This window comes from Chinchilla lanigera, unplaced genomic scaffold (assembly GCF_000276665.1).
Source record: "Chinchilla lanigera isolate Chin_1 unplaced genomic scaffold, ChiLan1.0 scaffold00027, whole genome shotgun sequence".
Lineage (NCBI taxonomy): Eukaryota > Metazoa > Chordata > Mammalia > Rodentia > Chinchillidae > Chinchilla > Chinchilla lanigera.
In genome coordinates this window covers 18,622,627-18,755,260 of record NW_004955428.1, presented here as the reverse complement: position 1 = coordinate 18,755,260, position 132,634 = coordinate 18,622,627, and the positions used below count along the sequence as shown (strand labels likewise).

The 132,634-nt window shown below is 38.5% G+C and overlaps 4 protein-coding genes across 8 annotated transcripts; 1 reads left to right on the top strand and 3 right to left on the bottom strand.

Moving 5' to 3' along the window:
• The first annotated feature begins 11,517 nt into the window (after positions 1 to 11,517).
• Positions 11,518 to 22,528, top strand: Exosc9 (exosome component 9). The gene is made up of 12 exons (XM_005386784.1): positions 11,518 to 11,692; positions 12,011 to 12,105; positions 12,661 to 12,780; positions 12,988 to 13,090; positions 14,309 to 14,446; positions 15,254 to 15,336; positions 16,956 to 17,088; positions 18,189 to 18,277; positions 18,872 to 19,018; positions 19,798 to 19,982; positions 21,984 to 22,062; positions 22,378 to 22,528. Exons 1-12 carry the CDS (start codon positions 11,627 to 11,629, stop codon positions 22,460 to 22,462), a joined length of 1,323 nt encoding a protein of 440 aa, XP_005386841.1. The 5' UTR covers positions 11,518 to 11,626; the 3' UTR covers positions 22,463 to 22,528.
• Positions 22,529 to 22,782: 254 nt separating this feature from the next.
• Positions 22,783 to 29,292, bottom strand: Ccna2 (cyclin A2). Its single transcript, XM_005386783.2, has 8 exons — positions 28,987 to 29,292; positions 27,958 to 28,204; positions 26,558 to 26,670; positions 26,014 to 26,237; positions 24,833 to 25,040; positions 24,060 to 24,173; positions 23,420 to 23,553; positions 22,783 to 23,100 (listed from the first exon to the last, which is right to left on the bottom strand). Exons 1-8 carry the CDS (start codon positions 29,197 to 29,199, stop codon positions 23,052 to 23,054), a joined length of 1,302 nt encoding a protein of 433 aa, XP_005386840.1. The 5' UTR covers positions 29,200 to 29,292; the 3' UTR covers positions 22,783 to 23,051.
• Positions 29,293 to 30,700: 1,408 nt separating this feature from the next.
• Bbs7 (Bardet-Biedl syndrome 7) lies at positions 30,701 to 73,189 on the bottom strand. Of its 4 annotated transcripts, none has more exons than XM_005386781.1 (20): positions 72,975 to 73,189; positions 70,076 to 70,141; positions 68,797 to 68,859; positions 66,428 to 66,603; positions 63,119 to 63,305; positions 60,626 to 60,698; positions 60,074 to 60,190; positions 58,108 to 58,238; positions 53,921 to 54,005; positions 52,984 to 53,086; positions 51,035 to 51,227; positions 49,484 to 49,558; positions 46,665 to 46,730; positions 40,859 to 40,998; positions 38,749 to 38,913; positions 35,301 to 35,410; positions 35,088 to 35,191; positions 34,841 to 34,964; positions 32,027 to 32,163; positions 30,701 to 31,158 (listed from the first exon to the last, which is right to left on the bottom strand). In XM_005386781.1, the coding sequence occupies exons 1-19, from the start codon at positions 73,008 to 73,010 to the stop codon at positions 32,030 to 32,032; spliced, it is 2,148 nt and encodes a 715-aa protein (XP_005386838.1). In that variant the 5' UTR covers positions 73,011 to 73,189; the 3' UTR covers positions 30,701 to 31,158; positions 32,027 to 32,029. The 4 variants fall into 4 exon arrangements, with proteins under 4 accessions (XP_005386838.1, XP_005386837.1, XP_013370764.1 ...); XM_005386780.2 differs by lacking the exon at positions 30,701 to 31,158 and adding an exon at positions 31,598 to 31,638; XM_013515309.1 differs by lacking the exon at positions 30,701 to 31,158 and adding an exon at positions 31,622 to 31,642.
• Positions 73,190 to 76,735: 3,546 nt separating this feature from the next.
• Trpc3 (transient receptor potential cation channel, subfamily C, member 3) lies at positions 76,736 to 126,310 on the bottom strand. Of its 2 annotated transcripts, none has more exons than XM_005386779.2 (11): positions 125,543 to 126,310; positions 118,745 to 118,933; positions 111,184 to 111,348; positions 107,708 to 107,924; positions 106,478 to 106,711; positions 103,419 to 103,683; positions 99,587 to 99,782; positions 97,240 to 97,449; positions 94,361 to 94,444; positions 81,585 to 81,660; positions 76,736 to 77,568 (listed from the first exon to the last, which is right to left on the bottom strand). In XM_005386779.2, the coding sequence occupies exons 1-11, from the start codon at positions 126,308 to 126,310 to the stop codon at positions 77,426 to 77,428; spliced, it is 2,547 nt and encodes an 848-aa protein (XP_005386836.1). In that variant the 3' UTR covers positions 76,736 to 77,425. The 2 variants fall into 2 exon arrangements, with proteins under 2 accessions (XP_005386836.1, XP_013370701.1); XM_013515247.1 differs by having other exon boundaries at positions 81,585 to 81,657.
• Positions 126,311 to 132,634: the final 6,324 nt, after the last annotated feature.

The window sequence follows — 132,634 nt, the reverse complement described above, 5'->3', positions numbered from 1 at the left end:
AATTTGCTAAGTCCCCCCTATTATTATGTTATCCTTCTTTTATTCTTTAAAATAAAAAAAAAATAAAAAAATAAAAGAATCACAGAAGAGGGTAGTTAAAACACAGACTGTGGGGCCCCAGCCCAGAGATTCTAATTTAGTAAGTCTGGGATGAGACCGGGAATTTGCATCTATAATTGGCCCTCTGGTTGTGCTGATGCTGAGGTCAGTGGATCGCATTAAACAGTTGCAAGATTTCTGATGTTTTTAAAAGATGTATTCTGCTCAGTAGAAGTTCTGGAATTTATAAACAGGAAGAATTCGGGATCAGCGATCTGGCTGAAATGGACAAAAAGACTGCTCAGAACGCTCCATTTTCATGGCAAGCACACTCTATTTGCTTAGAATTAATTTATTTGGATGGATTGGGGGTGATGGAAATTATAAGAAGGGCAAAAAAACAAATTAGTGGCCTGTGTCTTGCTTTTTTCTCAGTTTTAATAATATCTGAATCCTTTCGCCAAATCATGTGCTACGTGAGTGCCACAAACACCACTTCTTACTGTCCTGTAACTGAACAGCTTCACTCATTGATAATCTTCTTGGAATCATAAATTATTTGGTTTCACACGTGCTATATTAAATAATATTTCAAACCTCAAATGGCTTTAAAATTATGAGATGGTAGCTATAGACAAGTTCCTATTAAAACAGAAAAGAGACATTGTTACTCAGTATTTTCAGCTATATATTCTTACACTGCAATCAAGAATTCTCATGTAAAAAAATCATCATTAATACTATATCTTCTGATAATAATACAATTTGTAATGAACACAGGTATCCTCTTATAAGAAAATTTGATGTAAGAAACTGGAGACCCAATTCCTCAATCAAAAGACACAAACTGACAGAATAGATCAAGAAACAAAACCCAATTGTTGTGAGATAGTTCCCTTAAAAACAGTTCACCAATTAAGAGTATTCCAGATTCCTCTTGCCTAAATAAAAGTTTGGAGGAGACAAGCCAAAAATAGTGCCAAAAGTTTATTTGAAAAACGAGGGGTGAACGGGTAAGGGAAGAACTCGCTCCGTTCTGCAAACTTGGGCCAAACAAAAGAAATGATAAAAGCAAAAACAGAAGTGCACTCTGGGCCCAGAAGATGCAGAATGCACTATCACAAGGAGTCACAACAGGATTTTGTGGTGTCCAGTCTCTTTTATGCTGCCCGCATCTCATGAGAGCCTGCAAGAAGTTTCACATATGGGGTCCTGGAAATTCTATGGCACTGTCCTGGGATCCTATAATCTACAGGTCATGCTTATTTTCCCAGCCAGCTTTGCCACACCCTAACTCATATATCACAATGATATGCACTATACAAGAAACACATTTAATTCAGAAAGAAATTCACACATTAAAAAAAAAATCAAAGGATAGAAAACAATATTCCATGCAACAAGAAACAGAAAAAAGCAGGAATAGTTCTCCTAATGTCACAAAAGGGGATTTCAAGCTAAAACTGATTTAAAAAAAAAAAAAAAAAAGACAGAGCCAGGCGTGGTGATGCAGACCTGAAATACTAGCACTTTGAGAGGCTGAGGCAGGAGGATTGCTAAGAGTTCAAGGCCAGCCTGGGCTACACAGCAAGACTCTGTCTCAAAACCAATATGAAACAAAATAAAGCTGGTCTCAAACTCACAAAGATCCTCCTACCTCAGCCTTCCCAGTGCTGGGATTACAGGCATGCACCACCAGGCCCAGCCTAGGTAAGGGAAAAATTTAACAGCAAAAGATAACATTATAAACGTACATGCACCAAATACCCGGGTGTCCAACTTTATAAAACAAACACTAATGGACATACAAATGAGAAAAATACCAACACAATTATAACAGAAGACCTCAATACCCCACTATATAGATAGATTAACAAGTAAATGAACTAGACAAAAGAAATCAACAAAGAAATATCAGAGTTGCACCAATCTTTCAAACACATGCACTTAATAGATATCTACAGAATGTTCCACTCAACAACAATAGAATACGCTTTCTTCTTAGCACCACATGGAACTTTCTCCAAAATAGCCCAGATGCTTGCCCATAAAGCATGCTTAGGTAAATGAAAAAGTATTGAAATTACCCCATGTATATTATCAGATCATAATGCAATGAAACTAGAAATAAATGGCAAAAGAAACCACAGAAAGGGCTGGGGATTTAGCTCAGTGGCAAAGGCACTTGCCTGGCAAGTGCAAGGTCGTGAGTTCGGTTCCTGGTACCAGAGAAAAACCAAAAAAAAAAAAAAAAAAAAAAAAGAAACCACAGAAACTATGCAAACACATGGAAATTAAACAATACCCTCTTGAGTAATCATTGGATTATAGAAGAAATTAGACAGATCCTAGAATCTAATGCTAGTGCCAGTACAACATACAGGAACCAATTGGATATGATGAAAGCATTCCTAAAATGGAAGTTTATAGCCATAAATGCCAACATCAGAAAAACCGAGAGAGCTCAAATAAATAACCTGATGTTGTACCATAAGGTCCTAGAGAACAAGAACAATCCAAATCCAAAGTTAGAATGAGGAAGGAAATTATAAAGATCAGAGTGTAAATTCATGAAATTGGAGCTAAAAACCAATACAAAAAATCAATAACCTGAGTTCATTCTCTGAAAAAATAAATAAAATTGACACACCCTTAGTTGAATTAATGAAATAAAGAGAGGAAAATCTCAAATCAGTGCAATTAGAAATGAAAAAGGCAAAATCACAATGGATTCTGCTCAAATACAGATAATTGGTCACTATTTTGAGAAACTGTACTGCAATAAAATGGAGAAGTCAAAAGATTGGGTAGATTCCTAAACATACACAAACTACCAAAACTGAACCAAGAAGATATAAAAATCCTAAATAATACAATATTAATCAATGAAATTGATGAAATTTTTTTTAAAAACCTACCAAGAAAAGCCTGGACCCAATGGATTCATTGCCAAAATGTACAAGAACTTTAGAGAAGATCTGATGTCAATACTCCCCAAACTCTTCAGTGAAATCAAAAGGGAAAGAGTACTCCCAAAGTCATTCCTGGAAGCAAGCATTACCCTGATTTCAAAACCAGAAAAGGGCTCAACCAAAAAAAAGGAAATTACAGCCCAGTTGCTTTAATGAACATAGATGCAGAAATCCTCAGTAAGACACTGGCACACAGAATGCAACAAATCATCTAAAAGATCGCACATTATGACCCAACAGGGTTCATTCCAGGGAGGCAGAGATGCGTCAACATATATATGTAATTCAATAAATGTAATACATCACATAAACAAAAGCAAGGACAAAAATCACACAGTCATATCAATAGACACAGAAAAAGCCTTTGACAAAGTTTAACATCCATTCATAATGAAAACCCCGAAGAAAATACAGAAGGACCAGCTCAATCTGATAAAAGCCATTTATGATAAAGCAATGGCAAACATCATATTAAATGGAAAGACGCTAAAAGATCTCCATCTAAAATCATGAACAAGACAAGGATGGCAAGGCCAAGCATATAGCTCAGCAGCACAAGCACCTGCCTGGCAAGTATAAGGTCATGAGTTTGATTCCCAGTACCAAAAAAAAGGTTAAACGAGAAGGATGGCTGCTATCACCATTCTTGTTCAATATAATTCTCAAAACATTAGTCAGAGCAATCAAACAAGAGGATAAAAAAGTATATGTATAAGAAAGCAAGAAATTAAATTATCCTTATTTGCAAAAGCATGATCTTCTACATAGAAGACCCAAAATTTTCCACAAAATACTCCTAGAATTAATAAACACATTCAGTAGTGTAGCAGGATTCAAAGTCAATACACAAAAATCAATAGCATTCCTATACATCAAATAATAAACTCACTGAGAAAGAAAAAAATTAGGGAAATAATACCTTTCACAATAGCATCAAGAAAAATTAAATACTTAGGAATCAAACTAACCAAAGAAGTGAAAGACCTCTACAGTGAGAAGTACAGTATGAGAGAGACAGAGAGACAGAGAGACAGAAAGACAGAGAGAGAGAGAGAGAGAGAGAGAGAGAGAGATTGAGGAGGACATCCGAAAATGGAAAAATAACCCGTTCCTCAATAGTCAAAATGTCTATACTTCCAAAACTAATAAACCAATTTTTAATGTAATCTCAATCAAAATACTGATAGCATTCCTCGGAGAACTACAAAAAACAAGCCAAAACTTCATATGGAACCAGAAGAGACCTAGAATAAAAAAATAAAATATAAAAAATAAAAAGCAATCCTTGGCAACAAAAGCAAGGCAGGTGGCATTACAATCCTGGACTTCAAGTTATACTACAAAGCTACAGTGATAAAAACAGCACAGTATTTGGAAAAACATAGACTTGAGGATCAGCGGAACAGAATAGATGATGAAGAAACAACTCCAAGCACAGGCAGCTACCCTACCTTTGACAAAGGGGCCAAATACTTTTGCTGAAAGAAAAATAGCCCCTTTAACAAATGGTGCTGGGAAAAATGATGATTCACATGCAGAAGACTGAACCCTAGACCCATATCTTTCACCATTCACTATGCTAAAATCAAAATGGATCAAAGATCTAAGTATTTAAACTTAATCTGCTGGCAGACAAAAGAGGTAAAACCCTTGAAGCACAGGCATAGGCAAGGACGTTATGAGCAGAACCCCATTTGCACAAGACCAAGAATCAAGAAATAGGATCACACAAATTAAAATGCTCTGCACATCAATGGAAACAACAACCAGAATGAAGAGACAGTCTACAGAGTGGGGAAAAAATTTGCCAACTATTCTTCAAACAAAGGACTAATATCTAAAATATATAAAGATCTCAAAAATCTTAAGACACCCCCCCAGTAAAAAAAAATGGGCAACTGAAATGAATAGACACTTCTCAAAAGAAGTAAAAACGGCCAACAACTATATGCAAAATGTTCAAATGTTCAAATGTTGGCCATTTGAGAAATACAAAGTAAAATAACACTGAGATTCAATTTCACTCCAGAAAGAACAGCTATCATGAAGGAATCAAATAATAAAGGCTGAAGAGACTGCAGGGAAAAGGAACACTTCTCACTTATTGGTGGGAATGTAAACTAGTAAAACCACTGTGGAAATCAGTATGGACAGTCCTCAAAAAACTAAAACTAGAAATTCCACTGGACCTCACTATTTCCCTTCTAGGTATCTTTCCAAAAGAATTAAAGGCATCATATTACAGTGATACATACATATCCATGTTTATAGCAGTGCACTTCACTAGCTAAATCTTTTTTTTTTTTTTTTTTTTGGTTTTTTGGTTTTTCTCTGGTACCGGGAACCGAACTCACGACCTTGCACTTGCCAGACAGGCGTTTTTTGCTGCTGAGCTAAATCCCCAGCCCCTCACTAGCTAAATCTTAGAAGCAGCTAGTATGTCCATAACAGATTAATGGATAATGAAAATGTGGTATTTATACATGGAGTACTACTTTGTCATAAAGGGTAAATTTGAGTCATTAGTAGGGAAACTGATGCACCTTGAGACCATAACATTAAGTGAAACAAGACACACAAGCTTAAACAGTGCATGGCTCCACTCATACGAAAAACCCCAACTACAAATAAAGGGCAAAATACAAAATAGATACTAGAAAATACAAAGATAGATCTTTAACATATGGAAGGAAACCAAGAGATTGGGGGGACTGAGAGGAGAGAAATGAGATTTTAAAAAGGGAATTGTGATGTACTGTGTACACACATTAAGTTCCCATGAGGAACATGATCACTATGTACTACGAGTATATACAGACATAGATATATAGACATAGATGGATATATATATATATGTGCCTTGGTTCATGAACTCAATATTCTCCATGATTCTGGTTGCAAACCAAACTGAATGAGAACCGAGTCAAATTTCCCCATAAGGTCAACACTAAACCTAGCCACAGAATTTGATTTGGTTCTTGTTCAACTCGGTTTGTGAGCAGAATCATGGAAAGAATCACATTCAGGTACTGGGGCACTGCTATATATATGAAGGGTCCAAGAATTGAGGGGAGGAGGAGGTAGAAAAGGGGAAGGAGATGAAAAAAGAATTAAGTAATATCATGAGGGCTGGGGATATAGCTCAGAGGCACAGTGTTTGACTGGCAAATGCAAGGCCCTGAGTTCAATTCCCAGTACCAAAAAGAAGGTATTATCACAAACATGTACCAACTCCCCATGACGAATGCAATCAGTATGTACTACAAACATGTACCAATAAAAAAAATTTTTCAAAAAGAAGTTGGAGACCAAATTAATAAACAAGTAAAAAAATTATAATTCATAGTTTTGAAGAAAATCTACAGCATATTGAGTTACATTTGAATTTCAGATAAACTTTTTCAGTGTAAGTATGTACTGTGCAGTATTTGCAACGCATTGGACAAACTTAAAATTACAGTTTAATTACACTAAAAATTGCAGTTTATCCAAAATTCAATTTTAACTAAGCATCTTATATGCTATCTCATAACCTATTAGTTTTCTATTTCTTGCTCACTATTGACTGAATATTTGTGTTCTCCCAAAATTCACATGTTGAAATTCTCACAGTGAAGTGGCATTAAGAAGTGGGACCTTCACCAGGAATGGTGGCACATGATTGTAATCCCAGCACTTGGGAGGCTGAGGCAAGAGGATTGTTGTGAGTTCTAGGCCAGCCTGGACCACAAAGTGAGTTCAAGGCCAGCCTGAACTACACAGTGAAACCCGTCTCAAAAAGACAAAAACAGAGGGGGGAGGGGCGGGGAGAAGCCAGACCTTCAGTGGGTGACTAGGTAGTAGGAGTGAAGGCTTCATGAATGGGATTCGTCCTTGTATTATTCACACTTTCTTGGCTGAGACAAAATACCTCATACTCACAACTTAATGAAGGAGGGATTTACTGTGGCTCACAGCGTCAAAGGTTTCAGTCCTTGGCTGGCAGTCTCCATGGTGGAAACATCATGCCAGAAGAACATGGCAGAAGGAAGCTGCTCAACTCATGGCATCTAGAATTTAGGGGAAAGGTGGAGAAGGGCCAGGGACCACATATAAGGCCCAAGTTCAGGCTGCCATGACTCATCCATGCACACCTCAAAGTGCACTTTACATATCTCTAGGTGTCTCAAAATCTAATCAAGTTGGCAATCAGAATTAACTGTTATACGTAGGGGTAGGCAGAGATTTCATGAACAAAAACCAAACTGCATGGGAAATACTTCAAAGAACCAACAACTGGGATCTCATCGTATTGAAAAGTTCTTGCACATCAAAATAAATCACCCACGGGGTGAAAAGAAACCCATGAATTGGGAAAAAGTTTTAGCCAACTGTCCCTCAGACTAAGGACTCCTGCCTAGAACATATAAAAAATTAAAGAAAATCAGGCCCCCAAAATACAAAGACCCATTACAAAAATGGGTATCTTAGATGAATACACACTTCTCACATGAAGAAATACAAATGGGAAATACATGAAAAAATGTGTAACGTTATTAGTCATTCAAGAAATGCAAATTAAAACAACACTGAGATTCCATCTCACCCCAGAAAGAATGGCTATTATCAAGAAATCAACCCATAACAAATGCTGGCAGGGTTGTGGGGAAAAAGGAATCCTTCTCCACTTTTGGTGGGAGTGTAACCACTGTGGAAATCAGTCTGTAGATTCCTCAGTAAACTAGGATTAGAGGTCCCATTCAACCCAGCTATTCCTCTCCTGAGTATTTTTACAGAACTGAAAACATCATACCACAGCAATGTATGTGCATCCATGTTTACAGCAGTGCAATTTGTAATAGCTAAATCTTGGAAACAAGCCAAATGTCCATCAACTGAGGAATGGATAAAAAAAATGTGGTATTTTCATACAATGGAGTATTACTCAGCTATAAAGAAAGATAAACTTGAGGATTTTATAGGTAAATGGATGCAACTACAGACCATACTCATAAAATAAATCAGATTCACATGTATAAACATATTTCCTCTCTAGTATAAGAACCTCAGAGAGATAAAAAAAATCTGAAATGTACAATAGATATTGTGACAGGGAAAAGGAACTGCTCAAATAGGAAGGAGCAACTGTGATGAAGGAGGGGAAAGGAAAAAGAAAGAAGAGGGAGAAAAATATATACATGTATATACACAGGATAGCTAGGATAATTATATTACTGGTGTCTAGTTTTTTTAAAGGAACTGGTAATATGTAATTGATCAGTCTTGCATGCTTATATCTGGTTATATGTGCAAGTTTTTTCTGTCTTTTTGAGACAGGGTCTCACTATGTAGTTCAGGCTGGCCTTGCGCTCACTTTGTAGCCGAGGCTGGTCTTGAACTCACAACGATCCTCCTGCCTCAGCCTGCCAAATACTGGGATTACAGACATGCACCACCACACCCCGCTTGTGCAGTCATTTTGAAGATGACATTATGTAATGTAACAACCACTGTTAATATTCTATCACGTTTTGAAATTCAACTTTTTGAAATTCTGTACCATTTTTGTTTTCTATGCTGTTTTGTTTATGTATTTGTTTTTGCTATTTTGGTTTTTTTTCTTTTCTCTTTAAAATAAAAAACACAATTTATATGTATATACAAGGATAGCTCAAATAGGTATTTTGCTGATGTCTGTGGTTTATTGAAAGGAACAGTCAGTGCTTAAAATTTTCTTTTTTCTTGACCAATTTTGCATGCTTGAATCCGGTAATCAGAATGACTGACCTGAAAACAACAATATGCAGTATAAGAACCATTGTTGAACTCCTACCATCTTGTATGGTGAAGCTCTGCATCATTTCCAATGTTTTTATTGCTTATTACTGTCTTTGTTTTGCTGTTTTTTGTTTTTTTTTTTTTCTTTTTTGAGACAGGGTCTCACTATGCAGTTCAGGCTGGCCTTGAGCTCACTTTGTAGCCCAGGCTCGTCTCAAACTCGGAAGGATCCTTCTGCCTCAGCCTCCCGAGTGCTGGGATTACAGGGGCGCGCCACCACGCCCAGCTTTTCTTGGACTGTTTGATCAATCTTACATTCTCGTCTGGTGGACTGAGCAACTTCGTTGACAATAAACAGTATGTAACGTAGCAACCATTGTTAATTCCTATCATTTTGTTTTGAGGTCATGTATTTTTTTTTTTTGTATTGTTTTGATTTTGTCTTCATTGTTTTTTTAATTTTTAAAATTAAAAATTAAAAAAATAAAACATAAGATTAACTGTCATAGTACTCTTTTACAAAATAGTTCCCTTGATCTCCTACCAAATGAGAACAAAGCAGGAAGAGAACTGTATATTAACTAAAAGCAAGCCCGCACTAGCCACCAAATCATCTGGTGCTTTGATCTTGTATTTCCCAGCTTCTAGGACTGTGAGAAATAAATTTCTGTTGGCCATAAACCACCTAATCTATGGCTTTCTGGTTAGAGAACCCCAGATCAAGACACTGCTATAATGAATTACTCAAACTTACCGGCTCAAAGCAACACAATTTTGTTATCTTACAGTTCTAGATGTCAGAAATCTGAAATGTATCCCTAAGATTACCTTCCTTTTGGAGACTCTAGGAGAGCCCACGGCTTTTCTGGTCTTCTTGATACTCCTACAGTCCTTGTCTCATGGTCCCTTCCTCCATCTTCAAAGCAGTGCAGCAGCTCTTTTCTTTGCTATTTCTGTTGTCACATCTGCCTGGTCTTCTCTATTGCCTGCCTCATTTAAGGATTTTTATCATTACAATGGGCTGACCCGACTAAGCTATTTGTCTCAAAATCCTTCATTTAATCACAGTTGCAAAACAACTTTTACCACATCAGGTAACTTATTCACGTTTCCAGTAATTGAGACAAGGACATGTCTGGGAAGGGTAATTATTTTACCTACCACTCTATTCAGTGCATTGACTTTATTTAACCCACAACAATAATTTTAAGATTTGAGTTTATTTGTAGAAATCTGATTGACACAGAATTCTTCTGGAATATGCTTAGACATAAAATTTTAATAATAGTAACACGTAGTAGAAGTCCATCCTCTTTCCATTACAAGCTGCCTTGCAGGAAAGAATATCTCCATAAAGACTCATTTCATCTCTGAAGGGAAAGAGAAATTACTATTGCCCACGGAAAAAGCAGACATTTAAATGATGCATTTCGTGTGAAACGGTACTACACACATAAACTTATGCTGTCAAAGAGCTTAAATGAGCCATACTCTGCAATCTTTTGCTTATGAAAACTTATCAACTATATATATAAAAACAACTTATGTCCACTTCCCTCCTTCAATTCCTATCCCTAAACAACATGAGACCATCTCACCTCAGACTTTGCACATTACTCCTTCTGCTTGAAAAATTTTACCTAAAAGTCACCTCTTTCTGCCACCTCTCCTATAAAACAGCATCTCTCGTCTCCAGTAGCACTGATCACTGTGAAATTGTTCTATTTGTTTAGTTTCTTGTTTGTTGATTCCAAAGTGAATACAAATTCTTTCAAGAAAGAACCCGTCTTCCCAAACCTGATTTATTCTTGGGACACATACCCTCTTGATATATTTATTGAGTGCGTGGCTTTGCAGGTGGCACGAATTGAGACTAAACTGCATCGCTGGTAGAAAATAAAAGAGGTGAGAAGACAAAAAAGAAACCGAACGGAGAGAGCGTAAGAGTTACAGTGCCTACCACTTCTAAAGAAAAAGAAACAAAATAGTATTTCAATACTTCGGTGATGCTTACACTACGCCAGGCGCTGTTGTAAGCGTTGTACACGTACAGACTTCTTCCTAACAAATACGTCTATCACCTGTCTCTTGCCGGCGAGTAACGTGAAGCACACGGTAGGCTAAGTAACTTGCCCCAAGGCGCAGAATTAGCTCCTCAGTGGCAGAGTCTGAATTTGAACGCGGGCAGTTTAAAGTCCTTTTAAGTACAACTTGACATTGCCGCTCCAAAAAAGCTAAGCGCTTGACAGGGCGGCCCCACGAAGGTTTGTCTTGCCCGTAAAAATGTCTATCGACTTAAAACGACTTGACAGATAATAAGAAATAAACAGTATATTAGATTTCACTCCAGGGTAGTAAGAGCGCCATTCGTCGCAACGTGAAGCGCTCTAACTCTTGCCAACCTCTCGTCATCTCGGGTCCTGCTCGGTTTGGCATTAGCATCGCCGCTCGTCGTCTCCACTGCCTTCCCCGCGCCCAGCATCGGCGCTTCTCCTAGAGAGAAGCCCTGTTCGGGCTTCTAAGGACGAAGGTCAGCTCCCTCGCCGCTGAAACCACACTGCCCGTCCGGCCTCCACCCAGCTAGGATGGAGAAAGGGGTAAAGCGCGCCCCTTTCCCACCCGCACTTGACACTACAGGGAACTACAATTTCGCTTTCCCAAACGCGCGCCACAACCTCGGCCGGAAGTCCCACCTACAGCTTGGCTCTGAGCCTGCGCACTAGCGACCGCCCAGCTCCGCCCCCCGCGCCCCATGACGCAAATCTTCCGCGACGCCCGGCGAGGTGGGCACGCCGGAGGAGGGTCAGGTCTCCGTTGCCCAAGGCCTCTGGTGCCCCGGGGACCCGTGACCCGACAGCATGAAGGAAACGCCACTCTCGAACTGTGAGCGCCGCTTCCTGCTCCGCGCCATCGAAGAAAAGAAGGTAAACGGCCCTCGCGGAACCGGGCGCCGCGGGGGCGCTTGGGTCGCACCGCGAGGGCTCCCGGCCCCGGCCCGCGGGGCTCGGGCAGCCCGGGCGGCGCCGCGCGTAGTCTCCAAACTCCCGAGGCCGTGTGGGCCGCCGGGGTCTTCGCAGGGCTCGGTCAGCGCGGCCGCTGCCAGTGCCGGCCACTTGGTTCCACTTTCTTTTGGGGCTGGCGTAGTTACGCGCCACCTTCCTCCAACTGCTTTCCCGGGGGCCAAATAGTAGATGCTCGACATACTTGTTGGAGGAATAAATGAGTGAATGTTTTACCTGCAGCGGCTGGATGGTCGACAGACCTATGATTACAGGAACATCAAGATCTCGTTTGGAACTGATTACGGGTGCTGCATTGTGGAACTTGGAAAAACAAGGTAATAGAAGATTCATGTTAGATGTGCATTCAACGGAGAGTGGGGCGTGGCGGCGCGCGCCTGTAGTGCCAGCACTCGGGAGACTGAGGCAGGAGGATTGCCGCGAGTTCGAGGCCAGCCTGGGCTACGTAGTGAATTCAGGGCGAGCCTGGACTGCAGAACGAGATTCTGTCTCAAACAGATTAAACAGCGACAAAAAAAGAATTTTACCGAGAGACGTGTAAAAATAACCATAGTGACCCGAGTTTTACAAAACAGCTCAGAAATCTGGAAAGCATTTTAACTGCCAAAAATAAGTTATCATTAATGTAAAACTTTCTGGGTTTGTGGTCACACTTTAAATTTTAATCATAAAGGCATTTTCCGCCATAAAAGCATCATGGAGTTCCTCCTGACCTTTGATATACTTTACATATATAATTTCTACCTCTTAAGATACGTCACAACATTGAGGATGTTATTTAGATACAAATTTAATTGTTGACTTTTGGATATCGTTATTTTTAATTCGAAAAAATGCATTTAGTTAACTGTTTTGTACCTTTATCTTTGCAGAGTTCTTGGGCAGGTTTCCTGTGAACTTGTTGCTCCAAAACTGAATAGAGCGACAGAAGGTATTCTTTTCTTTAACCTTGAACTCTCTCAGATGGCTGCTCCAGCGTTTGAACCTGGCAGGTATTTAAATCTTTTTTTTTTTTGGTACTGGGAATTGAACTCAGGACCTTGCACCTACCAGGCAGGTGCTTGTGCTGCTGAGCTGTATCCTAAGCCCTTAAATCTTTTTCTTAAGCTGCTTTAGCCATAGAAGAGCCTAGCAGTTGTGAGCTATTGTTTGAATGCCTGGTGTAATTTCCTGACATTGACCCATTCCTATTTTCATAGGCAGTCAGATCTCTTGGTGAAGCTGAATCGACTCCTGGAAAGATGTCTAAGAAATTCGAAGTGTATTGACACTGAATCTCTCTGTGTTGTTGCTGGTGAAAAGGTGGGGAATAGTCCCAGCGTTCCTAATTTTAGGATGAATTTTGTTGATTCACTGGTTCTTAAATTTATGCTTTTATTCTCAAAGCTTTAGTTAATTTACTTTTGTACTGGTTTGTGTCACTAAAAATGTTTGAGTGGATATCCTTAGAACTTTTTGCTGTCTTTCTCTGGAAGGACAAAAAATATCATTGAAAAGAATGACAATAGCAACTTGGACTTACATATGTTTTATTCACAGAAATTGTGGCTTTTTCATGTGACCTGTCGTTAATTTTCTTATGATATTTGAGTTGATAGGAACAGGTAATATTTTACTTTTTTATGAAGGAAGAAAGATTAAATCCTTCATTGATTTATAGAGCCACACAGTGAGTCAGTGGTAGGGTTCATATTGAAAATTTTAGTCTCAAGAAATTATGCCACATGAGGGTATTAGAACTTTATTATTTGATGATTTGCCTTTTTTTTTTTTCTTTTTTTCTTACTGGGGATTGAACTCGGGGCTTTCACACTGAACTGTGTCTCAGCCCTATTTATTTTTGAGACAGAGTCTTGCTGAGTTACTAAGTTCGCCCAGGCTGGGCTCAAATTTGCAAACTCCTATCTCAGCCTCCTAAAATCCTAAGATTACAGCATGCACCACCATGCACATTTGGCCAGCGTTTTTACTCTGCACATCTCATTTAGTTGTCTATATTTGGTACTTCAATACATCTATTTCAGTCCTTACAAGGTTATCCTCAGTTTATCCCACAGTTTAAGATATGTGTTCAGACACAATTCAAAACATAATTACTTTTGGGATTAGGAAAACCTTACATAGAAGATTGGATTGGTTGCCGGGCGTGGTGGCGCACGACTGTAATCCCAGCACTTGGGAGGCTGAGGCAGGAGGATCGTTGTGAGTTCAAGACCAGCCTGGGCTACAAAGTGAGCTCAAGGCCAGCCTGAACTACATAGTGAGACTTTGTCTCAAAAAAAAAAAAAAAAAAAAAAAAAGATTGGATTGGTTACAGTGCTTCCATTTATTTTACTAGAAAAATGAGTTAACATTTCAGATGTTTGGCTTAAAGTTTTTCTACATTTTTATTGATAAACTTGAAGTACTAGTGGCATGTTTTAATAGCAATAAAATGTTTATGTACAGAGTTTCTTTTCCTAATAAATAGCCACTGTTTGTGATTAGTGAGGATTTTTTTCATCTTAAATTCCCTCTCAGGTTTGGCAAATACGTGTGGACCTACACTTATTAAATCATGATGGAAATATTATTGATGCTGCCAGCATTGCTGCAATTGTGGCCTTATGTCACTTCCGCAGACCTGATGTCTCTGTCCAAGGAGAAGAAGTCACACTGGTAAACTCCCATGATTTGAACCAGCATACTTTTCTGTGAATGAATGTTCTAGATTTACTGACAACTTGTTATTAATAGAATCATGTTGTAGATGGCAACTGGTAAGTCCTAAGATCTGTTTATGAGGCATAAACTATGTATAGTCAAAATTGCCCTAGAAATCTCTTACATCTTCCTTATTGACTGCTGTCAATAAGAAAACACCCTGGTTTGGATTTTCACATTGGAAAGAGATGACTACTTTTTTGGACATTAGATGAACTGGTTAGCTTATGTGTAGGGTTCATGTGTGAAAAATACATGATTCTCAGCCCAATGAGGTATTTATAATAACTAAAAAAGACTCAGATTCACTAGGATTTTTATTCATTAGGCTAAATAGATGCCAGAGTTCTTCCAGAAATACCTGGAGGGCTTGATAATATATATCGCTAGGCTCTACTTCCAGAGCAGAACAGAGGCAGAACCCAAGAGTGTTTACAATCTTAAGGGTCCCTGGATGATGTTGATGGTGCTAGTCCAGAGACCACATTTTAACTTTGATCCATGGTGAGGTTGCCGGTATGTTTAATCAAACGTTATAGTAGGAGTAGTTTTTATGTGATGTAAATTATGTCTCAAAGGTTTTTGAAAAATGCATACAGTTTTGGGAACCATTAGTGTCAAAGTTAAACAGATAACTTGTAAAAAGTTGTTTAGATACTCTCTGAAAATTGAATTTCATTTTGTATTTGATTTACAAGATGATTTTTTTTTTATGTTCAAAATTTAGTGACTGTCAATACCGAACCTTTTCTTTTGAAATAGTATACACCTGAAGAGCGTGACCCTGTAGCACTGAGCATCCACCACATGCCAATTTGCGTCAGTTTTGCCTTTTTTCAGCAAGGGTAAGTCTTGCTTTCTCTTGGGTTAAAATGATAAATTTATTGCTCTACTCAAATGTGTCAGAGGTGGATGAATGAATCCCTCCTTTAATATTAAAGTGCCACAGGGAGTGGAGGGAAGGGGAAAAAAAGAATTGATGTGTAATGTACATGTACAGATTCCCTACAATGAATGTAGTCATTATGTACTGCAAACATGTACTAATAAACATTTACAATAAAAATATTACAGCACCTTACACGGGTGTTAGATGACAAAGAGCTTTCTTAATAGAAATGACAAAGTTCTTCTATAATTGCACTTGCTAACATTTTGCTTTTCATGGCATACTTAACAAATGTTTAATTTACTGTCTCACCTTTCTTAGTGACTCAGATGTTAAGAAAATTACATGCTAGGCTCTAATTTGGGGAAATAGTAAGAATTACTGTGAATTAATGCAACACAGTATTGTGAAGCATATTAGAATTCTTCAATAGTTTTAGCAGCGGGTTACAAAGAAGGGTTCACAAATTGGAAAAAAGTCTGGCTTCCTTCAGCTGTCTACTAGTTTCTTCATAACTCGTTGCTATATCCTCCTGCAGCGGAAAACTGGTAGTGCTTTGGGTCTGTATAATGGACTGGTAAGTGCAAGCTAGAACCTTAAATCTTCAGAAACAAAAAGAGATACAGAACAATACTTTACTGATTTTGTGCATAAGAACTAGAGAAAAGATTTTCACTTTTAATCATTGTAGCATAGAATTTTATTACAGGGAAGTAGAATAAATAGCATTGCCTAATAGAAATAAGATGCAAGCCATAGAAGTAATTTTAAATTTTCCAGTAGTCATATTAAAAGGTAAACAGCTATGCAGTTCAGGCTGGCCTTGAGCTCACTGTGTAGCCCAGTATGGCCTCAAACTTGCAAGGATCCTCCTGCCTCAACTTCCCAAGGGCTGGGATTATAGGTGTGCACCATGATGCCTGGCCTAATTTTTATATATTTTACTTAATATAAAAATATATTCAGTTTCTTAAAATTATTCATGTTATAGATACAAATTCTGTATGATGAATGTGATCATCATGTAAAAAATAAAATTATTCATGTTAATTTTACATTCTTTTATTTCCACTGATCTTTGAAATCCAGTATTGTACATACTCATTTTGCACTAGCCCCATTTCAAGGGCTCAATAATTGTATATGATTATTGGCAAATGTATTGGACGGTGCAGAAATAGACAGTAATTTTGAATGTGCCATTTGCAGAACCTAGACAAACAGAATATAACAGTATTAGGGCAATTCTGTATTAACTAATAAATGTTATCTGATGTTTTTATTAATGAGCCAGAAGTCATTTAGTAGAGCATAAGTTTAAATTACATATTATTTAAATAAAAGCAGTCTATGCTTAATGGGATTTCACTGGACCAGCGAGAGCTACCCACTTAAGTATTGTTTTCTGTTCATCAAAACAATTTTCTTGAGTCTCCATTATGTGACTCACATTTACAGGCTTAGATGTACCTTCACTGTGTTGATTTATTGATGTCATCTTAAAAAATCCATTACCCTAAAAATGACAAGCATTCAGCCTATGATTTATGCAGGACCATTTAATACTCATTTCAGAACATACTTATTGGTGGATCCCAATGAACGAGAAGAACGTGTAATGGATGGCTTGCTGGTGATTGCCATGAACAAGCATCGAGAGATCTGTACCATCCAGTCCAGTGGCGGAATAATGCTACTGAAAGATCAGGTTAGTGCTTTGATTAATGTCTCTTTAAAGTAGGGCTCTTTTCAGAAGTTTTTTATCTTTAAACCAGAAGCCAATGAAGATGTTTCTAGTGATTGATTCCAGGTTATGTTAGCACCTGGTTTCAGTGCTCTTAATACATTCTCTTGCCTGGTGATTGTGAGATAACCTCTTCCCTTCCTCCCTGCTGCCATGTCTGGCCCTTCAGCTATAGGAACACTACTTTTCTTCCAGGGAAGAATGATACATAACCCTATTTTTAAAAAAACAGTAGAAATCAGGTAAAACAATAGTTCTAGAATTTGGGTACAGCTAGCAGTGGTTCTCAAACCAAGCTACATAACAGATTCACATGGCAGTTTTTAGGAAATAGAGTGCCATATAACATTTAGTATGTATCTGATGAATAGCACGGGAGAGCCTTAGTTCAAATTCTATCTCTGCCTTGTACTAACTTTGTGAAAATGATTTTATACTTTAATCTAGGCAATGTTACTACTAACACTTCTTTAGAAGGAAAGATACATATCTTTGTACGCATATATATATTTTTGAATAGATATATATCTTTGTTAGAAGGAAAGGTGTGTGTGTGTATATATGTATGTATCTTTGTGTCTCATATATATATATCTCTCACGTGCATCTGATGTACATGAGATACTCAGTAAATGTTAGTTTCCTCTACCATCATAATTGTCATTAGTAGTATCAGAACTGCTAACCAGGTTCCTGTTTCTGTAGATTGCTTACAAGAAAGGAAGTTAGTGCGTTCCTGAGCATATCAGTGTGTCTGTGACCTCTTCTGTGGTATCTCATTTTTGAGTCTGTTCCCTTAATTGGATATTCCTTCAAAATTTTTGTAACAACTCTTGCGTCATGCCTTACTTTCACAATTTTTTTTTCTTTTTTCTTTTTGTGGTGCTGGGAATCAAACTTAGAACTTTGTGCTTGCCAGGCAGGCACTGTGCCACTGACCCATAGCCCCAACCGCTGAACATGTGAAAGAGAGGGGTAGAAAAAATAATTGTATCGTTTAATTTCATTAGAGAAAGCCATTTTGTTTGTTGTCCTTAAATAACAGAATTCACTTTTACAAATAGGTTTTGAGATGCAGTAAAATAGCTGGTGTAAAAGTAGCAGAAATTACAGAGCTTATACAGAAAGCTTTGGAGAATGACCAGAAAGTGAGGTAAGTTTTTCTGAACTAAATGTTGTTTTTATAAATGCTTACCTAGGACTTTTCTTGACAAGAGCAATCATAATGATTTTCATATTTAGTCTTTCTTTCTTTGTTAACCTCATTTGTATATACTACTTAGTGTGTTTTAAAGAGTCTAGTAGGCTGTTTTATTCCAGTGTAAACATAACTTGTATTGAAAAGCCATATAAGATTTTTTCTTTAAAAAGTTAACATTTTCTTAAAGTATCCAGTAACCATAGAACATAAACAAGTTGATTCCCATTTCTTTTTCTTACCGTGTGATCTTAAGCAAGATACATAATGTAGCAACAAGTGTCCTTTTCTATCATGTGAGTTTAATGCTGTCCTCAGAGGGGTGATTTGAGGATAATGTACATACTTCGAAGTGTCTAGCACATACCTGGCACATGGTTCAGTAAACATTTCTCTTGATAAACATAATAAATCAGTGCGGTTAAGTTAGTCAGATAAAACTAATTCAGTATTTCTCACTCACCAAAGGCTAATATTTTTTTTCTTTCCGTCCTGTCTTTTCTCTTCATCATCCCCCCTCCTCAAAAAACAACAAAACCTCACATACAGGAAAGAAGGTGGAAAGTTCGGCTTTGCAGAATCTATAGCAGATCAGAGGATCACAACATTTAAAATGGAAAAAGCCCCCATTGATACTTCTGACGTTGAGGAGAAAGCAGAAGAAATCATTGCTGAAGCTGAACCTCCTTCAGAAGTGTATCTTTATTGGGTAGTCTTTGCAGTAACAAGATTTGTAACACTTGGGGTTTTATTAAAGCTGTATGTGCACATTGACATTTGTTTTCTGAAATATGTACTGTGTTAAACACTTAAAAACTTAGTCATGTCATACTAAGATGATAGTGTCATAATGTTGTTTCTCCCTTTACACTGCAAAAATGAGGAAATTCACTATTTTAAGAACCAGTTAGGGGCTGGGGATATAGATTAGTGGTAGAGTGTCTGCTGCAGCATCGGGCTATTTGTTACTGAAAGCTCCAAAAGTTTTGCCGCCACTGGCCTAGAGCATGTGCAAGGCCTTGGGTTTAACCCTCAGCATGGCAAAAAAACCGAAGTATACAGCATTTTTTCCTTTGAAAAATTAATAGCATGGTCAAGGACTTTATACACTAATGCACTGCTGTATTTTTGTGGTGGGCATCAAATTTAGGGCTTTGTGCATGCTAGAAGCAATCTACCAGAGTGCTACTTCCAGCCCTACTACTGTCCTTGAAATTATTCATTCTTTCACTAAATTTATTACTATAACTAGTATGTCAAGGGCCTGTCTTGATTTTTGTTACCTTTTAATGGTATGACTCTTACCTGAGCTTTTGCTTTACTTCATTGGATAGCTTTCCATAATATAGCTCTATTACCTTTATTTTTCCTTGAGAATTTGAAGAACACTTGAATGTCTTATGAAGAAATTTGCTACTTAAATAAGTCTATCAAGTTAGCTGTGCTTTGTTCTTCAGTTTTCTTGACTTGTTAAGTGTTTCTAAACCTGTTCTCTGGACCTCTGGAACTGCCCAGATTGGAGAGGGAATAGAAAACTCCTGGGGTGATCTTGAAGACTCTGAGAAAGATGATGACGATGAAGGTGGCAGTGATGAAGCTGTCATTCTTGACAGTGTGAAAATGGACACTGGAGTAGAAGTTTCTGATATTGGAAGCCAAGGTAAGTGATGATTTATAGCTTTTATGTAATCTGTTGGTCTACAAACTTATGTACAGATAAGTACTGTATATGAACTATATATGGATAAATCCGAAATCTGTGAAGAATATTGATATAGCTATATATACAGATATGCTTTCCTTTTTAGGAGGGGCTAAATGTTCTGTGATTTAAATTTCAACTAAATAAGATCAGTATTCTTGATCTTTCGTGTACATACCAAAACCTATGTTATAACACAGCATTAGCCCATAGAACTTTTTGTAATATGGAATGTTCTCTACATTGTTCACTACAGTAGCCACAAGGCCTGTGTAGCTATTAAACACCTGACATGTGACTTGGGTGACCAAGGAACTGAATTTTTAATTTCAGTATAAAATTAACTACATGAAGCTAGTGCTACCATATTACAGAGTACCGATTTGGAACTCCTAAAATTCCCAAAATGCCCAGAATATTAGTCCTCCTTGTTCTTACCTGGCCTGTGTAGTAAAACCATGAATTGCTTTATGTAATACAAATAATACCTTCATCCTGGAACTAGTCTGACAGAGAATGAGAGGATGCATTTAAGTCTGGTGACTCTGTTTAAGAATATAATGCACATAGGCCTGCCTTCATAAAAGGAAATTATTTATTACAAGCTCCTGCCTGGCAAGCGCAAGGTCCTAAGTTTATTCCCAAAATAAATAAAAAAAAGGAAATTATTGCTTGTGAATATTATGGAGAACCTACTGGGTTTTGCTTTTTGAAATTAGGCAAATAGGTGAAGGGAAAAAAATCCCCATTGATTGGAACCCTTGTACACCTTTTCCAGTGGCTTGCTTTCATTTGGTATTATTACTGCAGAAGTTGTTCAGTATATTTATTCATTATTTGGGCAGTGAAGTGGCTTCAACACAGGGACCTACTTTTAAAAGTTTTTCCATGTCACTGTGTAACATCAGCCATATTATTTTAAAATTTTTAGAATTCTGTATCACTGAATGGCCCTACTTGGTTTAACCATTCCTGTATTGATGAATATGTTGTCTCCATTTCTTCATTTCTAGAGTACTTATACTGATAGGCACCTCTTTGATTAGTACAATAATCCTTTTAAGAATAATATAAAGTTAATAGACATTCTGTTTCTGGTTTGAAGAATAATACTTTTAATCAAATAAATGAAAAGTAAACCTGAGACAACTGGGAGGATGGAACAGGTAAAGCCTTTCTAAAACATAAGCAGACTAAAAAAAACAAAAAACCATAAGCAAACTGGAAGACAATGAATCACCCGGGAAAAGGGTTAATTCACATTACAGTGTACATATACACACACAAATATATATACATATGTAAGTACAGACACATTGAAAAAAAATGAGCAAAATATGACATAATCTTTTGTTTTCCTTTTTGAGATAGGGTCACACTGTGTAGTTCAGGCTGGCCTTAAGCTTACTTTGTAGCTCAGGCTGGTCTCGAACTCACAGTGGTCCTCTTTTCTCAGCCTCCCAAGTGCTGGGATTACAGGCATGTGCCACCAGACCCTGCTAGTATGACACAATCTTAAAATAGAAATGACCTGTTAACATTTTGGTAGACCATGGTAATAAAGGAAATAAATTCAAAGAAAAAAATGACAGCATTTTTTGACTACTGTATCAGCATTCATAAATGTCTATGGGCAGTGGATTTCTCATTTATTGTTTCTGAATGTGTATTTTGGAATAGCACAGACAGCTTAGTGTATTAGCTTCATTTTCAAATTGATTCTATAAAATTACTGTATATTTTCCCCTAACTTCTCCATTACAGCATGTGGCAAGTACAGTTTAGGGTCAGTTTTCTACAAGAATTTTTCCAGAGCTCGAGGGTGCTCCTTGGCAGAGAAAGTTTGGAAAGAACAAAGTACATGTATCTGTAAGCCCCAGAATAACTTGGGCTGTTAGTATGGAAACTTATGTGGAAATTTTAAGATATTACTTACATTGCTTTCCTGACATTTTCTAGATGCCCCAATAGTACTCTCAGATAGTGAAGAAGAAGAAATGATCATTTTAGAACCAGACAAGAACCCAAAGAAAATAAGGTAACAAACTCCTGATTTATTTTTATATATATATACACACACACTTAGGATTCTAGAGCTTTGCCCTGTGGTTTTACTCTGTACTTATTCTTCTGCTATAGAAAGACATCCCTTTTGTACTATATATTCAACTATTCTTTTTCTGGTTTCTTCACTGTGATTTGAAAAAATTAGGGCACAATTTGATAAAACAGGATGTCTTTTAAAATTATTGTATTTTATTCTTATTGCTGCCACCCTCTGTATCCTATGAAGAAAACCCATTTCAGTGATCCAGCATAGTATCAGTGAACTGTTAATTTACTTTATTCACAGAACACAGATCGCCTGTACAAAACAAGAAAAAGCACCAAGTAAGAAGGCAGTGAAAAAGAGAAAAAAGAAGAGAACTACTAACTAAGTCTTACATAGTTGTATGGATGTATATATAACTATTAAAAGGATATTTATTCAGTGTTAACAATGACAGGATATATTTTATTCACAAGTTCACAAGTCCATTAAGTTGAGTTTTTTGAGGTTTTTAAATGTTATGTTTTAAAGTGAACATTCTGGGAAATTTTTTGTCTTGTCATTTTTCACAAAAGCTTTCCAACCTATCTTTACTCTCAAAACCTTAATGGGGTTTAAGTAACATTTCCCATTGTACAATAAACTATAAATCAGCCTTTCCAAGGGAAATACAGTCATAGTTTCCATCACAAAGTAAAAGTAACTGACTTACAGAAATCAAGATTTCCAAATATGTTTATTAATTCTTGTCCTGATAGCTGGCATCATTAATACTTTAACCACTTAAAATTAGCCAAATATCTAAGGTGGATACATGTACAAAAGATATACAAATTAAAACCATTTAAAAAGGAATAGATACCATAATTTGTCCGTGGCCATAATTTCTATATTCAGAAATGATTGCAAAATTAAAACCTAAAGTAAAAACTGTACACCATACACTCCAAGGGATTGAACAAGGGCAGTCTTCACTGTCACACATTTAGTGTCTCTGGGGGGTTGAGGAGAGAAACACCATGATACCTATAAGGAGGGGAAAAAAAAATCCATTTTTAGTAAACATTCACGGGATGAAGGAGATCCTAGGACAGTAATACATGCACTGGAAACTAAGTGCTGTTTCTATCTTACTAGATTTTAGAATCATTGCTGATCCTAAAACATCATGCATTCACGTCCCCAAGGAAACAAAAGCATTTACTACAGCCTTCTCCAAATACATGACCTGTTAAGAGAATAGCTTCTTAGAAGTCTGGTAGATTAGTGTATCCTTTAATAAAATGTCAGTTTCTGAAGCATATTCTGGAAAAACAATTATCTGTGTTATCTAGTCAAGTCTTACTTTGAATTTTTGTATTTTTCTCTTATTGACTGTTGTGCATGCTGTGGTGCTCTGAGGTAGGTCTGGTGAAGGTCCATGAGACAAGGCTTCAGACTCTCCAGGGTATATCCCGTCTTTCGAACTAAGGATTCAGGCTACAAAGAAGGGAGTAAGAACTAGTGAGTTATGTGGTCAGTAACACACAAAACTGCCGTACACACAATGAGTTAATAGCTGGCTCACAAGTCTTTTAACAGACAATGGACAAATCTTGTTTTCTGAGGCCACTGTTCCATCTTTTATGCTGACTTCAAACCATTTTTACTGCTTTTGCTGCCAACAGATCAGATGGAGCAAATTCTTTAGGTGCACCTTTCAAGTCCAAGTTTACAACTAAACTTTCAGGTGCCAATTCAGTAGGTTAAGATGTCCCAAAACAGTATGTATATTTGAGCAGATTCTGCAAGTTAAGATCTAGAGGGGAAACTCGCTTGGGCTCCCTTCTATCCCTCTCTCAGACAGTTTTCTTTCCTTTAATAAATATATTCTGCTTTTAAAGTAAAAAAAAAAGATGTAGGTAGTTATCAGCTCTGTGGGACTATTACTGAACTTCTCTGGTAGCAGCACTGAGTGTAAAGTTGATGTGAAAACTAATACATACCCAGCTTTGTCCTGTGACTGTGTAGAGTGCTAAATGAAAGGCCGCTCCAGCGATAACTGATGGCAAATACTTCAGGTATGGGTCAGCATCTATCAAACTTAGTTCTCCCAAAAACTGCAATGAAAAACATTCAGGGTCACAAGAGCTCTAGAACACAAATCTCAAACCTTTGCCTTCTGATACAATTTTTTCCTCTTTGATTATAGGCTGTAGTAACCCTGGACAAATATTCTACAGCCTCATCTTTTAAACATACCTACTACAGTATTTTAATGCTTTGCTCCAGTCTCCTATATTTTCCCTATTTTAAAATAAGTATCTTCTCCCAAAGCATTATCCTCAAACCCCTCCTCTACCTTCTAGGAACCCTCACCCCACTCACGCACACCCAAATCAGTGCACACCCAAGTCCCTTACAGGAAAGTACTATTTGCATATAACTTACCTTGATGATTCCCTTAAATCATCAAGATTACTTATAATACCTAACAAATACAGATTTACAGAATAACAAGGAAAAGTATATGTTCAGTATAGATTCAAGTTATTTACCTGAGTATTTTCAATCTGGTTGGTTGAGTCCACAATGCAGAACCCATAGATATGCAGGGCCAACTGTATGTCAGCCTTCTTCAATGGTAGGCTTTTTTCCCACAGTACAATATTCATTTGTCCCTGGATTACTGAATCTCTTGAGCAAAGCTATACTAGTGAAACAAGAGCTTGCTCCTAAGTATTACTTAAGAATTTCCAACAAAATGAAAATAACTTACCATTGCTAAGCTTTCAACTTTGCAGTTTGCAGGCTGCTGATGCAGAAAGTACTGGGTAAGAAACTGATTTACTGTTGGTGCAGCTAAGTCAAAAGCAAGGACTTTCAAAACTAGGTGTTCCATTCTCAGAACTTGTTTCTTTGTGTATGTATCATCTGTAATGTACACAAATTCTGCTACTTCTGGGGGGTATATTTCTTCAAACTTTCTAAAATGAAAAAGGTTTTAAACAGTAAGTCCTAAAAGGTAAGCACAAAAAAAAAAAAGAAAAGCCAGGTGTGTAATCCCAGCACGCAGGAGGCTGAGGCAGGAGGATCGTTGCAAGTTCGAGACCAGCCTGGGCTACAAAGTGAGCTCAAGGCCAGCCTGAACTGCATAGTAAGACCTCAGAAAAAAAAAAGTAAGTAGCAAGGTTCCTTATTCAAATCCTGAAATCCCATTAGCAGAATATATGGAATGATTCTAAAACTCACAGTCTACCAAATGCATTTCCACTGCAACTTGACCATCATTTCTAGCCTACTAACTGCTGCTTAAAATGCCTAAATCAGTAGGACTTCTGAGACACTGCTTACAGCTCAAAGGAAATGAATGGGAGGCATGAAGTTTCCCAAGTGAGAGCAATTCAAGAGTTCACCATGTGCCTGAAAATTTAGGAAATACAAGTCTAAGAAAATTAAACATATCACATTTTCCTTCTTAAATCTTTGTGTTCGGGACTAGGGATTTAGCACAGCAGCATAGCGCCTGCCTGGCAAGCGCGAGGTCGTGAGTTCAATTCCTGGTACCGGAAAAAAGCCAAAAAAAGAAAATTAAATCTGTGTTTATGTTGCAATGGGGAGAATATACTACTTAGGTGCCAGGTAACACTTTATATAGAGGGAATCACATACTTCTAAAGTGGTCTAGTCAGTGTACTAAAATGTAGCCAGTCTCTCTATTCAGAGTACCCTGAAATCTAGATCTTAGGAAGATTAATGTTCTGGATTAGAAGACAGTGTCATCCTTTCATTCAACTTCTACCACGTATCTCTAAATTAGCGACTCTGTCCTGTGATTCATCCATTTCTGGGCAGGTACATTTCTGTGTAGCATGTTAAAATGTTGCAAGTTTTAAAAATCATACTCTCTTCTCTATACAGAATGACAGTGATAAACCCCATGAACCAAGCTGGACTTACGAGGCTAGCAGCATAGCAGCAGTGCCCACAAGCTGAAGCTTTCCTCTCAGCACAGACATTGAGGAGAGGAACCTATCAATGTAGTTCACAGCCAAATGCAGGGTCTCATTCTGCAGTTTATATTCTTCTCCCACTTCAACTAACCAGTCCACGAGGATAGCCCTCATACTGTTAGTGATGTCTGGCTGCTTCTTCATGTAACCCACCTTAGGTTTACATTTAACCTGGTGAGAAAAGTTCAGGAGTGTTAAAGTTATAATAGATGACTTTACCATTCACAAAGATGCTACCATAAACAAGTATAGCGTAAGAGTAATTCGCACGCATGGTGGCACATGCCTGTAATCCCAGCTCTCTAGGAGGCCGAAGCAGGAGAATTTCAAGTTCAAGCCCTCCCTGGGCTACGGATGTGGCTCAGTGCAAAGGCCTTTGTATCAATTCCCAGTACCACAAAAACAAACAAAACTTAAATATTATTCTCCAAATTTAATTTACTGACATTTACTAAGTATAATACACGAACTGGAATCAAGAGAGCCTTTACCTCCATTTCCCTAAGGTATGTGTGAATATCTTCATGGTAGTCTGGCACTTCATTAACACTCACTGGTTTTTCCTCTTCTAGTGCAATGGACATGTCCATAGTATGTGGCGAATCTGGGACAGTTCAAAAGTTAGGACTGAGTTAACTTTAACGTTTTATTTGACAAAATGTCTGCCCTCGTAAGGAGTCTTGACACTATCGAGGCATTTATTTCTTTCATCCAACTGAGAGACTTCTCATGGCAAAGTGCACACAATATCTGACTCTGATGTCAGTATCTCTGTCCATACAGCATTACAATGATTCTACTTTGAAAAAGAATTCTCAAAAGACTAACCAGAGGGTGGAGATGGTACAATGGTTTTGTTAGGACCAAGAACTTAAAATCCAAGTTTTGAGATAGTATCTAAGGTTTGCCCTGAAAGACTGCAGACCTCATGGTATGACATATTCAAAGCAATTTAGATAATAGCTAGAATCAAGTCACATGGTTTCTAATAAGTGTTAATGAAATAATTGTTTTTATAGGAGTTCAAATAGATTAACACTATAATCAATAAGTGACTCTTTTTATAAATTTTCTTTTGAGATAAAGGTAATTTTTTCCCACTTCAGTGATCATTTTTTTATTTTAAAAAATAAAAGAACAAAAACATACTAACAAATCCATGATCATTTTGATGTTAAAAACTTCTTGCAAAATTCAATGGGCTAGGGGTATAGCTCAGTGGTATGGCACTTGCCTACCATGCATGGGGCCCTAGGTTCAATCCCCAGCACAAACATCAAATACAATTTTTTTTGCAAAATTTGAATAAAAACGAATTATTTCCAAGGATCTTCTTGCTACAACCCACCAGCCAATCAGTGGAACTAAAACTAAATTGAACTAGATTCAGTGAGCTATCCTGTGACTCAACAGCTCCACAGTAAAGTAACAGCACAAATTGCAGATCTGTCTTTCGCAGCTACAAATGGGTGAGGGCAAATAGACACCTTCTGACTTGCAGGGCAGGCTCACTTTCTGGTATCACAGGATCCACTCAAACCAGTTTTACAGAAAGAAATGGGAGGTTTCACAGTATGTAAGACTTCGCTTTCTACCCTCTATTCTTTGAAGTGGAGGTAAGAAGCCAGTCTTCTGAATACAAGCAAACATTTGTGGGGCAGATTAAGCATTCAAGATCTAATCATATTAGTCGGGGAAGGAGTGCCAGATTAGGATTTGATGCTTTTGTAGGTCACTAGGTCAAGTGTTACCAGGGACATCTGAAATAAATTACACCCATCCTAAGCCTATTAGGAGTAAAACTAACTCATTAAAGCAGTGTCTTAATATGCAAAACAAATACAAATATACAAATAAGTATACTTTGACAAAGACTTTCCTTAACACTTACCAAAACTACCATCCATTGGATAATCTAGAGGTACCAGTGGTTTTCTCGGTCCAGGTAAAGCAACAGCTGCATTAAAAGCCAGGACATCTTGGCACTCCGGCTTTGTAGATTCTGCTGGCCTCTTCTGAGTGTCCTCTTCCACTTCATCCACGTGGATAGTGAAGGCAGGCTGTTTACTGTTTGCTTTCCAAGGCGGCAAAGCAGCAACGTTCTCATCATTGACAGGAAGATCTTTAAGAGGTGCAACCTAAAGGGAAATGACGTACTGGCTTTCAATTTAGTAAATGCAGTTTGCCTTCTTCCCCGTATGGGTCTGAGCCTTTGCTTTTACTCGCAAATACATTATTTGGAAAATTAAACTGAGACAAAGTTCAGGAATAGTTCTGAGCAATCCAGCGCATGTTTCAGCGTGTCACAAGCATCCCTACAAAGAGTAAGTGGAACGAAGTGGCATTATAAACTAATCAAGGCTGGGTGACAAAAATTAGGTAAGTTGAGGAAAAGGTATGGGAAAACAATACTGTTTCACCACTTTCGCCCCAGGGTGGAGCAACAGAGCAAATCTGGCTAAAATGGCGGAATTTGCCAAAAGCTAAGTACTTTTCATACTTTCTCCTCAAGTACAGGTAATCTCTTAAGCAGATAGTGAAAGAGAAGAGAGCCAGGTCGTGGGGACAGTGCTCGGCGTTTCAAAGCGGAGGGAAAGGCACAGAGCGAAGTGGCGACAAGACTCACGTTTAAGACTTGGTCTGTCCCATTCCGTACACAGAAAGATGCCTTCCACCCGGAGCAGACTGGCAGCACAAGCACAGTGCCTACGGGCTGTACTGCTAACAATCACGGCAGAAAACTACAGCCACACCTTACACACTACAAAGAAGGGACCGAGTGGGCTCTAAATCCAAGCCCCTTTAAATAAAAAGGAAAGAAAAGCCCGAGAACGCTTTCTAGGCACTGCTGTCCGCCCGCTTCGTCCCTGCCCAGCTCCCGTGCAGACCACCCTCCTACAGCGGAGTCGCATCCACCTACCCGCCGCGTCTTGGGCCTCTGCTGCGGCGCCGAACACCGCGCGTTCCCGGCCTTCAGCACCGCCAGCCCGGCCTGCGGCCGCGGCTGCTGGGCGGGCGCCGCCTTCTCCGGGTTGATGTTCTCCTGGTCCTCCTGGAGCCCCGCCTGCTGCAGGGTTCGCAGGGCCGAGCCCGCCTCGCGGGCCGCGGGCTTCGGCGCGGAGCTGCCCAACATCGCGGCTCCCGGGGGCGGCGGCGGGATCAGCCGCGGCGCCAAGCAGCGTGCACTCCGCCGCGCGCCGGATCACGTCGACCTCGCCGAGGAACGCTCCAGCCCGCGGCGCAGCCACACCCCGAGCCAGCCTGCCCGCCGCCCGCTCACCCGGCTCGGCCCGTGCTGGACGGAGGAGGGCGCCAAGTATGGAGGCAGGCGCAGAGCGGCGCGGGGGGCCCAGGACGCCCCGAGAAGTAGCGAGCAGCCCGCCGGGGCCGCGGCTGTTCTTGCAGTTCAAGTAGCCCGCGACTATTGAAATGGGCCAATGAGAGCCGCCGCCGCCCTTGACGTCACTGCTGCGACAGGGTCGCGGGCCAGGGCAGGCTGCCGCGGAGGCAGTGAGCGGGGCGGGGCGCCGGCAGGGCGAACTGCGGAGGGAGGGAAAACGCCTGCGCCGGCGGAAGGGCGCGGGAGGCGGAGCCCAGCGCCGCGCGGCTTTAAACCGAGCTGCAGGGCGGTCCCGAGCGGGTCTGAAGGCGGGAGCTGCAGCTCACCCGTCTAGGACAAACGGAATTAAACTTCAGCAACTGTTAGCGGGCCGCCCACTGTAGTCCGGACCTCTGCTCCTGCTGACGACGCGCTTCCCGCAGCCTGCGAGTGACGAGGCCCCCGCCTGGGAGCGATCGGTCTGTGCGGACTCAAGGGGACACGTCATCTGACCGCTGCTCACTGAGGCCAGTGGCAGGCTCCCAGAGATGCGCATCTGACCACTGAGCTCAGCACTGTGTGCGATGCCGAGGGCTGAACTCGGGGTCGGGCGCACACCACCACCCACTCACATCCCCAGCCCCGTCTTACGCTTTTTATTTTTCCTAATTTAGATGCTATCGATTCAAAACGCCACCTTGCCCTACCACTTGTACTGCAAAGAAATTCAAATAGTCATAACTTTTTTGTCCTTTATCTCCCGGAGCAGGGCCAATCAAAAAGCACACAGTGAAATCCTAGTGAGCCAGAGTTCTTTTTAATGTTCTATTTAGCAAGGAAGGTTGTTTAAATACAGTAAAAATGGGGGTTAAGCCGCACCACTTCCCCTTAAATACAGTAAAAACAATAAGCCCTTATTAAAATAAAATTTAAACATATGTGCCTTAAGTTTTTTTCATTTAATATTCAACGATTGCACATAATTAAGAAACATTGTTTTCTGAAAAATGTATAAATTTACCCTTTTTTTTGTCTTTTTGAGACAGGGTCTCACCATGCAGTTCAGGCTGGCCTTGAGCTCACTTTGTAGGCCAGGCTGGTCTCGAACTAGCAATAATCCTCATGCCTCAGCCTCTGGAGTGCTGGGATTACGGGCATGCGCCACTACGCCCAGCCCCTTACCCTTTTTGTGTGTGTGGCTTTGTGAAATAGGGTCTTGCTATGAACTTCATACTGGCCTTGAGCTCACTATGTAGCCCAGGTTGGCTTTGAACTCACAGAGATCCTTCTGCCTCAGCCTCCCCAGTGCTGGGATTACAAGCATGCACTACCATACCCGGCTCCATTTACCCTTCTTGAAAACAGAAAACAGCTTATTTTTCATTGTCTTTATGCCATTCAAAAACCTTTAAATACAACATTCCCCTGAAATAAATATGAATTAAGATTAACGAACTGCAGTGAGACCGTCTCAACAAGACAAAAAAAAAAAAAAAGATTAATGAACAAAATTTCTGGAATTTGGAAGTCTTCCTTTCCTTCATATATAACAACAAGGAAGTTAGTGGGTACTCATGCAAGAAAACTCTTAGCGCCTATCCCTCACTTGTATATTTCTACAGCTCAACTGGTTGGGCAAATCAAGTTCACATCCCTTTTCTTTGGTAAGCGCTGTTTATTCCCCTGCTCATAATTTACAGCACTGAGCCAAGCAGCAGGGTCCTAAAATGTTACCAAGCAAGAGAGAAATCAGCTGCAGATTACTTCCAACTCCTAGAAAAAAAATTGGTAAATTATTTCCACTGATTGTGATACACAAGAACCAAGACACAAACCAGGTTATCAGAACTTGGGTTCTGGTCCTGCTTTACAGATACTAGCATGTCCTCTTAATTACTTAACAACATGGAAAATCCATTTTCTTACAGTATTTGACAAAGTTATAAGACAGGAAGATTAAGTAAGGTATTATATAGAAATAAAAATTTTGAAACATGTAGTTTATGCATTTATGTACTGTATATTTCATAAAAAATTTGACATTTTATTTTCAGAACATTTCTCAATTTAAAACATCCACTTGCCAAAAAAATTCATTAACATTTCTTTATAATCATTCAGCTTGCTGGGCGTGGTGGTGTACGCCTGTAATCCCAGCACTTGAGAGGCTGAGGCAAGAGGATCGCTGTGAGTTCCAAGCCAGCCTGGGGAACAAAGTGAGTTGAAGGCCTGCTTGAACTGCATGGAGAGACCCTGTCTCAAAAAGACAAAAGTAAAAATAAAATAATCATTCAACTGGTTTTAAAATAAAACTTTTTAAATAGTTTCATGTGTCAAAAAAAATAGAAGTTTTACATTAAAAACTCATATCTCAAATATTTTTAGATATTAAAAGTCAGCTTGTTGCTGGGTGTGGTGGCAGACGCCTGTAATCCCAATACTTGGGAGGCTGAGGCAGGAGGATCATTGGGAGTTCGAAGCCAGCCAGGGCTACAAAGTGAGCTCAAGGCCAGTCTGAACTCCATAGTGAGACCCTGTCTCAAAAAGACCAAAAAAAAAAAAAAAAAAAAAGTCAGCTTGGGAATCTGCTTTAACATTTTTTGATAAGCACACTACTATTTGGGGATTTTACCTTACTTACCTTTCATGCTGCATCAAAGAAAGCAATCAATGCATTTTGGTCATAACTGTCCAGAATCTCCAGCAGAAGAGGGACTTTGGTTTTTACATTGGTGCCTTTGAATTTAAACTTATCTATGAAGAGATCAGTGATCATGCCTGTAAAGAAAAATGTTTTTTAATGAAACAGAGTAATTGCTTGATAATGTATCTGCAGCACCTGAAAGTCCATTACTTACTATACACAAATCTAAAAGAGTTGATAATTTAAAAAATATTCATGGGGGGGTTAAGGCAAGTTTCAATACATAAATATTTACTTAATACTCTTCTTTGTTGGTGTTTTTTTGTTTGTTTGTTTTTTTCTTTTGTGGCAAAGTCTCACTCTGCAGTTCAGGCTGGCCTTGAATTCACCATGTAGCCCAAACTGGCCTGGAACTTGTGGTAATCTTCCTGTCTCAACCTCTCAAGTGCTGGGATTATAGGGTGTGTCACCATGCCCAGCTCTAATAATTGTTTAACAGCTATTTAATAAATTATTATTTCAGACAATCAACCACTGGCCAGTTTTGAATAGCTATTGGTATATATGACATTTTTCCAATCAAGCAGATTCTGTTAACAGTTTTGTCTAAATTAAAATATTCCATCTAGATGATCATTCTTGGGATATGAACTGGAGGCCAAGAGTGCTGGCTTCAAGAATCTGGCAAATTATTTCACCTTTGTATTTTTCCAGATGTAAATGAGGAATAGTTCAAGCTGTCAGTCCTTTATCTAAAACCCTTGGTACATGATGCACTGCAAAATTTTTCGTATTTTAGGGAGAGAATAAAAGGAAAGTACCCTTTGTAATATTAACTCAAGGGACTGAGTGTCAATGTCTGATAATAAAACTAATATTTTTACAACAAAATATATGGATGAATATTTGCAATAAATAAAATTTAAAAGATCAGAAATAACCTCGTGTCAAATTTGTCATCAAATTATACACACCAAATCACATTTTGCTGCCAAATGATGCAGTAAAAAAGCTTTCTGGATGGATTTTGGAATCACTGAGATTGGCGGGTCTTCACCAACCATCATGTAGGTTATTAGAAGGATAAAGGAGGTCTTGTGCTTGCTATATAGGATATTAGGATATTATTTAAGATATTATGTAACATTAGGATTTGTGGGAAAATTGCTGGATATATAATAAGAAATTTATTAAGAAATATATATAAATAGAATAGAATATAGATATTAAGAATATAATATAAATATTACAGAAGAAATATATAAAAAGAAATTCAGTGGACAGATTGAAGGCTCAACATGGATTGATAATACCAATGGAAGCGGGGTGCTGTGGCACACACCTACAATCCCAGCACTCTGCAAGGCTGAGGCAGGAGAATAGCGAGTTCGAGTTCAGACTGGAAAATTTAGTGAATTAGTTAGACCCTGTCTCAAAAAAATAAAAAAGAACAAAAGGGGGGACGAGTGCTGGGGGAGGGTGTGGTTCAGTGCAAAGCCTCTGAGTTCAATTCCTAGTACTGAAAAAAAAAAAATACCAATTGCCTGTGCATGGATCAGATAGTGCAAAAAGCATACATTCCAAAGTGCGAAGTTTCCAGGGCAGGATTTCCATCTAACTAGGTATGGGACGACAAACTCTTCCGTCTCAGATTTCATTTAAAGACATAAAATGTGAACATAACACCATACCATCTACCTTGCAGAGCTGTTTACAGTAAGGGTTAAATATCTCGTTTGATTATGAAGATGACATTAACAGTGTGCTACCAACAAAACCTTTTCTCAGCTGGGTGTGGTGATACACTCCTATAATCCTAGCTGTTAGGAAACTGGGGCAGGAGGTTTCCAAGTTTGAGGCCAGCCTGGGCAATTTAGCAAGACCCTGACTTAAAACAAAAAGCCCTAGGGAAGTAGTTTAGTAATCCCTGGGTTTAATCTGAATACTGGGGGAAAAAAAATGCTTTTCTCAAGCTGTTCCTCTTTCCCTCCTTCCCTTCCTCCCTCTGTCCTTTTCCTAACCTCCCTTATGCCTTCTCTTTCACTCAGTACAATCTGTGAAACACCCAACTTACTATCACTAAAGCCAAACAAGTTTTAAACTATAAATTGATAGGTGCAAACATCTCTTATTAAATTTTGACTAAAAATATTAAATGCTGCATTTCTGTATTACATAATAGCAGTAATATTTGAAAATTTGTTTAGCCAGGCATGGTGGTGCACACCTGTCCCCCAGCACTCTGTAGGCTGAGGCAAGAGAATTGTGGTGAGTTCGGATCACCCTGGGTTACATATGTGAGTTCAAGGACAGCCTGTACTACACAGTGACAGCCTGTATCAAAACACACACACACACACACACACACAAACACTCTAAAATAATGTATTGGTTACAAGTATGTCTAAATGCTGTTCTGTTTTGAGACAGAGTCTTGCATGTAGCCTAAGCCTGAAATCATGATCCTCCTTCCACAGCCTCTGTGATGCTGGGATTACAGATGTGTAGCACAATGCCCAGCACACACAGTTAAGTTCTTAATACTTCATAAATTTTATTCATTTTATGCCATCTTGCATCATATATAAAAATTCACCACAGTATAACTTCACTTCTTAAGTTTTACTAGCATTTTATCAAGTAAAAATACTAAATTTTAAAACTAGTTTGACATGATACAAAAAATTCTGTGCAGTAAATTGGCTGCCACTGATACAACTTTTGTCTTTCTGCTTAACTTTTTCCTATGACTTCCATAAAAGTACTTGTTGAAAAGAAATACAGCAAAGTATTCTAGAACAGTGCACTAACCATAGAGTCTTTCCAGATGTGCGGGTTGCTTTTTGTATTCTTCCTGGAGGTGATCTGCCTCTTCCAGAATACTACGATATTCTGGTATCAAAAAGTTCGTATTTCCCTCATGAACCTGCAACTCCTTTTGAAAATCAGTGAAACAGAAACACCTTAATGTTCATAATTCAGTACAATGTAACATGAAAGTATAATTTTAGAAATTCCATTACTTAAAATATGATCTTGAACCCATGACATAACTTACTTTTAAAGCATCAATCAACTGCACTTTCTTAGCTAGAAGCAACTGGTATTCCAGCTTTGGGTGGATGAGTTTTAATGTGTGCTTGACGGATACTTCACTTATCTCTGGAAGAAATTAGTCAGGCACAATTAGATAAATCACTGCCATCAGAAACATTATTACCATAAAAACAATAACTACAAAAAATAATAAAGAATGCTTAATTTTTCATACCGTATGATATGTTGAGGTTAATTTTCCTTTTTGTAGCTTCTTTAGAAAGCACATCTTTCAGGATGGATATTGTAGAAATGTTGTCAGATTTAAAAACTCCTTCTCCTTTTCTATAAAATTAATATATTTTTAAAAGACAAGCTGTAGAAGGAATTATACACATAAATATGTATTTTATGATAGTACTCAGTGTTTAGAACTTACTTGATTTTAAGTGTCTCTGTATATCATTAATATAAAGCATATTAAATGCATTATCTTTTACTACTGTATTAATTCAGCTTTTAATCATACTGATAAAACTAAAGATGGCAGATATATGCCTCATAATGATGTAATTTAAATAAGTACTTCATTTAAAACTTTTTTCTTCATTGTCGTTAGTATTTTCAACAGCATTTAGAATTGCTTACTTACATATACAGGTTTTGTTTTTCCTTGATGTAATCACACTAGTGACAACCTGATGAACACTTCATCCTTGAAAGAAATCTCGTATCAACCCTGAGGCCTTCTCCTCTCTCCTCCTTCTCATCCACATAATTTCAGTGGCACTAGTCTCAGTCTACTTCTAGGACTTTAGGAGGAAGCTTCACAGTACATTCCACACACGTGAACACAGTGGTTCAGGGCTTATGACAAAGATATTCAACCCTGGGACTGCTCCTGAAACTAGTATGAAAGAGAGAGGCTCTCTGCCTCCTGAAAGATAAAACCTAGATTTCAGGAGCTACGTTGCCACTACCATACCACTACATGGTAAAGCCAAGGAAAGACAAAAACAAAACAGAATGGGAAAGGGTGAAATCCTGATGACGTCAGTTAAGCCACTGATCAAGTTGTACCGGGGGCAAATTACTGGTAGACTTCGTAAGTTATCTAAGCAAGTAAATTCATTTTATTTGGCCTATGTTTGCTTTGTTTTTAAATGACCCAAAATCTCCTAACACATACCATTTTTCACATATTCCATGTTGCCTTTTCACTTGGTTTTCATGTGCACATACACACAAATCATTATACTGCTCAGCTGTAGGCAAATGTTAATTGTTTTTCTAAAAAGATAAATAATACTCCATTATATTGATCTCAATTATGTTTTAGAAATCATGACATTTTTACTAGTCTTTCATCCTAACAGAAGGTATCTAGTAAATGCACAATGTCAGGCACTGTGAAATAACTTACATGGTGCACCTTTAAATTGTCACAATTCAATGAATTCAGTGCTATTATTTAAAGAAACTAAAGCTCAGACAGTTAAGTAACCTAGGTCACATAGCCAATGAGTCACGGAGCCATGAGTCAAATCTAACTATGGCTGCTTTCAAAATATACATACATGTACTTTATTCAGGAACTTGAAAGACCTACTATATTGAACACCTACTGTACGCAAATTCATGCATACAGTTAGTACCGGGAAGCTATATACACAGATGGTTTTAAAAAACAGACTATGTCCATGAAAATACAGTGTAAAATAAAGACCAAATCATACATAAAAATTATTATATCCTCCAAGCAAATACCAATGAATACCAAGGACAGGTGAGAATAAAATGCTGAGGGAACTGTGGGTGTGGCTCAGTGGTAAAATGCTTGCCTTGCATACATGCAGCCTTGAGTTTGATCTTTAGAATCAAGGGGGAAAAAAGCTATAGGAACAGAGCAGAGAATCAAAGCAAGCTTCAGAAATGGCTGTTAGATTGGACCTTGAAGGATAGATATTTTTTTGGATGGTTAGTTTTATGTTATTTGTATTTTGCCACAATGAGCTATTTTTCAAGGTAATTTTAATCACCCCTGGGAAGGAGTTCACAGAGAGTTCCAAATTGCCAAGAGGTTGTGGTCTTACTCAGGGTCTCTGGACAGGGCGTGTGGGTGGAGGATAAATAGTTCTGATGGTCAAGAAAAGAATATAGAGTGGTAAAGGGAAAAGGTAGGCTATTATAAAAATATATAAAATGCCAGGGAGATGTTGAACTGTCTGCTGTGATTAACTTGTGAGGTTCATGTGGTGCGTCACAACGGGAATAGTTATATATATACACATTTTTTTTTTTTTTTTGGTTTTTTTCCGGTAATGGCAATTGAACTCACAACCTTGCACTTGCCAGGCAGGCGCTGTGCTGCTGAGCTAAATCCCCAGACCCCAGGGAACAGTTATAGATTTAGATGTGAAGGAACTTCTTAGAGCATACAGTAAACATCTCCACAGAACTAGAAGCTTGAGAGGAGTGCAAAGAACCTGACCACTCCACACTGTCACATGACGGCTTCACAAAGCCTGCAGCTCTAAGCCCTGAAGTTCTAAGCCATTCCGTATTTTGGCATAAAGAAATTCAACCAGAATTTTTATGGGAATCAGCATAAACATTCAAATCAATTTTGGAAGGACTATGTTATGGCTTGTATCTAGATGTCCCCAAAGCCTCATGATGTCATAGATGGGGTTTTTCAGGGGTGGCTGATTCTAGAGTGTATGATGCTGGGATAAAGTGTGTGATGCTGATATCCAGGGTGTATGGCACTAAACGAGTCATGGATTGGTTTGGCATAGCTCTGGAAGTTGATAATGGGAAGGCCACCCTGGTTGTCAGTACTACCTGCCTTAAGGAGGTATCCTTAAGGATGTATAGCCTGGATACAATTTAAGCGACAAAAAGTGGGCTGCTGTAATGGCTTGCTACTTGCTGCCTTCTGCCTGCCATGAACTGTTTCACCTCTGTGATTCCCCTCTGCCATGCCACATTGCCTTGGAGCCAGCCAACTACGGACTGAAACCTCCACAAACTGTGAACCAAATAAACCTTTCCTCCCTTCACTTTGAGTGTCGGGTATTTTGTCTCAGCAACAAGAAAAGCAATTAAGACAGACTGCCATCTCTGCTGTATCTTTGCATTGATGACTACAGGATATATTCTTCCATTTAATCAAGTTTTTCATAGCAATAAAATTTTATAGTTTTCTTCATTTAAATTCTGCATATTTCTGCCAGGCATGGTGGTGCACACCTGTAATCCATTACTGGAGGCTGAGGCAGGAGAATCATTGTGAATTCGAGGCCGGCCTGAGCTACACAGTGAAACCCTGTCACAAAAAAAAAGGACTGCATATTTCTAACTAAGAGTATTCCTACAGATTTTATGTGGACATTGGGTTATGCTATTGTCTTGCCAATGTTACTCCTCTATTTTTTAAAACCATTTTCTAACTGCTTATTGTTATTGCTGGGAATTTAGGGAAGGTATTGATTTTTGCATATTTACCTTTATTAACTACTTTTCTAAACTCATTAATTCTATTTGTTTTCCAGGAGGCTCTCTCCAACAGTGTAAGCTTTTAATCCTACTATCTAGAATTATTCCCACCTTAAAACAAATGAGAACTTTGATGCACCATTTCCATAAGGCAGCACATGTCATCAGTAATAAGTTTGATTCACCTGTAGGTACTTTCAAGTTGCGTATCCAGGAAGGTGTTCTGAAAGTAAAACGTTATACATTCTCCTGCTGGAGGTTTTTCAGGGACTTCAGGAAGGCAGAAAACCACCCAGGAGTGAACTTCAGCAAAACTGAACTGACCTGTGAGAGTCAGTGTATTCATGGGTCTGTAATGTAACAACAGAGGCATACATTTGTGGATGAGAATATTTAAAAGTATTATATGTGCACATTTACAAGCAGAGTTTTATAACAGCAAAACAAATCTTTTAGAAAACATTTCTGTTTTCAAAAACATTTATATTTTCTTGGATTAATCTCATACATCAAAAAATATTTTAATTTTATGAAAAAAACTGCTTATTTATACCTACCCTTGAACTAGACATTTAAATGTTTAGTTAAGTAATACACATTGCTCTTTTCCATTATAACATGCTTCACAAATAAATTTGAGTGTACTCAGTAAATTGTATTTTTCAACAGTTCATCTAGTATGTCACTAGATCAACTACAAAACATGTGTGACTCTTCCCAGAGAAGGCATCAGAAGGCCAGGCGTGGTGGCGCACGCCTGTAATCTCAGCACTTGGGAGGCTGAGGCAGGAGGATCGTTGCGAGTTCGAGACCAGCCTGGGCTAGAAAGTGAGTGCAAGGCCAGCCTGGACTGCATAGCAAGACCTTGTCTCAAAAAGACCAAAAAGAAAAAAAAAAAAAAAAAAGAGAAGGCATCAACATTATGTGAAGGCAGAGTTGGGCCTTCAGTAAGCCAGGCATGGATTTGAAACCCTGCTCTTACATACGGTAAGTTAGAGGAAACAGTACCTTCTGCCTTGCAGGATATAGAATAGTTTCTATCTTGCAAAAACATATAATAAAGGAATAAGGAAGAAAGGGGATAAAAAAATGAGTAAATGTAAAATAAATTAAGTCGATAATTATAGAATTGCAAAATACAAAGCACATGAAATGAAAAGTTCAGAAGAAACTTTTGAGATAATCAAGACCAGTCCTCTCATTTGTAAACAACAAGCCTAAATTCTGCAGAACTTAAATTATTCCTCAAACCACATAGGAATGTACTGTAATCTAACTCTCTGGTTCCCAGTTTGTTGTTCCTTCCAACACACCGTGCTGTCCCCAACTTTGACTTTTAGGCGGGAAGACTGCCCCTACCCACAAATCTATTCTCTTTAATGTCTTCCAGAAATCTTCCTTAGGAATTTTCTTCTTACATCTTAAATTACATATCTTTTAAATTACATAGTGCACTGGAAAGAACATGGGCTTTGACCTCAAATCATAGCTTTGGTTCTTTTATTAGAAAGTTACTTTTCTAAGCCTCATTTGTCATTTTACAAATGAGAGTCTTGCCCTGCCTGGCTGTAAGAATTTTAATGATAATACATGAAGACCTAACAGTGTGTGACCCAGAGGAAGTATTCCATTACTGTTCATGTCATTCCCTCCTCTTTCATTTGAGCCTATGTGCTCTTGCCCTGAAATACAATAAACAGGAAGATGCTTAAATTGGAATCAGAGCAGAAATGATAGGAACTATGACAATCAATTACTCTTCCAGGATTTCCTGAAGTGAAACAAAAAGAAAATGCAATATTTGAGGCTGACAAAATAAAGCCTTAGTCACACAGAGCTGTACAACCTAAAGACTAAATAGTATTTGCTCATAATAGATGTTTGAGAAAACTGCTAAAGATGTCAACATGGTACTACGAAAGGAAATCCGGAAAGTCTAACTTGACAACTTCTAAAATAAGATAATCTTATACTTATTAGAAATATTAAATCTCTAGATAAGCATTAAACCCACAAGTTGAAATAACTTTAATCTTTACATTCAGAAACAGCTACTAGAATTTATACTGCAAAAATAAAACACAAGATAGCTGCCCGTAATGGCACATGCCTGCAATCCTAGGCAGGCAGATCACCACAAGTTCAAGACCATTATAGGCTATGTAATGAGTTCAAGGACAATCTAAACTACATAATAAAACCCTGTCTCAAAAAACAAACAAACAAATTAAAAAGCACAGGTTTATCTGAATAGTGTAGTAACTTAAAAGTAAACCTCTTTCTCCTTTGTCCTACCTGTCAGGATCAATAAAATGAGTTCTCTGATGAAGGGAAAGGGGTTTGATGTGGTACTGGCGGACCTGACAGGTTTTGGGTTGAACTCTTGGAGTTACATATGCTTGAAGTGTACCGTACTGGCCTTCAATTGAACGAATCTGTGCAGTATAAAAAAAAAAGTAAGAACAATTTGGAGCATAAACATATTTTTTAAATGTTCAACACAAATTACTGAGTACTTATGTTTTCATCTCTTTTGTATTATTTTGAGAGATATAACGGCATTCTGTTAAACACTTTTTGCCACTTGAGTAAGAAAAAGTCAATACGATTTTGACAGTCAACAGTAAAGTTAACTGATTTTAAGTTATCCCCAGCACATATTCTCAGTTGATTTGTCTACATTTAACAACCCCTTGCTATTCTAAGATAAGATATATATTCTCACATACTACCCTACCACATCTACAAAGACAGATGCATATTTCACAAGAAAAATGTTTAAAATTTAGATATTTTTGTTGAACAGATTCAAGTGCGTTTTCAAAATAATCAAAACTCATCTAGAATACTTCATTTTCTCAGGAATGAGGATCATACTCACAGAGGTATTGTTATAAAAACCTATTGTCAGAAAGAAATATTTTCAATAATTTAATTTTTGACTTTCTGGGTGAACAGAGAAGCAATACCACACACTAATTATGCATATTTGGTCTGGAATACTCTTTCAGGCTGTTTTGAACACTGCTTGTTGGATATCCTGAGATTTTAAAATACTTAACAGAAGTGATTTATTAAACTGTGAAGAGGTAATTTAAGGGGAATGCCAATGACCCCCCTGCTCTCTCTCTCTGCTTCACCTCCTGGGGCAGACTGTAGTACCTCTGTATTCCAAAGCAAACCTTCTGATACCGTCACCTACAACTTCTGTGGCATGTGAGGAAGAATCATATTTTACCAAAGTGAGAAATATAAATGAAAGATTACAGCAAGATTTTTTTACATATAGGAAGAGAGAAAAGATAAAACTAAGGAATAAAAATTCAGAAAGAAAAACTAGATCTAATAAATCCACACTTTGGGGTTTATTTTTATATTATTATTATTATTACTATTACTTTGGATTCTGAGGTTTCACTATGTAGTTCAGGCTGGCCTTGAACACACTGTGGTTCTCCGGCCTCAGCCTCGCAAGGGCTGGGATTACAGATGTACACCACTATGCCCTGCCTGGAATTTATTTTTCAAGGGTAGGCTTACACTGGAAACAAAAATTTTTCTGCAAAAAAGAGCTTTAATAACCAATGTAACAATTTTATATAAAATTTATTGTTTTTAATGAATATAATAATTTATATTCATTATTTAAGAATTCAAACAGAAAAATTAGGACAAACATACAAGGTTCCTGAACTTGTGCTACTCAGAGATGATCATGATTACTATTTTGGTGATTATCTTTTTATATATCTATGTATATGTGCACTAAAATACCATATAATTTCACATGAATGTATTTCTATCACAGATAACTTTGGTTTTACTTTTTTAATTAATTAAGTTTATGGGTACATTTTAGGTATATATCATGGTCACATTTATCATAGGGAATCTGTACCTGCACATAATATAACTTGATTCTTTTTTTTCCCTTCCCCTCCCCTTCCTTTAACCCCTCTTCCCCTTTTTTCAAAAGCTTTGTTTCTTCTCCCCTTATTTCCACCCCAACTACTATTCTCTGCCTCCCAATCATCCTGCTCTTGCCTCTTCCATATAGTATGACTGCTGTATCCCACCGGGATGTTTTCTTCCAAATCTTTTGTTAGGGTTTACATCTAGATGCTCCCAAAACCTCACAGCTCATAGGCAGGGCACTACGGAGGTGATCGGCTCATGGGGTGAGATACTTTTCAGTGGATTAGTCCACTAAGTTTTTGGGTGTTTTTGTTTTTAGAGACAGGGTCTCACTATGTAGTCCAGGCTGGCCTCGAACACGCAGTGGCCCTCTTGCCTCAGCCTCTGGAGTGCTGGGAATGCAGGGGTGTGCCACCAGGCCCAGCCCTCTGATGAGCTTAGTTAAGGGTGATGTTGACAAGTGAAACCGGGTGGAAGGAGATGAGTCACTGGCCATGTGGCCTGGAAGGGTTTATCTTCCTCCTCTTTTGTTCTTTTGTTTTTTAAAACAGAACCTCACCCTGTAGTTTAGGCTGGCCTTGAACTTGCACAGCAATCCTCCTACCTCAGCCTCTCCAGTGCTGGAATTATGCTGGGCACTCTCTTCTCCATGATGGGCTTTTGATTCCCACCATGCCCCCACAAGGTACTTCTCTGCTACGCCCTTCTGCCATGCTGCCCTGCTGCCCTGCCTTGAACCACCTGTCTACGGACTGAAACCACTACAAACTATAGCCTAAACAAAACTCTTTTATGTCGTGGGTGTCCAGTATCAGCTCAGCAACAAAAAATGTAACTAAGACACCTTTCTTCATCTCAATACAGAGATTTTATCTTCATTTTGCATTTTTCAGGAATCCCTACATGCTAACAGGTACAGTATACTGTAGATCCAGCTCATGCTCTACAGTAGCTGTGTAATATTCCAAACCATGGCTGGGCATGGTGGCGCATGCCTATAATCCCAGCACTCACGAGGATGATGAGGCAGATGGACTGTGAGTTCAAGGGCAGCCTGCACTACAAAGCAAGACCCTGTCTCAAAATAAAAACAAAGAAAGGAAAGAAAAAAATCCATGGTATGGAGTTATTTATTCAGCCATTCAGTCTTTGTGAGTATTCCCTTTGGCTCCACTTTACTGCCTCTGAAAGCAATGCTGCAATTAACTATATACACATCTCCATGTATATTTCTGACTTTCTTGCTATTAAATAGACACTCCTAAATGGCTGCTGCTACCTGTAAACTGCTGTAATGATTTGTATTTCCATCAGCTATGATTGAGAGTGGCCTTTTACTCATCTCTGTCACGTAGTAATGTTGTTCCTTAGTATTTTTTGAGTTAGATAAGCAGAAATTGCTTTTTGTTGTCTTAATTTGTATTTTCCTGAGAATAAAGTAGAACTTTTTGTATGACAGCTATTTTGACACCCATTATCATTTGTGTCTAGATGTCTCCCAAAGCCTCATGCAGTCAAGGAGGCAGGTTTTTAGAGTTTGTGACTCACTCATGGTCCAATGTTGGGATTATGGATGTGAGTGCTACACCCGCCCTGGGGCAGGCAGCCTGCATACAATATAAGGAAGGGAAAGAGGCTTGCTCTCTGGCTCATCCCTTTCTGCTCTTGCTGCTTTTGCTATTTTCTGCCACCATGAACAGTTGCCCTTTGCCATGTGCTGCTCTGCCTTGGAGCCAGCCGAGTGTGGACTGAAATCTCCACAAACTGTGAGCTAAATAAACCTTTTCTTCCTTAACTCTGGGCATCAGGTATTTTGTCTCAGCAACAAAAGAAAAGTAGCCAAGACATCCCCCTTTTATGAACTGCCCATTTCCAAATACTGTACTTTTTTTTTTTGAGACAGGCTCTCACTATATATTCCATGCAGGCCTTGAACTCAAAATGGAGCCCAAGCTGGCCTCAAACTCAAAGTGATCTTCCTGCTTCTGCCTCAGAGTGCTAGGATTATAGGCATTTACTACCCCATTTGAATTAATATCTGCATACCTTGCCAATTTTCCTTCTTCACTAGTCTTCTTTATAGATAGGTTATAGGCTATCTTTATATTTTATTTGTATTTTCTTCTTTTTTTAACAACCAGGCACTTAATTCACTTAATTTATTATATGTGACATAAGACTCCATTAGAGTTGGGGGGCCATGCAAGAGGCTCTGGGTTGGGCCCCCCCCACCCCATGAATCTATTTACTTTTCTTTCAGATGAATACCAGTTGTACCAATGGCAATTTTTAAACTAAAATAGCAATTTAATAGAAAATTTCCTTAGATATGCATTGAGTTCCCATCAATGTGTGCTGGCCTCTATTTCTAGATGCAAATCTCTTGCACAGCATATTCATTTAAACTTGGAAACACTCTCCCAAGCTTTTCTGTTTGTGTTTCTTTGATGGGGGTATTCACTGTGTTGCCTAGGTTGGTACTGCATTTGAATCTGTAAGCTCAAGTGATGCTCCTGAATCAGCCTTCAGAGCAGCCAATAGATGTGCGGCCACATCCAGATTCTCCATTATTCTATCTAGTGGCTTTACTGTACATTTTATCATATGGCAAGGCAAGTTCCATCTCACTTCTTTTCCATAATTTTGCTGACTCTTTTCAGGCATTTATTTCTCTTCTGAACTTTTCAATATATTGTTACTTTTTCAAAACGTTTAGGTATGCTTTCAAATTTACCAGCATAACCTCAGAGACATATAATGTTAAATGATTAAGTCACTCATAACATATGCTTAAGCATATTCATTTATAATTCTTCTCAGTTTTCAAATTTCCTTTCACAATGTATGAAATGATCACAGATCAAATAAGTTGCTTAAGGAAAAATGTATTTAGCTGGAACTTCCTTAACCAGGTATGAAGAAAAATATTGCAGCAGCTTCTCTCTGGGAAAAACACACTTTGAATTTCAAAACACCAGCAACACAGGTAAAAAGGTACAGACCATGTTTTTATTTTATTTTTTGGTACTGGGACTTGATCTCAGGACCTGGCGCTTGCCAGGCAGGTGCTGTGCCACTAAGCTATATCCCCACTCCAAGATCATAGTTTTTAAATCAGAGTTGTATCAAAACCGAAATTTTTAAAATTTTTTAAATATCACACTACAAAACTAAAATAGATTTTCTGTGCTCAAGGGTTAATTTTAAGATTACATTATTAAATTGCTAAGGAGCCAAGGATATAGCTCAACAGCACAAGCGTCTGCCTGGTAAGCCCACAGTTGCGAGTCTGACTCCCAGTACCAAAAGAGTAAATAAATTGCTAAAGAAAACTTTACTGAGTAACCACTTCGAAGACATCAATATGTAATACAACAACTACTGTTAATTTCCTATCACCTTGTCTGAAATTCAGTATTGCTTGCATTGTTCTTGTGTTATTTTGTAAATATGTATGTGTGTTTGTTAGTATGTTTTTGTTTTTTTATTTTTAAAATACAAAAAAGAAAACTTTAAAGTTTTCTCTCAGATAAATGGTTAATAAATGAAATCACTGGAAATAATCAGCAAAATCTAGAAAGTAGGAAAATAGAGGGGAAAGGCCTACATAAACTCAATAACTAAGTTTTATTTAGATCATGATCAGAACAGTCTATAGACACAAAAATCCAAATTTGAACATTAAATGATAATACTAAAGAACTACTGCTATTTTTAGGTTTGATAATAGTTACTTTTTAAAAGCGTACTTATCTTTTAGACATACATACTGAAATATTTACAAATAAAATCATAAATATTTTGCCTTTGCTGGGGTGCTCTGCAGTGTGAGTGGTAGTGCAAATAGGGTTGCGGATTACATGAGCTGATCACTGCTGTAGTCAATGATAAATACATGAGGATTCTTTCCACAAATATTTTTAAAGTTACAACAAAATTAGAAAGAAATTCCAGTTAGTGGACAATTTAAAAATCCATAGTTTTAGAAAAGTTAACTAACTGCTAATAGAACAGATAGTGGTTTGAGCTAAATGAAATGAAATTTTAAAAGTCAATATTCAAAAATTCTTCATTTCAGAGAAGTTCAATGCAAAGAAATGCCATTGCACCTTGCAAGGCATATCGAGGGCAGTGAGGGGAGGAGGTGCAAGCACTCACACAAAGGTATTTCCAACACAACTGTTACCTTGAGTTCCAGCCTTGTGGTATTTGCCTGGCACCGGTAAGTGGCAAGAAGAAAGTTGTCATTCGACTGGGAAGAATCCAAAATGGAGGAAAAGTATGAATCCATGTTTTTCACAATAAAAACATGATCGATAATAAAAACATTTACCATTTCTTTGAATACCCATCGTTTGTGCTAAATGCTCTCCAAACATTCTCATTTACCCCTGTAAGTAACCCCACACACTAAGTTTTACAAAGTAAGTCAGATGAAGAAAATGAGGCTATGAGGAGTTAGGTAAACTTCTCCAGAGCTAGTGATAAAACTGGAAATGAAATTCGTATCTTTAGGACTGTAGAGCTCACGGCTCTATCTTGGGTCTCTACAATATCTGTAAATAATAAGAGCTCTTCTAAAAATCTGTTAATGCAATGCCACGTTTACACTACAAAGGTATGCATTCCAACGTTTGATGCCAGATATCTTCGATTTTGACAAATACTTGTAAAGGAAAGAGAAATAGCGAATCTCTGACTCCCAGCAAGTAGTATGGTGCCTAGCATGGTGCCGAGGCACTCAATACATGAATGTTTGCTGTGTTGACCTGGAAAGGTTCCTTCAAATACTATAGCTACTTGAAACTGAATAGTAAACTACTAAGAACAGAAAAAAAAATATCTAGGGATACAAAGTCAAAATCAAGCAATATAAAATATTTTATATGTAATTTTCATGTATTGTTGTTCCTGTATTTTTAATAAATAATCAAAAGACATAAAAAGGATGTTGGTATCAAAAAGAAAACTCAAAACTTTTAATTTCAAATTATTTAAACTTAGTAAACAGAGAGGATAGATTGAAAAAATATTCTTTGTAATTAAAAAAAAGTAATTAAAGCAGAACTTATATATAAAACATATATGTACTTATATATAAAATATTTATAAATAAGATGATATACCAGCACCTGGGAGGCTGAGGCAGGAGGATCATTGCAAGTTTGAGACCAGCCTGGGCTACACAATGAGCTCAAGGCCAGCCTGAACTGCATAGTGAGACCCTGTTTCAAAAAGATCAAAAAAAGAAAAGAAAAAAATAAATAAGATGCTGCAGATTTAAAGAGATAAATGTCTGTGAGTAGAATTTGAAGCAGGACAGAGTGAAAAGCCAACACTGAAAATCAGCGATGGGAGCACAGAGATACTGTATTTGTCTTTCTACCTGGTGTGTATTTGAAATCTCCATAATGTGTTCTGCTTTAATTACTTTTTTTTTTTTTTTTTTTTTTTTTTTGTCTTTTTAAGACAGGATTTCACTATGCAGTTCAGGCTGGGCTTGAGCTCACTTTGTAGCCCAGGCTGGTTCTGAACTCGCAATGATCCTCCTGCTTCAGCCTCCCAAGTGCTGGGATTACAGGCATGTGCCACCATACCCGGCATATTCTGCTTTAAGAAGCCATTGTCCCAGAAAATGATTTTAAATATTGTAAAGAATTCTGCAGTGATGTAAACAGATTAATCTTTCACAGTAGGAAATGAAATCTTTGATTCTAAGGAATCAAAAATTGGTTTTTGCTGTTTTTTAAAGATCATAAAATTGCAGTCTTTATGTTTCACTCTCACACAAGGATGGCAAGCTATATATTGATAATAATATAAACAACTATAATTTTTTTCTCTTAACAGAAAGAAAATGCTTATCATAAGATTAGCAAGTTTTCGTCATCCATTCTTTTACTCCTACCATTTCAAAAACATTTATAACTAACTACCACCTCCAGTCACCATCTCCCCTCCTGCTTTTTCCAGTGTAGCTAATGCACGCTTTATCTTTTCCTTTACTTCTCTGCAGAAGAAATTCGCGCTAGTTCTAAGAAGGAAGTGGTGCAGGATGAGAATGTCCAAAGGTACTGACATGATCTCATATGTACTTGGCACTAAGGTCTTAATAAATGCCTGCTTAGTGAAGGTTCAGTAAGCATTAAATAATTCAGAAAAGAGTGGGGCGGACCAGCAAGACCAGGGGAAGGAACAGATTATGTTCATATGCAGGATATGTAAAACTACACCTCTTTTGAGAATTTAGAGGGGTACTGGGGATCGAATCCAGGGACTTCACACTGAGCTACATCCCTAGCCCTTTATTTTTTATGTTGAGACAGGGTCTTGCTAAACTGCTAAACTGTCCAAGCTAGGCTTGAATTTGCTATCCTCCTGCCTCAGCCTGCCAGAGTGCTGGGATTCCAAGAATGCACTACTACTCCTGGTTTCAAGAAACCTTAAAAACTTCAGTTTGGCTGAAATGATGAGCATGAGAAGAGAGGTAGCAGCTGATCAGACATCAGCTGGGGAAGTAAGAGCTGAATCATGAAAAAGTTTCTATACCTCAGTGAGGACTCTAGACTTCCATCCAGCAAGAAACAGGACTAATGTAAAAGGTTCGAGAAAGGGAATGACTCAGAGATGTTTGAATCTGAAAAGACTTCTGCAGCAGCACACAGCAGCTAGGAGGTGAGAGGCAACCGGAGGCAGAGAAACCGAAGGAGTAAGCGATTGAGAACGACAGGATGAAGCCTGGGCTTAGTCACTCAAGTGGGAGCAGAGCTGAGGGGAGGTTGGGGAGCTACAGAGGCAGAACTGACAGGGCCCAAAGAATCTAAGACAACACCCCAGTTTCTGAATTATCTGAGGACAGGGAAAGAGGACAAAAACAGATTTTGAGGGAAAGATTATGGAAGGAAGGGCTGAAGAAGAAACATCAAACCCTCATAGCAATAAAAGCTGTTAATGAAAACGGCCTGAGAAATGAAAACGTGAATTTTTTTAATACTTTTTACTCACCTCAGAATCGCAGCTGCTAAAGCTAACAACAGCAGAATTCTTATCCATATCAAGTAAATCGATTGGAACGTCGCTCTACAGTATTAAAAAAAAAAGACTGAGATGGAAAACCCAGAAATGTGCACAAAATACATGTGTTTTCCCTAAGGGTTCTTAGTTCTAGCTAATGTTCATCTTTAAATTTGAGAATATGAATTCTCTTGATTTATATTCAATAATAATAGTTCTAGGAAAATACTTTAACAAGAATAAGTTTTATTTTATACTTACCTACTTTTTCTAACTTGGATTGCCAAAAATCATAGAGTATCATTTCCTATATCCCCTTAAAAGTATACTCTTCCTACTTTTGGTGCCTTTTGTTTTTGACACAGCGTCTCACTATGTAGTTCAGGCTGGCCTTGAACTCACTGTGTATCCCAGGCTGGCCTTGAACTGGTAATGATCCTCCTGCCTCAGCCTCCTGAGTGCAGGACTACAGGTGTTCACCATTATGCCTGGCTTACTCTTCCTATTTTTGTCAGTGCTAAATAATGTTACCATGGGCTACAAAAAACCATAGGACTATCCTGCTTTATCAATTCATTCTTATCGGCTTTATTTGTTTCACCAAAAGAAAATAATCTGCAGTCTCCTCTGAAGAAACAGCTTCTAAGAGAAAGTTACTATTTTTTTTTTCTTTTCTGTTTTTTAAAAGGTGAAAGATTTATGCGATCTGAAGAGAAACCTGAGTATATCTTTTTTTTTTTTTTTAAGACAGGGCCTCACTCTGTAGTTCAGGTCTTGAACTCATTAATTCAGTAATCCTCAGTAATCCTCCTACATCAGCCTCCCGAGTGCTGGGATTACAGCATGCACTACCATGCCCAGCAGATACTCTGTTCTTTACGACTTTCACTCCTAGAGTCGTTTAACAGAGCAGCTTGTAACGAACATTACTGAAGAGTTTCCTACTGAATGTTTAATTAATAATCTGATCTCTTTACCACATCTTTTTGAACCCTGTCTTTCTGTAATTCATTATTTTTGCATTTTCCTATGAGTTTTCCATCTTATTCCTATTTTCCATGTATGCTGTTATTATCCTTTGCTACCTCTTGAAGATCTTCCAGTTTAAATAAACAAACAGAAAAATGGAGTTACACATTATCCCTAAATTTCATCCTTTGAGATTATCTACTTTGCTTATTGCTTACCTAGAAACCACTGAGTTAATAAGCAAGCTATATACTACCATTTCAGTATTTACAGTTTTTTTTTTTCTCTTGGTTTTTTGAGATAGGGTCTCACTATGTGGCCTAGGCTGGTCCTGAACTCACAGTGTTCTGTCTCAGCCTCTGGAGAAATATTTAGTTTTTTTAAAGAGGGGTTTTCTAAGTCCCATCTCTTTTAAGACTCTCCCAGAAGGTAGCAAAAGAATAAAAGTCTTACTGTCTTTTCTATCTCTTCCTAGAACTGAAGTTTGGGGAAATGTTCAATAATATAAGTGCCCATGACTCATCTGCAAAATAGGTTCAATCATAAAACCAAGAAATTAAACATTCTGCTTACCTGTATTAAGACATTATCTATCGCAGTCTGCACCTCTAAAATAAGGCTATAGCTAGCATCATCTTTATTTAATGTAAACTTGTCATTTATGCTAATTGAAGACAAAGCTGTTTTTGCTCTGCTTGACTGAGAAGCCTGTTGATAATTCTCTCTTTCTTGTAGTACCTTGTACTGCAGATGTTCCAACTCACTCCTACAGAAAAATGAATACAACTTTGTCACCTATAAAAATAAACATCGGAGAGCCTTAAGTATGTACAAAAATTTGGGACATTTATTTTGTGAAATGTTTTTATTGGTTGAGTTATAACTATAATGCCAATAGGAACAAAATCTGTGCTTCTATACAACTGAACAAAAGATTCCACATTATTTATCCCTAACCCCAAAATCAGTTCCACAGCAGCAATAGTAATAATGAGTCTCAAGTATCTTATCAGATTTCAAAAACTGAACCCTAATACATGCAGTTACAGGTGCACACAGTCCTGGTCAGAAGAGAAACTGACAGGGCAGAGCACCGAGACTTACTGAGAAGAAATGCATGAAGCCAGCAATTTACACCTTTCAGTGAGACAGTAGCGCAGATACACGGGATCTGCAGAAGGCTGTAGACACTGACCTGCTGGCATGATCATGAGCCAGGGAAAGGTTTCAGTTCTATGCTATAGTGGGTTCTGCTGGGACTGAACTGCACGGGCAGACTGTGCAGGTAATCAAGGGGAATGGCTACATATAAAAGAAGTACACAGAAACCAGGTTCAGCCAGTCCTAACTTAGGGGGATGTCTGGGGAGGGACTTGAGAGGGACTGGTGCAATGATCAAAGTGTAAAATTCATTCACTGAAGAAGCTTACACTACCAGACATTATGTACTTACTCCTATACACCCAGGACTGTTCCAGGGGCTGAATGACCAAAACAAATATAAGTTTGTCACAGAGCTTTCATTCCAGAATGAGGAGGAGGAAAACTTGGTTATAAACATAAGGTCTTGCACTGAGGATGTGCGGTAGTAGTCATTCACTGCCTAATGAGCCATTTTTGGAACGCACATAACAATGGAACACAATGAAATGTGTTCTCTACAAATTCTTATTCCTTGACTTTTTCTAGGTAACATATATGAATTTCGTGCAAAAATTCAAAACTTTTCTATCTTTGACATAAGTGGGTTAACCTACTTAGTATTCTTATTGCATGAACTAGGATATCCTGAATGAATCTGGTATACTTGTTTGCATAAACATTACAGCTTGGTCTCCTGGTGGCTTTCCTGAATTGGCTTTTACTACTAGTAATTACTGCATTTGCTGCCTTAAAGTCCCTGTAGCCTTCCACTAACAAACAAATAATCAGCCCTCATTTCCTTAGAGGTGAACAGGGTTGAAGTGAGCAGTCATTAAAACTTTCTGCAACTCCCACTTCCTCCTGGTATGAGGCACCCCTGTACGAGGAGTGCGGGGTCCCTTCTCACAGGACATGTCGAACTGATCAGGGCATAAAAGCAATCCCTGCATCTGAGGGAGTCAATGTTATTCAGTTCCAGTAAGAAAACTTAAAAAGCCAATGTTACAGATGCAGAGGGGCTCACAGGAACAGTGAACACTACAATGAAGGAAAAACGTGGCCGAGTGGGTTTCTTCCTAAGGCCCATGAAAAACAAAAGCAAAACACTAATTATCCCCAACTATACAAATGAAAAAAACATAATTCTGGAGCTAAGAAAAATGCAATACAGAACAATGATGGTGAAGGTGTATTTTTAATTCTAAAAAATTAATCAGTACTTACTGCTAATTGTGTCAAACCCATAAATTTGCACTTTAAAAGGTAATTAATTATTTTATTAATTCTAATAAAATACAGTTCATGTATATGTACTACAAAGCAGCAACCACACGCTTCCCCAAGAAATGGAAAATAAAAGCAAACAAAAACTTAGTTACCGTAAACAAGCAATTTTATTCTGCATCTCCTGATTAATTTTTAGTTCTTCTCCAGGTCCACTTTCCTTATGAGTAGGTTCTGTTGTCAGACCTGTAACCCAGCCTGTGGAGATGAATTGCAATCATACACCATTTAGTGCTGCTGGTGGTAAGAGATATACTATACATCATGTAGCAGAAAACCCAACATGCATGTCTTTTTGTCTGCCAATATCAACCTCACTTAGCCCTAGGACTTCTTAAAAAAAAAAAAAACAAGATGGAAAATATTTAAATCATAAGTACTTAGGCATTTTCTGATACCATTTTCTGCTTGCATACTATAAAACTATGATTAATGGAATCCTTCAATTCTTAACAATTTTAATTTTTAAATACAAAATAAATCACTACCTTCTAGAAAATTTAAAATAGTTTACAAAGAACTGCCTTTCAAAAATTATTTTCATGAGAATTTAAACTCTCACATGACTACTGTGAGAATGCAGAATTTACCTATTCAAAAGCACGCAACATTTTGTAGGAAATGCATGTAATCCAAAACATAAACTAAGTTTCAGTGAATACTTCTCTTTAAGCCAAAGAATATCACTTAATTTTCAAAGGCACTGGAAACATGCTAACTACCCTTAAAAAGTGCTATTCAAATGTTAACTATTTTATAAATCAACAAGTCTACTCCTCCTTCCTTATTTTGTTTATTTAATTTTTTCTCAGGGCTGTGGATTGGCCCCAGGGTCTCACACGTGTCAGTCAAGCACCCCACTACTGAGCTATATAACTCACCTTCTTGTTTCTTAAACCAATACAGTTTACAATGCTGTAGGCAAGAGTAATTTACTCATAATACTTTTTTGAAAATATAGTCATCAAAAGGAATTTATTAAATTAAAAATTTTGTTACTCATCCTTTCTTCAACTCTAAATCATCATTTACCTGAATATGTAGACACCACGATTTCATCGTAACCGTCTTTCCCTACACAACCACCTTGGATGGATGTGACACTTTCAGATAACATCTACGGCAGATTTAAGACCAAATATTTCATTAATAACTACATTTCAAATGTATGTTAAAGTAAGCAGAAACATTTATTTTCCTACTCAAGATAGTCAACATATATTTACTGAGTATTTACCATGTGCACCAAGATTAGAAATATAACATCTTGAAAAATGCCAGAAGACTGCAGTCTTTTTAAATTTGGGGAGAAAGATTTAGAATTACTGTAGTATATCTGTGTGTAACATAGTACAATCATCTAACAAGCAAAAATTATTTATATAAACAAAGGGGTTTTAAATTATATACGCAACACTGCCAGTAAGTTCAGTCTATTATCTCAATTCAACAGACCACCTCTCATGTTTTCTCCAGTGTTTTTCAGATGAATAAAACTATGCGTTCCCCTATAAGTTCGCTTCAATTTTTTTCTCTGTACTTTTTTAAGACAGAGTCTCACTATGTAATGCAGGCTGGCCTCTAACCCATGATCCTTCTGCCTCAGCCTCCAGAGTACTGGGATTCCAGGCATGCTACACCACACCCCACTATAGCTTCTAGATTTTTCATCATACTGTTAAATAGTTACAAAGAATGTAATTTATGGAAGTTGTATTTTTGTTTTTTGGTTTTGTTTTGTTTTTTTCTTTTTTGAGACAGGGTCTCGCTATGCAGCTCAGGCTGGCCTTGAGCTCACTTTATAGCCCAGGCTGGTCTCAAACTTGCAACAATCTTCCTGCCTCAGACTACCGAGTGCTGGGATTACAGGCATGTGCCACCATTCCCAGCAGAAGTTGTAAATAAGATAATCTTTTAAACAACACTTCCCAAATTTGTCTGACAGGAATTACTTGCATGAATTAACTAGGAATCTATTTTAACAAGTACTCTAAGCCACTGGCTTTCAAGTTATTTGTAAAGCAAGCAATAAATTTTACATGTGGTATACATCCACACATGAACATATACAACAAAATATGTGACAAAAGATTTATGTTACACTCTGATACATTCTAATCTATTTCATTTTTGAAAAATGCATTACCAGACCACTAGTGGGTTTTGAATAGCAGTGTGGAGAAGTCTGGCAGGTAATTCTCAGCGGGAAAGGCTGAGAACAATGTTTTAAATGGGATGGGGGCCTGTCCACAAAACACTAATTTGCATCACCAGTCCTATAGGAGGCAAACTTCTTAGCTGTCCATTAGGTTAACTACCTGAGTTCAAGTGGTAAAGACCTGATTATAAATTGCCTGAAGTAAGATTCATAGATGGGGTTCAATGTCTGCAATTTTAACAAGACCCCAGTTGTTCTTATGTATAACAGAAGTCTCCAGTTGTTTTTAGTCTATGTTCCCACTAAAACAATTCTAAATAACTATATATCCTTCTGCATATTTTTAAGTTCACTTCTAGATATTTCATCACAGCTCTAAATAATGCAATTTCACAAAGAATGAAACTTCTGGAAATTATAAATATCATTCAAAGATAAAATCATTAAAGCAACGTAAGGATTCTAAATACTCAGACGAATTTATACACAAACCAGACTTTAAAAACGGGGACATGAAACCTTCTGTAGCTGTTCAAAATTCTATACTGCTCCTTTTTCTCCCTGAACTTTCATGTTCATTCCACTTCCACCACATATTTTATCTCAATGTAATATATTCATCTGCTTGGAATTCCCTTCTACTTCTCTACAACCAAAACACATATAAAACTGACATTATATCCTGTGAATAAAGAGCTCTAAGAATTCAAAATTTCTTTGTGTATTAGAAATACTATTATAATTATTAGTATTATACATCTGATCAAGGCATATGTACAAGCTCTAGTAAGTAATCATAGAGGCAAAAATTTTTAGGAAATGTATCTCATGAGATGAATGAGGCTTTTACTCCCTTCAAATTAGACAAATAGTGCAAATTGATATTACAGACAGCTAGAATGAGAGTACTTTTAGTATGAGTTCTATTCCTATTTTTCCTTTTCACAGGTATAAGCTCTGAAAATAGTACATCTGTCCTTAGAAAACAGAAGAAACAGTGTGGAGGTGGGGTTTCTTAGCGCTAGACCTAGCGGAGCAGGTAAACGCTCTGTCATTATTGAGTTCTGGAACAGAAGTCAAGAGGAGACTTGAGGTCCACATAGGAAAACGTCTCAAGGGCTGATGAGAAAAGTCAGGAGATTACCAGCAAAGAATTATTATACTTTTAAGGCTAAACTATCAGCAAGATGAGTTTTCATACCAAAGAAAAACAAATTTGAAGTGAAATCTATTAAATAAATTTAACTGTGTAATATTTCATTTCCCATATTGTCTCCATAACATACTTTGTGGACTTTTTCTTTTTTTTAAACCTCAATGTATCCTACATGAGGCAGCATGAGAAAGCTCTGGATTGCTAAGACTTGAATGTGAATGTGGTTTGCGCTCCCTCTCTCCCCAGCACACTCATGCAGGAGTTTAACACCCAAAGTCCTATGTTAATGGTATTAAGGGGCGGGAACAACCCAAGGACAGTGCTTAGAAGTGGTGCCTTTAGGAAGAGACTACTTTAGATAAGGTCATGAGGGTGAGCCGCATGGTTGGCTCCCCGTGGCTCAGAAAGAGGAAGCAGGGAACCATAAACACCTGTGCGCCCTGTCCCTCTTGCCATGTGGCACTCTGCACTGTGTTGCAGGTTCTCCACCAGCAAAGTGGCCATCACCGAATGAGCCGGATGGACACTGCATGTGCAAGACTGTGGGACAAACTAAAAATCTTTCCTTTACAAAAGCGGCCTGCCTCATACATTTCATTATAGCAACAACAAAAAGATGGACTGATAACATCATGTATTGAAAAAGAAAGATTTCACATACACACTAGAATATTATTTAGCCAGGAAAAGAATGAAATCCTGTCATCTGTGACAACATAGACAGAACTGGAAATCATTGTGATAAGTAAAATAAAGCGCAAAACAGCAAGTACTAAATGATCTCACTTATATGTGGAATACCAAAATGTTATTTCACAGAAGTTAAAGTGGCAGTTACCAGAGGCGCTGAGAGTAGGGAGGAGGGAAAGACAGGGAAAGTTGATCAATGGGTATACTAAGTCCAGCCAGGAGGAGGAAGACGTCCTGTATCCAAGTAACAGAAGAAGAAGGAAAAGGAGGAGAAGCAAGCGGGGCAGAGAGTGGAAGAAGGAGAAAAAGAAAATAATTCTGACGTGCTATTGAATACTAGGGCAGCTACAGTAACAATATATACTGTACATTTCAAAAAGCTAGAAGAAAGGATTTGATTGTTCTCTCCACAAGGAAATGAAAAATGAGCACATAGATATGATTAAACTTTATACAATGTATGATAAAACATAGCAAAACATCCCATTAATATGCACAATTTTTATGTTTTATGTATGTTTAAAATAAACAATAAAAATGAGTTAAAAAGAAAAAAAGAGAAACATTCAACTTCTACCAGAATGTTTCTATATGTGATTCTATAGCAGAAACAGGTTTAATTACATTTAAAATCTGTGAACTAGAATTTCTTTTATCTAGTGTTTTTTATGGCTTACCCTTTAGCATCTAGAATTAAAAATGCTATTTATCCTGTTCTGCTTAAGAACAGTACTGATACTGTCCTAGGAATATCAAGCTTATTCCTAAATTTATATTACTTTAAAATAATCTTTTGTGATACATAAATCTTATTCCTGTAATGTGTTACTATGGATGATAGAAACTACAGCAAAATCTTTGATACTTTAGGAATTTATGGAAATATTTAAAAGTATAAATTTCCACTTATACTTTCATAGTAATCTATTATTTATACTTATACAGTAATTTATCATTTATACTTATAAAGTTATTCATACTTATATAGTAATTTTCATCTATTCTTATACAATAATTTATTATTTACCTAAGAGGCAACAGTCTTATCATTCAAACACAACAGTCTAGAGAAGAGTTGTATAACATCAAAACAACAGTATTTCAATACAAACACAAGATTTTAATATATTTTCACCTAATAAATTTCAAACCATCCGTTATCTCTATAATTATTTCCCAAACAATATGCGCACAGTTTTGTTTTAATTAACTTACCTGATCAAATCGTAGAATAGGTTCATTTGCACTATCAAAACTATACACTTCCACCATGCCATCGTCTCTCCCAACAAGTAAATCTTTAACCCCATCACCCACAATATCGAAGCTGTCCATACACAAAATACCTTTAAAAAAAGATGTCTGGGATGAGTTATTAAAGAAAATTAAAGTTGTTCTCAAATACATGCCAAGTAAGAATGAAAAATTTACATACTAACTCAGATGGGAGGAGCAAAGAGCAACTTGAACATACTCAGGTGCCTCTTTTCCATCCATGCTCACCAGTTTCCAGGGTTTTAAATATAATCTCTATGGCAATGGCTCCAAATTCATACCGTCCTTCCACTCTGGCCTCTCCCTAGAGCTCCAGATTCACGTGTACAAGTCATATCTTCATATGCATGTTTGTATCTCAATTTCCATGCCCCAACTAAAATTTTTCTGTTTACCACATCCTCTCAATATCCCCTTCCCAAGTCTTCTCCTTTTCAGTAAATTACATCACCAATTATTTGTTCAGGCCAAAAATCTAGACTATATCTGTGATTCCTTTCTTCCTCTCACTCTCCACATCAAATCCACCAGCAAATGCTACCTACTCTCCCTCCACAATAAATGCCTGACTTGTTTCCTTTCCACTTCTGGCCATAGTCAGCATGCAGTCCCTCCCCTAGATCAGAATAAGGCATAACAGCTATAACACTAACTTGTAAGTGGGCTCCATGTTTCCAGTTTTGACCTGCTTTCCCCTACATCCCTTCTCCACACGGCGCATTTTGTTTCAGTGATCAGATCATGCCACACCGCCACTTGAGATTCCACAGTGACTCTCCACTGCACTCACACTAACATTCAAATTCTCCAACAAGGGCACACGGTTTGGCCCTGCTGTGCCTCTCCTCAGGCCATGTTACCTTCCTACCGCCACATTAAGACACTGAGCCACACTGGTTTTCCTGTTGTTTCCCAAATGAACAAAGTTTACCCCTGCCTCAAGTCCTTTACACTTATTCTTCTTCCTCCTGGAACATTCTCTCCCCCACCCCTCACCGCCGCCATTTTCACACCCTAATCTTTTTTCTTAGCAGATCTCAGCTCAAATTTCACTTTTCTAGGACACTTTCTTTAACCAATCAGCCTAAAAGCGGCTCTCCTCCCTTCTCCGTCACTCTCTAACACACCTGCTGTATTTTCTCTACATTACTGGTGAAGCTATCTTACATATTCATCTATTTATACTCCATATTTCTTAACAAGTATTTTTAAGGGAATACGTGAACATCCAAATAAACATTCCATACATGTAAATCACCATCCCACTATCCAAGACGTCAGGGATAAAGTCCTCTTAGGAAGGTATACATTCCTTGGAAAGGAAGACTATCTCCTGACCCACTGTGCTTCTTTGGATCCTACCACTTACTAGCAAATTTCAATTAATCTACCCCAGACAATTAAAAATGGTTTTTAGTAAAGAATAAAGGACATGCTGGGCATGGTAGCACACACCTGTAATCCCAGCACTAGGGAGGATGAGGCAGGAGGATTACTGTGAGTTCCAGGCCAGCCTGGGCTACAAAGTGAGCTCAAGGCTAGCCTGAACTGTATAGCAAGACCCTGTCTCAAAAAAAAAAAAAAAAAAAGAATGAAGGACAGGTACCTACAAACTTCTACCTCTCCCAAATTACTATTAACATTCTTTTTTAAAAAAATGCTTATAGTCAGGGATATAGCTCAGTGGTGCAAGTGCCTGCCTGGTGAGCACGAGGTCATGAGTTTGATTCCTGGTACAAAAAAAAAAATTTTTTTTAATGCCTATAGTATGGTAGATCTGACAATAGAGAAATCAGAGGCTTAATGAATTGGTAAGTCTGCTACATAATAAAACAGAATGAATTATTAATCTGTTTTCTTAAATAATCACTGAAATTTCAGAATCTGAACTACATAGAAAGCATACCTCCCCTCTTCTTTTCATTTCGAATTTCCCATTTGTGTATTGGTTTGGATGTTGTGACCTGAATAAGTCCAAGTTTCCCATCTGAGGTTCCAAACAAAACATCTTCTCCAGAGTCACCTAGTTATAGGTAAAATGAACATATTAATAATCTTTTTAAAGTTAAAACACATTGATGGGGCCAGGGATATAGCAAAGTAGCACAGTGCCTGCCTAGCAAGCGAGAGGTTGTGAGTTTGATTCCCAGTACAAAAAAAAAAAAAAAACACACACATTGATGTAAAAATCTCAATTTTACTGTTAAAAAAATGGAATATTCAATATGAGAGTTAACATAATTTTATAACTACAACAAATAAGACCACACCCCATCATCTAATTTCAAGATGAAGACACTGAAAATTAAAATTAAATAAGTCATTATCGTGAGTTACTAGAAAGTTATCAGGAGATACATGTCTCCATTCCAGTCCATGTTCTTTGTAACCTTCCCATGTTCACTTAGTATTTTTTTATAAACACATAGATGGTTGTGAAAACTGAAATCATGATTACCGCCATTTCCATTGTGTAATGCTAAGACACTAGGTGGCCCCGGAATTTCAACTTCATACATCACGTCAGATCCCTGAAGGAAAATACGAATTAAAAATACAGTACAGGTATTCACAGGTAACATCAGTTTTCAAATACAATACTCTGAATAACCTCTAGATAAAACTGCTGAAAAATGCTAAGTCGTGAGTATCAACTTATACATTAGTAATTTTGTACATATTCACATATTTGGAAATACAAATATATATATAAAATATAAAGACCAAAGAGAAAAATATGTAAAATATTCTATATTTTCTCCACTTCTCATTTAAAATACATTGTTTTACCTGAAAACTTGATATTGATAAATTTTCCTTTCAAAATCCTCCAGAAACAAGGTATTTCTTATGTCCTTGCTAGTGCTAACTAGGAGATTTAACTTAAAGCACATTTCAGCAGATCTGAAAAGTTACTTCCTAAGGAAAGGTCTGGTCTTTTCTATTCTTAAAATCTACTCCAGTTAAAAGGCAGATAACCTGCACTTAAGTAAGAAAACCAGTAAGGTCTTTTTATCATTTTTTTTTCAATTTTGCTATGTATATAATTCAATGAAAACATAATGGACAAGATTATAGTAAACATGGTATACTGTCTCTGTTTAAGAATTTAACACATATTTAGCATGTATAAGATAAAGTCATGCTTTATCTTTTATCATTTAAAAATTTACAGATACTGTATCTGTATATATCTAATATGAACACAAAAACATGCAATAGAACTATTTTAAAAAGCAACTTTTGGTATAATAGATTGGCCTCAAAGGCAGATAGGGAGCAATGCAGAAGGAAAGATTTCAATTCCTTCCTTTTCACAAATCCTTAGTGATTTTCTTTTCTTCTGTACAATAAAAACTTAGAGAACCTGGCATAGTGGCTTACTATGGTAATTCTAGCACTCTGGGGGTTTAGGCAGGAGGATCAAAAGGTTAAATCGAGCCTGGACAACTTGGTGCAAGCCCATTTCACAATAAAATAGGGCTGGAGATGTAGCGCAGTGCAAATGCCCTAAATTCAATCCCCAGTGCCACCCCACAAGAATATGGATCTCCTCGTGAAAGCACAAGCCTAGATTTTGCCAGACCAATTTCTAACTGAATATTAGCCAGCTTCTGTTAAAAAGCTATTCAAGTAACTCATATTTGAAAGTACAGACTGCAAGAAAAATTATTCATCCCTATTTTTATTTATTTATTTATTTATTTTTGGTCTTTTTGAGGCAGGGTCTTGCTATGCAGTTCAGGCTGGCCTTGAGCTCACTTTGTAGCCCAGGCTGGTCTCGAACTCGTAATGATCCTCCTACCTCAGCCTCCTGGGTGCTGGGATTACAGGCGTGCACCACCATGCCCGGCTCATTCCTATTTCTAGAATGGACCTAAGAGATTAGTTTGATTCTTCATGGTAGAAACAGAGGGGTACAAAAGCAGTGAATTTTTCCTTCTGCAAAAAGGTTGATGCCAGAAACAGGCATCTGGTTATGGAATCCCAACGAGTAAAAGAGCCTGTGGTAGCACCAGCCATTGACAATTTATGTTTCAGTTCCACCCACCAGCTATACGCTAAACTTTAAGGGTCCTGTAGAATATGTCTGTGGCATGTGGGTGCATGCATGTGTTTGTGTGTCATTTACCGAAAGCCACTCTCAAGAAGATATACTGGTAACTCTTATCACTGAAAACAATGACGTAGCCAGGTGTGGTGGCACATGCCTGCAATCCCAGCACTCGGGAGGCAGAGGCAGGAGGATAATTGCGAGTTCGAGACCAGCCTGGGCTACAAAGTGAGCTCAAGGCCAGCCTGAACTGTATAGTGAGACCCTGTCTCAAAAAGACCAAAAAAAAAAGGCCTAAGCAGATGTTTGGAAACATAAGGACACCAAAATGATTTTTTTCTCTCTCACTCACTTACCTAAGAAATTTACTGAGTACTTGCTTTATTCTACATGCTGACATAAATACTGGGTGAATAAACTCAAATTACATATCACACTCTCCCAACTTCAATTTATTTGCTTAATTTGATATTATTTGAGGAAGGAAGAAAAAAATATTCTGGTAAAGGTCCTCTGTTGGGAAATACTCCATTGTGATCGTACTAGTCAGAGTTATGGACAGGGAGAGACATTTTCCTTTCTCTTATATGGTCTCTAAAAACTTCTGAAAGATCTCAACACCATATGACTCAAGTAAAAAGAAAAAATCAATTAAACTTAGAAAACTGTTCTAGATACAACTTTATCCAGGATGCTTACAGCAATGATCATTAAAATAATTTAAAATAACAGTCAAGGGGCTGGGGATTTAGCTCAGCGGCAAAAGTGCCTGCCTGGCAAGCGCAAGGTCGTGAGTTCGGTTCCTGGTACCGGAGAAAAACTAAAAAAAAAAAAAAAAAACAGTCAAAATCATTTACCTAAATTAAGCAAAGTTATAAAAATGCAAGTAAGAACCACCTGTAAAACTCTGAGCACTCTGTCCTGGCATGCCAATACCGGCGTAATCTGGGGTGATCTTTCTACTGGAAGGCAGGTGACATCATTGATTTTATCCCCGGAAAGATAGTAATGTTGGTCTTGGCAGTCACAATAATGATTATAGATGTAACTCGCACTGAGAAAGAGGTCAGAGCCAGATATGTGCCTGAGAACATCAAAAGGGCGACTTAAGACATCTGTATTTTTAAAAATATGCACAGGTAATTACTGAATTTTTTCACAGGTAAAAACAGAACACTTTACTTACACAGTTTGTTATCAATTTATCACAGACTTAGAGAACATTTTAAAAAATTTCCTCTTCTTTATTTCCAGACTTTTGAAATAACACTACTTTCAATTTTAAAAGTTGAAAATGATAATCTTAAGGCCTTGGGCTTCTGAATAAAAACTAAGCTCAGAAAAATGGAAAACAAAGATCATGGTAATTTGTCTTTATCTAAAGATAGCAGGAAAAGAAACTTCTAAATGCATACTCTATACCAAACACGGTCCTAAGTGATTTACATGTATTAACTCAATTAATCCTCATAGCCCCATAAACTAGGGAAATTTTATTCCTTTTACAGGTGACTAATAAAATGTCCACTTGCCTGGTGGCACTTAACTAGTAAACAGTGCAACAGACTGCAACTTGGGCAGTTGTTAGCTCTAGAGTTTAGCATTCTCACTACCACATAAACTGCCTGAAATAATTTACTTGAAATGAACTGACTTTTGGGGTGGGGATGTAGCTCAGTAGCACAAGCACCTGCCCAGCAAGTGCAAGGTCCTGAGTTTGATTCCCGGTACCAACATAAATAAATAAATAAATAAATGAAATGAATTGACTTTTATGTTAGAACTTTACCTTGAAAAAAGAAATAAAAGTTCGTTTCAAATTATTTTAGCAAAATTTAAGTAATAATTACAAAGATAATGTAATGCTTAGGTTGAATTCAGTTTCTCTTGGTGGAGCTGAAATTTCTTCACAAAAGTTTTGTTTATATATACATTATACTAGGGTAATATAGTTTGAATAATCTTAATCTAAAAATCTGAAATCCAAAATGCTTCATGTGCTAACATGATGCTCAGAAAGTTTCAAATGTTTGGATCAGGGATAATCAACTGATAAAATCTTTGGAAATATTCCAAAATTTAAAAAACTTCAAAACCTGAAGCACTCCTTGTCCCAAGAATTTTAGAAAAGGGAGAATAAGCCTATATAGCTTTCAATTCTAGACTGATATCACCATGACCATAAAGAGGGTAATTTTATTTGAAGAGTTCATCTATGTCTCCACCTCTAAGGTCCACTTAAAAATTTTCCATACTGGTCAGCTGTGGCTGTGCACACCTATCATCCTAGCTATTTGTGAAGTTCACAAGTTTGAGGCCATCCTGGGCAACTTAGTGAGACTGTGTCTCACAATAAAAGAACAGAACGAGCTGGGGATGTAACTCAGTGGTAGAGCACATCTACGTTCCATTCTTTGTCACCACAAAAAAAAGAAAATCCAAAAATTATTTTCTGAAGAGTTTATCCTATAATGATCCTCACTTGTTCAGTTATTAAGTGGCCTTACTTTGTGGCTCTGCCTACGTATAATATACAATTTTAATCACCGTCATAAAAGTCTGTTATCTTCTTCAAGGTTTGCAATTCCATCCCCATTTCTGAAATCAATATGCATTCTATTAGCTACAAAGTTCAATAGTCACTAAGGTTGACAAGAGTAGAGACAGATTGCAGCCTTAGCCAAGCAATGGTGAGGGTGGCCAATTTTATAAGTAGTGAGTTTCTTTACTGAATATTTTCTTTTTTCTTTTCTTTTATTTTATTGAATATTTTCAAATTATATTCTTTATTTTCCTATGAAGACTTATAAATATGGGATTTCAGGTAACAAATTTATAAAATTTGAGTAAAAAGAACTTCTAGCCCATCTCTGCCATTCCAGTAAAAATATTTAAGAAACTGGCCAGAGACTCTTGGAAACTCTTTTCCCTTCCTCACAGATTAAATACCTTTCTGAATGTAAAAGTATTCTAATAATAAATTCCTTTGATTTTAGTATGTCACAATTACCACTGGCCATGTCTGTGTATATGAGCAATTCGCAAGTGTTCGCATTCTAGCTAAAGCACATGAAATTACTTCCATTTGCCACTGTTTAATTCCTAACCTCACCAAGTCAAAATTGTAAAGCCTCCAACATTAAGAGAAGTGCTGTGAATTATACAGTTAGATTATGTTCAATTATACAGTTGTGCATTATAGAGAACTCTGAACTGAACCAGTAGTTTCCAAATCCAGACGTCTGGCTGCTTATACAACTTGGCTGCAGCACATTAAAAGGAAAAACTTTTTAAAAAATTAAAATTAAAAAGGAAAAAAACCACTTCTGATTCAGCAAGTCTAAGGCAGGATAATTGCTTAAGCTGCTCAAGGGGCATTTCTAGACAGCCAGTTTAGAAAGTGGATCAGATGAATTTAAAAGCCCTTTCTAATCCCTCATAATTCAAAAGTAAAATTTTAATTGAATAATTTTAAATATCAGGAAGCCATCTTTCATTTAGAGTTTTACCTGATTCACCTGAAATTGACAGTCATCAACTTTGATGCCCATTCTCTTTAACATAATGTTGCTACATCAAAACCAGAACTACCAAAGACAGCCAAGGAACAGAAACATAAACATGTGGAGATTTTTTCCCCTTTTTTTTTCCCTACACCTTGATTAGGGACTCATAACCAAACCATGTAGTCAAAAATGAATGTATACAACATTTCACAACAATTAACTGTACATTTCAAAGTAGCTAGTGGAGATGACTTCCAATGTGTGAAAGTCATCACAACCTGCACAAAGAAGTGACAAATGTGTAAGGGGATGGATATGCTAATTACCCCATTATACACTGTACACATGTACTGAAGTATACTCTGTATCTCATAAATATATACAATTATTAAGAGTCAATTAAAAATTAAAAACATTTTTTAAAAGTAATAAAAAACCAAAAAATAAATGTGTACATATAGGTATGCATGTGTATGAAATAATGTTTTTAAAAAGAAAACAACAGTTCAATACCCAATCAATTCTGTACTGAGTCTAGGTCAGATTTAGTTCCTACTAAAATAGCTTTAGTCTATTTTATTATCCAGAAAACCTGTAAGATATGACATTTATTTTTAAGATATATTTAATCAGACACTTTATATCTATCCAAGATATTGTAAGTAAATATGTAAAAACAAAGAAGAGAACCACAACATACATAGCTTTAATGCATTCTGTGAGATTTGTTTCAAAAGAAAGGAACTGCTTTCCTCTCTTTGTGAAGCCTCTGATTTCAGATCCTGCAGCAATAAAAATTTTCTCCTGTGGTGTGTTAAGAACCCCTCCTAGTTCCAGCCTTGCAATCTTCTGCCCTGGTAAAGTCTTGAACACTGCCTGCAAAACCATTCAGGGAAAAAGTAAACATACAAGCTATTTTATTGTGAACATTTTTCCTTTACCACAAAAAATGCTATAGTTTTTAACTTATAAGCTATTATCACTTCACTGCATAGAAACACCGTTAAATAAAGATCTATTAACTTTAATGGGTCTTCTGGAGTTTTTCTAGCTATCCTTAAACTTTGGAATATTTACTCCCATGTTTTTTAAATATTATTGAAGAATAAACTCTTGCAACTTGAAGTACAGTTCACTAAACAGTTATGTTAATGTGGTTAAATTTGTTAAATATGCAGACTATCAAGCTCAACCCCAGGTCTACTGAATGAGAATGTGCATTGTAACAAGATTCTCCAACTGGTCCCTAAACACACTAAAAGTTTGAGAAGCACAAACCATCTGGCAATTCTTTAGTTAGGTTCAAAAGACAATGATTTTTACACATTAATCACTTTCTTGAAAATAATTTCTCCTAAATTTTTTACAATGTTGTTTTTCTTGAGACAGGGTCTAGCTATGTAGCTTAGACTGATTTTGGGCTCTTTACGCAGCCGAGGCAACTCCCAGCAATCCTCCTGCCTCAGCTTTCTGAGTGCTGGGATTATAGCCATGTGCCATCACAGCTGACTCTCCAATGTATATAGATTTTAGTAGCAAATGCTGGGCACAGTGGCACACACCTGTGATCCCAGCACTCGGGAAGCTGAGACAGGAGGATCCCCATGAGTTCAAAGCCAACCTGAACTACATAGTGAGACCCTGTCTCAAAGAGTAAAATAACCACCACCACAAACTACTCGTAAAGGACTACAGAATTTACTGAAAATGTGACTATGTATGATTAATACCTTAATCATACCTCTATTTAATTAAAATCACTAATTTTTTCATGGTTATTTTCCATTTTATTATTTACATCAGTTTCCCCCCACCACTCCAATGTCTTCATATACTAAGAATAAAGTCTGTTGGAGGATATGTGAATAACAGAGACATTATGTTTCTGGTAGTTTTAACTCTTTATCTTTTTTGTAATTCTATATGATATACAATGAATATCCCAGTTTGCCTCTCTGACCCACTACCTATAAACCTTTGATTATGATGATGCCATGATAATCATTCCTGATTAGGTTAAATCACATGGCAAGGGTGATGGAAGAGTCACTGCTATGAGTACACAATGTTATCAAAGGCTGTTTTAATGCCCCACAGACTGTCCTGCTAGCTTTAAAAAGCTAGCTTCCCATGTTGTGAGAGGGACCGCGAGGGTACCACATGGCCATGAATTGCAGAACCTCAAGTTGCAGAGTGAACACAGTCCCTACCTTACAGGCAGCAAGAAAGCAAGGACTCCAAGCTCTAGGAAGAAAGTAGCCTGGCCGAAACCACAGCCATGTGAAACGTTGGGCCCAGACTCCTGACTCACAGAAACATGAGATAATAAACACCTGCAGTTTGAAGTCCCTCATTCCGAGTACTTTTTAAAAACAGCAAAGAAGCCAGGCATGGTGGCGCATGCCTGTAATCCCAGCACATGGGAGGCTGAGGCAGGAGGATCATTGTGAGTTCAAAACCAGCCTGGGCTACCAACTGAGCTCAAGGTCAGCCTGAACTGCATAGCGAGATCCTGTCTCAAAACAACCAAAAATAAACGAATAAATAAAAATAAAAACAGCACAGAAAACTAATATATCACCATGAGCTGCCAAAGGCATTTTAAAACTAGCAGATTTTGGGCTGGACTGCAGCCTCACAGTTCATCCAAATACAGTCATTCCTTGCTATGTGCAGGGGATTGGTGCCAGGACCCACCCCCAAAACCAAAATCCAGAATTGCTTGAGTCCTACATATAAAAAGGCATGGTATTTTAATATTACCCACACACATGCTCCCATGTACTTTAAATCATCTCTAATTACTTGTAATACTTAATACAATGTCAATGCTTTGTAAGCAGCTTTTATACTCGTTTTTAGGGAATGACGACAAGAAAGAGGTATACACATGTTCACTGTGGATACGATCTGTTTTCCCAAATATTTTTGATCCTTAGTTGTGAAACTTATACACAGAAACTGTCAACTGTACTTCCACAACCTACTTTCCACTGTCCATGAGTTTCAACGGTGAATAAGTTCAACACCTGCTTTTGGGGAAACCGTTTCCCCAAAAGCTATACTTACCACTGCTTCTCCTTTCTTCATGCCAAAGCATGTAACTACCCCATCATGATCTCCAATAACCACCTGTGACAAGAGATGAGATTCTACAATTACTAACAAAAGTTCAATATGGCTTCATATTCCGCTTTGCACTAATGTATAAGAAACAATATCGAGTTAAAGCAGAGCATTAAAGAGGAAGAGTCATAATCATCTGAAAACACTATTTAAATACCTTTCCTTATTTTCAATTACGTCTGTGTAAGCTGGATTATCTTCCTATATTTCAACCAAAACAATATCTCACAACAGGTTGAATGCAGAAAACAGATATGAGAACCCATTTGCCTTCACTTATGCCAGTCATAAAATAATTTGTAAAAATATATCACTATTCTAAATCCTTTTTGTTCTTGTTAAAAATGTGTTGTTTAGAGCCAGGTGTGGTGGCACATGCCTGTAATCCCAGCACTCAGGAGGTTGAGGCAGGAGGATCGCCATGAGTTTGAGGCCACCCTGGGCTGCATAAGTTAGGTAAAGATCAGCCTGCACTACATAGTAAGACCCTATCTCAAAAAAAAAATATTTATGTAAACATGTAATGGGTTCACTTTTAAATAAAATATTTTAAACATTTCTTAATTTTAATTTCAATATAGTAAGTATCAATATCACATACATAAATAAAGTTCCTTGGGATCCTCAATAACTTAAATAACTGAATAACTAAAATGTGTAAAAGGGTTCTAACACCAAAAAGCCTAACAAGCAGTGATCTAGTAAACTAAATATAATAAATTATAATCAGAAACCTATTAATTTATCTTGATAAAATGTTAATATATCAGCATAAAATATTTCTTTTGCAGCTAGTAAAATATCATACTAGTCTACTAAGAAATCATAATTTCATAGAAATCATAGGATCAACAGTTCTGCTAAAAATCAATAAATACAAAAATCAGCATCAAAATGACTTAAAATATGAGAAAGTTTAAAGAAACTTTTCCTTCTATATGCTATATGCTTTATATTTTTTTATGTACATATGCTGCTATACACATTATCAAAAAAGTATGATTTTTAATAAGTTTGCTTACATGATTTACTAATTGTGCATAATAATTTTAATGTTCCAGAAAATTGCTACCTGTAAATGTCCCTTGGTATTCCATCTTCTATGCAAATAGAAAGAAATTCACTTCCATTTTAACCTTAGTATTTTTAAAAGACAAACATGCCAAGAAAGAGGGAGCCTATCAGAAAGGGAAAAAAGGAAAACTCACTATCAACGCCATACCTTTTGTGTAGCTCTAGATTTTGAGGCAGGAAGGAGCTTCATAGTCTTCTGAGACGTCACTCCCACCTAAGGAAAATACCAGATTTCTAGCAAATGTTTTCTGATACAACATAATTTGAAGTTATTACATTAGAGGTTTAAAAGATCAAACCAGCAGATCAGATCACAGGCTGTTTTTTTTTACTACGATGAGTGAGATATTATCAGCAATGAAGTTATTTTCTAGTGAAATCTGTCACAAGCCAGGTGCAGTGGAGCATGTTTGTAACCCTGCGTACTCAGGAGGCTGAGGCAGGAAGACTTCAAGTTCAAGGGCAGCTTGCATAATTTAAAAAGACCCTGTCTCAAAAATATTACAAAGACTCAATGGTACAGTGCCCCTAGGTTAGATCCTCAAGGAGTGTGGAAAGCGAGAGAGAAAGAAAGACAGTCCATCAATCAGTTAGGGAGAGGAAGGGCACAAAAGTCAGAATTTAAGAAACAACCAAAAATAGTCAAATGTATCCTATAAGTTTGTCAAGCCAAAAAGAATTATGTAACATTACTGGTAACTGGCTTCGTGCAAATATTTTTTAGAAGCTTTTTAAAATCTTACATAGTTGTTGAAGATTTTTTGTAAAATTATTAAAACTCTGGAAATAGACTAGCTATTTAAAATGAAACGTGGCCATTTATTTATTTATTTTTTGCTAAAATGCCAAACATGCTGATAGAAATAACATCCAATCTAACTGATGATAAGGAGCACAAAGCAATGAAAACAGCGTGGCTTGCTCAGCAGGGAACTGTGGCTGGGCAGGTGCAGTTAGAGAGGAGGGGACAAACCGGAGACAAGTGGGAGACAGCAGATCACGGAAGAACTTACATACAGTAAAGACATGACTTTAGTTTGCACCTCAGGAAGGAGTGGTAAAGTTTGAAGTCATCTGTTAGGCTTGCATTTTAAAAACATCAGCCTAGGGCTGGGGATTTAGCTCAGTGGCAAAAGCGCCTGCCTGGCAAGCGCAAGGTCATGAGTTCGGTTCCGGTACCGGAGAAAAACCAAAAAAAAAAACAGCCTAGCATGTGATGTGAGGATGGCTCGGAGGAAGATAAAGCTGAAGCCTAGGAACCCAGTTGGACTATTTCAATTATCTAAGCAGGCGAATAAGACAAGTGAAGCTGAGGGTAACGGAGATGGAGAACAATGGGACAGATGCAAAAGGATATTTAGGTGGTAATATGAGGGAAAAATTAAAAATTTTAAATAAAAGCCTGCCTGTCAAGACCAAGTGAACCTGATAGCAGAATATTCTTTTCTTTGCATAAACTTGGCTAACAGGTGGCCTTACACATCAACTGCAAATGTTCCTTTGTATAACCCTTGCCTTTACTGTACTGCCTTTGTATAACTAATGGCCTTGTAATTTAACTTTGTATAGCTAATGGCCTTGTAATGTAACTTAACATGCTACAGAACGTTTCTTCCTGTTTAACCCGTGATGACTCCCAACCCAACAATCATATGTGCTGAGTACTTTCCCTTTAAAAGCCCTGAAGCCCCGATGGTCGGGGCTCTGACTCTTTTGCAGAGATCCTAGTCAGAAGCCCCCCAGTGTAATAAACTGCCTCCTTAACCCTCGGCGCCGTTTCTTCCCGTGTTTGGTCTGCTTTCTGCAACAACAAAAGCAAGATATAACCAGTTGGATGTGGATAGTATTAAAGAGGGAAGTGTCTGTCATAATTCCTAGAGAAACTGATATGCAAACATTTGTACTGTTAGCTAAAATAGGACGGCTGAAAGGGGAGGAAACGGGGAACGAGGAGAGAGAATTCTCGGGCTGAAAGGAATCCCTGAAAGGCAGTGTGGTGTAACAGAAAGGACATCAGCGCGGCTGTCCAAGACCTCGATTCAAATAGCAACTCCATTCTTAGCTGTTGAGCAAATTATCTTGAGTCCCTGAGTCCCCATTTCTAACACTACTTATTTTTAAAATGCTTATGAGGAGTAAGTGTGGATTATACGAGGCATGATAAAAGAACCACGGTGTTTAAGTTTTTTAAATTATTACAGTAAAAGACACATTTCCATCAGTCCCCCTCAAAACACTCCCCTCACTGCGAGCACACTTATTCCATCCTTCCCGCCACTGTCTGAAGTCCTCTTTCCTGAGTTTTACGAGGCGTGATTACGAACATAGCGACCGCTGCTGCAGACAGCCATCCAACCGCAAGGCGGGCTCTTAGAAATATTACGGCGTGCCCTCGTCCACCTAATTCAGCAGACCTGGCCCCGTGCGACTTCTGGCTCCTCCCAAAGTCCTAACCACGGAAGGTGAGATCTGAACAGATTCAGAACACTGGGGCAGCCACGACTGTGCAACTAACGACAGTCAGCTAAGAGGACTTGGAGAACTGCTCCAGAAAGTGCGAACGATGGGGGCGTTCGAAGCGAAGGGAAGTCCTTAGAGGGGGGGGTTCCTGGCAAGGTGCCTTTTACTGTAGTAACTTTTAAAATATACACGTTCACCGTATTTTCCGATCAGCCCTTGTACGCGAAGGTCTTAAGCCGCCCGGTAAACAGCTGCGGCTGTTTCTCCTGGGATCCGGCTGGGGCCCTCGAGTCCGGTGCTACGGGCGGGCGGGGAGCGGGTGGAGAGGAGATTTGGGGTTAGGGCCCGCAGGTCCCGTGGCTGCCGAGCAGGAGAAGGAGGAGAGCCTGGGGGGGACCCCGACGGGACCTTCGAGCATCCTGGGGACCCGCGGCGCCAGCCCCGCGGTGTGGCCGCTTCTTTCCGCCCCCGTCCCCGCCCCGCTGTCACAGCCGCCGGAGCCGCCGCCCCCCGCCCGCGCACACCCGACCGGCGCCGCGGGAACCGACGCTCGCGGCCGCGCCCGCCCGCCCCCTCTCCCCGTTTACCTGTAGATAATCCGCGCGGTTTAAAGCCAGATCCATGACCTCGGCACGCAGAGGCCGGCCAAGGCGGGCCAAACCAGCGGGACGGAGGATGCTGAGCCCTAGCGTCAGCCGGGACAGCCAGACCCACCGCGTCCCCTCAAGGGGGCCCGCGCCACCCCGAGATACACCAGCTGGGCGTCAAAGCAGCGGCGTCCGGCGTGACGTCAGCACGCCCAAGGCGGGGCCTCGGCCCCGCTACTAAACCCCGCCTCCCCCCGATTCGCTCCAATCAGAGGAGGCCCTGGAGACCCGGAAAAGAGGTTTCCAGAGAGACCGGAGACGCGGGCTTGGCTCCGCCCTCGCGGGAGCCGGAGTTCTTCATCTGGTCTTTCTCTTTTGGTGAGGCGATCGCTAAGGAGAAGCCTGGACGGATTCTGACCTGTTTCTCTCTGATCACGGAAAGGGTCCTCTAAAGAATTAGACTCTTCCATTTAACCCTTTCAAAAATCGAGGCTGGCCTGCGTAGGCAATTTAATGGGACCTTGTCTTAAAAATAAATAAATAAAATAATTCGTTTCAGCGCAGTGGTGGAACGCTTCTGCGTTCTACATTCGATCCCCAGAACAGAAAACAAAAAACACGAACAAAGGAAAGAAAAAAAAGACTGAGGACCCAAAGCACTTTTTTCCTAAAAGAGAGGAGCTCAAAGGCTTACAGAGAAATAAAATTGAAATGCTAATTACTCTGATTTGATCAGTAAACAGTATATTATATATTGAAATATCAAGTCAGACCCCATAAATATGTACAATTATTATGTGTGAATTAAAAGAATAGGAAAGGAAGAAATATCTAAACCTAACGTAAGTTTCTACCTTAGGAAACTAGAAAAACGAATTAAATCCCAAGTAAGAGCTGAAATGAAGATAAGATTAAAAAAAAAAGAAAAATGGGACTGTGGTCAACTTAATGATGACATCAGCCCCTTAAAACATTTCTACAGTCCCCAGCGACCGGGAATACCTGATATAGCATAACCTTGTTCGATTAAACTAGCTATGAAAACAAGGAAAGTTTGTTCCACAATTAATAAGACTTTCATTATTTTTAGACATTGTCGATAACAGTTTACCTTTGCACTTAAAAAAGCAGCTTTCATTTCATACGTTGGAAATAAAAATATATTAAACATGACGGAGTTAGTTATTGTACATTGAACCAAATTTCTTTGTAATAATTACAAATATTTATGTCACCTTGGAACTTTGAGGACATTGGATGTCATTTTCATAGTTCCTAAATTTTAAATCTATGAAGTCAGATCTCTCAGTAGAATTCCATAAAGTCAAGGGTGCTCATTGAATTTTAGACAGCAGGACTTAGAAAATATCAGACTTTTTGAATGGTATGTCTAAGAAGTAATACATTATTTTCTTTCAAAATTTTATCTTGCCCATACATGCATGTACATATATGTGTGTGTGTATATATATATATATATATATATATATTTTTTTTTTTTTTTGAAATAGAGTTTCACTATGCAGTTCAGGCTGACCTTAAACTCACTTTGTAGTCCAGGCTGGCCTCAAACTCACAGCAACCCTCCTGCCTCAGCCTCCCAAGTGCTGGGGTTACAAGCATGCACCACCATACCAAGCCTATCTGCCCATATAAATAAGAAAATAACTAAGAATATCAAAGTAGAAAAGTGACGTCATAAAAAAGTTATGGGGGTTAGACAGTCTGGTAATTAGTTGTAGGCACCTAAATGTCATTTTCTAGACAAATTGTTTCGAATCCCTTTAAAATGTTCTCTTCTCTGAGTTGTTGAACCTCCTCCTTTCAGCTTTGCTTTCAAATATTCCTGTTACAATGCAGGAGGGCAAGGATTTGCCAACCCAGAAGAACTATTAATTCTGACAACAGTCCCCTGAAGTAATCCTTACCCCTCTGCTATATTAATACCTTATGTCTTATGGTGGAGCCCTAGAAACAAACTCGACAAGATTTGGTTGCAGTAACTCAGTGAGTGAATTTCTCAGGAGAAAAGAAAGGAAGGAAACCAGACAAGGCTGAGGAAAAGCTAAACACAGATTTCCTGTCAGCTTGGTCTGGCTGCAGCTCCATCCCGTCAGGAGCTCTTTAGAGCAAGAATGGCACCCAGAGGTGGACCCCACTTTGTTTCAATGGGCCAAGCTTTTGTACCCCAGGCTGTCAAGAGCGCTGGGGAGCAGGAGGCCTGCCGTCCAGGGCAAGGCCAAGGGCTATGCACTGGAAAAGTGATTAGGGGAACTGCTAAGGATGTGGGAGATGGGTGTGGGCCCAGTACAGAGTCAGAGCAGGGCATCGATGCCTTCGGTAGTACCCGCTATACCTTCTCACCATCTCTTAACTAGCACCTCAAAGCTGTGAAGAAGCAGAAAAGAAATATTAATGTTCTACGAGGAAAGAGAGAGAGAGGCAGAGAGAGAGACAGAGAGAGAGAGAGAGAACCCAGATGTATGTACACACATGATGTCAATGGCCTGATTTTTACCTGAATGCCTCTCTGATCTTTAGAGTCTGAAGATCCCAGGCTAAATGTGCCCTGATGAATCAGCTTTTTCATTCAGCTTTCTCCCAACTTCAACTAGGAAAATTACTAAATACATATTCTATTTCTCAGTCGTGAGTAAAAACTTCCCCACTTAGAATCCAAGACAAGTAGGGTTTTAAAACAACCTATTATAGAAACTCCATTTCTTTACTATTTTAATGTAGAATATAGCAACATATAACAGTGGAAAAGTTAGTGATTTTATTCAATTCTAAGGCATGACATAAAAATATAAAATGTGAAAAGTGTTTAAGACAAATGCTATTAACACAGAACAAAAGTTTTGAAGTATTTCATAATGGTAGAAAAACGAATAAAGTCCTCTTCTTAATTTAACTTCCCAAAGGTAAACATTAAGAAGTTATCGTTACAGTGGTCTGGTGGTGCAAACTGTAATCCCAGCTACTGGTGAGGCTGAGACTAGGGGATCCCAAGTTTGAGCCCAACCTGGTAACTTACCAAGACCTTGCTTTAAAAGGGCTGGGAATGTAATTCAGTGGTAGAATGCCCTGGGTTTGATCCCCTGTATAAGAGAGAGAGAGAGAGAGAATGGAAAAGAGAAAGAGGGGAAGGAAAGGAGACAGAAAAGAAAGAAGGAAAGGAAAGAGAGAAAGAGAAAGAAACAAAGAAAGGAAAGGAAAGGAAAGGAAAAAGGAAAGGAAAGGAAAGGAAAGGAAAGGAAAGGAAAGCTGATGCAACTCCGTGAGCTATGGTCACAATTTACAGAAACAGACTGAAGAGACTGAGGATGACCAACATAACCCCATGGGAGAAGGGCAGCATAGACATTAGCAGTACTCCGTGCAGATATGTGGTATGTCCAATACAGACACATCACATCTAGTTTGTGTACAAAGACTGGAATCCTTTCATAAGAAAAAAGGTATTGCCCATGAGGAGCAGTGACAGCAAGAGCTGTGTCCACAGGACATGAAGCCCCCCGCCAAGGAGGCTTGGCCCTCTCCTTCCAGACAGTCAGGACTCATTCCAAACTCCGAGTGGAGCAAAGGGACAAGTCAGGAAGTTAGGGACAGAAATTAAAAGGTTATAACAAAACAGCTGTGCTGCACAGCCCCCAACTTTAAAAAGAACTTGGCACCCCACTGATTAAATTTACTGCACTGAAAACAAATGAAAAGCTGTAAGAAAGCAAACAAGAATATACTTTAGAAAAAGCTTTTAATGTGTTGTTTTGAACAATTTTAGAAACTTAAACATGTAATTGTATTTTCTATTAAGCCATTCCATTGTTAAATTCTTCACTCAGGGCTCAGTGGTTCTACCATTGTAAGTGATGCCTAAAGCTCTAAGAAATTCTTACCAAGTCATAGTTGGTTGTAAAATTTCTTCAGTCCCTATTAAAAAAATCTCTTCTGCATTTGGACAAGGGAAGTTATGCTACATATTGGTGATCTTTTATTTTTATTTGTATTTTATTGGCAGTCAATTTAGTTGGCTTAAACATTTGTTGAGCACCTACTATGTACCAGGCACTGTACTAGATGCTGGGAGACACAAAGGTGAATATGACATGGTCCCTGTCCCCAAGGACTTGACAGTCTCTTGGAGCCAAACAAATAGTGCAAAGACATAGAGTATATCTGAAAAGGGACAAAAAAACATCAATAATGTAGTAATATTGGGCCTTTAAATACAAAGGTAACATCATTGTTTATAATGTCAAGGCAGACAATTAAAACGCATTTTCATGTGATAAAACAGTAAAATCATTGAGACCTAACTAGTAAAGAGTCACATGATAAAGGTAGTTAATACTAAAAATGTACACCATAGTTTTTCAAGTATTTCATACTTAGAAATATTATTGCCCACATTTGTGCTATATTCAAAGTCAGAATTCCAGGTGTCTCTGTCATTCACATCTCAGCAGGCTGGGGTTCAGTTTCTCGCTCAGTTTATGAATTAGAATGGCTAATTCCTCGGTTGCTTGGCTCTTGTCTTCCAAAAGCTCATAACGAAGGCTGGAGATATCTTGCTTGATTTCTTTTAATTCACCTATAGTATTTGTATTACAAAACATATATATAATTGGTAATTTGCTCTTGGGTTTAGAAAAGAACAAAGTGAAATTCATACTGTATGAGTACATTTACTCCATAAAATCTCCAAGATAGCTATTTCAGCTTTTTTTCTTTTAAAATGTTTAAGAATATATGTCTTTAAAAATAAATGGGCACACACATGTATGTGTGTGTGCATGTGTTGTGTACTGGCCTTTCTAAAAGGCTATAAAAACAATCCACTGATTTTAAGAGTAAAACTCACCTTATCACATTGGCTGGGAATCAAACCCAGAGCCTCTAATATACTAGGCAAGGACGCTACCACTGAGCTATCCCTCAGCTCCCTCCACTGAGAGACTCTGCTAGCAGATATATAACACTGTCTATCCATGGGGAGGCCCTCTGCTCCCCTCAGACACAGGCTTGACACCGACATCAGATATGTCCCATTGCTGCCATCAAAGGGAATGCTAGCAAAACTGCACTTCACAAATGAATTGAGCAGTCAAATACTCAAAAGAAGTAAATTTTAAACCAAACTGAAGGAAGGGAAATGAAAATAAGTACAGATGTCTATTAGGGGAGACAGTGGTAATGAACGTGGAAGCAGCAAACACAAAGATTAGTTCGTCTGGCACAGAGCACCAGTGCACAATAAGGTAACAGGCAACAGTGAAACGGAGCTCAGCTGTGACGCCACCAGCAATGCGTAGATTTTACTTTCTCTAAAAGAACAAGAGTTTTAATATGAAAACACGCTGCTCCCATGATTCAGCTTTTTGATAGATTTTGAGCACATGGAGGTTGCAAATAAGAACTGGATTGTTTTACAAATAATTATAATGTAGATAAAGCCATTCATTCTAAGAAGTAGATTTTGGGGAGAAGATTTTACCTTGAATCTAAGAAGTAACTATAAAAATCATTGGTACTCTACCTTAGCTTTTTTTTTTCCTTCTGTACGGGGATTGAACCCATGGCCTTCACTGAACCACATCCTCAGCTGATGGAGACCACTAAGCAGCCCTGAGCAGGACTTCAATTAACCAACTGACTTTCCATGTTTCCTTGTGAGACTGTCCAAGGCCTAGCCTCCTCGTCTGGATGTGGGCGGTGGACTCATAGTAAGTGACCCTCTGTGAGTCACTGATCCCTCCTAAGGCCTGTAATGGCAGATGAAGCTGGAAAGCCTCAAAGGATACGACAAGATCACAGCCAAGGACACTTGGATCTGATCTCAACTAAAGACTATATCTCATTCCTGGGGGGGTTAATTTAATACCTTACTTGGAGAATCCTTGAGTGGTTCTGGCCCTCTTGAGTATTCCCCTCCCTTCTTCTGATAACTAAATAAATATGGGCCACCCACAGAAGGTCTTGGTCTTATCTCTGAGAGAATCTCAAATTCTATGAGAGGGCTTTGGTCCTCCTGGAGCCCTGAAATCATTCCATTTGCCTCTTTTTATTTAGCCTTCTCTGCATATTTGTTCTGGAGATTGTGGACCTATCAGCCTGCAATAACTAAGGGATATTATTAATCTGATACTCCGCCCCCCCACTTGTTCTTATATTTTATTTTGAAACAAAGTCTCAATAAGTGGCAAAGGTGCCCAGGCTGAGCTGGAACTTGGGTGTGAACCAACATATGCCAGTTTCACTTAGCTTTTAATAAACTGGATGGCATGTAAAACATATCTGTGAGGATATTTCCTGGTATACTTTTTAAATTATATATTTTTATTTTTAATTGACACATAGAATTATATGCATTAACAGGATAGAGTGTGACCTTTCACCCTGGTATCTTTAAAGTGTTTTAAAATATAATTTACATGGTTTTTATTATATAAAAATTAGATAAGCTATGAGAATCTTCCTGTTGTTGTTTTGTTTTGTTTTGTTTTGTTTGAAACAGGGTCTTGCTGTGTAGTTCAGGCTGGCCTTGAACTCTCTACGTAGCCCAGGCTGGCCTCAAACTCATGGTGATCCTCCTGCCTGAGCCTCCCGTGTGTTGGGATTACAAACATATGCCACCATACCTGGCATGAATCTTGAGAATTTTTTATAAACATATCTTGTACTCTGAGTAACCTCTTTGAAGGTAACAACACACAATGTATTAACTATTGTTATTGTTCTATTATTTTATGAAATTTTGTTTTATTTTTTCCATAAAATAAAAAATAATAAAATGGAATAGAGCTACAAACGCAAAAGAAATTCTAACTAATCCTCAAGAATACACATAGAACATTTATGGATTCCTTTTGTGACAAAAAAAAAACTTTCTTTGACATATAGGAAAATAGGGGCTGGGGATTTAGCTCAGCGGCAAAAGCGCCTGCCTGGCAAGCGCAAGGTCGTGAGTTCGGTTCCCGGTACCGGAGAAAAACCAAAAAAAAAAAAAAAAGATGGACATATAGGAAAATATAATAAAATGATCTCATTTGAAACTGTAAGTCCAATTTCCCCACTCTTTTCTGGTACGGGGATTGAACCCAGGGCCTTCCAAATGCTAAGCAAGTGCTCTGCAACCAGCCTGAGTTCATTTTCTTACACCATTCAGTATCAGTAGACACCTTTCATTTCCCTCCTACCCTGTGCTTCCTTGTTCCTGAGTCATGTGGAGAAGATACACTAGTGTTATAGTCTGTCAATACAGAAAACACAAATTCAAAACCTTTTTGGATTCAACCATTTCTGATTTTAGTTTTCTCATTTATTAAATGAGGAACTATCTTATCTATTATGCTGTATAGGTTATATGATCAAGATAAGAACTTTGTTCAAAACTCAATTCTCATTAATTTTCCTTTCATGAGAGGGATAGAAAAATGCTTCTCATTTTGGGTGTTATGGCTGGGGTCTTCCTCCCCCTCTTTTTTTTTTTTTTTTTTTTTTTGTCTTTTTGAGACAAGGTCTCACTATGCAGTTCAGGTTGGCCTTGAGCTCACTTTGTAGCCCAGGCTGGTCTCAAACTTGCAGTGATCCTCCTGCCTCAGCCTCTTGAGTGCTGGGACTACAGACGTGTGCCACCATGCCCAGCTCATTCATTTTAATTCAGTTTAGTTCTATGTTCCAGGGGATGTTTTTGTACAACTAATGAGAGTTCTATGTTCTAAGCTATATTCCTGTCTAATTCCATCTTCCTGAGACTATTTCTAGCCTATAACAATTGGATTTTTGCTGGTTCTCCATCATATATTATAGATTTCTTTTCTACATGCAAATACCATTGGAGTGACTCAGATTTATAAGAGATTCCTGTATTCATCAGGTAATAACTTTAAGACTCATCAATAAATTACTAAGGTTGTGTCCTTCTTATTAGAGCAGCTCAATCTAGAGGCATCTCATTGCTGTTAAAAGGTAAAATCTCCATTTTTAGGGCAATATTTCTTCCAGGTTTCTTTCTTTCCAACATAAGGCTTATGCTTTGGTTCTGTTCTGCAGTTTTTAATGAAAAATTTTTTATAGTTCAGACAGATCTCCTGCCTAGAATATACATACATTGAAAAATAGGCACACTTATGTAGAAACCAAGGACAAAAGTGAAATTCAAAAGGGAAACATCATACAAGAAAGACTTGAGTTCTGGTTCTAGACAACAAAATAGAGTTTTTTCTGAAGCCATGTGGGATTCTGTGTGACTTGAGTGTTCCTTTACCCACAATACTGAAAAAATGTTAAAACTAATGTGAACTCACAAAAATCAGAATGGATATTACTAACTACCTTATCTAAGAAGCACTAAAAAACTTAGTCTTCACATTTTAAGGATTAGTTAGGGTGCTCTGAATAGAGAAAAATTGCATCTTATTAACATTTTTAATAACAGTTCACTTAAAAACTGTAGTTTTAGAAAAGCAATTTAAGAGTCTTATGTCAATCTTGGAGGCACCTGAATTGTAACCTGAGATTGAATTTTTAAAGCATGTTTCCATGTGATGCTTCCCGTGCTCATTAAGTTGGCTCTGAAAAGGATGCTTCTCAGTCAGGGATGCTTACCTTCATTAACTTCATCATTCTCCTTGTCTACTTGTGCTTTCAAAACGTACCGCTTTATAAGTCTTTTCATTATCTGCTGTTGGGCAAAAAGAAATTTATATATCACCAAATGATACCCACAAGTGCTCTAGATTATATTCTCCAAAGAGAACATGCCTGTGAGCAAACGATTTAGAGGAGAAGAATTTTATACAACTATTCATGGAAGAATTAATGAGGTTTCTGAATTCGATCTCTCTTTACCTTTTACTGGAATTTACCACATAATCCACACTCTTCGTGTCAGCAATGAAAAAACCTTTTTTTAAAAAAGGTAAGTTGGAAGATTTCAGTTCATTTTCTCTTTCAGCTAATGGTTTCTTATTAAGGTGCACTGATGCTACATTATCACTTACAAGTATTGTCTAATTTCTCACCATTAAATAAATCTATAAATATATAGTATATTTATATTTTACATATATGAATATAGGCTCAATAAAAGAATTTTGAAAATACAGCAAACAACAAAAGAAATAAAGAAAATAACTGATAACCCCACAATCTAAAGATAATCACTGCTGCTATTTTGGTATATGTCAAGTTATTTTTTCTTTAAATTGTGTGCATGCACAGTTTAAAATAGTACATATTATATTTTCTGAATGTCACCCATCTGTTGCATACTTTACCCAATGGCAATATGTATTGTGACTATTTTTGCAATCTAAATAAGTGCTCTTAGGGGATAATTATTTATTAATAGAGAAAAAACTAAACTGGAGCCCTACCTCCTAACATAAATACAAAAATTAATTCCAGTTCATTTTAAATATGAAAGACAAGGTTTTTGAATCCTTTAAAGGAAAATATATTTATTTCAGAGTACAATTGGATTTTTAAAAAACAAGATAAAAAATTCTAATTACAATAGAAAATATTGATATATTCAACTTTATTATAATTTAAAACTTCTGATGATAAAGACACGTAAAGTGGAAACGCAAGTCATCAAGTAGAAGAAAATATTGGTGATATTTTGATGAATAATTTGGACACAAATATAAAGAGCTCCAAATAAGAAAAATTTAACCAAACTCTTAAAAATGGTCAACAGGCAAACAGGTGTTTGACAGAAATGAAGCATGAATGGTCAACATAGTTATGAAACAATCTCAAACTCTCTTCTTGGGAAAACAAAACTTACATCTAAAAAGAGATATAATTTTATATCTAATAAGAGGAACAACAAATCTGATAATAGCAGAAGTGGAAAAGATATGGACCAGTGGGGCTTTATACTTAGCTGGCATGAGCATAAATAAACCATCTATTTAGAAAATAATTTCGTATTATCTTTGAGCATTGGTGCACGCTTTCATGTAGAAAGTCTACTCCCTGGTACAATATCTGGAGAAAATGCACATGTGAGTCAAGGGATATAATAATGTTTACAGTAACTCTGTCCAAACCCTATAAACCCTACAAGTTTATAGTAACTTGTACCAAACCCCAGAAACAATCTAAACAAATATCAATGGAAGAACAGACAAATTATTATATGTTATACAATATAGTGTCATTGTATTCATTAATGAAATTAATAAACCACAGCCACACACAACTGTGGATGAATCTTAGAAGTATAAAGCCGGATGAAAAATTCCAGGTGCAGCTGACTTCACAAAGTGAGAAAACTATTCTTAAAAAGCTCAATAACAAGGAAATGTATATATATTTTGGAATGTCAATATATATAATTAACCTGTATTTTAAAAGAAAACCAGAGCAAGAGGATTAGAAACCTAGACTTCAGGAGAGTGATTACCTCTTAGTTGGAGGCAGAGGGGTGAAGTAGAAGCAAGGGACAGAGAATGCTATCTCTGTCAAGTTTCATGGGTGTGCACAGAATAATGCCTCATAGTTTGGTATGCGTTACACATATTCTTGTGCATGTATCAAATATGACACTTAAAAGATAAAGAAAAAAGATGATGTCTGAATTAAAATACAGACACAGTGAAACTGGAAAACAGACCCCAGTTTTAAGGAAGTAGCCATTATGAACCTAAAAGACCCATTAGATGCTAAGGTGAAGTAAAGGGGCGGGATCTGGGATAACCAGAAATGGCAGTTTCAGAGAATAACAGATACAAAAGAGTCCATGCGATTGAGAAGGAAAAGCCCACTTCCCTGTTACAGTACAATATAAAACCTACTGAATTGTGGTGGAATCTAGACCCTGCATAAACTCACATTGGGAAATTGGGTAGATCTTAAATTGATACATTCATTTAGCACATATTTATCAAAAACCAGTTCTGTGCTAAGAACCGTACCATAGGCTACAGATAAACACTGAACTTAGTCCCTACTGCTATGAAACTTCATGTCTATACAGAATAATTCACTGTACTGGGGGATGTGTCAGAGATCTAATTAGGCTGAGAGACCAGGGAAAGCAGATTCTTCTAGAAAGGGAATACCATGTTATATGTACCAGTTAAAAGCACCTTGAAAGGTAGTAAAAAAATTAATCCATAGAAAAGACTTATTTACCAAGTAGTGTGCACACAACAGACTATCCTTATTGCAAAGTTAAAAAATTAGATTTCTGCTTCACATTATGTAAGGAGGAGGAGGAAGAGGAAGAAGAAGGAGATAAAGAATGGAGAGGAAAGGGGAGAGGAGGAGGAGAAAAGAAGAGGAAGAAGAAGAGAGAAGAAAAGGCAGAGGAGGAAGAGGAAGAAGAGGAAGAGGGAAAAGAAGAAGAAGCAACAAAATAGATTAAAGATTTAAATAGGTAAAGCAAAATTTTTAAAGAACAAGGAAAATATTTTTGAAAGTATAAAGGAAAAGCCTAAAGAAAAATAAAAGACAAATCTGACTATATCCAGACAGCTGTACAGCTTTATATAATAAGGGTACCAACAATCTGATATCAAATGGTATTTTTTTCTGTCTTCCTGGAGTTAATATTCTTTTTTATTTGTATCAGGAATCGAACTCAGGACCTTGTGCTTGCCAGGCAGGCGCTTATGCCACTGAGCTATATCAATTATAAAGATATACATTCCTTTTTTTTTTTTTTGTTGCTCGAGTCAATAATTCCTAAACTGGTGAAAAAGTATGGTCGTTACTAGTAGTTGGGGCCACAAGGGTTTACTGAGAATCGCGCGACCATTTCCTCCTTGCCCACCATAAGGGAAGGGGCCCAGAGTCCTCCAGAGAGAGGTTATTCTGTGCCTTCCCTGGGTGAAAAAGGAGAGAGCACTTCCTCCCCCTCCGGAAAAGAAGCGGTGGGGAAACCAAAACAGCTGCTCTGGAAGATTAGGGTGGCCTAACAAAAAGGGATCCTGGCATTCTCATGGAATGTCTGCTCTGGAAGACTTGTGGCCTGCTCTGACATTTAGTACATCGTGGGGGCGGGGGGACGGGGAATGGTGAGATAAGAAAGGAGCAGCTAGAGGATTAACCTATACTCTCTTATTCAATAAGCAGGGTGGAAAGAAGTAATAGAAATTAAAGAGTAGAGCCAGACTTGGTGGCCCACACTTGCAATCTCAGCACTCTGAGAGACTGAGGAAGGCGGATGGTGTCCAGCCTGAGTAACTTAGCAATTTAAGGAAACCCCATCTTAAAATGGAAGTGGGGAAGGGAGAAAAGAAGACAGGGAAGGAGGGAAGGAGGGAGGCAGGCAGGCAGTGTGTGTGCTGAGGATGGCACTCTGTGGGGAGGATCTTGGTTCAATCTCCAGTAGGAAGATTGGAGGAAAAAAGGCTGTGAGTGAGACAGTCTGTTCACTAAGTGGGGCTGTGAAAGGGCTGCCCTCAGGGAAACACTTGAACAAAACACGCCTCACAGGAGATCCCCGTCTCCACACCCCATCCCTGGAGCTTCCAGCTGTCCACCGTCCTGCCCTTTCAGGGAGGAAGTTGCCTGCTTACAGCCAAGGCCTACGCATTTTAGTTGCTAAAGAAAGCGAGAATAACTCAGGGCTTTAATGGCCTTGTTTAGATCCATTTAAAAAGGTTTTATTTAGAAATCCTATTTTGACCAAAAATAAAGCTTTTTAAAAATTATAGTGAAAGCACAATGTGTTTAGAGTAAAAAGAAAATCTCTGGATTTGAATATAGACATTTATTTATTTACTGGCTGAGAGAATTTAAGATATTCAGTCTCTAAGCTTTTAATCAAGAGGCAAGAGGATCACTGTGAATTCAGTATCAGCCTGGGTTACATAGTGAGTTTAAAGCCAGCCTAAACAACATAGCAAGACCCTCTTTCAAAGAACAAAACAAACAAACCATACTTGTGTAGGTTAAATAATCACATGCTTGTAAAAGCATAGCTCCTACTTACAAAAAGTTAGTTGTTAGTATTATAAAGTTTGAAAACTAAGATATTTTGAGCTACTATCCTAGTGTAATACTCTCTAAAATATTTGTGTAACATTATCTGAAACCATGCTTATAAAAAGTCTCTGTAATCTTACATTTACAGCCAAAAGGGAAAACGATAAGAACAGAGTGCTTTAAAAATGTATTCCCTAGAAACAGCCTGAATAAAACCACACATGTTAAACTCCCTCAGTGAAGGGAAAGTTAAAATGCACATCTAGTCATCTCCATTTCATTTGTAATCTGCAGGGAAAATGACATTTACAAGCCTAAAATTTCTCCCTTCAAAATTTGATATGTTTTAAGCTTGCTATATATCCCAGGAAAAATGTCACCTCAAATATATTCACTACAGCACAAAGCTTGATCCTCCCTACCAGGCAAGAAGATACCTGATGTAGCAAGGACATCAGTTTCCTCACACAGGACAGTATCTGGTAAGGGTCCAGCCCTTCCTTCCTGTTGGAAAGGTAATTCAAGTGAATTCCAAAATGATCTGCCCCTCAAGGAAGACAGCAAGAATTCACCATTTCCATTCCGCTAGGAAGTTTGTCTGGTGAGCTCAAGGCAGTGTTGTGTAGTATTTGACGAAGACTCTCTCCTTGAGGTTTCTTCTCTCTTATTGCAATAGTTCCTGGGGCGGGGGTGGGGGGAATCTGTTTTTACCATTCAACTACTTCCTGGCTCTGGTTTTCATGAAACTATTTAAGAATGTGCTATAACAACAAACTGCCAGGGTTTGATTTGTGACTCCATTATTTGCAAGACGTGGAAAAGCTAGAATATATCTTATAAAAGAGGTAGTACATGTAAATTACTCAATTAATGTAACTATTATCTCTCCTTATCTACACTTCTGTAAAACAAATCTTGATTACACTATCTTAATAATGATGTAACATGATTTCTCATGTATGAGAAATCCAAAGTATAAATAATTTAGAGAGCAAATAAAAGCTAGATATAGGAAATAGGGAGATAGACTTTTTGGAGATGCGCAGGGGATCTGAGGATGGGGAAAGACAGGCGGGAGGGGAGGGAAAGGGGAAGAAAAGAGGATGAAGATGCAGTATGTTTAAGTAGCCAGTCCCCACGACGAATGTATTTATTACACATTGCAAACATATACTAATACAAACTTTTTAAAATAATGCTACAGTAGGCAAGGGGCATAAAACTCATCTGTCACAAGTAAAAGTACCACTTTATATTTTCTCTTCAACTAAATTCCCCATGGATTCTTTCATCAGTCAAGTACCCGAAATTAAATTGACCAGTCACAGATTCTTTTTTTTTTTCCTCTTGGCAAAATTGCCAGCTGACACGATAGAAGTCCGAGGATTAACTTCCACAGAATTATCTTTAGAATTCCACAGACCTTCAAGAATTATCTGGATTTCTTGCTATGAGTCTGTGAGTTATTCTTTCAGGAAGATGTTGTGACTTTATGGTGTGGATGGTGAATTTTCTCTGTCCAGGGCATGGAAAGCCCAGAGTGAGGTTCCCCAAACCGGACCTGCATGGCTACTTTCTCCTGCAAACAAACCCAAGTTCATTTTGCACCCTCGCCGTAAAACTGGAGGAAGGAATATGCAGTGGGTGGTTGAATACCTTCCTTCCCAAAAAGAGCCAAAAATTCTTTTTTTTCACTTGCTTATTTTTTTACTGATTTGAATTTAACAAACATTTGTTAAGACCTCTACCAGTAACTTTTACACGCACGCTCTCATTTAATTCTACGGAGAAGCTAGCTTTGACGGTTAGGTTTTGCATTATGAATTTTAGCATCTAAAATATGTGACTGCAGGTTATGACCCTGATTTGGACAAACATAACAAACTGAAGAGTATAGAGTAACACGGAGGGAAGTAGTGTGGGAGCCAGTGGGGTTTTTATTATTATTATTTTCATACTACCCATTTTGAGACTCCCTGAAAGATTTCCATTATACAGCCCCTGTGTGAACTGTGAATCAATGGCTACCACTTTTCCAAGAAAGCTGTTTTAATCCGTTTGGGGGACAATTTTAGCTATTAGACAGCAACCCTTTCATATTGAGTCAAAGCTGTACCTTCCAACCAGTGGCCTAATTTCTATTTTTTAGGACAACACAAAATAAATTTGCTGCTGCTTCTACTTAACTTTCAAATAGCCCCTCTGGGTTTTCCTGAGCTCCATAGCATTTTATTTCTGTTTCTTTTTTGTTGTGTTCGTTTCTGTGTCATACAGAGACATTCTCATACCACTTGGTGGGAAGAATCCTGAAGGCACGGACTGTGTATTTGTATCTTCATAACCTGGTACCATGCATAACAGAGGTTGTCCTGAATGTGCCAGGGAGCTCACTGGGAATAGAGCTCAATGAGAGTGTCTCACCTACCCACCTTTAAAGAGCTGCCACATACTTACAGTAAAACCAAGCTAGCAACGATTGCCTTCATGGACTGAATGAGAGACCACCATCTGAGTCCAATACTGTGTGGACCAAAGTTTCCCAGGCTGAAATTGGTTATTAAAAGTGTCATAAGAGACACCAGAGAGAATAAGATCCAAGCACATCTGTGTGCTTCTAACTGGAAGTAATCAAACTCACACAGGTAATCAATAAAATGCTAAAGTAGCAGAACTCAATCACAGCCATCCTTCCAGTTTTTATATTGTGCAGACAAATCATTCTTGGATTTTAAAAATATTCTTTATGAAATAAAAGAATTACATCAAAATGCTATAATAATTAATTATTATATACCAGCTACCATTGGTCAAAATGGTTTTTAAATTCTTCCTCTGTTTGCTCTTGGGGCACTAAGAATCTCAGTATTGAAGAAATCCTTCTGAGGAGGAAGCCCTCACTGGGTGTAAACATGTAAGGGGAGAACACTGTTGGTGAGGGCCAGAGGTGTTCTCAAAGGAGATGCAAGTATTTTTGAAAAAATGTAGAGTCACAGGACTGAGTTTAATAATATGAATAATTAGTTGAGTTCAGTAACCACAAACTGATGCAGATATTTTTTGTTGTATAACTACTTACAAAGTAATCCTTTAGAGGAATTTTGACAGTGTTCTGAGTAGTGATAGCAACAACAAAGTTAGTGTATTCCACAGGTTACTACTTTAAAGGAAAAATCTCTATTGAACAATTAAATTCTGGAATTTTTTTTTGTTGTTGTTTTGTTTTGTTTGTTGTCTTTTTGAGGCAGGGTCTCGCTATGCAGTTCAGGCTGGCTTTGAGCTCACTTTATAGCCCAGGCTGGTCTTGAACTCACAATGATCCTCCTGTCTCAGCCTCCCAAGTGCTGGGATTACAGACGTGCACAACCACGCCCGGCTGGAATTGTTTAAAGGTTAGTGGTATAAAAATGTCTCTATTATAATGACACTGCATGAAACAAAAATTCACTAACAAGCAAATAATTGTTAGCACTTGTTATGGACTGAATGTTTTGTTCATCCCAAATTCATATGTTAGAGGTGATTAAGTCACAAAGGTAGAGCCCTTTGGAATGGGATCAGTGACCTTGCACAGGAGCCCCTGGAGAATTTCCTTGGCCCTTTCCTGCCATGTGAGGACACAGTGGGGAAGAACACTGTGTCTATGGACCAAGAAGCTGGCCCCACACTAAACAAGTGCCTTATCTTAGACTTCCAGATTCAAGAGCTGTGAGAAATACATGCCTGGTGTTAGGGCTGCCCAGGATGTTTGTCACAGCAGTCTGAATGGATTAAGGCTCTCAAGGAGTTGATAATAGAGATTTTATTGAAATATAATTATGGCATTTATAAAAACGATTGGTGTGTCCATAGCTAATCGAGATTTTTCCCCACCCAGAGTTTCTGTTTCCACTTTCACTTTTTGGGAGCTGCGGCAGATCATACCAGAGGCCAGTAATTCCCCCTACACCCCCAAGAATTCTTCTCCTTAGAAACACAAAATGTACAGATTCCAGTCTCTAGACTTTTAGCAAATGCCACCTCATGAACACGTGTCACGATTTTCAGCCAATTAGAAGTTTGAATTTGACAGTAAAGATAGAAGTTTTGCACTTCTAAATCATTCAAAAGCAACAGGGAGAATAAGAAACAGAAACAACTTGTCTTTGATGAGACATAGAGGCATTCATAACCCACTTAAAAAGGTCAGATGGGTTCCCGTGGGAAATGACAAAGCAGGGGTACTCTGTTATTGTGTGTGTATGGGGGGGTCTGCTACTAGTCTGGAAGTGTTATTCATGCATAAGGAAAATAATGAATGAACTCACATACACAATCCTGTGCTTAAAGAAAAATTCCCATTAGCCTAGGACCGTGGTGGTGAAGCTTTTAGACACGAGGGCTCAAACTGCAACCCAAAACCCACTAATTTATCGCAAAGCACCAATACTGCAATTAAACCTGAATTACTGAGGTTTTAGAAAAAGCTACTCTTATCCTATGCTTAGCTGCTGGGGCAACCTGTTCTGCAGACAGAGAGGGCGCTGCATGCCCGCTACTGCGCATGCACCGTAGGTTCACCCCGCCCCACTGGTTTAGAAAGCGATCCCAACAGACTTCAACCCTACTGCGGCCTCTTTGAAGCCACTGTTTAAGTAGTTACTTCACTTTAAAACTGAGTAAGAGTCAGAGGGAATGTACACAGAATCCAAAAACAGGATAAAATAAATATCAAATAGAGGATGGTTACCCAAAATGTTAAAGAATAGATGAAAGCATATAATGCCATTATGTAAACATGTCATTTATGAAGCAAACATGTCTTTGAAACAGCAGCACAAGGAACTCAAGGAAAATATGAATCAAAAGAAGGAAATGATAGATAAGCTGACAAACTTCAAGAAGAGGGGGGTAAAATCATCACAAAAAATGAAAGAATGAATGAACAAATGAAGACAGAGATAAAATACAGCACGAGGAAAAGGAAGCCAAAGTTTGGAATATGAACATTTCAAAGGAACAGAGAAAACATGGTAGCTGGGGACACAGCCAGAGAAAGCCAGCAGGCATCTGACTGTGGCCCCGGACCCAGAACAATGGAGCAGAGGAAAGACACTTCAAGATATAACTCAAGGTGGTTACTCAGAACCTGAGGAAGAGTTCATGGACAGACTGAAAGGCTGCAGTGTGTGCCAGGAAAAACTGATACCTCTCGACCTACAGAACAACCAACAGCAAGACATAAGATTTAAAAGAGAAAGAAAATTTGGGGTATTCAAGTCAAAACTTCAGGTCAACTATACGAGCAAAACAAGCAGGCTGCCTTCAAACACTTTCATGAATGTAGAACAATGTCTATGAATACATTTTTAAGAAAGTATCACCTAAGAATTTCATACCTATTCAATATACAGAATAAAGAAACTAGTGTGAACATGAAATAACCAAGGAACAAAGTTCCTGAAGATCTGTTCTTTTAATTTTTTTTTTTTTTTTTTTTTTTGTACCAGGAATTGAACTCAGGACCTTGTGCTTGCCCGGCAGGCGCTTGTGCCACTGAGCTATACCCCTAGGCCCTGAAGAGCTTTTCTTGAAGAAACTGTAAGAAGATAAATTTAGGCAGACAAAGAGATAAATGGAAAATTATGGCAAACACTGGTAGTGAGTACAGATTCTGCCTAACTGTAGGACAAAAACTAAAGCAAATCTGGAATAATCCTAATAAAGTGTGAAAAGGATCAGAATATGCCATCTCCAAGTTTGTCACTTTGGTCTAAGGATTATTTTGAGCTGAAGGCAATTAAGAAGTAGCAAACACAGAAAGAACTCTCTCCTCTCCCCACTCTGCCTAAAACGAGGACATGCATTTTCTGTTGGGGAAGTTTTTCTCTCTCTCCCCTCACCCATACTAGAAAGTATGCAAATAATCACTATCCCTGGGAACATAAAGCCACACAGCACCAGGATGGGTCCGTACAAAACTCTGAGAAAACAACCCTCCTCTTCCATTAGTTTCCACCAAGTATGTATCTTCATACAATGTATTACTAACAATGCAAACTCCTTTTCCTCTGCCTTGTCATTTCTCAATAATTGTACGACCTTTTGTGAAGACGGTAGTTCTCAACCCATCTTTAAAGTACCCATAGCTGGTTTTTAAAAATTGTTTTTCTCTTATTAATTTGTGTTTGTTCTAGTTGGATTTACAGGTCTACAATACTGGAACCTAAGAGGGTAAAGGAAAACACTTTTTCTCTGCTCCCCTAAGGTACTGATGATTTAGCTAGTGAGATCTGGCAGGGGAAGGGGAAAAATATGAAAGATCAAATAAGCACATCCTTTAGAGTGGAAGAAGCAAAAGACACAGGTACAAATCAAGAAACAGAGACAGGAGAATGTTTAAGGCATAAGGTAAACACCAACACAAATAATGTAATCCACTTCGCCTGGCCAATTCTCTCCCCCAGTGTTTTAGCTTGTCACACAGCCAGTTGAAATTAGAACTTTATTTCCCAGCCTCTATTGCAGGTAAGTGGTTTGTACAACTTCACAGACATTCCTTACCAAAAGAACTTTCTTCTTTCTGCTTTTGATTTCCTTTGTGATACTGAGGATCGGACCGAGGACCTTTGCACTGTGCTAAAATCCCCAGCCTTTTTTTATTTTTTATTTTGAGATAGGGTCTTGAGCTGATCAGCTGTCCAGGCTCAGATCAAATTCATAATTCTCCTGCCTCATCCTCTCAGAGTGCTGGATTACAGGCACATACCCCCAATGTCCAGCTTATATTGTGGAATACAGGAGTAAAAGCGCAAGACCCAGCATCTTTCCTGAATCATGAGATAATGTCAGACAGAAAACCATTCATGAGCCAGGCATTGTGGCATATGCTTGTAAACCTAGTACAATACTCACAAGGCTGAGGCAGGAGGATCACTGAGATCACTGGGCTATATAGTGAGACCCGGTCTCAAAAAACAACAAAAAGAAGAGAAGAGGAGGGGAGTGGGGAGGTGAAGAAAGAAGAGTGGAAGATGAGAAGAGAAGAGAAGAGAAGAGAAGAGAAGAGAAGAGAAGAGAAGAGAAGAGAAGAGAAGAGAAGGCCATTCCTGACACAGTAATGTATTTTAAAAAGCCTAGGTCCCTGACATTGCTAGGTAGTATACAGGAGCTCTGGAATGAACATCTCCTGAAGTCTTGAACATGAGACAGAAAGGAATGCCTATTCTACCTTAGCCAGTTAGTGACTAGAGTTTGGTAGTTCTGTTGTTTTTTGTTTTTTTGTTTTTCTCTGGTACCGGGAACCGAACTCACGACCTTGCGCTTGCCAGGCAGGCGCTTTTGCCGCTGAGCTAAATCCCCAGCCCCTGAGTTTGGTAGTTCTGTTTGAATTGCACTAAATTAATCCCAATTAACATGAATAATATGAATACTGCTTAAAAGAAGACCTGAACAAATAAAAAGATGTGGGGCTGGGGACGTGGCGCAGGGGCAGAGCAGCTGTCAGGCATTCATGAGGCCCTGGGTTTGATCCCCAGTAGTAAGTGAATAAATAGAAAAAACAGAACATCTTAAAGGTGTCAATTCTCCTTAAATTAACATATTTGCAATAAAAATTCCAACAGGATATTTTGTAAACTAAACAAGCTAATTCTAAAATTCAAATAGAAAAGATGAAGAATAGCCAGGAAATTCTGTAAAATACAGGTACTGAAGTAAGGATGGCTGTGCATGTGTGTATGTTGTTTGAGTTTTACAAAATTATAACTGAAATAATGCAGTTATAGGGCCTAAAATGGAGCAATCAATTCTTTAGAATTTTCTGCTTCAAAGAAAACTGAAGAAGATTATAGCCATTAATGAATATGACTGGACATCATAAATTCTTTGATCCTCTTTGTACCTTGTACACATCTGAATCTAAATATCTGGTGATCAAAATGATCAATCATATCAAATACAAGTGACTATAACCCCTAGTGAGTTGGAGAATAGTGTTCAAATGTCACATCCAACATCAAAATACAAACGATATTTTAAAGTAGCACTGATGAAACAGTATCACCCAACAGTCATTTGGAAAATGGGTCACCTGAAAGGAAAACCTGGAGAAAGGTATTAGATTTTCATACTGTGAGAGCATTGTTTATTTTAATATACTATACCTAAGTCTTCCTCCAAGTCAAAGTTTATGCAAGTATGTTTTTTAAAATTATAGCAACACTTTGCTTTCAATAGTGTAAAAAGAACTCTTCATCAGCTAAAAATGAAACAAATGACTTAGACTGATTTCTAAAGTCCTTTTCAACTAACATGCTATTCTTTCATATTCCCCGTTCTTTACTATCCTCACAGTTATCTGAAGAATGTTAACGCTACTATGTGCATGCACATGCACACACACGCACACACAGAGCCACAAATGCAGTCACATACAGATAGAGAGATGGCTGATGAGTTCTTACCTGATAACGTGTTGGCTGATTGAGAATGCTGTTAAAACTGTGTGATTCAAAAACTCTGGAGTTAGACTGAGTGAAGAGGTTTAACTAGGAAAAAATACAATTAACCTAGTAAATTAGAATACATTTATTTGGAATCAGAAATATATTTTCTATTTTATTCTCCTTGATAATTATAGAGTCAACAGATTTTGGGAGAACACTGTGTAGAAGTTGTGTGTCAGAAATGATTTCATATGTTTCCAAGCATAAAACTTAATGTGAGCAATATGTTCACATCTGTCAAGGTGTTGATAAGATGTGATATAATAGAACTGTTAATTGAACCCATATATTTTTTTGAACCCATATTTTAAAAAGTTGCCTCATTCTAAAAACATTTTTCCTGGGGACCTTCCACACTCAGCAAAATGTACTCATAGCACCTAGAAGTCATGTGATGTGCTCCAATCTGCTCCTGAGACTTAGTTCCTCTCCTCAACTTGGACAGAAACACACTACAGATTTGGATGGTGCTTCCTGGTATCTTCTAGCCCCTAAATATTGGTCAAAATAACACATCTTCGCAGGTATCTTGGCCTCATACTGAACCAAGATCACAACATTGGAGAGAACTGGGCTAAAGAAGTTTTGTCTCTTCTCTTTTTTCTCCTGAGGATTTAGGTTTTGAGTAGGTAGGAGCAGAAAGCAAAAGGCACATGCAGGCGGGCACTGTCCATTTCTTATGTACACTAGTAGGGCCTGTCTATTAGTTACGGGTACAAGCTGCCACCTATACGGTGTGATTCAAGCCAGGGACCCCATCCAAATGGATGTGTTCATCCCACCACCTGACTCTCCAGCATAGAGGAGCCTAGAGACGCTAGGACTGGTACTGACTGACAGGCAAGGACCCTCCTTCCCGTTCTAAGGTTATGTATGCCAAGAGAAAACTTGGGTTAACAAAGCTAATTTCCCAGTTTGCCACTGGAGGTCAGTATCTGACTGCTGGCTGAGGTTAGCTGTGTAGGTTAACAGCAAAGGTTTCTTGAAGTTCCTTCCTCTCTTCTTACAAAAGAAAAACAGAAAACTAGAACCTCTTCCATCTTTTACTAAATTTAACAGACGCGGAGTGTCTATGATTATGCATGAAGTTTAATCAGATCTATGTACAGCTTACAAAGCTCTTTCATAACAAAGTCAATTTTAGGAGAATCAGAAGCCAGGCCCCTTTAAGAGCCAGCTATCCCACAGCTGAAGGTAGGGTGCCTGGAGAAGAGGGGCAGGGGCCAAGCCCAGACTCAGCTGCTAGCGTGGGAGGCAGCCCATGCAGGAGAGAGAGTCAGGCAGCTGCGGTTGGAAGACTTGAATTCCACACTGTGCTGTACTGGCTGGGCCAGGTGACCCTGCATAAGGGAGTTCTCTGAATGGCCTCTGAGGAATCTTATCTATGAAATGGGAACAATGATGATACCTACCTCACAGTGTCCCATGAGGCTCAAATGTACAGCAAGGCACTTTGTAAACTGTGAATAAGGAAGGGCACTGATATTTGTCGAGGCTGAAACTTTGTACATCTCATATATAATCCTTACAATGACCCTACAGCTCCCTCTCTTTCAGGTGAGCTCAAATCCGACTCTAACACTGAGGCTGCTCCCCTTACATCACACCGCTTCTCACTGCGCACCTACAAGGTATTACTTTAAGTCATGGCACATCATAGGCGATCGTCCCCTTGCAACCTAGTAGCTGTAAGAGCCCACATCTAGGCCAGACAAAAAAGATGTGAAGGTCCTTTACTTAAAGAATAAGATTTCAGGGTTACTACAAGTCTTGAAAACTCATGTTTATCTTAAAAAGGGAGAAATTAAACTGCTATGATCCCTTTTTCCCCAGTTTCAGGTGAGAAAAACTACGTACCTCGGCTTGGGAAAGCCTATACTTTATGGAAATAATGTTAATATCTTGTGGGCTCCCAAAGTATTGTAGCCACACACCATTTTCCAAATTTTAGACAAAAATTTTATGTTAATGCCTCACACTTGCTCCTAACTACCTCCTTCTCTATTGTTGAGCTTTGCCCATATCCTTACATTTGCTGTACCAATTCTATCTCTGAAAATTAAATTTATGCTAATCAAGTGCCATCATGAACTTACCTTCTTTGTTAAAATTTAAGTGGGATTCAACTGGGGCAACTAAATGGCAACTATTCTGTTTTATTTATAATAAGGGCATTTATGGTTATTTGAGGATATTCTCAGGCCTATATATATTTTATGACACTAAAGAGAAAAAGTGGATTTTTTTTTTTTTTTTTGAGACAGGGTGGTGCTATGCAGTTCAGGCTGGCCTTGAATTTACTATGTAGTCCAGGCTGGCCTCGAACTCACAGCTATCCTCCTGCCTTAGCCTCCCAAGTGCTGGGATTACAGGCATGTGCCACCACACCTGGCCAAAAGCTGTTATTTAGCCCAGTAAAATTTCTCCACAAACAAGAAGAGTATGATGGTGGTGAACTATATAAACAGCAACAGGAAAATCTGAGGTTAAAACTATTTAACTTCAGAATAACAGTTGAGCAGCACAGAGCACATGAAAACAAAGTTTTTCCAACAGTAACTATTTTGTTTACTTTTACAAGTAAAAGAAGCTTTTTGTTCACTTGCTTTTAATCTGGTAACTTCCATGAAGCTTTGACCACAAGCAGGGCATAGACTAAGTGACTTCTTGAAACATTCGGCATATATTAAGTATTAGTCTATGAAAGAGGATGCAATGGACAGTCACGTCCATCATCTTCTAAGTTCACACATGAACATTCATGAACAAACATCAAAAGACAAGGAGAAAGAGACAAAGCATGTATTGTAGGGATTTGGTAAGTTTTCAATACCTACCCTGGACTTTGAGTTACCCATTCCCATTTCCAGATCTTTCTGCAGCCTTCTCCTTCTGCATTTGGAAAAGTTAATGATCCGCATGATGAAATAAACAAAGGATTTTGGACTGGGAACCAGACTGAAGGGTGGAGGTAATGTTTTTCCATCATCAAAATAGGATAACCAGAGTTTTGAACGAGCAAACTTCCATTCCACGTCACTGTCATCCTATGTCACAAAAATAGAATATTTAAAACTAAGCATTCTGGTAAATAGTATATTCTTGCAATGAATCTACATTTTTTTTTGAACTAGGTAAATTTATACACATTTATCTGCATACAATCTCTCTAAGCCTACATAATATACTAAGTATCACTTTTATGATACTCATTTAAAAACGTCTGTCTCCCTTATGCCTTTGTCTATACCAGTGATGGTGAACCTTTTAGAGACTGAGTGCCAAACTGCCACTCAAAACCCACTTATTTGTTGCAAAGCGCTAACACTGCAATTACACCTGAAGACTGAGGTGTTAGTTTAGAAGAAACAACTCATACATTAACATCTTTTGCTTCAAAAGACCATCAGTAACACGTGGGCCATAAATTCATCACTAATGGTCTATACCCACTATATTTTAACCAGAATTTCTTGCCCCCATGCAAAGACAAAGCAAAACCATAAGAAAATTCACTGTCAAGGCAGGAAAACAATATTAATTCCATCATACAAAATACAAAAGCATAAAAAATGCTGGTGAGGATGTGGGCGGAAAACTTCTACACTGTTAGTAGGAATGTCAATTAGTACAGCCACTACAGAAATAGTGTAGAGTTTCATCAAAAAAATAGAAGTAGAACCACTGTATATCCAGCTATACTACTCCTTGGTACCCGTCCAAGGGAATTAAAATCAGCATACTCTAGGGATATGTGCACACACGTTTATTGTAGCCCAATTCATAATTATTGAGCTATGAAACCAGCCAATGGATGAGGAGATAGATACTGTTACAGACACACAGTAGACTATTATTTGGCCATAAAGAAGAATGAAATTATGTCATTTGCAGGAAAATGGATGGAAGTAGAGATCATCATGTTAAGCAAACTCATCCAGAATCAAAAAGACAAGCATCACATATTCTCCCTAATATGCAGGATCTAAACAAACGAACAGACAGACGAACAAGATGACATGAAAGTAGAAGTGATGTTATTATACAAGAAGGGAATAAGGGGAGGGGTTATAAAGCAAGACAATGGGGGATGGATATGATCATAATATGAGAAAAGGTGTATCTGTACTTTATGCCTTTTAACTTCAATTATGAAAATTTTCTCTTTCAATAGAATTATGTTAAACAACAAAAAAAAATCAACACCTCCATCCCTTATGCCAAGTCTGCTTGTTCAACAATGGTTCCCCATTCTCCACCCACTCTCCCTCCCTGCCTAGACCCATCTGAGCCAGGTGATGGATACATTATACAGTATTTTACTTCAAGGGCAAAGCAAAAAGTGCTATTTAGATCTCCAGAGATCTTGTTATTGCTCTTTGGAGTTTGTGTTTCTGCCACATGTCCTGAGGTGCCACAGAAGTTCTCCAGTCGCCTGGACCTGTCTTCCATTGCCTTCTATCTCAGCACTGCCCCATGGGGATGGGCATAAGCATCCTGACTGATAGAAGTGAGGAGGGGCTGCTAGGTGGAGGACGCTGGCCCACTCAATTCACACAGACCAGACCAGCACCACAACACCCACGGCAGGTGTTCAGAGTGTGAGGGTATTCATTTCTGGACAAGAAACCTTCTGCTCTGAAGCCACTATGAATTTCTAAAACACACACAGAGATTTGATAGAGTAAAAACAGCTGAGCACTCAAATGATACTGAACACAAAACTGCGGGGCACAGACATGTATATACAATGCTGAAGAAAGTCAAGCCTGACTCCAAACCAAAAGTAGAGTGATTTCTTGAATACTGAAAATTCTGACTGCATAAAGAATATCATCCATGTTTGCCAGGCAATTAGTAATTCTCCCACCACAAACAATAGCTCCCTGACTAAATTAGGTGATTATAATTTCCCTACAGCCCATACTTCTAGTCAATAATTTCAAAACCTCTGAAACAGACCCTGAGAGAAGGCAAAGCAGTAGCAAATTCATGAGCACCCCAGCTGCGCTCCTAAAAGACACAGGAAGCTATGCTGCTACCTGTCCAAGTGGAAAACAGGTGAGGCCAAGATCCCTCACTTGGATATGGGCCTTTTTGCTCCAGGAGCTGTGGTTCCACCCCAGGACACAAGCAAATATCACCTACTACCAGAGAGACAGCTGGCACAGGAAACAGGCTTACCTCAATTTCTTGATACGAGCTATTAATCATAGCAATGAGCATGTTGAGTAGAACAACCACCATAGTTACATTGTATATTCCATAAAGAACGTATCCAATATTCTCTATGAATTTGTGATCATATTTGAGCACAACTGAAGTCACTTCAGACAGCCCAAATATTGACCAAAACAAAGTCTTGAAACTTTCTTCTACACTGTTGAAAAAATAAGATACACAGTAATTCAGTAACAGTTTTCAGTATTAAAAAGCAAAAAACAAAAACATGTTAAGGTCTGATACTACACGGATGGTAAATGCTGTATAAAATGTCATCCTGTGGTGCCCGGCATTCTGGGAGGCTGAGGCAGGATTGCAAGTTTGAGCCCAGCCTGAATAACTTTGCAATTTAACAAGACTTTGTCTCAAAATAAAAAATAAAAGAGGACTGTAGCTCAAAGGGAAGGCCCTGGGTTCTATCCTCAGTACACCCTGCCACACACAGACAGTCATTATAATAAACTCTTCACAATTACTTTCAGTAAAAATTCTAATAGTAGCATTATTCTGTCATGATATCTAGTAGAAATTACTCTCTCAGTTTTCAGGAACTTGTGCCAATCCCTAGCTTTACTGAAGTTGTCATCAAGTGAAAACCCTCCGTACTTAGCAGAAGAAAGCTGATGTCATATTACACTACCCTAGAAAGTCAAAAGTTTTGAGTTTTATTTTTTGTAGAGATTGAGAAATTTACAGCAGGTTTTCTGAAGTAAGTGTAATTATAATTAAACTTGTAAACGTACTTCAAAAATGTGTGCACAAAGGGCTGGGGATTTAGCTTAGTGGTGCAGTGCCTGTCTGGCAAGCGTGAGGTCCTGAGTTCAATTCCCAGTACACCTCCCACCAAAAAACTGGCGAGGTGTAGTGGTGCACGCCTGTAATTCCAGAACTTGGGAGGCTGAGGCAGGACGATTGCTGCGAGTTCGAGGCCAGCCTGGGCTACACAGTAACTTCAAGGCCAGCTTGAACTGTGTAGTGAAACCCTCTTTCAAAAAGACAAAAACAAAAGGAATACAGGTTTCCTTGCTGGGGATATAGCTCAGCAGTGCAGCAGTTGCCTGGTGAGTGCAAGGTCCTGAATTCGATTTCCAGTATCCCCCTCAAAAAAAGTATGCACAAAGGTTTGCAACAGAATAATTTGCATTCAGAACAAAAGCAATCTAAATATCCCAGGAATGAGTTAAATAATTCAGTACATCCAGACAATCAATTCCTACAAAACCACTGAGGCAAAATGAGACAGATCTATCTTCCCGTGCTCATACTGAACAAATAAGATTTTGCAAGTGTGAACTATGCTATCATTTGATACAAAAGAAGGGTATACAATTATTTATATTCTCCTTTATGCAAAACAAATATCTCTGAAAGTAGCTGAAAGAAACCATTGCTTCTGGGAACCAAGTAGAATGAATAGACTGAGGACCAGGGGTGAGGAAGGAGAGGTTTTTCAGTGTAGACACCTCACTGAATCTGCATCACAAGGATATGCAGCTGTTACTTGGCATATGCATGCGACTGGTTCCAGGATTCCCCGGGGATATCAACAGCTGTGGATACTCAAGTCTCTGCTTTATATCTGCCCACCACCTGTGCCTGTCTCCCTGTACTTCAAACCATCTCTAGACTACTTACGACACTCAATGCAATGCATGGATATATAAATAGTTGTTATATCACATTCTTTAAGAGATAACGACAATAAGTATGTACATGCTCAGTAGAGGTACATATACTTTTAAGAATATGTTTGCCCCGCAGTTGATTGACTGTGGAAATGACTGTATTACCTTCCTAGAAATACCTACCTGGAAATAAAGAGGATGTAACAGAATGAAAGATCCCTGTTAGTTTTCTGTAACTTATATAATCTATTTCCTAATCTTTCTATCTCAGTTAGTACATAGGCCCTCACAGACTAATCACCTAATTTTGTCTCTTAAATGGCTGATTTTGTCATGCGATTGAGTTACAATCATGAGCTGTGAACTGAACAAATAATTCTTAGCTACACACATCAAAATCTATTGCAAAGAAAAACTCAAAAGTAAGTCCTTTTTCCAGAAAATGATTTTTTGAGACAATACTTTAAAAATTTTTTTCACCACCAATTCTAACTAATGAATCTTATTGATTTGTAAATGTAAGCACTAGTTCATTAATTTATTCATTCATTCAACAAATACTGACGGAGGATCTATGAGATTCCAGAAATTTTGCTAGACCCTGGGGAGAGAGGGTTAGGAAAAATGTTTCTGTTCCTATTGTTGCTCTGTATTATGAAACATTTGCGGGGTGATGTGTGACCAGAATAGGTGCTGCTAGGAGATTAAGAAAGCTCTAACCTCTTTGCTTCTGCCATTTATGCCGCAATATCACAACGCTTTCCTGCTCTTTCTCCTGCTTCTTTGCAAACCTTCCTGACACTAACTTCCCCTTGCCTCTGTGAGGCGTGTGTGCTGGGAAGAGGGGAGTGAAAATGCAAGGGACGCCAATGGCTCTGAATTCCCACTGTGGGCAAAAGGCTTTCTATAACTCACCTTGGTAATCCTCGCAATGACTTTATTTAAACCTTATTGTGCTTATTCTTAAAGAAAATGACACTGAGAAATGTTCAGTAATTTAACCAAAAGCAATTGCTTTAGAAAAATAGCAGAGACTGCATTAAAGTCTTGGTCTGTCAGATTTTCCAGCTACAATACTGCTACAATATACTGCTCTCCCAAAAGACAGGGAAGAAAATGTATTATGTGAAATAAGTTACCACAGAATTAAGGGAGGGAAAGCACAGCAGTGGCATCATGTGGAGGTTCTTTTTTGCAAATAGTTTAAACAGATCTTTTTCCTTTATTACAATAGAGTTTCAGGTCCCCTTCACCTTTAAGACTTGGTCTATATTAACTATTTAAAAATTGCTATCAATATAATTTAGATGTCTGCAAGGGCTAGATAGTCTACCTTTAGTCTATAGGGAACTTACTGAATGTATAGTTGGTTTCCAGTTGTGGTGTTACAGCAAAGGGAGAAAAAGGGTTTATGACCTCCCAGACACAAGGACTAAGATACAGAAAGAAGTCCCCACCTTCAGGACAACCAAATGGGTGTGAAAAAACCTCACAACCTGGATAGCTCCATGTTGAAGGACTCTGAAGGGACACTGACTAAAGAAATCAAGGGAGACTTCATGGAGGACGAGTATCTGCACTGCTGAAACCAGTGTGACTAAGGGGAGAGAGTAGAATTAGGTTTATGGTGGGCAGTAAGACATCTAGCTACACTTCAGCTGACTCAACTCCCTGTACGGGTTAATGACTAACACATTAAAATAAAAGCTGATGCTTCCTTTTATGAAATAGTACTGGCTGCAAAATGATGAAGACTAAATTTAATGTTATACATAATGTAAGAGACAATGAGTATTAGAAATCTGTTATCCCATTCTCTTAAAGTAGCCAATTTTGTCTGGGAATTTTCCAAACCCTGATCAATTCTGTGATCAGATGTGCATTAAGCTCAAAGAGATGAGTTTGTGGCGCAGTGCACTCACATGTAAACACTAATTGTTTTTGACAGATTTTTTTTTCCTGCCTTCCTCCCCACTTTGCTAATACTGCAGATTGAACCCTGGCCCTCACCCTTGCAAAGCAAGTACTCTGCCAGTGAGCTATACCACCAGCCCCTTTTCCTGCTTTTAAAAATATCTGTATTACAATAACAAAAATTTTCATTTGCTGTGTCTAAACTTGTTAGAATTTCTCTTCATGATACCTTGTTAGTAAGATGTTTTACTTACGTGGTAAAAGCAGCATTTACTTTGGCTCCAAGGTAGTAAGAATAGAGTATGAACATGCCAATCATAAAGGCCAGAAACACCATAATAAAGAGGACCATGAACTTGAATATATCCTTTACAGTCCTTCCAAGAGAGATCTGTAAGGGGCCGAAGCTCTCGTTGGCAGGGAGGATGTACGCGATCCGGGAGAAGCTGAGCACGACAGCTATGGCATAAAGGCCTTCAGATATGATCTGAGGGTCAGAAGGGAGCCATTTATCTCTAGCTAGAAAAAGGAGAGAAAGATTAAAAATGGAGCTCTCTATTCATTGTTAACTGGGCAAACGCAGTACATAGGATCTATCTTGTTGGCTGGTGGTTATTATCTCAGGTGAGACTAATGTAGATTAAATTAACTGTCCAAGGACCATATTTATCAGAGACATAACTTCTACATTACTTCCAATGGGGGCAACACTCTCATAAACATACAAAGTGCATTCACATGGAGAGAAACACAATAAAATAAAGGATAAAGAAATCACAACACAGGCTGGGTCCAGGATGATGAAATAACCACTTGTACCCTCAGTTATTAGATATATTGACCAGTTATTTTGTCATTCTATAGATACAGCTGGAATGAAACTTCTTTTCCATATTTGGTAGGGAAGTTAGTTCATCTAACAGTTTATACAAGAAAAATGTCAGACGGCGATGAGGGAGAATGACCCTGAATCCCAATGGTGCTGACTGTATGACAGCTGAGCAATGTAATTTGTTCTGGAAAATGTAAAAGCCACACAGGGTAAAAATGTGTAGTAAGTTAAAAAAAAAAATAGATTCTGAATGAGGACCCTTAACAGTTTTTTCTTTCTTTTTTTTTTTTTTTTTTCCGGTACCAGGAGTTGAACTCACGACCTTGCGCTTGCTGGGCAGGCGCTGTGCCGCTGAGCTAAATCCCTAGCCCCAACAGTTTTTTCAAGGTTATTATTAAGACTGCAGCAGATCCATTCCCTAGTACTTCAGCAAAGCCCTATGTGGGTAATTTTGTGTAAACTGGGTCATTTCCAAAAGAATGGATGCATTGTACGTATCTGTTTCAACAAAAATTAATACTTACTGAACGTTTAATACTTGTCACACACTGCTTCTCATGACTCTGTGGAGCCAATGTTAACCACTTTTTACAGATGCAGAAACCAAGACTTTGAAAAGTTCAACATTTTATTGAAATCACTCATATAGGAAATAGGGAAGCCTGAATCACGAATCCCCTTCTAGGCAACAGTAGGTAAATATATATGAATAAATTTAATATTTAGGTTATGCTAATAGCCAAGATGTATATCTCACAAAATAGAACCCAAGTTAATTCTGTAATTACAAATTAGGATCATTTGTTTATTTGAGCCAGTGTGCTTGAGATATAGAAATCCTTGCTTTACGACCATAAGAGACCATGTGTTTAAATTTCATGACGTCCAAAATCTTGTATTTTGGAGTGGGAGTCCAGGCCTCTCCGATAGTGTGAACATTCTACAGCTACTCATCATAACATAAGCCCCGGTTACATGTATAGAGTTATTCTTCACAACCAGCACACATTTGAAGCACACAAGCTTGAGTTTCTGAACTATAAAAGGCAGGTTATACAACATGAAAGTATATGAAAATTTGATCATTGTAGTTTCTCAATTGGCCTCAAGGAAAAGGAGGCTAACATTGCTTACTATTGGTTCATTCCGGGAAAGTCGGGGTCTCCCTGCTCTTTATTATATAGAGGTTTTGCATGAACCCCATCCTGTGTTATGTGAGAAAGCAAGACATCCTCCTCAACATGTCTGCTGGTTCTCCAGAGCTTACACTCTTGTGATTACGTTAGTACCTACTTCCTGCCTCTGCTGAATTTTGTTCACTTTATCTGGAGAGCAGCCTACTACCTTTTATTACCCTATGTTCTTGAATTCATGCTATCCCTGAGACTGTATTTTTGTAAAGCTCCAAAGCCCATGCTCTGCTTTGGAGCTGCCTGTACACATTCAACAAATTTCTCATACTTAAACATATAATAGTTGCCTTTTATTTGAGGTTTGGCTTTTTGTGTTTTCAGTTAACCATGGTCAACAGCAGTCTGAAAATATTAAGTAGAAAATTCCAGAAATTAACAATGCATCACTTTAAAATTGCACAGCATTCAGACCACCATGAAGTCCTGTGCAAACTGGCTCCATCCCTCAGAGGAACTGACTGATTCCCTGGTCCAGTGGATCCCTGCTGTAGAGGTAACCAGCCTGTTAATCAGTTAGAAGCCAACCGGGTTAACAGACTGACTGCAATTGTATTGGAGTGCCTGTGTTCAGGAAACCTTTATTTTACTTAATATGCCCCCAAAGTGCAAGAGTAGTGTTGGTGGGGATTCTATTACAGTATTGTTATAAATGTTCTATTTCATTATTATTGCTAATCTCTTACTGTGCATAATTTATAACTTAAACTTTATCAGAAGTATAGATTTACATATGGAAGAAAAATGGCATATTGTCACAGTTTGGATCTGAAATGTCCCTCCAAAGTCTCATGTGTTTGGATTATGGGGGTGCTGTACTCAGCAGATTAGTGCCCCAGTGGGCTTATATCTGACTGGTTATTAGGAAGTGGAGGCTGGTCGGAGGAGGCAGGTCACTGGAGGTCTGACCCAAAGGGTGCGTCTCTCCCAGCTCATCTCTTCTGTTTCTTGCCTGCCATGATATGAGCAGCCTTTCTCGACGGCAGGCCCTGCCCCCCTTCTCTTCCACCTCTGAACCCACCGACATGAATCTTGACAAACCTCCGAAACTGCCTGACCAGCGAGGAAAGCAGTTACTAAGGCGGCTATGTATCTATCTATCTGTCTATCTATCTATCTATCTATCTATCTATCTATCTATCTATCATCTTTCAGTACTACCAATGGTCTTACACGTCCAATGGGAACCTGAAACTGATCCCCCCCAGGGGGACTACTGTGCTGTTAAGTAGCATTTTATTCCAAAATACCCTTCAGGAAACATTAGAAGATCCTGAAGCTAACAACTTACCATAAGTGAAGTACTGTATCTCTGGTGGGAGTGTGACTTCACTGAGGTCGCTCTCTTGGACATAACTGTCCACATATTGTTGGGCTTTTGTTGCCTGAAGAAAAGCTAGGAATCTAGCTGTGAAAGCAGCAATGAAGATGGAAAGCATCCCAAAGTCAAGCACATTCCACAACTGCAGGATGTATTCTCTAGGTCCTTCCAGCCAGAGCTCCTTACACTCAGACCACATCATTCCTGTCATGACAAAGACAGAGGGTAAGGATTAGATTTTATGGCAGGGGCTGAGAAGCTGTTATTTTGTCCACCACCTGGCAGCATCTGTAAAATGTGAAGCACTGCACAAGGCACCACAAACACAGAGAGACTGTGGCCACTGAGGTCCTAGGCAGAGTTAAGTGCAAGAAAGAGGATCTACTGAGGGAATGATTCATGCCCCCAGGTTAGAATTGGAAGAAACACAGGCTAAGTGTAGCTAAGTGTAGTTCAGCAGTACAGTACTTGTGCAGTACGGGCCTCAGCAAGATGCTGGCCTTGAAAGGAGGAGGAGGAGTCAGGACAGGAGGAGAAGGAGGGAGGGAAGAACTCATCTATTAATGCAGGAAGTGAGAAGATACTAAGACACACACTGGATGAAACACAGAGAATATAAAATACGACTGTACTAGTAATCAGTGGTGACAAATTAATTTCAGCTTCATTTACTAGGATGGAGCAAAAATAATTTTTTTCTCATATTACTTACAACTTTGGGGCCAGGGATTTAGCTCTGTGGTGCAGCACCTGCCTGGCAAGTATGATTTGATTTCCGCCCCCAACCCCGCAAAAAAAAAACAAAAACCCTTTGCATTAACACAGCTACTCAAAATGCATTATTTATTGTTAGGGGCAGTAAAAAACATTGTGAAAATGGAAACTGAAAATCTTGGGACTAAAGCAATATAAAGGTCCTCAGTTAACAGTTGGTGGATTATTTTAGCAGTATTTTAATTAAATAATTGCTCACAACAGTTACATTTAAAAACTTACATTTTGCATAATCATTCAAGTCCGATTTTTGAAACACGGTAGTCAGGTTCATGTTAATTACAAAATTTATTCAGGGTTAAGTTGTTCAATGATTTTGCTGTTTAACTTACAATGGTGATGTTTTTCACTACATAACACTTTTAGCAGAAAATGACAATAATTTGCATAAACATTGTCAGAAAACAGTGCATGTGAGGAGCTTACCCAGCACCCAGACCATTATTAGCATTTCTGTCCATGTGAACTGGGTGGTTTTCACTCTGAAGATCTGTTTGGGGTAGTCAATGACAGTGATGTTGGGCAGCGTGGCGATGCCTTCAAACCTGTCAGAGGCATTGAACACCAGCAGGCCCAGGAAGATGATGAAAGAAGCAGCGTGTGCCACAAACTTCATGAAAGGGCTTCGCAGAATTTTCCCCAGCTGCAATAAGACCCCCCCAAAAAAAAGAGTGAGAGAGATTTTATTTTAGAAAATCTGTGTTCTATTTAAGATAGTTACCATCCAGGATAAAATAATATACAAATAAAGGAAATGGGAACACTTTAAAATCTATTTCTGTTTCTAAAAAGCTATATATTATGAAAACTTTAGGAAGATGCTTCCTCAAAACTAAGTTAATGTCTTTAAATTGTTTCTAAATGTCCAATTGGGGTCAGGCACGGTGGCACATGCCTGTAATCCCAGTACTTCAGAGGCTGAGGCAGGAGGATGGCCGTGTGTTCAAGGCCAGTCTGGGCTACATGGTGAGTGCAAGACCAGCTTGGACTACACAGTAAGGCCTTGTCTCAAAAGAAAAATAAAAACAAAAAACTTAAAAAAATGTCCAATTTATCTCAGAGTATACTGCATTGGCAGATGCCCTTCTGGAAGTAACAGGGCATAACCTGGTTCTTCCTCTTATTTTTATACAAAAGACTATAGAAAGCCAAAATTCTTAAGGTCTGGGGAAAGAAACTTCAAATTTGGGCTGGCTAATTCCCTTTCTTTCTATTTTCCTTCTTCTTCTCTTCCTCTTCCTCCTCTCTCTTTTTTTTTTGTACTGCAGATTAAACTCAGGGCCTTCTCACTAGGCTATATACCTAGCTCCTTCCTCTTTCATTTTTTATTTTGAGACAAAATCTCACTAAGTTAACCAAGCTGGGCTTGAATTTGCGATCCTCCTGTCTCTGCTTCCAGGGTGCTGGGACTGTGTAGTGGCTAGTTGTATAATTTTTCAATGGTTTGTAAGTGAAATGTTATGATGAGTTTGTAGCGTCCTAGAGGGCATTAAAACCCTCTATTAAAAATACCGCTGTAATAACAGTGAATTTTAGTTTTTTATCTCTAAATACTCTAAAATCATTATACTTTGTATCATATTTTACAAGGTAAAAAATATTAGAATTAAGATAAGTATCATTACTACTTCAACAAGAATTCAACAATAAATTGCTACTACTTCAACAATAATTAAAACTCCTAAGTAGGTTAACTTAATTAAATGTTATTTCTGAATTTGGAAAAATCATGCTATAGTACAAAACCACTTCTGCAGTTCAGTTCACAATTATTTTAAGGTGACTGCTTAACCCTGTGATATAATATCCTTAAAAGTCCTATGTTCTAGTAGAAATGAAAAACAATTCTTCCTGTCCCCAGGGCTTCCACAATGCAAGAATTAGACACATTTAATAAATTTATCAAATAAATTCTCTATTCTACACACTGAATCCTACTTTTTAACTCAATCTGTGACCTTAAAATGTTTTGAGGTTCATTTTTTGTTTTGTTTTGTTTTGTTTTGAGAGAGGGTTTAATCATGTAGTCCAGGCTTGCCTCAACTTCACCATGTAGTCCAAGCTGGCCTCAACCTCACTATGTAGCCATGCTGGCCTCAAACTCATGGTAATCCTCCTGCCTCAGTCTCCCAAGTGCTGAGATTACAGGCGTGCACCACAATTTTGGCGAGGTCCATATATTAAAGGCTGCTAGGTTTGAACTGATGATCTAGAACAGTGGTGGCAAACCACATATGGGCCGCATGCATCACTGAAAGCTCTAACGGGTTCACCATCACTGCTCTAGAATCTTAATTTGATGTCAACAAATAGCCAAAGAAGGTCACAGATGAATGTTGCATTGTCCACAGACATGGAAAAATAAATGACAATGCAGTCACAGCACGTTGGTTTTCAAAATGGGATGTATGTGGAGAATTCTTGTTATGCTGCTGTTTCACTGTAGGACAGATGGGAGACAGCAGCTGCAACCAGGCTCCAGAAATGGCTCGAGTCCTACCTTCCTTTCCCTTCTCTGCTCCACAGTGCTCTCCACATTGTTAGCTAAACTTTGAAAGTGAAGAGGGGGGAAAAAAAGAGTGGACCCCAAGATGCCTTCTTTAAACCTGATGTAATGTTTGAATAAATTAAGCTGCCATAAGAGATCTGAACTTTCCAATTCTTTTCCTCCAGAAAGGAAAATGATGTGGGTGGACTTTTGCTTTATTGCATGCTCTTTTGTATTATTTATATATTTTAGCCTTTACTGTTTATGTATCTGAAGAATCATAAAGTAGTTTTCCATGATACATAACAAAAGAACTTAGTCAAGTCATAAAACTTAATCAAAACGACAAACTTTCTGCCTTAAATTGCACTGGAAAACTCAAGCATGAAATGAGATGGATGAAAACCCCACACATATACGGTGTGTGCAGAGCAGGAGTGCCGGGGAGACTGCCCAGCCAGAGAGCTGACAGATTTTCTGGGTCACTTGTATGTGGCCTTGACTCATTTTGCCTAAAACAGCCTCTGATTTAAACAAAAACAGATCTCAGACTATATAAACAGGATTAAAGGATCTCTGAACAGCTCCCCTCTGCAGTGCCCTTATTCACCGAACACAGATTCTGTTAGCCTGACTCGTGTTACTTTTTGCCTCTTATTTAGGGATCTCAGGAGCAAATAATTGGCTGTACACGGGCCAGTTGGAGAGGAGAATAAAGACAGCTGACAAAATGACCAAAGCAACCCCAAATTCCCCAAACCTAAATTCTACTTGTTTTAGAACCTTCTAAAAGAACAAAGGGTTAGGAGAGCCTAACATGCACGTGCTTGAAGACTTCAGAGCACACTGCGTGCTGTCCTTCATACCCTCAGCCTTCAATTTGTGCAAGTTCCAGTGGTCCCCAGGTTAACTAGCTCTTGGTACTCCTGCAGTGAGACTGTGCACTCCCTTTTCCTTCCATGGTCAGCCGAGTTGATGATCTGCTTATTAAGCTGTCAACAGCACCGACACAAGTGCTACTTCATTGAAGCCACTCTTCCTCCTTTCTGTACCATGGGGATCATATCTTAAAAGCCTAAGTATTTTGTGCCTGCAAATGTGATCCACCCTTGGGGCTGGGGATTTAGCTCAGTGGCACAGCGCTTCCCTAGCAAGTGTGAGGTTGTGAGTTTGATTCCCCATACCGGGGAAAGACAAAAAAAAAAAGAAAATATAATCCACCCTGCTAGTACCAAATCCTTTCTCAATCCTTATTTGAATCGATCCAGTCATTAAAAAGCACAGTCTGTGTTCTTGGCTCCATTAACATTCAGGGAAAAACAGACAGGTGCCTTACATTGAAGCTTTTTTCTTTTTCATCCTGAAGGGACATGCAACACCAACCACAAAGTAAATGTGTATAGAAAGCCAGTACCCTGCTGCAAGGTGCAATCCAATAGCCAATGGCGAGAAATGGGAGACCCAAGGCCACGACCAGCACAACCAGACACTTGATCGCAATAGTCTGTTCCCGCAGGCCTGAGAGGTTTTCATACCAAATCGTCAAAAGCTGCTGCTGGCAGTTGGGGTGAGCTACAAACTGTGGGGAGGAGGAGAGAGGAAAAGAGGTTACCATACCATTGCCAACAGTTCACCTACCGAACGTATGTGCATCGCAAAGATATTCACTTGTTTTCCAGAATTCAGTCCTTGGAAAGTTCTGGGGAAATTCTCCTTCTTCTTTTTATTTACCAAAATTGATAGGTATTAGGAGGACCAATTTGGAAACCAGAGTGTAAAAATGATGTCCTTATTCTACTACTTTCTAGAAGCCTCCCTAAGTCACAGGTTCCTCTATGGAGTTTGGGTGACATCTGGTTTCTTTTTTGACAGTGTCCCTCATCTTGTTAACTGCCAGTTTATTTGCATTAGGTCCAAAATAGAAAAGAAAACCAGTTATTTGGTTTAATATCTATTATACCGAAAAGAGAAATGGTATTCAATTTCATGAACAGCCCCTACAATGCTACATGTGTGAAAAATGGATGATGTGCCCTATGAATATGCATGTACTTTATTGAAAATCTGAAAAAGATCTGCAAAGTAATCACTGAACCTGCAAGTATTATGAGCGCCACACTTGCACGGCTTCAGGAACGCACATGACGTGTCACTTCTCTCCTATTTCAGAAATCTGTCAACCTTTTTTTTATTGCTTTCCCTATTGTAGGTCAAAAGAACACAAATATTTGCTAGAAATTCTTTCACAACCATAACTATAATTCCAATCAGGAAAAATGAGCAAATATCACTTATTTCAGCCTTGCCATTTGATTGATTGATTGATTGCTATTTGATTTTGCTGAGTCATCTACCTGCATCATTTAGGGATTGGGAATCCTTTAAGACCCAATCTCTATTTTTTTTAAACTTTTTAAAATTATTTTTAAGGTTATTTTTGTCTTATCTTTTTCAGGTACAGAATATATTTGCAGTTTATAAAGGTCCATACACCAGAATGTTGCCCATTTCTGGCTAGAGACAAGTTTATCTTTGAATGGTCAGGTGTGGTTTGCTCAGTTTGGGAATTAGGAAGGGTCAGTGAAAAATCAATCAGCCAACCTATTTTTTAAAAGGGCTTTTTAGCAACAAAAACAACAATTAAAAAATCAAAGTACCAATGTCTTCTAAAAAATAGAATAAACAATAGCAATAAACTTAATAGCAAGCAACTGTGAAGTGTTAAGGGAACTCTAAGAGAAGCTGCAGCTGCTTCTGGAAAAGGGGTTCGTTTTTCATCAAGCTCTAGGTAATGATCCTAATGATTCTCAGCAGCCCAGGCAGTTCCTCAAGTTATTCAGCTCCTTCTCAATAGCACATCTGCGAGGAAGTGAACAGGTTGCCACTTACTGGTGTGGAGTTTTCTATCTGCAATTCTAATATTTTAAAACAGGCTCACCTGCCAGGGCAAGCAGTGAGGGCCTGGCTTTCCCATCTCCACTCGTTCCCTGTAGCCCAGTGTGAGCATCACCCTTGGGGACTCCATGGATGAATGTGCAGTGGCTGCCGCCCCCATGCCACCATACAGGACAACTTGACAACCCATTGACAGAGGAGGTGAGAGTGCATTCACAAATACAGGATTTGAAATACTTTACTGAATTCTTTGCAATAATGCCAACAGGTAATGTGTGAGAGATTTAAAGTACTAAAAAAAGATGTTATCTTTCCTTGTTTGCTGATTCAATATGAAAAAAAAAATCATATTCTTATGGATTGAATATGTCCTCCCTCAAATTCATATGTTGAAATCGTAATCCCCACTGTGCTGTGTGAAGCTGGAGCTCTTGTGGGGAGGAGGAGCCCTTGGAAGAGTTACCCCAGGGAGCTCACGGGCCATCTCTGCCTTGTGACATATAATGAGAAGTCAGCAGTCTACAGTCTAGAAAAGGACCCTCACCAGGACGCCACCAGGCTGGCACCCTGACTTCAGGCTTCCACCTCTAGAACTGTGAGAAATTAATATTTGTTGTTTGTAAATCACCCAATCTATGGTTCTCTTTTATCAGCAGCCTCAAATGACTAAGACACCTATTTTACAAGTTTCTTTCAATTCAGTGATAAAGATCCCAGGTCCTGATGGTCAATAGTTATTGCTGGTGCTATGCACATATCTTCTTTCCAAATAAAGATTTGTCCCTCTCCTGAGATTCTGATTTTTGAACTCAGTATGTCACATAGCCATGCAATCATTATTTGAATTCCCAGTAAGAATCTGCGGATATAATTAAGGTCGAAGCCTTGCTAGGATTCTTGCTAAGAATTCCAAACGTCCACTTTTGCCTCTGTGCCCCCCTTTACTATACTTGGGTCATTTCCTTCATGCTTCACTCCTCCCTCTATAGCTCCCAAGTGTCCATCTCACTTATTTGTTCACTCATCAAAATGTCCAAAATCCCTATTATTGCCCAGGCACTGTGCTGGGAACCTGGTACAAGAAGTTAACAGTGGGAGTATCAGATCGTACCAAGTGGTGAAGTCGCTGCTCTAGGGTTCACAGTAAGCTCTCAACAAATGCAATGACTTAAACTTTATGCCTGTGAAAATACCAAAAATTTAAAATACTGTAGTCTTGGAACATTGGTCCAAATGTATTTGGAGGATCTGCACATGCAATGAAAAGATATCCATGGTGAACCAGGCAGGTTAGGTTTAGGATGAGGAACTGTACATATAAGAAAAGCTACAAGTTAAGCATATAATGTCATGATATTAGATTATTATTTGTGAAGTTAACTGTGCATTTTTTATTTTTAGTAAGTCAAATGTTTCTGCAAGACACAAAATACCCATGAAGTTAAGAGACAAGTGGAAATGTGTGCATTTGGGCTGAGGGGCAAATTTCTGATTGGGGAGGGCCTGCTTTCTACGGTTTGAATGGGTCTCCTCCAGAATGCAGATGTTGCCAATGTGATATTGCTAAGAGATGAGGTCTTTGAGGGGTGACCAAAACCAGGTGTAGGTGTACCTCTAGTCCCAAGTGCTGGGGTAGCTGAGGCAGGAGAATACCTGGAGCCCAGAAGTGTGGGACCACCTGGTAATATAGTGAGATGGCATCTCTTAAACAAAACAAAACAACAGCAGCAGACAGAGGTGATTGCTCATGAGGAGTGCCCACTCACTAAAGAGAATAAGGCTCTTATAAAAGAGTCCAATCCCTGTGAACACACAGTGCTCCAGCCCCCTGAAGCATGTAGCCCATATCAGACGAGTGAACCTGCCACTCCTTGATCTTGGACTTAACAGCCTCAGAAATGTGAGAAAACACACGCTCGCTCCTATAAATCATCCAGTCTCAGGTATTAAGTGATAGCCTCACCAAGGGACTAAGACACTGCTCTTTCTTCAGTTTTAAGCTCTTCAGGACAGCAATATTAATGTTGTGGTAAAGCACCCTCTTCCTACTCCTGTGCCCTAAGCTAATCCTTCAATCTGAACACGTGCTTTATGGCATTAGCGACATCTGCGTGCAGGTTGCACAGCTCAGAGATTTGACCGAAATCAACCCTTTCCATCTGACACACGTGCACCAAGGCAACGTCTGACTCGCTCTGACTTGTGCAACACAGAGCAAACACTTACTATATGTCCAGTGCCAGCCCGAATCATGGGGTCTACTTTATGCTTGTTAGTCTTTAAAATTCAGCTTAACAGGCGTATTTCTCATACCATTAAATCTAGTCTGTTCTTATTTAAGGTAATACACCAGCAGATGGACTGTGTTGATTCCTTTTAATAGATTAAAATAGAATTCTCCTCGATGATTTAAAACCCTAATACAAGTGCATAACAGGTATTCTAAAAAAGAAAATAAAACCAATATAATATCAGCAAGCAAGCAAAGAAAAATAATCCCTCTGGGAAATGAGTTTTGCTCTTTTCAGTGACTTCAAATAGGACAGTGACCTTTATCTCTTAAAACTGTTTTACTTCCAAAGAAAAATCTCTTTATACTGCCATACCAGTCATAGCCAGCTGGATAAAGTTTTTATGCTGTTTCCTAACTTCAGTGGACCAGCAAATTGAAGTCATTACAAAAATAATACCCTATTTGAGATTTTCTGATTTAAAGGGAAAAGGCTTGACACCCAAGAAAATTTCAATCTTTCAATGGAACAAAACTACCATTCCATTCCAAACAAACATTTTTTTTTTTATGCCAAATAACTAACAGATTGTAAACTGAACCACCAATTGGGCAAGTTACAGAAAACAAACAGATTTAAACTAAAAAAAAATACATGTTACGCCGTCTTTCCATCAAATCAGCCTCTCTCCGAATTGTCTCAATGTGAATACTTTTGTGCAAAAACGTGATAGGAAATTGTTCTTGTTCTTAGCAACAATGTTAAATTGTAATTCATAGAATTTAAAAGAAAGCATTCTTGAGAATGAAAATTAGAAAATTCAGTTTCTTTGTAAAGTTCACTAAATGGTGAAATATGATCTGAAAACTAACACTACACATGCTTCTCGGATTTTCAAACTCACCGAGTGCAAAATGTTATGTCTCAGTGCCTGAGCGCCAGCCAGGAGCTGCGCAGGGCAGGGCCCAGGACCGAACCGGCCAAGATACACATGCCGCAGGCTCTGCACCCAGCCATCCCTCTCACTGCTTTGCTCACAGTCAGGCTCTTAATGCACACTGTCTGCTCAGGAAGTGGACACCCATGGGTAATTTTATGTGTTTATAATGCTGCGTGTCTCTTTTTAAGATGACTTTTCTACACTTAAATCTAACCCCATCAGAGAAAATAGGAAAGCAGGGAGGAAGAACCAAGGAAATTGTTGTTTCAGGTAAGAGCCCAGTTTCAAACAGTCAATGGTCTACTAAGTTCTAGTATCAAGTATTTGTCAAGAAATTTCTCAGAGTACAGTTAGGAGGTAGAACTCTATGTTATTTCTGTGGGGGAGGAGGAGATTAACTTTCTGAGTCTCATATGGGGCCTAAATAGTTTGCCATCACATAAAAATAATTTCTTTGGTGGAATTTTGGGTTGATTTAAATAAACATGAATTTATTATGTTATTGGGGAGAGTCCATAATGTATAGTTATTTTGGAATCCCAATTGTACATGGCCATAAATGACCTCTGGGCCACAGAGGGGAAACGCATCATTAACAAGCTAGGAAGTGGTTTTGCTTGGGTACTGGGAATGAGAGCATGGGAAAAGAAGACAGCAGGAGTGGATGGGCACGATATTTCTCCTCTTTGCCAGGGTAGAGATGGGTGAACGGAAAGGAAGGAAGCCTTTGAGATGATCAAAGGAAGAATTAGGGCTATACTGGAAATTCTATCATAGCGTCCCCATATACATTCATCAAATGAAGATTTTAAATCAGAAATTTTACTTTTCCTTTTATGATATACAACAAAGAAAACCAGAGATGCTTGCAAAGTCCTAACTCTCAGTTCTAAATAAAAATAATTTTGGGTTTCCTGGTGGTCAGCTGATAGCAAATTTATTACTAATGACACCTCATACATTGTAACCCATACACTAGTTTGTTTAAAATTAACATTCAAGAAGACATTCATTCTGCAAGACAGTTTGGTTAACCACAGCACATCTGTAGATGAGCTGTCTCTGCTGATATGACATTTTCAAAGCAATGATAAAAAGCCAGTGACAACTGAAATCAATTCTCTCCTTTCAGGTGCCAAAGAGAAGAGATACATATTGCAAGATCTGTGAATATATGTCCAGACAGTTTTCTAAAAATGGCTTACTATCAATCTTTTTCAAAATTATCTTTTTCCTCAATATAGCAAAACCCTCAACTATCAGGACTGGTCTGAGAGGAGTGTAATTATATTATATCTGATAATTTTCTTGAAAAGTTATTTTAATTCAATGTGTATGTGTGTGTGTGTGCATGTGTGTGTTTTACTGGGAATTTACCCACGGCCTTCACACTGAGATACATCCCCAGCCATATTCTTTTTTTTTTTCTTTGAGACAGGCTGAGCTGAAATTTGTGATCTTCTTGCCTCAGCCTTGGATTACAGGTATGCCCCACTATACCAGGTTAATTCAATCCTTACTGGGAATCTTCACATTTGATTGTCTTTGAAAGAAGAGAAATCTATCGGTAACGGCTGACCAAAATCTTGTTAAGTATCACATGTGACACTCCGCTGTGAGATGAGCACATATGCGCTCTTTCTGTTGGTGCAGGTTCCGGATGTCTGCAGCAAAGGCAGAATTGTTTAGCCACAGAAACTCCCTTACCAGGTCAGTTCTGAGCCTGGTTCTGGGTGAGGGTATCAGAAGCACAATGTAGATAAGCGTGTGTCCTCACTCCTGTTTATGAGTCTGTGAGCTTCCCAATATCTGTACTACATTCTTGTTGCTTAAATGGTCTGACCCTAAGGACTGGAAGCACTACAAGGAACTTGCTTCAGAGTGATTCTATGAATTTCCATAATGTAAAATTGTTACTATCTGACCCTTACAGAATAATCACCATGTACTGCCCTGTGCTAACTGCACACATGATGTCATGTAATCCTCAAACCACAGAATAGTAGATACTATTATTGTCTGCACTTTACTGATGAGCAGATCGGGGCTTAAAAGGCCAGACAACTAGTCCACAGTCACTCAGGGAACTGTGGTAAAATCAGCACTCAGACCCTTGCAGGCTACCTCTAGTGCCCCTTGCACCACGGCACACTGTGGGAGGAACAGACCTGGCTCTGCAATGAATGGCCAGGTCACGAAACCAGATCTTTTCCTCATAGTAGCTTACTTCTTTGTGATTTACCACTTCTTTCAAGTACAAAAATAATCCTACCTGACAGATTCCGTATAACTGAATTTTTATTATAGTGAGATAAATTTTTATCAATTATTTAACAGTCCCATGCAAGCTAGAAAATAGATGCACATATGTTTTTTTGGGGGGTAGGAATCAGACACTTGCATGTCCACCTCTACAGCGGTGTGACCTTAAGCAAGTCACTTAAGCTTGGCAAACCTCAGTCTCTTGCACAATAGAAACTCCACCCTCCATCGTACTTATTTTATACTTTAAATGAATAATACAGGATAGGCCTGCCACAAAGATTAACATGAGAATGTATGTAATAGTGCCTTGCAAATATAGATATATATTAGATGTTAGTAGTAGTATTGAAATTAACACTTTCCAGAGTGCTTTTGTAGAACTCAATGCATTTGACTCCAACAAAATCCTGATATATATGAGGTATCATTTTCCTTCCATATGAGGAAAATAAAACAATACTCCATCTCTTTTAATAAATGGAAAGGAACAGAACCTAGATATTTAACTTGCAACTTATCATGGTTTTTCACTTTCATGAATGAGAAAAATTCATTTATCAACAGCATCTATCCTAATTATTTTTAAAGTGTCCTGAATTACAGCACCAATATTGCACATGTATAGATGAGAATGGGCCCCTCACCTTTTTTACTTCGTACTTAATGGCAAGTTTGACTCGACTCAATGAAGCTTTATGCCTGTGTACTTCCAGAGGCTCTGTGGATTCCAGATCTCCATTCAGAATGGCTTCTACCTCTTCTGAGTCCCGGCAAAGATCCAGCACACCCACTACAAAGTCTTTGCACTGCATGGACAGCTTCCTGTAGTCATTCTGAAAGCAAGAGGTTTTGGGATTAATGCCAAGAACTTCCTCTACTTTAATGGTAAGTGTTCAGGGTGTGTGTGGATTAGGAAGCAATGTCCCTGGATGCAAATCTTGTTGAGTCAGACTCAGGCTGGGTTTGCCCCCTACCTCCGTATCTTCTTAGGTAGAGCTCCTTCTTTAATCTGCCCAATTATACTTAGTCAGCACTGAAAATGATAGGTGCATGATTTCATTTATATTCAAAATCTAAAAATGTCAAACTCAGAGAAGTGAAGACTGGAATGGTGGTTAGTTAGATGCTGGGGGAGTGGCGAGGGAATGGAGAGACACTGGTCAAAGGGTACAAAGTTTCAATGAGACAGGAGGAAAAAACTTCTGATATCTGCTACACAGTCCCGGGTGTAATTACAACAACATACTGTACATTCTCCAGATTGCTAAATTTAGAGTAAATTTCAAATGTGATACCACTAAAAGTAAGTGAGGTGATGGGTATGTTAACTATCATCATTTAATTGTTCAACATTATACAAATACACAAAACATTGCATGGTACACCATAAAGATATAGTTATTACTTTTTAAGGAAAAATTTTAGCTAGGAATGTAGCTTGGTGGTAGCATGCTTGCCTAGCACTGAAAAAACTGAAATTTACTTCAGAAAAAAATAGTATCAGGTAATTGTTTGGTTTATGTTAATCAATGCTGGGTAAATCCCAATGCTAAAAGACCAAAGGATCAAAAAGAATTTGGTCTGTCTTGTGCAAACAATAGTTATTATAAAGCCAAAATGAGACCATTTCTATAACGGAAAATTTTCTAAAATTTGACATACAAGATCAACTATATGTGAAATTGTCCAGTTTATCATCCCTTGCCTTGTTAGAGATGTTTTTTCTCAAAGCATAGTTCTGAGACTCATAGCATCAGCAGCACCTGGGAATATATTATAAATACAAATTCTCAGACTCTGCCCCAGATGTCCTGATTAGAAACAGAGGAAGACCCAGCGATCTGTGGATTAAACACCTTATAGGTGATTCTGACCCAAGTTAACGTTTGAGAATGACTGTTTTATAGTAAACATAAAGAGAAGGATAGGTACCCATCCCTGCAGGGAGGGATATTTTTTTCTGATTCATCTGAAGAGTATATTACGTCCTGCAGAGGTGGAAGGAGAGAAATGTCTGATGATATCTAATTGAATTCTCAAGGGTTACAGAATGTCAATACCTGAGAGAAAAATTTCCAGGCCACTGGAACTAACACCTTGCTAAAAATAATCTGCGAATCTTTAATTTTATTTGCATATTTATATAGTGCCAGGGACTGTTGCTAGCAGCCCCTATTAGCTTTTCAATGGAGCTCTATTTCTAGCCCATTAGTTCCAGTTAAGGTGTCAATAAACATCTCTTGGGGAAGTGTCTCACTTTTGGAAACTTCAGTTCTACTTCTATGACTTTCAGCAAGATTCTATTCCATTAAGAAAGTTAGCCAGATAATAATTTGATTTGCTACACTATCAGAAAATAGAATTCCTCATTTCAACATTCTGAGACATTCTACATGTCTACATAACTAAGTAAAACTTAGCATTGCAGAATTTCTGGCATTCCAAATATCATTCTTTAAGGAAGACATGAAGAATTCCAATTTTCTTCCCTTAAGTAAATTAATTTGATTTACTAGGCAAAACCACATCATCAACTAAAATAAATAAGAAGAACAGGGACACTGTTTAAAGGCTACACAGACTAGAATAGTTTCCATTTCAGATATCAGAAATTCAGATAAAGAACAGTTACAGTTAATCCTTTTCCCCTCATAAGGGAACAGATAAAATGAATAAAACTTCAATCTTTGGTTTCCATTCAAGCTGGTCCTATGCAACTGATAAAATTAATAAAATGTCCAGTCTCTAGTTTCTACACAGAGTGTCAGTTAAATATCCATCTGCCTTCCATTCCTGAAAGACTAATGAAATATTTTATTATAGCATACAGAAGTATTAAATCCATGCCTGTTTCCATATAAAGCTCCCCTTTTAATACAGTTTTTTAGATGAAATTTCCTCATGTTATCCTTCAGTTCAGACTGTTCTGTACGATTCGTTACAACACAGGATGGCCATTTTTCCACTGATTAGAAATAAAAGAGGCTATTTTCCATGCTTTCAAGAAACCTGCAGTAATAACTAAATACTCATTACCTTTAAAACCTACAATATTAAACTTTCCAGTTTTAAAGAAAGTTGTATAAGTTTTTACATTCATGGAAAGACCAGTCAAGAATAAAAAAATGGTAATTATACAAGTTGAAAGGATAATATTTTGTCTCCATAACAACTTAAAAAGTTCCTGCTGGAAGAAGTCTGTTCCTCCAGTACAGAAAACAATCAGAAACTGAAGATAACAGTAAATATTTTTGTTGTGTTGCTTAACATGAGGTTTCTCCTGAGCTTAAACCATCTCCTGCCTCTGCCTCTGGAGTAGCTGAGACTATAGGTATGCAGCACTATGCCCAGGTAACGGTAATTTCTCCTATTGCAGTCATGGGATACCACTTTTTAAACCTATGCAGAGAAAGATGTCAAGCTGTAGCCAAAGACAACTGCTTTCCTTCCACTACAAATATAGCCATCCCTTAAAGTCTTCACCATGAGGTCCTGCTAATGTGACTTCACAGCTCAGGCCCTTTGTTTAGTCTACATTTTCTAGTAGATTCCTCTCAGTTTAGTTTTCCTTGATAGTTATCGTGTACCATTTTCTCATTACCACAGCCTTCCACAGAGTAAGCAGGTGGACCTTGCTCACATGCTGCTGAGCAAGAACTCAAAACCCCAAGGACCTGCTAAGGTTGAAGAGCAACAGCGTTCAGTCTTCTTCACAACCTATCTACAAGGCATTTGAGGCCTGTGATTTAATCACCATTCAAATCTCTTTTTTCATTCTTGAGAGAATAATTTAATTTTCATTAAAATTCAACTCTAAGCAGGCTTTGTTCTGTTAGGTCCTTTCTCTAATAGCAAAACAGGCAGGACAGAGCAGTGGTTAACTTTGATTTAGTAGAGAATCTGAAGCCAATCTGGGTTCAAATACTGTTTATACACCTTACTAGTTGTGTAACCTTGTGGTACTTACCTAACACCCCTGATGAGAGACACTGTGAGGATTAAACTCTTAGAGCATGCTTGGAACACATTAAGTACCTTCAAAATTATCAGGTACATTATTTTAGATATAATACTTAGTACTACGACCTCAGACACTAAATCCAAGTTTGGCTAAAACTTTTGTTTTCTCATTTGTAAAACGAGAGGTCTGTACAACCGGATGATTCCTAGAGTATCTCCCAACTATAAAATGTTATCTTGCTTTGGATTATATTCATTTTGCTTCTTCCTTATAGCTCTGGTGTGATATAAATGGAAACTGCTTTTCCACTTTAAGAAGAAAGCTGAGGTGCTGGTTTTCAGAAACAGCTGAGGCTTTGTTTTCTTTTTCGTTTTTTAAAAAAGAGCATTGCCAACTGAGTCAGAATTGTGAAATTTCAGTGTGTGTTCTCACAGCTTAATAAACGACTGGCTTCTGTGCCACTGACAGATAGACATCCATACCTGGAGTTCATCTTCAATATGTGGCTTCTCAGAATGGCTTCAGTCAGCATTTGTACATTCAAATATATCTTTAATAGCCTGTCACTAGGCCATCCTCCATTAATTTGTCTAAATTTATATTCTGGAACATTCTATCTCTTGGGGTAATGACCTTCAGATGCTTCAGCACTATGCCTACTGTATTCCTCAAGGAACTTGGGTAACTGCATGGGTGGCTAACAATCCTCTCTGAAGCATCCATCTAAAGGCAATTTGAGGGGTGAGATACTAGCTATTATAGGCCATTGATAAAAGAAGCATAAGTGGCTGAAAAGGGAAAAAAATCACCTCTTTTTCACTAGGGAACACATTTTCTATTTTTTTCATTTCAAGGTTGGTACTTTGAGCTCGAAGTCCCTATGGAAAGAATATAGAGAACACCACAGAACAGGGCAAATTAGGTTACCTGCTTTCCTCAGAAATGAACTGCACTTGCTCTGCCCTTTCAGAGCTCAGAGTCTCTGGGTCAGTGCTCCAAAAGCACTATGTTCTCAATCGGTCTGAAGCTCTGACAGACGGACATAAGCATGGGATGAGTGGGCAGAGGGGTGAAAGGATGGCTTGTAAGAAAGGAACAAGGACATACGAGAATACGGAAGAGAAGGCACAGTTAGAGGACAGGGACTTGCCGTCTTTACAGAGTATAACATCTGAAGAACTTTCCTCATTTGAACTCAGAAAGTAGTATTCTACTCAAATGCTTGCCAGCGAATCCTGAAGAAGGGAACATGAGATTTAGATGATGTTTATAATCTTAGATATTCAGTAGTTTAATGACTGTCCTCTAGGACTCAGTTGTGTTTTTTCCTCTTTTTATTTTTTTTATTTGTGCTATTGTCCCACCTTTGAAAGGTTATCAGAAGTAATTCTTTAAGTCAGAGTAAAGGTGATCCTAAGCATTACTAATACGGATTTAGCTGTCTTCAGGGAAACTATAAATAACAAATGTTCTTACCATCTCTTCATTTAGATGACTTCTCCAGGTAGAATTGCAAACGTTGCCATCTTTAATAAATTGTTAAAATATAATCTTAGAAAGTATTCCTTTTTATAGAATTCCTTTTGCAGACTTTCAAGACATATCAAGCAAAGTGCATAAAATAAGGTTTATGTGACATTTGAAATAATGGCAAATAAAAAAATTTAGAATTTTTTTTTACAGTCTCAAAATATAGAAGTGATATTTAGAAATATTTTATCCATATACTTTTCTACCCTCTCTCTCTCTCTCTCTAGAATTTGGCATCCACTTGAGTTTTGTCTTAAAAAATGTTCCATTTTGGATATGAGGAAAGAAATCTTTTCAAATACCACATAATACATGTCTTCAAAGGGAGTACATACAAGATGATATTTATTTTTTTCTTTGTAGTTTCCTACATTTTCCAAAAATTTTTACAATCAACATGTGTATCTTTTGTATGAGGGAAAATGTTTTAATGGATGAACAAGATTATACTAAGGACACAATGAAGGTTGATCACTATCTAGGGAGTTTGTTTTGTCATGGAAAAGGGGGAGAAAACCACTTGCTCACTAGTTTCTTACAACTCCAGAGGAAAGCAGAGTTCCCTTAATCTGAATTACATTGCTTGCTGCACTTGGACAAGTCTCGCTTAAATATGAAAAACCATATTAAGATGGGAAAGAGAGAATAAGCACTCTTTTCTGTGATGTGACACCACAAAACTAAACCAAAAAGAAGAAAGAGAAGGACAAGGCGAAGGAGAAGGAGAAGAGAGAAGAAGAAGAAGAAGAAGAAGAAAAATTAACTCAGCATCCAGAAAATAAAACAAGTAGTTGATGTCTGTAGTCCTCCTTAGGTGGAAAACTACAGACTAGAAATTGCTGAAAAGAGTCTGATTGATTTTTGCCAGAATTATGAAATAGCCTTTTGTCATAGATGTAATAGCTAGGATCACTCACAATGTTTGAGAGGATGTGGTAATTGAGTTATATATATATATATATATATGTATATATATATATATTACAATTACTATATAATTTTTTTTTTTTTTTTTTGGTTTTTCTCCGGTACCAGGAACCGAACTCACGACCTTGCACTTGCCAGGCAGGCGCTTTTGCCGCTGAGCTAAATCCCCAGCCCCCTATAATTTTCATTAAAATAACACTATTAGACTGAAGATGTCCAGAAAGAATTTCATACGTTAAAAAAAAATCTACTAAGGCAGGGAAGAAAAAACAGTTCACCCATTAAAATAAATCCACTGAAGCAAACCACTTTGCTGTCCTTGTGCTTCTGGGATGACCTGACAACTAGGGCTCACCAATCCAAACAGGTATTTGTGGAATTGAGGAAGAGGAATTTGTCATGTGAAAGAAAGGATTTTAATAGTATTTTATATTGTTCTTACATTTTTTATTCTAAGGGTATACAAAAGCCTGGGCCCATGAACAAGGCTTTCACAACCAATCCGACCATAAAAAGGTGGAACAGGAGCGTCTCCTCCCAGTAAGGACCTGCCATTTCGCTACCGCCGGGAACAATGCACCCCCCGGGGCGGAACAATGCAGCCCCTAGGGAGGAAAAACAACAAAAACTAATACTCTTTTTGCTGGGTGCCACCATACGGCTAACTACAAAATAGGAGGAAGCATTTGGAAGGGAGAAAAGGTCACTCCAAATCCGTCCTCTTAACAGAAAGGGAAGTCGGGTTTCATTTAATGCTTACCCAGAACAGAGTAGCACCATAGTTAAAGCTCTCTGATCCGAATAAACACATCCGCAAGGCAAATCTATCACAGCACTAACCTGGGGGTGGAGGGCGGATCCTCAGATCCACTCTAAAATACTCCCCCAACCCCTCGTGAGCGGAAATCCACTGAACAGAACTGACTCCAAAGCAAACAGAGAAGAATCTGGGGAGCGAACCGTGCGCCCGGGCAGCAGCCGGGGCGGGGGAGCGCGGAGCGGCGGGCAAGGGGGCCGCGCTTACCTTGAACTCCTTCTCTATGTTGGCCAGCTTAGCCAGCTCGTTGCTGAGCTCCAGGGCGGTGAGCACCGGGTCCTCGCTGGACAGGGACAGGTACGCCGGGCTGGCCAGCCCCTTGTAGGCATTGATCCTCGAGCGCGAGTGGCTGAAGGAGTCGTGCCGCTGCTTCTCCGTGCAGTCCGCGCACTTGCAGAAGTAGTCGTGCGGCCGCTCGATCCTGGCGCCCTTCAGCAGCAGCATGTGCACCACCTCGTACTTCTGGCAGTGCGCCGCCAGGATGATGGGCGTGATGTCGGGCGAGAAGCGCGTGCCGTCCTCGTCGTAGGCGTAGAAGTCGTCGTCCTGCAGCTCCTGCTCGCAGGGGCTCAGGGTGAGGCGCTTGCTGGCCGCGAAGCCCGGGTGGTTGAGGATGGCCTCCACGATGCGCACGTAGCCCTTGCTGATGGCCAGCAGCAGCGCGTCGCCGATGCGGGCCAGGTTCTCCTTCTTGAGCAGCAGCTCGGTCACCTCCAGGTGCTCGTTGCCCACGGCCAGCTGCAGCGCGTTCTGGCCCATGTAGTCCACGCAGTTGACGTTCAGCGTCTTGGACTCCTCCAGCATCTTGCGCACCACGGGGATGTTGCCGTACTCGGCGGCGTCGAGGAAGCGCTCCTCCTCGGCCGTGAGGCTGGTGCCACGGTCGTTGAACATGAAGGCAGGACCCCGGACGGCCTGGCGCCGGCCCTTCTCCCGCATCACCGTCATGCGCCGCAGGGACGGGCTCCCCTCCATGAACCTGATCGGCAGCAACGATAAAGCAGCTGTAGCCACCGCACATCACAGCCCCCTGCAGATCCGCGGCCAGCAGATGGCCCGGCCAGTTGCTAACAACTCATCTAAAAGTTAACACCTGTATCTGACATGGGCTGCTGAACCCCAGAGAGGAGTCCGCAGCCCTTCCGAATGACAGCTGCCGTTGTCTAGAAAATGTCATTCAGGTGAAGCAATAATAAAAAATTTCCCACACACTGTATCGTCTTTTGTGACCCTGATGCTAGTCCTCCTGGTATCTTGTGGCCACACTGTCTCCTCCTCTTAAAAGTCTTGGAAATCAAAGCTAATACCTGGCTTGGCACCAAATAACCAGTCTTGAACACTAAAGGAAGTTAATTTTTTTTCCCAAGAATTAGGGCAGAACAAAATGTAAAAGACATTAGGAAACAAGGAGGTAGATCTTTTGTAGATAGGGAGGGGATCTAGGGATGGAGAGAGAGGGGAAGGAAAATAAAAAGGGTTAAGATTCGATATATAGGTGTACTGACTCACCACAATGAATGTATTCAATATGTACACTAGGGTACTAATACAAAGTTAAAAGATATAGGACTAATAATTGGCTAATAAAAACACATGTGCACCAGTGGAATAGAATTAAAAGATATAGTTAATCTTTATTTATACTTATATCTTTATTAAAAGATAAAGTTAAAAGATATAGGACTAATAATTGGCTAATAAAAACACATGTGCACCAGTGGAATAGAATAGAGGACATGCAAACAAACTCATCCTACTAAAACCATTTGATTCTTGACAAAGGATGCAAAAATATACACTGGAGAAAAGATAACCTCTTGATCACATGGTGCTAGGGAAACCAGGTATCCACACAGAAGGTGGAAACTGCATACCTATCTCTCATTCTGTACAAAAATCAATTTGAAAAGGACCAAAGAACTGGGTATAAGACTGGAAACTTTCAAACTGTTAGAAGAAAATGTTAAAGGAGACATTTCCAGTCATGGGCACAGACAACGACTTCCTGAATAGGAAATATAGGGAATAATAGCAAAAATCAACAAACAGGACTACGTCAAATCAAAAGCGTCAGCACAGCAAAGGAAACAACAGAGTGAAGAGACAGCTTGCAGAATGGGAGAAAAATCTTTGCCAGCTATTTTTCCAACAGAAAATTAATCTCTAAACTGTATAAATAACTCAAAACTCTTAACATAAAAACCACAAATTATCCAGTCAATAAGTGGGCAAATGAACAGAACAGATGCTTCTCAAAAGAAAAAGTACAAGACTAAGCAAGGGGTGGTGGCTCCCATAATCTGGGAGGCCGAGGCAAGAGGATTACAAGTTTGAGGACAACCTGGATGACTTAGTGATCTGAAGACATAGTCTCAAGATCAAATATATTTTAAAAGGGCTAGGGATGTAGCTCAGTGTGAAGGCCCTCGGTTCATTCCCCAGTACTGACAACAGAGTAGAAATGGTCAGCATATTTAGTCATTATAGAAACACAAATCAGACCCATATTGAGATTTTTCATCTCACCCTAGTCCAAATGGCTATCATCTAGAATGCAAAAAAAATGATAAATGCTGGAAAGGATACAGAGAGAAAAGGAACCATTCCACACTGCTAGTGAGTGTACTTTAGAATGGCCACCATGGAAATCAGTATAAAGTTTCCTTAAGAAACTAAAAATAGGGTACTAATGGATCCAGTAATACCACTCTTTGGGTGAAAAGAAGTAAAGATAGCACACTGTCATGATTGCTGCACACCAATGTTTATCACAGTGCAATTCACAATAGTCAAGCTAAAGCAATAGTCTAGGTGCTCCAGAACAGATGAATGGATAAAGAAAATGTAGCATATGTACACAATGGAATATTATCCAGTCATAAAGAAGAACGAAATTGTATCATTTACAGGAAAATGGATGGAACTAGATGTCTTCGTGTGAAGTGAAACCAGACTCAGAAAGTTTTATTTTGCATGCATTCTCTCATGTGGACCCTAAAAAAAATTTAAGAAGACAGAAAGTAGAAAGGAGATGATTAGAGAAGAGAAGGGGATCAGGAGAACAAGAAGGGAGGTGGGGGGCACAGAAAGGGTGAAAATAAGCAAAGTTTGTTATCTGCTTGGATGAATATGCTAAAATGAAACCCTTTATTCTGAGTAACTTATAGGCACCAATAAAAGTCTTTTAAAAGAGTGAGAAAAAACTATGGTAGAAAAACCTTCTTAAATAATTACATATATTTAATTGATAAAATCACGTGGAGGGAGGGAGAGAGGGAAGGCAAGAGTGAAGGATAGAAGGATGGAAGGGGAGAGAGAGAGAGAACAGTATTTCAGCCAAGTATCATCTCGCAAGATCTTAGTCTTTAGGGGAATCCCTTTCCTCCTCCAAAAAAGTTATACTATTCATCTTTTCAATAACGCAGAAAAAATGTAAATATAAAGTGCAAACATCTAGCTTTACTTAATTAAAATAATTATGGTTTGTAATAAGAATTATTTAATTACTGATACTATGTTTTCTTTTTTGAACTGAAAGATATGGTGACTTATGGTTTAAAAATCACTAGGAATATCCTGTGAAGAAGGCATCCAGCACAATATGCACTGAAATCTTAACAGCAACCATATGTGTAGAGATTTAACTGTGTTATAAGTTGTGTCATTAATCAATGTGCAGTGATTTGATTTCATGTCTTAATTCTTTGTGATGTTTGGTAAATAATTTCACTTTGTTTCCTTATCCCAAGTGTAAAATGGAAACATTCATTTCTACAGATTTTCCTCATGAGTTCAGGAAAAAATGCTTTTACAGAAGTTATGAATCTGAAAAATAATGCTAAAATAGAAGCATTTTTAACGTGTGATCATCTGTAATATTTCAACGATTTGAACCATATTTCAGTGACTATCAAAATATAGTACAAATCTGCATCTGCCATCTCTCAGTTCCAATATACTACCTGACTGAAATACTCAAGATAACTTCCTTTTTAAAATCTGTGATTTTTTTTTTTGGCATGCATTGTACCAAAAGGTACAAGGTAAAGCTTTATTCACCTATCTGATTTGGATGCGAACAAGTCACAGTTAAAGGTGAATGGATGAAAAAGAAAATGCTTTATTCCTATAACGTATAGTCCAGAAACACATCCTACCTTTGAGAAAATCATGTTCATACATCCAGGGGTCTGACAGCTCAGTAGAGAGGACACTGGCCTGGAGATGGGTCACTAATTAGGGAGCCTCCTCAGCAGGGGGATTCAGTGACAGTTACCAGTGTCCCCCACTTCGCAGCCCTGTGGATCTCCAACCCGGAGAGGAGCAGAGGAACCACAGAAGAAGGTTTCTCAGGGAGAGAGAGCAAGGCAAATGTGGCCCAGCAAACCTGGGTCTCCAGAGCTGAAGAAACCAAAGGTCCACAGAGAGGCTGGTTAATTTATCCAGGGGCAGGGAACACTGTAAGCAGCACCTCATTCTAAGGACTTAGCTGGTGCCAGGCAGTCAACACTTATAATTAAATAAATGTTAACGTGCACACATTTATATATGTATATATACACACTTACTGACATACATGTATTTGTAGGGGAAAGGAAACTTTAGTCTTTCACTTTTATCCTCTTGGACATTGAATAGTTTAAACCATAGTTTGAATATTTGTGTTAAAATTATTTATAATTTTTTTTTTTTTTTTTTTTGAGACTGGGTCTTGCTGTGTAGCCCAAGTTAGCCTTGAAGTCACTTTGCAGCTGAGGATGGTTTCAAATTCACAGCAATTCTCCTGCGTCCTGTGTGCTGGGATTATAGGCATGCACCACCACACAGGACCTTTTTATGTATTTTAATCCCTCAGTTGACAAACACTTTTTAAAGTGTAGGTAGTTTTGGTAATCATTATATAGTAATCTTTTCTCAGTGAAGTAATGCCCGGTGTTTGGGTGTTACTGGTAGATTTCGGGTGGGCGGTGTATAGGGCAGTGTGTGCAAGGGAGTGCATGGGAGACAAGCGTAGGTTTCAGGCTGGGTGAGTGTGTGTTGGTATCATGACTTTTAGATGGACAAGAACTGGGAAATAGCACTCATTGAGCTGTATAGGAGAGAATTTCAAACTCTAAAACAAGGATTTTAAACAAGTCTTTTAAATAGTATTATAAATATTATACATAAAATAGTTTTATTACTATTAATAGTACTTGATTTAGTGAGTTAACATTTTACTATTAAGCTATAAGTTGGTTACTCTCCAAATGGCTAGAATTTTCATCTTATATAAAAGATTAATTTTGTGCTTGCCATTGACACTGTTGATAACTAACAGGGTTTATCAATAAGAGAAAATATATAGGTAGACTATACATGTCTGCAGAATTCTAATCCATACTCAAATGGGTTGTCTTTGGGAAAACAGACTTACATTCAGATATCACCTGGTAGAGAAAGGGTTTTTTTATTTTATTTTATTTCATTTTTTTGTTTATTGTCTTTTTGAAACAAGATTTCACTATGCAGTTCAGGTGGGCCTTGAACTCACTTTGTAGCCCAGGCTGGCCTTGAACTTGCAGTGATCATCTTGCCTCAGCTTTCTGAGCGCTGGAATCACAAGGGTGTGCACCACCACGCCCAGCTGGAGTTTTAAATTTAATGACAGTTACCTGCAAAGTAAATCACTTTTTAAAATCCACCATTTTTCCCCAGAGAGACTGATTTAAGAATACTAGAAAATGATTGTTTCATGAATATTTTCTTGGTATTTTTAATTGTTTTAAATAAAATTTTTATTGTATATATTTCAGATATACAACATGGCATTAATGGGTACATACAGACAGTATAAAGGCTATTACGATAAAGCAAATTAACATATCTACTATCTCACAATGACCTCCTTTTGTTTTGTTTTGCTTTTGTGATGAAAATAGTTAAACCCACTCATTTGGCATGAATCCAGTTTACAATTTTATTTCCTAGAGTCCTCATGTTAAATTTTTTTGTATTTTAAATTTCTTCTTAATATTGCTTCTTTCAAAACCTATACCTCCATGTCATATATCTGAACTGAAATGTGTGACTTTGGTACTACACAATGCAGTTCACATGAATCATTTTTATTCCATCTTTAAAAGATTCTACCACTGAGTTAAGCATGAAGTTAGATTTCTTAATCAAAGCAAATTATACTAATTCAAAATAAAACTTAATGCTACTTATTTTCCCAGTGAATCCACAAAAGGAAATGCTCTCTCTCTCTCTCTCTCTCTCTCTCTCTCTCTCCTTCACCTTTCTTTCCATACTAAGATTAACTTCATTAACCTGAACTGACGCAAATGCTGAGTTAACATCCAGGTCATCCAGAATGCATAAACACGGCCCCATCTCATCTGGTCTTAGCAGGGCATCTCTTCTAGCGTGAGAAATAAGGAATGAGGATAAATGGGAGAGAAGAATGCTTAACTCTAGTAATGTTAACATTAAAATTATTTTTCCAGGAATTTTCCTACCTTCAATAGCATTTCCCTACCCAATAGCATTGCGTAACTATACTCTGCAGGGACCACTCAATAAAAGCCTTGAAGTCCCACTGACCTAAAGACAGAGGCTCTGCAAGGCTGTGTTTAAGTTTCTTCACTAGGGCTAATATGGATAACTAGTAATATTTGATTGCTATGGACTAAACTGTATCCCTCCAAATTCCTATGTTGAAGGCCTAACCCCTAATATGATAGTATTTGCAAGTGAGGCCTTTGGGAAGTTTTGTTGGTCAGCTGAGCTCATGAGGTAAAGCTCTGGTGATGGGAATATTTCCCTCATAAGGTGAGACATGAAGAGTTGGCTCCTCGGCCTCCACCCCAGCTCCATTAGGAAAGCAGCCAGATGCAAGTCATTAAAAAAAAAAAAAAAAAAAAAAAAGACCTGGCCAAAACCTGGCCATGCTGGCACTCTGATCTCAGATTTTTGGGCTACAGAACTGTAGTGAAATACATTTCTCTTCTTAAGCCACCCAGTCAAAGGTATTTTGTTATGGCACCCAAACCTGACTAAGACACTAACCATGCATTTTAAGGCAAAAAGCTGTTTTTACATGTGTTTTGCCAAGTAAGCAGAAGATAAGTGTGTTCTGAGAAATATCTTTGGTGCATCCATTGGGAAGCCTTTGCTCTACTCTGTCTAGAGGCAAAGAAATACGCAACACCCTTCAGGTTTCATAACTTTGTCATTGGACCTTTGACAGGGTTTCCGAAGGCCTCACCTCCTCCAGATCAACTGAGGGGCCAGTGAAGATGTAGGTTTCTGGGTCTC

Coding starts and splice junctions, on each gene's coding strand:
- Exosc9 (XM_005386784.1), top strand. CDS start 11,627: ATGAAGGAAACGCCACTCTCGAACTGTGAGCGCCGCTTCCTGCTCCGC. Junction 15,337..16,955: donor TTTGCCTTTTTTCAGCAAGG/GTAAGTCTTGCT, acceptor TACTCATTTCAG/AACATACTTATTGGTGGATC. Junction 22,063..22,377: donor AAGAACCCAAAGAAAATAAG/GTAACAAACTCC, acceptor CTTTATTCACAG/AACACAGATCGCCTGTACAA.
- Ccna2 (XM_005386783.2), bottom strand. CDS start 29,199: ATGTTGGGCAGCTCCGCGCCGAAGCCCGCGGCCCGCGAGGCGGGCTCG. Junction 25,041..26,013: donor GCTGCTATGCTGCTAGCCTC/GTAAGTCCAGCT, acceptor TTTTCATTTTAG/AAAGTTTGAAGAAATATACC. Junction 23,101..23,419: donor GAAAAATACAAAAATTCAAA/GTAAGACTTGAC, acceptor CCCTCCTTATAG/GTATCATGGTGTTTCTCTCC.
- Bbs7 (XM_005386781.1), bottom strand. CDS start 73,010: ATGGATCTGGCTTTAAACCGCGCGGATTATCTACAG. Junction 53,087..53,920: donor CGTGGTGTCTACATATTCAG/GTAAATGATGAT, acceptor TCATCTCCACAG/GCTGGGTTACAGGTCTGACA. Junction 35,411..38,748: donor CAACTTGAAAGTACCTACAG/GTGAATCAAACT, acceptor TTAATTTTATAG/AAAAGGAGAAGGAGTTTTTA.
- Trpc3 (XM_005386779.2), bottom strand. CDS start 126,310: ATGGAGGGGAGCCCGTCCCTGCGGCGCATGACGGTGATGCGGGAGAAG. Junction 94,445..97,239: donor TGGGTAACTCAAAGTCCAGG/GTAGGTATTGAA, acceptor ATTTTTTCCTAG/TTAAACCTCTTCACTCAGTC. Junction 77,569..81,584: donor GAATGATGAAGTTAATGAAG/GTAAGCATCCCT, acceptor CAAATACTATAG/GTGAATTAAAAGAAATCAAG.